Source organism: Urocitellus parryii, chromosome 10 (genome assembly GCF_045843805.1).
Source record: "Urocitellus parryii isolate mUroPar1 chromosome 10, mUroPar1.hap1, whole genome shotgun sequence".
In the NCBI taxonomy this organism is placed as follows: Eukaryota; Metazoa; Chordata; class Mammalia; order Rodentia; family Sciuridae; genus Urocitellus; species Urocitellus parryii.
The window spans coordinates 112751-234646 of NC_135540.1; the positions used below are offsets into that span (position 1 = coordinate 112751).

The following is a 121896-nucleotide window of genomic DNA, read 5'->3' on the forward strand; positions in this document are numbered from 1 at the left end:
ATGGACCCCACTATTATGGATAAGTCAAATGCACTAATAAAAAACATTTTCAAAAGAGAGAAAGTGCACATATACTGACAATTGAACTGCAATTTTCTCAACCAAATGAAAATGTGGTTCATGAGTTTAGTTTCATGAAAGCTATGGAATAAATTTTCTTGATATTTTTAGGTGTAGATTGACCCAATAGCTTTATTTTATTTACTTATACATGATGCTGAAGATCAAATCCAGTGCCTTACACATGCTAGGGAAGCACTCTACCATGGAGCTAAGCCCCAGCCCTGGAATATGTTTTTATAAATAAACTTGTTACAAATAATATACTAAACTGAAATAGAGTAGTGGGCTGTTAACACACGTGCTTTTCTGTATTTTCATATTTTTTTCTACTACTTTAACATGCAATTTAAAAAACAATAAGGAAAACAAATAATGGAGTCCCTCCCAGTCTTAGAACTCTCATTCATCATTCCTCCTTCATGCCATCCAGGTTCCCCAGAAACCACTTGGGGTTAACTGTAGGAAGATGATGAGGGGGCTGGGGTCATGGCTCAGTGGTAGAGCATTCGCCTAGCATGTGCAAGGCACTGGGTTCAATCCTCAGGGCCATATAAAAATAAATAAATAAAATGAAGGTATTAGGTCCAACTACAACTAAACTTTTAATTATGGCAAAATATACATAATATAAATTCTTTAAGGACGATGATGAGGGTCACAACCTAAGGCAGGACCCTGCAGCACAGCCAGCCTGAATGAAATAATAAAGGAGCAGGGTGCACAGCCAGGCTCTCCTCAGCTCTCAGTCCCAAGATGGGGCTCTCTCCTCACCAACACATTTCCCACACTTTACATATAAGTAAAACTTCTAGGGCATCTCCCTCAGGCAGCTCTGAGAAGGGAGCTTCAGGCATCCCTAGAGATGTGACTCACAGTGTCCCCAAGCCTGGAGGCTCAGTGAGGCAGCTCTGAGGAGAAGGGAGCTCCAAGCGTCCCTAGAGACATGACCCACAGTGTCCCCAAGCCTGGCGGCTCAGTGAGGCAGCTCTGAGGAGAAGGGAGCTCCAAGCGTCCCTAGAGACGTGACCCACAGTGTCCCCAAGCCTGGCGGCTCAGTGAGGCAGCTCTGAGGAGAAGGGAGCTCCAAGTGTCCCTAGAGACGTGACCCACAGTGTCCCCAAGCCTGGCGGCTCAGTGAGGCAGCTGTGAGAGGGGAGCTCCAGGCGTCCCTCGAGGCAGGACCCACAGTGTCCTGGAGCCAGGCTCTCAGGAATTGGCCCTGAGAAGAAAGCCCAGGCCTCACGGGAAGGAGGGGAGAGCAGCGTCAAAGATGGGGGTGAGGCCACACCCAGCAGGACGCTGCTCACTGCTTGGAGGAATGGTTCTCCTGGCTTCTTGGTGAATCCCAGCCCTGTCTCCACCCTTGGCTGTTCCTGGATGAAGTGTGTTCCCACTGCGGTCACAGGTCTGGCAGTGTTGTCTGTGGCATCTGGAGTGGAATCTCAGGAGAGGAGAAAAGGGAGTCCAGGAGACCCCTCCCTGTGTCCAGGAACACAGGGAGCTGAAACTCCAAACCTGGGCTTTTGTGTTCCAATGAATAAAGTCAGACCCCAAGAGTCATGCAAGAGACCTTTCTTAGAAGTGAAAATCAAGTAAAAGAAAAGTGAGGCTTGAGCAATACCACTCTCAAGGGGGAGAGTGGACCGACTCCAGGCAGAGAATGACAAAGGCGAAAATGCTGTCCACAAATTTCATTACTGTTTGATATTTACTAGGAGAACAGGGGACCACCTTCTGTACTCTGCCAATCAGGTGTTCAGCTCCTCCTTCATTCTGGGCGGTGGAGTTTTTGACCTTAGCTGGTCCTCTCCAGAACAATTACGATGCCCATCCTATTTAGGGGGCTTCATCTACAGGTCAGTCCCATGTTAATGTGAGCACTGGGGTCCATCGCTGGTCAGAAGTTACCTGAGTGCGCTGAGCTACTAAAGGAAACTTCCTTCCCACACAAATGGAGACAACTTTAGCCATAATTTCTAGCTTCACACCAATCTCAGTGGACCCTGTCAAGAGCTAGTCCCATTAATCCTTTCTTTTTTATTTATTTTTATTTTTTATTTATATATGACAATGGAATGCATTACAATTCCTATTACATATAATTTTTCATATCTCTAGTTGTAAAAATAGTATATTCACACCAATTTATGTCTTCATACCTGTACTTTGGATAATAATGATCATTACATTCCACTATCATTAATTACCCCATGTCCTCTCCCTTCACCTCCCACCCCTCTGCCCTATCTAGAGTTCGTCTATTCCTCCCATTCTCCCGCTCCCTATCCCACTATGAATCAACCTCCTTATATCAAAGAAAACATTTGGCATTTGGTTTTTGGGGATTGGCTAACTTCACTTAGCATTATCTTCTCTAATTCCAACCATTTACCTGCAAATGCCATGATTTTTAATCCTTCTTTCTTGATATGTCTTCCCATTAGCTCCTTTGCTTCTGTTTATTTTCTACAAATCAACTACCACCCTTTGCATTCTCATCTACTTTGGAAGTAGTTTAAAGAAGACCCTAAAGTAATTTAAAGAACACTTGTGACCTTGCCTGCATTTCACTGCTCATCTCTAGCTACTACCTAACACCTGCACCACAGCCCTGTGCTCCACCAGGCCAAGTGCTGCTGCAGCCAGGGGCCAGGTGGGCAGACATCGGCAGCTGCAGGAGTCCCCCAGACACTTCACTCATGCACCCAAAAGCAGAACACCAGAAACAAGCCACTGCAGAGGTCTCTGGGCAGTGTGGTCTTTGAGACAGAGTGACTTGGCAACAGGCTGCCCAATTTGAGGATCATGATTTTTAAGGAAAAAAGTTATGGCTGGATGTGGTGGCACACACTTGCAATCCCAGTGGCTCTGGAGACTGAAGCAAGAGGATTGCAAGTTCAAGGCTAGACTCAGCAATTTAGTGAGCAACTTAGCAAGACCCTGTCTCAAAATCAAAAATAAAAGGGTGTGGCTCAGTTGTTAAGCATCCCTGTGTTCAATACCTGGTGCAAAAAAAAAAAAAAAAAAGTTATATCGAAGTCAATGGTGGCCTCTGTCGAGGTGAGGAGAGCCTGACTTCAGATCAAACCTCCTGGTGGCCTCTGGGAACATCAGCTTTATCCCCGTGCCCTGGAGCATTCTAGATAATTCCTTCTAGATAATTCAGTTCTCATTGTGGATGCCTCTGGGATCTGCAGGCTACACGTTCATTCAGAATTCCCAGGGATTCTTGACTGCGTAATCTGGTGTTCTGCCCACGCTGCCCTTGTCACAGAGGACCATGGGGGCTGTGTGCCATGTGCTGGTCCAGGAACCCTGGAGGACCCTGCCAGTGTAATCTGCTCTTCTGGCCATTTAGCCCTTGCCACAGATGACCTGAGAACTTGTGCCACATGCCCGTACGAGCACCCTGGCAGACCCTGGCAGTGTTGTGTGGTGTTCTTCCCGTGTATCCCTCACCCCAGAAGCTTATGGATGCTGCAAGTAGCACATACCCCCAGGATTCTGCCTAGTGTAGTCCAATATTCCACATTACAGCCCCCATTGTAGAGCCCCTGGGAGCTGCAGGCTACCTCATCACAGGGAAGCCCCTGGGTTTTCTGGGAAGTGTATTCTGGTGTTCTGCTCATGCAGCTCTCACTACAGAGGTTTCTGGGGGCTGCAAAGCTTCAAGGATCAGGGACATTGTGGTATGGTGCTATGTTGATGCAGACTACACTATAGTGACACCTCTGAGCCCCAGGAATTCTGGATATTGTAGTCTCCATTCTACTGAGGCAGCCCTGACCTCAGAGGTCTCTGAGAGATGTGGGCCACTGATTATTCTGGGCAATGCAGTCCATCTTCCCTAAGTAGACCTCACCATCAAAGCTCCTGTGATCTTCCTGGACACCCCAGATAAATCTAGGTACTCAATACAAAGCTTGTTTATGCAGCCCTCAATAGGGAGGTGTCTGGGTACACCAGGCCCCAAGGGATTCTGGATAGTATAATCTGGCTTTCTGCCTGCACAACCCTCACTGTGAGGTCTCCAGGAGTTGCAGGCTGCACACTCACCTAGACAACACCACCTTCCAATGATTCTGGGTAGTAGAGTTAAGTTCTCTGCTCTACTGTTGTTACCACAGAGGATCCTTAGAGCTACAGCCTCTGAGGGTTGTGAGTCATGTAGCCAAGTGTTTTGCCCACTCACTGCAGAGGATCACCGGAGCTAAAGCAGTCTATAATTTGACCTATGCTGCCCTCACTGAAGGCTCTGGTAACGGCAGGCCCAGAAGATTCTAGGTAGTGCAGGGTATTCTGCCCTTTTCAGCTCTCACCCCAGACTCTCCTGGGAGCTGCTTGCTGCATTCTCACAAACCATCCTGGGGACTCTGGGCAGTGTAGTCCAGGATTCTGCCGCTTAGCACCCACCAAGAAGGGGCCTGGAAGCTTTGGCCTGTGTGCCTGCCCTGGTACACTGAGGATTCTGCGTAGTACATCCCACAACTGCCTGCCCAGCCAAGTATTCTCTACAAAGCCCTCTGGTACACTGAGAATTCAGAGTAGCATATCTATCCCAGAGACTGCCTGCCCAGCCAAGAATCCTACACAAAGGCCTCTGGTAACTGCAGGCCACACGGTTGCCAGGAGCCCCCATTAATTCTGGGCAGTAGTGGTCTGCCTAAGCAGTTCTCACCAGAGGCTCTTGGGAACTGTGGGCCCCAGAGGATTCTGGGTAATGCCATCCAGCATTCTGCCCACATGACCCTCAGTGTATGGCCCCTAGGAGCTGTAGGCCACATGCTGGCCCTAGTACCCCAGGGATCATGGGTACTGCAGCCAAGAAACTGTCCATGCAGCCATCACCAATGTGGTACTTGCCAGATGGCCCACCCCACTGGGAATAGACTCACTTAGCAAATCCCCAGCATCATCAGGTTTCTTCTAAAATACTGTAGTCATGTATCAGAAAGAAGTCCTTAATACAGCCACAATTTAAAATAATCATAATTCTTTAATATCTAATACCCAATTAATACACAGATCTCTCTAGCTACTTCAAATAAATTTTATAGTTGGACACAAATTGGGTTCAAATTAGGAGCATTTATTGCATTTGGTTAATATATCTTAAGTCTTCCTTTACCTGTCACCTACTTATTGACAAAGGTGGTTAATTTATACTGTAGCTCTTCAAGTCTGTGTTTTGCTTCTTTGTTTTACTTCATAGTGCATGGGATTGATCCCAGGTCCTCACGCATGCCAGGTACCACTCTACCCCTGACCTACAATCCCACACACAAGGTTCTTCTTGTAACCAATACAAATACAAATATTGATGGAGTCGGCTAACCATGAACTGAAACTCTGAATCCATGAGCCCAAACTAAATTCTTCCTCCTGTAAGTTGTTCTTGTTAGATACTTTGGTCACAGCAATGAAAAGCTGATGACTTTCAGCAATGTCCACTAGATTCATTTATAAAAGAACCCAAGCCACAGAAACCTGCATGAAACAATAATCCTTCTTTATGCCACACAAATATTTTTTATTTGTTGTATGTGCCACAGTATGGAATAGTTGGCAAATAAAATGCTTTATCTTATTTCTCTTTTTTGCCATTTTTTATTTGTTCTTTTTAGATATACATGACAGTAGAGTGTATTTTGACATATTATACATACATAGAGTATAGCTTATTCTAATTAGGGTCTCATTCTTGTGGTTGTACATTATTTGGAATTATACTGGTCATACATTCATATATGAACATAGGAAAGTTCTGTTCGATTCATTCTACTGTTTTTCCTATTCTCATCCCTTTTCCTTCCCTTCATTCCCTTTGTCTAATCCAATAATTTTCTATCCTACCCTCCCCGCACCACCACTTATTGTGTGTTAGCATCCGCATATCAGAGAGAACATACAGCCTTTTTGTTTTTGAGACTGGCTTATTTCACTTAGCATGATACTCTCCAGTTCCATCCAGAAATAATAACTTTTTAAAGTAGTTGGTAACCTTATTTTGTGGTGAGATGGTTCTTGATAGATTCTCTTGAGTATTTGATATTGGGCTGAGAAATGAATAAAAAGTTTTGAAATCTTTTGATTCTAGAGCACAGAAAAGGAGGAGATTATGTAACGTCTTTGAAAGAGGAAAAAAGAAAAATAAAATGGACCTACCAGGAAAGTAAGGAAGAAGGGAAGGGAGGAAGGACAGTACCTCAAAAATGAGCACAAGCTGGGCATGGGGGTACACGACTGTAATCCCAGCCACTCAGGAGGCTGAGACAGGAGGATCCCGAGTTCAGAGCCATCTTCAGCAATGGCAAGGCACTTAGCAATTCAGTGAGACCCTGTCTCTAAATAAAAATACAAAATAGGGCTGGGGATGTGGCTCAGTCGTTGAGTGCCCCTGAGTTCAAAAAAAAAGCACAAAGTACAAAAAAAAAATCCCCAGTACAAAAAAAGCACAAAGTTGGAACAAGTTTTATTTATAGACCATATGGTACACATTCTCAGTGGTGCCCCTATCCTGCCACCATCGACCATAAAACAGGGAGGACTATGCCTCTTCCAGCAGGTGGTGCCACAATAACCTCCCCTAGGAATGAGAGGCAATGAAAGTAGAAATCACTCTTTCTCCCTCAATATCAACATACATTTACATTTTAGTTGACATTAGAAGTGCATGCTGATTATTCAAGTATTTTCAGAAGATTCATTCCTCTATGTGTTACCCGTTCACTAGTGTGGTTCACTGAAAGATCACAGTGCTCTAAATGAAGTCAACAGATTAGAAATACAAGTGCTGTGGAATCAATAGATTAGAAATACAAGTGCTCCGCATTGCTTCACTTAAGGAGCACATGCTCTAGTGGTTCTGATACATGCCATGAGCAGGTTATACAAATTAGCTAGAGAGGAGGGAACTTAGTTGGTACCATTTTCACAATCCTTTCCTGATCTTCAGGTGAAGATTTTCTACACCCGAATATCTCCCTGATGCTAAGCAACCTCTCAGACTGAGGGAGGACCCTGTGCCGGAGATAGCGTGCATTTTTGACCTTTGCGAACAACTCTGAGAAGGCTGGCTTTGTGGTCTCACCTTTGCAGCCTCCTGCACATTCCATAGAATGTGGGGGAAGCTGTTCCACAGCATTCCTACATGGCTTTAGACTGGCATCTTCTGATCTAATCTCATCAAGGTTGACCATTCCACTACCACAGGTACTGCTGGAAGCCATTTGGTCTTGATGTGCCACGGAGGTGTCCTTGTTGGGGTCTATGCCCTGAGGTGGGATTACAGACTCTTTCTCCTGGGCTGGCAGCTTCTCTGCCATGAAGCAGGCAGTTCTGTGACTCTGAGATCTCCAGTTCTCTTTTCTCCTGGTGGGGTTTTTGAGGCCAGTGTGACATAAAGGAGGCATCTGGGACTTGATTTTGTACATTTCCTGGGTCGTGTTGGTTGCCAATGCTCTGGGAAAAGAGGTAAGAAGAAGACAGATCTCTGGAAACTGAGAAGACTCACATTTAGACTTCTGGGTCACTGTATGGCAGCTCCATCAGTGTGGAGTCTCCTGAGTCACGGGAGTGTGGGAGTGGAAGCAGGTGAGAATGGAGGCTCTGGTGAGCGGACGTGTCTGTCTCAGCAGAGGAAAGCAGCATTTCCTCGGGGAAAGAAGCACATTTCACTGACTCAGGAGATGAGGAATTCAGGGTCACACTCATGCATTTAATGAGTACCTTCTTACCTGACTTCATGTTTTGGAGGTCTGTGCTTCTGTCCTTGCTGTGGTGGGAAACTGAGGACACATTCTGGCCTTTTCTGAGTTCCATTCCCCAGAGAAGACAGTCTCACCTTGACAATATCTGCCTTGAGTTAATGAAAAAGTTCATGGGAGAAATTGTGCTCCATAACGTGGCGCGTTGTGGGCCCAGCCCCAGTGCTTCACCCCTCAGGCTCTGTCCAATAAAGCCAGGCCTTCAGGGTGGGTCCTGATCCATTTGAACTGAGACGCCTGGGACACAGGAGGGCACCCTGTGGAACACACGGGGAGAGGACAGCCCCCCACCTGCTGGAGAGGTCACAGCCCTTCTTCTCTCCAGTACCCACCTGTGCAAGGGGCAGCCCCCCCACACACACTTTGATTTTGGCTCCCAGACTCTTGAGTCAAGAGATCATGAAGTTTCTGTTAAGTCAGCTGACTTGCTGTGCTTTGTTAGGGAGCCCTGGAGAACACACAAGAGAAGAAATTCTGGGAACAAGGCTCCAGTGTGTGGCATTTTCCCATCACATGCCGGGCTGATCTGGCATAACCAAGGAAACAGAAAACCTTTGTGCAGCTCTCAGTGTTTATACATACCATGTTGGAGAGGATTTATAAACATCAAGAGCAGAGTTTAAACAGCCCAGGCCCATGGAAGTTTACTTGGCAAGCACAGTGTTTTCAAAGACAAAATAACTGGTGTGAGCTTTTTGTCTCATTCACTGCAATTATGTGACCTGTGCACCGATGGCAGGAGTTTGCAGCCGCCAGCCATGATCAAGGGGACTCCACTGGCTGAGGGGATATCTCTTCACCTATGGTCTAACTGCCACAGGGAACCACCAAGTTCTCAAGACAACAAGCTGGTCACTTGAGGATGAGAGTCTTGGAATAATATGCTTTAAAGAGAGTGAGTCCCCTGAGGGCAGCGGTTAGCACTGAGCACACAGCTCAGTGGCAGAGTGCTTTCCTTGCCTATGCAAAATTCTGAGTTTGATCCCCATGCCACAAGAAATGAAGACAGAACACACACAGGCAGAACAGTGGTCAGCAGGTACCAGGTGGGGATGAAGAATTCACATTAAACTTCTAATCTCTGCAATCTGATCACTTCTTTGTGAAGCAGTTGGGACAAGAGATATTCCTTTGTGGGCCACTCTTCTTTGGCAGTCTCCTTGGGGAACTCACCTGTTCCCTGTAAACTAAGGAATGGGGAGCTGCTCCTCCTGCCAAGCCACATGTCTGCAGCTCAGATCTGTTGGGCTGGCAGGTCCAGGAAAGAGCTTATTGATTCTCTGCAGCATGTTGTAGAGAATCTCCCCAGCACACTCTCTGTGGAGGCAGACCCTGTATCCTCCTCACATCCAGCCAGCCAGTCCACGAGTCTGCATCTTGGTTCCTTGGACAGGATATTAATCATAAACCTCTCACAACTCTATTTGCTAAATACCTTGGGAGGCTGACCAGTGCCTGAGTTCAGCCCTCAGGTCATGCCTGCACTCTGGAACTGTATCAGATCTGCTCTGACTTCACCTGGGGGCAGAGTGAGCCCCAACATGTGAGCAGGTGATCTCCCCACTCCCAGCCCTGCAGGGGAAGCCTCTGTTGCAAAACCTGTGGAGCTGTCTGTGACTGGAGATGCTGGCTGTCCTGCCTTGCCTCCAGCAAGCCGCACATGCCTCCTGCAGCTACCCTACTGCAGCACTGTGCAAGCTGCGCTCACTTCGCATCTCATGCAGACTGCAGGTTTCTGCAAGGGTTGGCCCTTCCTGCCCTCCTGACAAGTGCCCTATCCCCCTCACCCCTTCTCCTCCAGGCTCTGCTCACACACCACCTATTTTAGGAGAGCTTCCTGAGGGCCCTTGACAGACATCAGGAGCTTCCAATGCTCCTGCCCAACTTTGTAAGTAATTCTAATTTAGCAGTTAGCATTCTGATTTTTTGTAAGCACAGCTAATTTCCAATCTAAATATGAACATCTCAGGAGCAAAAACCACGTTTTTCCATTCCAGCTTCCGAGTAACCATAAGAGTGTTTTGTAAAGGTGATCTGTGAAACACCTTACCCAGAACAATCTGCCTTGGTATCCATAAAAAACTGGATGTTTGAGCTTAAATTTCCAGCCTGTTAATTCAAATCTCTGAGGCACCTGGCGATGTGCATCTTAAACAAGCCACCAGTGGCACAGAGTGTTAAATGACCACGGAAGAACACTGCTAACTAGTGTCTGAAAAGCACCAAGACAAACCATGTCTCTTCTTCCCTTTACCCCTTTCGACTGTTCTTAGTTGAGAGAGAGTATGACCTTCCAAAGAACATGGAGATGGGGCCTGGTATGGGGCCCTCTACCTCCTGGTCCATACTCTACCACACACCTGCAGCCGAGGCAACTGCTCAGCAAGACGTCCTCCTGAGAATGGCCACTGGGTCACCACAGCCTCTAGAGATCAGTGGAAATCAGCCAGTGTCCTCAAGGGCATTTCCTGGGCCCTGCTCTTGTTCTAAGTAGTTTAGGTATTCGCTGAAGAGACAGAAAAAAAAGGTCCACTGCTTGCTCAGAGTCACCCTTCAATCCCAAGGAGACTAGAAGTGATTACATGTAGCTTGGCCCGATGTCTGGACCTGCTCTTGGCTTCCATGACTACGTTAAACTATGCAGACCTGAGGACTTTCTACTCTGTGTGCAACTGCTTTCTTCTGTGCCCCTGGGTTTTGGCACCTGCATTTGACAAGAAGGCTGTCCTGAAGAGCTGGATTCATCTGCTCTATGCTAAATTTTGAAGCAATATTAAAATCTAATTATTTTAATGATGAATGAAGGAGAACTAGTTTCTACAAACTCTATAACTCTAACAATGTTCAACAATATAGCAGGAGAGTTTCAGGTCTGTAATGAATCTGTACTATTTTGTGAGAAGAAGTGATTCCCCAGCACTTGCTTTGTGTCCAGGTGTGTTCCAAGTGCTCACCAAATCCTCGAATAGCTTCACAAGTTAGGCAGAATCACTTCCATGGCATGTTTGAGGAAACTGAGGTCACAATTCCAAACTACTTTATTCTTCCTTTATAAATAGGACTGGTACTGGGACTTCAACCTTAGTAGCTGCTCAATCAAGATTGTTAGCTCAGATATGAAAGAAGACACATCAAGAGAGGTGAAACCAAACTCAGATGAGCGGGAGAAAAGCAGAAGGTGAAGCTGCTTGAGACAGTGGAGTTCTGGCAAGAGAGAGAAAACTGGAGATGGACAGCAACTGGAAATCAAGGTTTCTGAGTGGGCCGTTCAGTACAGTTGTGGGACTAGGGAAGGCAGAGGGATGTGGAAGCCCTGACCAGGATAGGAAGCTCTTGCTGTCCTGGGTCCAGGGCCCCAAATGGCTGCCAAGCAGTGAGAGCATCACTCTTCCCTCAGAAGAACCCTGGTGTTGCCTATAGCAGCCCACACTGCCAGGAAGCCTCACCTTGCTGCAGCCTCTGCTGCTCTCTCTGGAGCTGCCTTTGCTCCCTGATCAACAGCTTCAGGTGGTAGAGGCAGATATCCTCTAGACTCTGCAGTCGTTGGCGGAGTCTGGCTTCAGCCTGCTTGGCGATCTTCCTCTCCAGATCCAAGTGCTTATGCAGTGATCCCCTGACTGTACTCCTCTCCATTCTCCTCACTGTCTAGAGACAATAAACAAGGTTCTTCCATGTACTGCAAACAGTCTGACAGAGCAGGGCCTGCTGTTTGGTCAGGCCGCACTGAAGCCTGTGTGCTTCTGAAACACAGCTGCCCAGTCAGGTCAGGCCACATTGTCAGGAAACACTGACTAGAGTAGGAGTTTCCAGAATCTAGAAAGATGGGGGTGGGAGATCAGGTCATTTCCCTATCCTTGGCCTCCTGGCCTGAAAAACAATGGTAGACAGAGGGCTCCCTACATGGCCCAAATCAAATTGCTCTGTGTAAAGATCAATTGAGAAATATGAACAACTCTTTTTGCAGCAGGGGGAGAGTATGTGGATAGAAGCTTTCTACATATACAAGACATTATTCACCCAGAACAAGAAACCCTTCTACTCTTCTCTAAAGATTCCTACTCCCAAAGAGCTTTCTCAGAGACCTGAAGGCATCTGAGCACCTAGGCTCGGACATGCTGGCCCTCGGCTCATCCACTCACACACACGCTCCTTCAGTCTGTGGTTCTGCAGGGGACCAGTTGCCCTCTTGAGGGCTGAGGGCAGTTGTAAGACAGTTCCTACTCTCAAGTAACTTTAAGATTCTCCACTCTGGAGTCTAAAAACTCATGCAAAATCTGAACGATCAACATCTCAAAGAGTGGGCAAAGTGGATCTACAATTGCAAAATAGAACAGCATAAACAATAAGCAATTCAGGTGGAACTGGGGAGTTACTTGGGGCATGAGTTCCTCTTCCACCCTCACCCACCTTCTCAGACTGTAGGTTCTTTCCACCCTTCATACACCCTGATGCCCAAATCTGCACTAACTTCACCTCAGCCAAACTCAGTGGCACTAATAGGCCAGGATATGTCTTTCCTTTCCTTAGAGATCTTTGAAAAACTTAACTCAGAGCTCAGAGGAGGACATGTGTACAGAACATAAATGAATTGCTATCAATAAGGCTTTGGTGGGAAAACTACAGGAAGAAGGTTAGCATTAAAAGGGAGATGAGGTCAGGCACAAAGCAGCTCAATCTAAGGCTCTGCTATAGGTCAGCTTGATTTAGAGTCTAAAGTGAAGATTAAACCTTTAGTGACACACATGGTGAGCAGCACTTACCTACAAAGGCAGGGTTCTTACCGCGAGAACAGTGCTTGCTGCTTTCGCTCTGTCAGAGGCAGTCTGGATTAACAAATTTGTTTTATGCTCTGAACTGACAGCCAGGTGTGGGTGGGGGCAAGGGAGCACTGGAGAGGTCTGTGGGCAGTGCTTGGTGCACTGGAAAGCTCTCTCCCTCCCTCCTGTATCCCCCCACCCCATCTGGATCCTGGGGCCATGGGCAGCAACCCTGGAAGAGAGGCTCTGAGAGTGCAGGAAGCCTGCCGGCCTCAAGCCCTCCCCTAGAGGGGCCACGTGGCTTGTCCTAGCTGTGTCCATGGGAGCCAAGAATGAGGAGTGGCTCCCTGTGTGCACAGGCCCCCTCCCCCAGGTCCTGTCCACCTCGCCCTCCCCTTTTGCCATGCTTCCCTCCCCCCACTCATCCTCCTTCCTGGATACCACATTTGCCCCCTAAAGAAAGCACCATTTTCTCTGCTATGCTTGTGCACATTCTGCACAGTGAGTATGGGAGTGCTGCCTGTGATTATTCTGCACCATTGCATACCACACTGCTACCCCCAGGCTGCGACCCACGTGCAGCACACTTCAGAGCTTCTCACCTCTTCAAGGTCCTGAAAGCTTTGTGCTCATATTTGGACAGCTGCAGGAGAAGGCAGAGTTGGACTGTTGGTTACACAATAAGATACTGAGTGAGATTTTCACTGTTGCCTTGGAGCTACATCCAAAAATAAGAGTCAGTTATATGCCAATCTAAGCCACATAAAGACAGCTGGCCACCAGCCAAACAGGCCCTGCCAACCACCATCACCACACAACAAGCAAGCTGTGTAAAAAGATTACTGGGGAAAGGGAGCAAGAGCAATTATGGGGTGGGGAGGATTGTTTGTTCAGCAGGGAGCAATTCCTTTCCAGTTCTTTCCCAAGAGGTAATTCCCTCACCTCCAGAATTTTTATGGACAGAGTAGAGTTCCAAGAAACTCACCACAAAGAAGAAAGTACCACACCCTGGAAACTGGTCCCCACTGTCCAGCTAGAGACCTGGTGGAATACAGAAGATGCAGAGAAAAGGCCCATGGCACCCCTGAGTGGCCACGAGAGCTGACATCACACATGGGCCACTGGAAAGCCTATTTCCTGCCATGTTGTGGAGAGCTGAAGAGGAGAGGCCTACAGAAACACCCATTGCTAGAGGGCAGGGAGACCATGTTGGCCAGACCCATGCTAGTGGAAGTGCTGTAGAGATTCTGGCTCCACATTCCCTGGGATTTGTCACAGGAATTTTGGGAGCAGCAGAAACCAAAACAGCATCATGCATTCCTGTCACTGGGAGGTACTGTTCCAGCCAGAGAGGAAATGGAACCACAGGCAAGGCCAGAGAAAGGGGGAGACAGAGGAGATCTGAGTGAAGGTGAACTTTCTCAAGAAAACCACACAACATAAAAGCAGAGGCTATCAGGAGCACACAGAGCAAGAGCAGACAGGGAGGGACAACCAGGCCTCAGCATGAGGACTGCAGCGGCAACACTGAAGAACTATGGTTCAGATCCCACCTATATCTTCAACCCAGACAGGAGCATATTAGAACTGAAGACACAGCAGAGGTGCAGAAAGAAACGAAGAGCAACGGAAATGCTGAATATTAAGGCTTTGTATCTGTCTTTTCATAGAAAAGAAAATGGACTGTTGAGGGAAAAAATTAACCCTGAAAGGTATACTTTATAAATAGATACAGAAGTAGAAGACACTACCTAGTTGCTCAAAGGATGAATGGTACTAATCACCTGAGTTGAAGAGGAAACCCCGCATGAAATCCACTGCTTTTTTCCATGATGAGGCACAGAAGAGCGCATCCTCCAGCTCTTCTTCTCTTCGGCGTCCATCAGATCTTACTGCCAAAGGCTTCGATACCAGGCTGGGTAGTCTGTTCCCGCTGCTCAACAGAGCCCTTCAGGAATTACTGGGATAGGGAGGCAAGGAGGGACACACAGTGTCCAGGAAGGTGCCAGTGACGTCATTCAAGAGCACTTGCACTCTGTGTAGGGACTGCAAGGCCTCTCAGCATCCAAGATTCACCAGTCTCCTGCAGCAGGTCAGCAAGCAGACACCGGTCTAGACATACATGAGAAGAGTAAAAGCAAGTCCACAATAAAAACACCACTTATAATGACAAAATTTAACACAGTAGTGAATCATAACAAGTTCAGGAATAAATTTAATAGAAAGTAGAACACTGAAATATTTCAGAGAGAAATTGAAGACGACCTGAAAAACCAGGAATGTACACCAACCATGCTGAGCACTTTAGACTGTCAAGTTTGTCTCAAGATTACAGGTTCAATCACAATCACATGCTTTTTTCCTGGCAAACATTGAGAAGCTAACTCCAAAATCCAACTAGCAATCAAGGGAAGAGTGCCCAAATTATTTTTAAAAGGAAGAACAAAGAGAACTAACACAACTTGAAGACTTCCTCTAAAGCCACGGTTTATAACATCGCATCTTGTTGGCATAAAGAGAAATATGTTAATATGAGAAATATGTTAACATTGCATCTTGTTGGTGTAAAGAGAAATATGTTAAACCAATACAATAGAAAAGAGACTTTAGGGGCTGGGGTTGTGGCTAAGCAGTAGAGTGCTTGCCTCGCACGTGTAAGACCCTGGGTTCAATCCTCAGCACCACATAAAAATAAATAAACAAAATAAAGATATTGTGTTCGTGTATAACTAAAAGAAAATAAAAAATAAAAGAGACTTTAGAAGTAGACCCACACATCTGATCAGCTCATTTTTGATAGAAGCATCAACATAATTCAATGGAGGCAAAAATATTCTTTCCATGGTGTTGACACAATGGGTATCCATGTGGAAAAATTAAATCTCAATTCTTACATTACACCACATGAAAAACTAATTTAAAAATGGATTGTAAATCTTAATTTCAAAGCTAAAACAAAATGCTTCCAGAAGAAAATATCTTTGTAAACTTGGGTTAGGCAAAGATTTCTTAGAGGAAAAAAAACCCAAACTATAAAAAAAAATGATAAGTAACTTAATAACTGATTGTTTTTCAAATGACCCACTTGAGAAAAGAAGTGGGTAAGAGCCTGTAAGAATATATCAACCTCTCTTTTATGAAGGACCTGTATTCATAATACCCATATATGGCACAACGACACAAACAAACCTGTTCAAACATGCGACAAGACGTGAACAGATGCCCTCTAAGCATACACAAATGGCCAATGAGCACATGTTTATGTACTCAAAGTGGTTAAGTATTGGGCACTCCAAAGAAAACCCATAAAGTCAACTAAGAATAGTTTAAAAATTGGTTAGTGAGATTAAAATAGTTTAAAAATTGGTTACTGAAACTTTTATACACTGATTTTTGTGAATATAAAATAGCCCTGACCATTGGGAAAAGCATTTGGCAACTTCTTATGAAATTCAACATATGCTTCCCTATTATGACTCAGCAATTCAACTCCAACAGAAATAAAAACATGTCAATAACAGGATTTGCATATCAGTGTTCATATAAGCGTTATTCATAACAGTTCCAGGTTATAAAAACCTGAATGACCATGAACAAATGAATTTTTTTTTTAAAGAGAGAGTGAGAGAGGAGAGAGAGAGAGAGAATTTTTAATCTTTATTTTTTAGTTCTCGGCGGACACAACATCTTTGTTGGTATGTGGTGCTGAGGATCGAACCCTGGTCGCACGCATACCAGGCGAGCGCGCTACCGCTTGAGCCACATCCCCAGCCCATGAACAAATGAATTTGATAGCCAAATGTGGTTCCTCCATGCCATGGAATTCTACTCAGCAATATAAAAGGCCAAACTCAAGATGTACAACAGCATGTCAGGTCTTACAGTATCTGTGCTACGAAAGAAACTGTACACCAAAGAGAATCCCAGTCCATGTGTTCAAAATAATACAACAGGCACACTTCATCTAGAGGTGCTAGAGGTCAGCCAGCAGTCACTGAGTTGAGAGGTACAGATGAAGACCGACTGCAGAGAGGAATGACGGAATTTCTAAGGAGAGAGAGGTGGGGACTACATGCTGTTTGTGAAAACCAATAACCTGTAGACTGGAACTACAGATTTTACTGTGTATAAAATATAACTCAGTAAAATTGATTGGAAAAAAACAGCCTTATTTTATTGTGTCAGAAGCTTCTTCTTGCATGTGAAGAATTGCTACCTCTGGCAGTTGTCTTCCTGCCTTGCAAACTAGAAACTAGGGTAGATCTACTTTATGTAAGGGCATTTCCTCAGTCCTTCCTTCAGCAATGCTGTGTCTGATGGGTGGGTTCAAATGGTGCTAGCTGATACCTCCATTGTGGTGCTTCCCTTGGACCTTCTACCTAAGCTTCCAACACCAGCACTGTCCCTTGGATCCGTCACCTCATTAGATGCTGAAAATGGTGAGTTTGCATCTATTAGCTATGTCTTCTAAAAATGTTTCTCTCTCTGACTGTTTAGTCTCCTGAAAATATAGTTCATATAGGAAAAACAGGACTGATGGCTTGATTCCTTTTTAGAAAACACAACAAAGCATCCAACTCAGTGTTTTCAGACATTGGAATGGAGGCAATGGGGTTTGTGATCCCTAACACATAAGACACAAACAAAATGAACTCTGCAGTTTCCCAAGTTAGCATCTAGAAGGAGTTTTCAGGCTCTGATGCATGAAGAAAGGAACAAAATAGAGCCCAGCTGTTGAGCAGCCAGAGTAAAGAGCCAGAGAATTGAGTCTGATAGGTAGAAGTGGCTGGAGTCTGCAGAACAGAGTATCAGGAAGCCAGTGTGCACATGTGTACACACACACACACACACACACACACACACACACGCAGTGAGAATGAGAAAGTTGCAGAGAACTGCAGAGGGCTCCCTCTGAGTCTCAGATGAGTACTGATTTGCTGATGCAAGGGGAAAATCTCCAACAACCTTGGGGAGAAATAAACAGATCCTAGTACATTTATACAATAAGAAGCTACTAGGCAGTAAAAAGAATAAGAGTACTGATACAGGCTAGGAGTCTAGATCTCAGAGCATCCCGCTGAAGCAAAGATGCATGCTTCCTGGCATCAAACACAGTGAGCTCTAGAACATGTAAACTTGAAGGGATATAAAATTCAGATCAGTGGTGTTTATGGGTAAGGCTGACAGCATGGAAGGAAGACACAGTTCCAGTCTACATCCAAGTCTTAAAGGATGAGAGAAAACGTCCTAGAAATATTTTTTATGCTTTTGTTTGCATGAATCTTCAGACTTTGTACTGAAAATGGATGAATTTTATTAGATGTACATTGTACCTCAATAAAGCTGGCTTTTAAAAATAATACTGGAATCACTATGAAAAGCCAATTATTTTCAGAAATTACTTTGACAACAACTCACTATCCTGAAAATTTTAAAAAAGAATCAAGCATCAGTCCTGTTTTTCCCATATATGAGCCATATTTTCGGAGATTAAAGAGTCAGAGAGAGAAACATTTTTAGAAGACATAGCTAATAGATGCAAACTCACCATTTTCAGCATCTAATGAGGTGACGGATTCAAGGGACAGTGCTGGTGTTGGAAGCTTAGGTGGAAGGTCCAGGGGAAGCTCCACAATGGAGGTATCAGCTAGCACCATTTGAACCCACCCATCAGTCACAGCATTGCTGATGGAAGGACTGAGGAAATGCCCTTGCATAAAGTAGATCTACCCTGAGTCCAGTCCAATCTCGGATTCTGACTGCCACTTCATAGATTCATGAAAAAAAAAAATCAGTCAACATGAGAAAGCCAGATCCAGAATGTAGATCATTTCTGGTGGTCAGCTTTTTCATAACTATGGCCAAAAGACCCAACAAGAACAATTTTAGAGGAGACAAGTTTATTTAGGACTCACAGTTTCACAGGTTTCAGTTCATAGACAGCTGACTCCATTACTCAGGGCCAGAGGGAAGGAAGAACATCATGGTGGATGGATGTGGAGGACGAAAGCAGCTCAGGACATCACACTTGGAAAGAGAGAGAGCTCTCCTCACCACACAAAATATATACCCCAAAGGCACATTCCCATTGACCCACCTCCTCCAGCCACACCCTACCTGCCTACAGGTACCACCCAGTTAAACCCCATCAGCAGAATTTTAATGCACTGATTAGGTTAAGGCTTTTATAATAGAGCATGGGGCCTGGGATTGGGTTATCTTGTGAATTTGAAGAATGAAATCCATGGATGAGAGTAAAGTAACAGGATTCATTAGAGTAACAGAAAAAAAGAAAGCAAGAGCTCCCAAAGCAGGAGGAATATGGAAGAGTGGCTTGCATAAGGGTTTACATGAATCTACAGGACTAAGGGAGGTAGCCCCTACCCAATCCTGGGAAGACTCTCAATATCCACAAGATCTTCATGCACCGTTTGGTCCAAACAAGTTACTGTTCCCCCCCATTTTTGATGGTGGTTTGGGTACAAGATAGAGGATGCCCCACTGGCAGTTTTTTTCTGCCTATATAGGAGTCACCCTGACCTGGATGAAGCCTGGTTTGTGTCAGCAGTTTCTCAGCCCTGAATAGAAAACTGGCCTTAAGGGAGCCCAAGGCCCCTGCCTGTTTATTTTAATCCCTTTTCCTGCCTAAGCAACCCAATATTTTTACCTCTAAACTTCTTTGCAATGTTTCACACATGAGCTTTTAGGGGACACCTTATATCTAAATCATAATAATTCAAAAGAATTATCTGATATTTCTGGCAAATCAGTAGCAAGAAATTAAAAAGTAAACAAAAGGGCTGGGATTGTGGCACAGTGGTAGAGCTCTTGCCTAGGACTTGCGAGGTCCTGGATTCAATCCTCAGCACCACATAAAAATAATTAAATAAAATAAAGATATTGTGTTGGGGCTGGGGATGTGGCTCAAGTGGTAGCGCGCTCTCCTGGCATGTTCGCGGCGCTGGGTTCGATCCTCAGCACCACATACAACTAAAGATGTTGTGTCTGCCGAAAACTAAAAAATACATATTAAAAAATTCTCTCTCTCTCTCACTCTCTCTCTTTAAAAAAGAAAGATATTGCGTCCAACTACAACTGAAAAATAAATATTTTTGTAAAAAAGTAAACAAAAAAGGAGGGGCTGCTTATAACAAAATAATATTGAGAGAAATAAGTACCAAAGTAACATGTAGCCTGCTTGGATCCTGATCCCCACAAAGCAATTGAAAGCATCTTTGGGTTGAGGGGGAAGTTTGAGCAGAGGATGGATATTAAAAAATATTGAGTTGCCCTTGTCAACGGCATTGGGTGTGATAATGGAATCTGTTTCAGTCTGTCCTGGTTACTCTAAGACAAACCAAAATGAAAATTCATAAACAATGGAAGTTTACTTTTTACTGCTGTGGAAACTGGGAGCAGGAGGTGTGGGCTCCTAGATCAAGAAGACCACATGTTATACCTCACATTCTGGGTGGCACAGCAGCTCTGGGGTCTGTTTCTCAGGGCACTTATCCTGTTCAAGAGGATGCCAACCTATGACTGAGTCACAAGTCAAAGGCCCACCTCCTGAACCTACACACTGGTGATGAGGATTCAGCATGTAAATTTGGAAGGGACACATTCAAACCAGAGCATCATGTTCATGTTAATGAAGTGTTGTCAGCCCAACACACATACCAGGGGTCTACAGGTGAATAGGCATTATATGAATCTTGGTTTTGCTATAAAATACTACACAAAGAAATAAAATAATGAAATTAGAACACAAGGGTCTCCATGCATGGGTGACAGGAATACTGCAAATGCTAACTATAAAGTCAAGAGGTAGTTTGAAAGCATGTTCTGATTTGGAGGATATTTTAAATTCCCCATATAAGAATCTGAATAAATACATAAGCTAGCCAGAAGGATGGGAAAAGGAGAGACAGTTAGACTATTAACTGATAATTCAATAGCAATAATGTAAAATAGGAAACTGCATGTTTTCAAAACCAAATAAAAATAAAGCACCAGCCAAAAATTCTGCACAGTAAAGGAGGGTAGACCAGTGAGAAGAAGGCAGAAAGTCTGACACCCTTCCCAGTAAAGTAGAGGAGTGCAGAACAGTGAGCAGAGGAAAGGCAGTCTGAATTCCTAAACATGACATTGAAAATATGTCTCTGCAATTTTAAGAACAATATGGGGATATGAAAATAAGCACCAGATTTCTATATCTTGAATTACAACTTCAACATCTTACTTTTTACAGTGACAGTATTCTTAAAGGCCCTATAACCCTGGAAATTCAATGTACCAAGCAGGGGGATTGTGAAAACCCCAAAGTCTAGGAGTCAACTACACATATTCTGTGAAAAGGAGGGTCACTGAAGAGGGAAATTGCTTTATATCAGGAAGTGATGTGATCAGAAGAACACTGACCTCTCCTGGCTCTTGGCAAGTCTGGTAGAGGAACCCCTGAAGAGACTTGACTGACCTCCAACAATTTCGAAAAACAGCCCAATATAAGACTACCTGGTTAGTCTTAAACACCCCACAGGGGTGAACAAGCACGAAAGGTAGGGACATGCTCAAAGAACACTTCAACTACCCACATAATTTATTTTATTAAATATCTTTTGACTTTAGATGCCTCTAGTTTTTATTCTTTGGGGATTGTAGGACAGATAGTATATGGCATGGTCTCCCAAAACTTTTCCAAAACTCCTTTCTTATAAGATACTATAAACTAAACCTGTTCCTTTTTAGGTCCTACAAGAGCAAATGCCATACACAAAGAAAAACAACATTTTTATTCAAGTAATCTACTATACTACCTACAAGTCTTGCTCAAAATCAAACAGGACTCAAATTACCCTTTATTTTCTCCCTCTCTCTCCCTTTAGGTCAGAAAAGAACCCACAAACACTGGTTTCATTTAAATTGATTTGGTTATATAAATATTGCAATGTAATGATAACTTTTAGGGGTAAGAGAACTGTGAAAACAATGACAATGTATTGTGATTCTTGAATTTCTTTTTCTGCTATGTGGTCATCACAGCCATTCCCTGTCATTCCAAGGGGTTTGGCTCCAGCTCTCATGCTTATCTCCACTCCATGTCATCCTGAAGCCAGAATTAGATAGGCAAATAGGCAAGAATCAGATCCAGAGAATGAAGAGATTGAAATGGTAATTCCTTCAGAGCCCTTCCTCTACTCTTATCAAGAATGTGCCCTTGCTCCAAACTGCTAAGGTAATCTGTCCCAGGTCTACAGGGAGTTATAAAAGTTGTTAATTAATGTGTACTAAGCATCTCCTGGGCCTAGTCACATATGCAGGAAGGAGAGAGAGAAGAGAAAGATAGCAGGAGAACAAAGGAAGCCTAGGATGCACAAAAAGGCAAAAACACCTTCCCTTTATAGGATACCAGGATACCAGCTACGCCCCCTTCTCTCTCCTGGAAGAAGTCTGTTACCCCTTTTTAAAAATAAACTCTGCTTTATATGCTTGCCATGCCATGTTTCTCTAATGTTATACTTCAACATGTGAGGGAACAGAACTCGTCGCTGGTAACCGGAGGTATCAATCTCACACAGGAAACTTTTTTTTACATGTAAGAATTTAACTATTTATAATGTTCAGAGGGAAGTTTCAAAACAAAATGTCTAAGAAAAAATATTAAAATCTTCCCTCTCCATGTGCTTCAGGAATTTTGTACATCTTTGATGGAACATCTAAAGAATTCTGACTTCTCTGTGGGTTTGGCTCACTGGCTTATTTATGAGAACTCAGTCATGCACTAGTCTCAAGGCTATCACCCCTCTCTTTAGGGATCTGGCCAGTGCTGTGGGAAAGAAGTGTCCTTGGTGGGGATCACTAGGTCATGCACGTTGTTAGAACAGAGTTTTCTTTGTTCTAACTTCTATTTAAAGAGCCCCACTGTGAACAAGACTTTGGAGTCTCACCTGTAAAGAGAATGCTTTGCTGGGGATTTCCCAGCCAGGATACTGAAAAGCTGTCTCTGGACTCCCCAGCTACATGGCTTCAGGTGTTGGTGTTTCCCTGATATGATGATGTGTTTTCTTCTCTATCTCTCTTGCCTATCACTTTTGCTTTTGCTCTTGCTTCCATATTATTAATAAAAGAAATATAATCTCATGTAAAGAGTGTCTTTATTGTCTATTGGATCTGACCTGCCAAATTCAGCAGCTACACACATGTGAAATGCTTTAATGTAATAAATATATGTATGTAGTCTACAATCTAATCAGTAATCATCATCATTCACCTCAATGTTTTTCATTACTATGGAGAAAAAATTGAGAAGACTTTTGTCTTTGAATACATAGTGCATTTGGTCACCCTGCTATATAATTTCCCCTCTGCTTTTTGGCTTTATGTCTGGCCATATAATTTTTCTTCTTACCCATGCTCCCAACATGACGTCAGACATCATGTTGTCACATAGCAAAGTGTGTACTCACCAGAGTCCAAACTGATGGAACCTCTTGATCCTCGATTTTCAGCCTCTTAAAATTCTGAGGAAATGACTTTTATTATAAAGCATGGATATTTTCTGATAGCAACAGAAATGGATTTTTAGAATGTTATTCAACTTAAATTTGTAAACATTTTTGTACTACTTAAATTTTTAAAACAAATAGAAATGAGAACTATAAATAGAAAACTAGAATCTCAGTGGCAATAAATTGTGTATTCACTTGGATAGCTGTAGTTACTATTGTTTCTTATTATTTCTTATGCACTCATGGTATTGTCTTCTCATTTTATTTCAGTTTAATGGCTCTGGTAGCAGTTTTTGAGGAGTTGTTGACTTACAACAAACTTCTCAGTATATAAATCTTTTATTGCTTATCTTCTGATGCACAGTTTTTCCAGGAATAAAATTATCAGTTGATGATGAACCCATTCTAATTCAATCTTTTTTTTTTAATATTTCATTTTTTAGTTGTAGTTGAACACAATACCTTTATTTTATGTTAGGAGCCACAGCAAAAATATTGATATAGGCACCTTTGGATTTAATGACTGCCAGCCAGCAATTCACATTCATATGGTAATTGGACTCATGCTGTTTAGCTGGGCCCATTTCAGGACTCAGGTTACTCATGTCACTCTTGTAATGGGAGAGTTCCCATTGGCTGGAATAGGATGGTAGGAGGGTGTTCCGGGGGAAGTGGAAGCCCCCCCCCCCCTCAGGTAGAACACACACGTGGCGGACCCACCTGTTAGGGGACGCACACGGCCTCTCTCTAAATAAAACTTTGTCTCAGTTTGACTGGCTTGTGTTTTTGTGCTCAACCGGGTTGCAAGATTGCAAGCCCGCGTGCACTGACAGCTCAGCAGGGAATCGCTCAGCAGGGGTGCCGCAGGCAGTGCTCGGCAGCAGGAGCGGGACTCAGCCGGCCCAGGGCCGGGCAGTTTGCGGCAATTTTATTTATTTTTATATGGTGCAGAGGATCAAACCCAGAGTCTGGCACGTGCTAGGAGAGTACTCTACCCCTGAGCTACAACCTGAGCCCCCTAATGCAATCTTACAATTGGGAGCCATCTTGTCACAAAGTTATGAAAAGCACATTTCTGTTTTACTGTAAAATACTAAGATTTCTATTTGGCCTGACCATACCTTGACACTGTCCCTGATGTTTTAAAAACTTGTTTGGAATTCCTGCCCATGCTCTGAATTTACCCATGCCTGACTCTCCTTGACAAGGTGGCACCTTAGTGGCACCTCATAAATCCAGGCTTTCCCTGACCAGATAGCAACCCTCTCTGAAACCTCAGTAGTGCCTCATAAAATCTGATGTTGGGATCTGAATTTACTCCCTAACTTGAAATATCAAGCCTTGTAGATCATTAATCTGCTATCTGCCGTTGTATTGCATTTGCTAGAACCCTGTTAGCTGTAAGTTTCCAAAGATACTCACTTTTATAAATTTTTGTTATAAAAAGGTCTCTGCCCTTTGATCAGGGCTGTTCTCTAGCCCCACTTTGGGTGAGACAGCCACTGGCCAGCTCTCTTATGTACACAATATAAGTTTGCTTTAATTTGATTTAAAATTGGAGTCAATGATCTTTTCTTTGTGTTGTGGTTCAACAATTGATAAAAAAAATTTTATGAAATTTAGTCAAGTTGTGCAACTTCCTTCCAATCCCCATGGATTCTGAAGACCTATCAGATAATTTTAGATGCTGGCTTATATATAATAGGTTCTCTCTTACCACTCTCAATATTACCTATTTGTCTTTCAACAATTTCACTACAATAGTTCCCAATCTCCATGGTTTACTTTTTCAGATGTCTGTTAGCTATAGAAAGTTCCAGAAACAGCAATTTATTAGTTTTAAATTGCACAATGTTCTGAGTAGCATGATGAAATCTTACCCATGCCACCCATGAGTCAGTGCTTTCTCCAGCATTCCCACAAGTTTATATACTGTTTATACAATACCTTCCTGTTTGTTTCTATTCATCATCCTTGTTATGAGATTGACTATCATGGTATTTCTGTGCTTGTGTTGAAGTAAACCTTTCTTGACTTACTCATGCCTCAAAAGTCATTTGATTTTTATTCTTATTGCATTATTAGCAGCTTGAGCCTGAGAAAAGACAGACCTTGACCCTTTACTTACAGAAAAGATATTTCTATTTAGAACATTATCCAGGAAATTGAGATGTGGTTATTAGAGACCATAGGTTGTGACTAACCTATGGTCACAAATAAACTCAAGAGAATGGCCAATGACCAGGAAATGACCTCTACTGCATTGTAATGCTAAATATCTAACCATAAAGAAAATAGAGCCTAATTTCCAAAATATGGTACATTCCAAAGTATTATTTTAAAATCACTCATGTAATTAAAACTTTCAGGTAGGTTCCTGACTCCTGAATTGAACCTGATTCATATGACAACACAAGGTAACCCCCAAGACCATCATGATCTGAGGGGCTAGACCTCAGTCCCTGTGCACAAAGAGTGGAGCCCTCATTCTCAACAAGGGCAATGCTATAATCTGCACCCATGGAGGAAAATAAGCCTCATTTTCACACCATATAATGTATGACGGAACATGTAATTTTTTTTTTTAAGTTGTAGATGGACACAAAACCCTTATTATTTTTTTTAATGTGGTGCCAGAGATTGAACCCAGTGCCTCATGCATGCTAGGCAAGCGCTCTATTACTGAGCCACAACCTGGCCGCGGAACATTTATTTTTACTGATCTTGGGCTAACTAGTTCCAACTTCTACAAACAATAAAATTTGCCTTCTGAAAATTCATATCTCACCATAATAAATTTACATGTCCTCCCCCAATTAGAGAGTCACTTCTTTGGAAGAGATTTTCAAATACATATTTGCTATAAACTTTGCTTTATGTGAAAAGTAATACACACACACACACATATGCATGTGTGTGTGTGTGTGTGTGTGTGTGTGTATATATATATATATATATATATATATATATATACACACATATCTGTACTGAACATGACCAAGGCTATTTGATCCTTCTGTGCATCAAATAACCAGTGCTCTCTCAGTGCTGAAGGTTGACCAGGGCCATCTGAATCCTTCCACTTGTCAGATGAGCATCACTTATCCTTGCTGAAATTAGAGCAGGGCCCTTTGCTCCTTCCACCTATCAGATGACCGGGCTCTCTATATGCTGAACACGGACCTGAACTCTTTTTATACTTCCTTATGTCATACATTTTCTCTATGCTGACCAAGTGTTGTGTTAGTCTTTCCACATGTCACATGACCAAAGCTCTCTGTGGCCAGATGGATACCAGGGCTTTTGGAATACTTGCATGTGTCACATGATCAATATTCTTCTGTGCTGAACACGAACCAGGGCTCTTTGAATATTTCCATGTATCAGGATGACCAGCTTTCTATTTTTGTTAAAACTGAAATAGTGCTCTTTGCTATCTCTCCCTGTCAGATGACCAGCACTCTCTGTGTGCTGAACATGTGCCAGAGCTGCTTAGATATTCATGTCACAGGTGTGCTGAACTTGAACAAGGCTTATGAATCCTTCCATGTGTCACATGACTAGGGCTTGCTCTCAGTAGAACATAGACAAGGGAAGTTTGAATCTTTCATGTGTCAGATGACCAAAGCTCTCTTTGGGCAGAATGTGGACCAGGGCTGCTTGGATACTTCCATGTGTCACATGTCCAGTGCTCTCTGTTGTGAATATGAACCAGGGCTGTTGGTATAATTCCATGTGTCACATGACCAGCACTCTCTGTGCTGAAAGTGAACCAGGAGTGCTTGAATGCTTTTGTCTGCCATACGACTGGTGATCAATCTGGGGGGAACTTGGACCATGCTGATGAATCCTTTCATGTGTCACATAACTACAACTCTCTCTGGGTGGAACGTGGACCACAGAAGTTTGGATCCTTTCATGTATCAGATGACCAAGACTTTCTCTCTGCTGAACATGGAACAGGGTTGTGTGGATCCTTCCATGTGACAGATGACCAGCATCTCTCTGTGCTGAATGTGGATAAGGAGTATGTGAATCCTTCCCCATGTGGCAGGAGACCAACGTCTGTTGGTGCTGACAGTCAACCCTGGCTGCTTGAATCCTTCCATGTTTCACACATCCAACACTCTCTGTGCTCTCTGTGTGCTTAATGTGGATGAGGGCTGCTGACATCCTTCCATGTGTCATACACCCAGCGCTATTTGCACTGAACATGGGCCAGGCCTATTTGAATCCTTCCATGTGTCAGATGATGAACACTCTGTTTGCTCAAAGTGGCTCTTTGGTCCTGCTGCCTGTCTGATGACTAGGGTTCTCTGTGTACTATACATAGACTAGGGCCTTTTGGACCCTTCCACTTGTCACATTACCAGTACTATCTCTGTGTGGAATGTGGACTAGGGCTGTTTGAATATTTCCATGTGTCAGATAACCAGCTCTCTCTCTTTCTGAAAGTGGTTCAGAGCTCTTTGGTACTTTTGCCTATCAGATGGCCATCGGTCTCTGTGTGCTGAACATGGATAAGTGCTGCTGGTATCCTTTCAGGTGTCACATGACCAGCACTATCTCTGTGCTGAGCATGGGCCAGGGTTGCTTGAATCTTTCCATGTGTCACATGACCAGGGCTCTGTGTGAAACTTTGATAATAAATGTTTGAATCCTTCCATGTGTGAGATGACCAGTACTTGCTTTCTGAGGAACATGTATCAGGGCTGTGTGAATCATTCCATGTGTCAGGTGACCAACCCTCTCTCTGTTCTGAACATGGACTGAGGCTGCTTGGATCCTTCCTCATGTCACATGTCTAGTGAATTTTCCATGATGAACATGGACTGAGGCTGCTTGGATCCTTCCTCGTGTCACATGTCTAGTGAATTCTCCATGATGAACATGGACCAGGGTTGTTGGTATCCTTCCATGTGTCATATGAGCAGGACTCTATCTGTGCAGAACATGTATCAGGAGTGTTTGAATCCTTCCACATATCACATGAACTGCGCTCTCTCAATGCTAAATATAGACTATGGCCTCTTAAATCCTTCCATGGGTCACATAACAGTGCTCTCCATTCTGAATGTGGACCAGGAATGTTTGTATTCTTTAATATGTCAGATGACTGGTATTCTCTCTACTGAACATGGACAATTCTTCCACATGTCAGCTGACCAGCGTTCTCTGTGCTGAATGTGGACCCAGGCTGCTTGGATCCTTTTACATTAAGTCACATGACCAGCTCTCCCTCTCCATGCTGAACGTGGACCAGGACTGTTTGAATCCTTCTGCATGTCACACGACCAGCACTTCTCTGCTGAACACAGACCAGGCTGTGTGAAGCCTTCCTCATTTTAGATGAACAGCCCTCTCTCTGTGCTGAAAGTGGACCAGGGCTGTTTGAATCCTTCCACCTGACACTGAACAGCACTCTCTATGTTCTGAACAGGGATATCCTTCCACATGAAATCTACTAGTGTTGTCTGCAAAATTTTCAGACCCAGTGCAAAAAGAAAATCTGAGCCCTAGCCAGAAGTGGGGAAGTCAACCCCTCTTTCCCATGGCCTGCTGCCCCACACTGGTGAACAGGCAGATATCACGGGATCCTGACCTCCTTGCAGGGTGCTGCTCAAAGCTCTATTCTCTGGCCTTCTCAATCATCTTGGCCATCTTGTGCTGCTAGCCTTGGTGTGGATGGATGGCCTTTGCCTTGGCCCAGATACATGATGTTTGGCTCTCTTCTTGCCATGTCAGGATCCCTTTGGGCACGAAGAGACTAAATGAACCCTTTTGACAAGAAGAGACTAAGTGACACCCGCCCTTACTCCCAAATATTCTAAGCAGAGAACAGCCATGGTCATGGGACAGGGGTGAGGAGAGGAAGGCCAAGAATATGTCCTGGGAAGTGGGGAAGGAATGGAAGGACAGCCCCACTGTGAGACAAGAATTCAAGTACCAACTGTCTTGTTAAACTTCACTTAGGAAATACAAATTCCAAGATAAAATTATTAAGAATTCTGTGGCCTTCCAGAGACCCCTAGGGTTACATCATCATTTTTTATCCCTGCTTGTACTGGGAAAGTAGCTAGGAATGATCTTGTTATAAATACCACTAAGCACAGAGATATCTGAGTATCTCCAAGAGATAGGGACTTGGGACCATGGTGTGGAGAGAAGGCTGTGCTCCACTCTGAATTACTCTTTGATGTATAGAACAGCAGTTTTCAGGCTGAAGACTGAGTTACTCCATTTTGAGTAAATGTGTCAAATTAGGATGACTCCACACCTTGTTTATATGAGTCAACAACCACCATCTGCCCAGCACCACCATAAGGCACAAATTGATAAATAACTTATATGTGCCAACTTGTCAAACTAAATCAGGAGCACCTGGACATGACAAATCATATCAGAAATAGCAAACATGGGGCTTATCAACCCTACCAGATGAGAACCCTTATCTCACTAGAGAACCAAAAATAAAGGAGGATCCCTGGCCCCAGAATGGACACAACAACAGCACCTTGACCCCATCACCTGGCCGGTCATTCCAGGAAAATCACAATTGCAATTAACTGCCAGTTTCCTGTCTCTTTTGGACTTCAGAAAAGCAGTTTCTCCTGCTTGTGATGACCACGCATGGCTCCAAGCTGACAGCTGGAGCACTCTGAAACTGACACTGCTGCCAATCTGTCTGCACCCTCTGCTTTGATAACTCTGAGGAACTGGTTCTATAAAATCCTTATCCAACCACCTGCAGTGATTCTTGGACTCTGCATTTCTGTCTGTGCTCTTGGCTCAGCATCCTGTAACCCTACAGCCCCTTTCCCTTTCTCAGTCTTTCTGTGGACCTAGTTATGTATCACCCTGTGAAGTATGTGTGACTGGAGTATTACCAGTATTAGAATTTAAGTTTGTAATGGAATGAAAGAATTTGTGCTTGCCTGGCTTATGTCTCTCAGGTGACCCACAAGTATTCAGAGAACTGCCACTGCTGAAAGTGGTACAGCCCATGAATTTACTGTCATTCAGCAAATTCTGACATTGTGGAAAGACATGTTTGGTCCAGGTTAATGACAGCTCACTAGCAACAGAAGTGTAGTAAAAATGGGGAGAGAGATGCCTGAGGTTGATGATTCTAATAAAAAAAGAATGTGTATCAAGGTGCAAACACCCATCCAGCTGATGCATAACAAATAGATAGAGGTATCAAAAGAAGACAGGTGGGACTTTCCAGTGGGAGGCATGCAAAGACAGCCATGACCCCCAGGAAGATACAGGATGGGGTCAATTTCAGGAGGGGATGATGTAGGCTGAGTGGGCAGGAGAGACTGAGATGTATTTTGAGCCCAACTGAGTTGATGACCAGAATTTCACCCTACCCCCACCACAGGAAAGATTATTTGCAATTTTCTACTTTTTAATTTTAAAGTTGGGCCCAGAAACTGTGATTTTTTTAGTTAACAGGCAGATTGTAGTGCTTATGTAGGACAACTCTGTACCTTACAATGTGAGATTCGGGAGTTCTACCATTCAACCCCAGGAAAATCTTCCAGAACCATGGCCTAATTCTGTGGTGAATCAAGAGTTAGGGTTGGTTTCACCAATAAGTGCTGATGGAGCCCCTTGACTGTCCCTGTGGCTGAGACCTGAGGCGGAAGGGAAGCAGTACACTGAGTTGCACCTGGGAGAAGGCTGTTCCCCAGACATATTCATGGGTGGTTGAACATTTGTCAGAAGTTCCATATTTATACCATTTTGAGACCTAGTTGGGTTCTAGCCATCTGTATATATATAATTTTATATGCCATGCAAGTGAGAAGCATCCCCCAGAATACAGGAGAGGCTGGGACATCAATGGGCCCATATCCAACAAGCACAAAAGACTACAAAGGAATAAAGTTTACTTAAGAGTTTTAAGCTCTCCTCCACAGTTGGCAGGTAGGGTGGGTAGGTATCCCTGCTTGAGAAGTTACCTGCATAGAGAAAAAACAGATCTATAAAGGAACATTTTAGGTTTGGGGATGATAGATAAGATGTAAAGCCTAACTGTTAAAAAGTCTAAGTAAGATTCTTGAATGGGGGGCCACTGGTATTATGGTCAAATTCTGTACTGGTGTCCACACATTACTCATCTGAGAAAAATCAAGATTAATAGGTCATCAAGAGAGGAGATAACTAGCTTGGGAGCTGCTCATCCATGGGCCTCCTCTTGAAGATGTATTTTAGGTCCTCTATTTGTTCACAACTCCCCTTTTGTGGATCCACACCTCCTCTGGGTACGCTGTCCTCAGTGTGGATTTGACTCAAGAGTAATGAATCTAGCTAGCAACACCAGGCACCTTTATTGCTGCAGGGGTAGAAAGAACAATCAAAGGGCCCTTGCAAAGAATTAACTGACATCCTGGAGATCTAGAACTCAATTCCCAAGTGTGCATAAGGCAGGGGCTATTCCCTTCCATCTTCCTGGTGTCCACAGTCCTGGATGATCTATTAGAATTGATTTAGGGAAGTTGTATATTGTGTTATATTGATGGTTTCAAGTTCAATAAGTCAGAGAATTGGAAAGTTCTGCGACATGGCATTTCAAAGGGACAGAGTTAAAGATAGGCCTTGGGAACATGGAAGAGCCACAGGGAGGATTTCCGCCCAAGACATGAAAGTTTCCTGACATTTACCTGGGAAGAATGAAGATAGTTATTTAATGCCCAGGACTCTGGTCATTTGTTGAGTGAACTGAGATATGAAAGAGGGTCCATTATCACTTTGGAAGACTTGATCTTCAGGACATGCTCCATCTGAGTTGAAGAGTTCCCATCCATTTTGTGTAGGGATCCACAAACCAGTAGGAATTAATGTCCTTTGCAAGAGGGTAAATAGGTACTATCTACTTGCCAGCCCACCCCTGGGTAAGTTCCTCAGCATTGTACAGTGGAATAAGGGAAAGAAGTCTGATATTTAATGGATAATTTGAGCCCAAAGGTGATATGATTGACAAACTTCCTTTATAGTCTTGGAAAGTCCTTTGTCCATGAATTACCTTTTGCAAATTAAGTAACAGCTATCCCATCAAAGTGGCAAGTTTCATGGAACCTTTTATAAGTATCATTGTAGAGACTGAGGGATTTATTAGAGAAGGTGGTCCGGTTTGAAAAATCCATTAGGGTCAAGGTTATAACCCTGCCTGCACAATCATCCATTCCCTCTACTTTAAAAGGAAGGTACAAGTTCCAACAGAGCGAGATGAGGGCCTCAAAGATGAGCTCTTCCCCTTGCCCAGCAGCCAAGTATACCTTTCAATCTGTCTTCTTACCTTTCAGACCCTCCTGCTAATGTCCTTCTGCCTAATCTAACACCCTTATCCAATTTGTTTTACTGTTAATATCTTATCATAGTACACCATACCTGTCAAAACTATGAAATCAACATTGGCACACTACTTTTAAGTAAATTCCACACTTTATTCAGATTTCACTAGTTTATCATTAACATCATTTCTGTTTGAGGATTTCAGCCAAGATACTACATTTAGTTGCTAGGTATCACTCCCTTTGGTGTGACAACATCCTACTTTTTTGAAAGGGGAGGTACTAGGGATTTAACTCAGGGGCACTTGATTACTGAGCCACATCCCCAGTCCTATATTGTATTTTATTTAGAGACAGGGTCTCACCGAGTTGCTTAGCACCTTGCCATTGCTGAGGCTGGCTCTGAACTCACGATCCTCCTGCCTCAGCCTCTGGAGCCACTAGGATTGCAGGTGTGCACCACCATGCCCAGCACCTTCCTATTTTTCTTGTCTTTTTTTGTGTTGAATGATGATTAGATAACTTATAAAATGTCCATCAATAATCCCAATTTCTTCTCACAGTTTAGGCTAGGGTATGAACTTTGAGGAAGAAAAACAAAGAGAAAGGTGAAGTGTTCTCACATCACATCAGAGGACACACCATCACCACAACTTACCATTGATCACCAAGTGGTATGTGTCATTTTCCTTCACTGTAATGTTATGCTTTCTTCCTTTTTTCTCATTATACCCTTTGAGATTTACATAGCACAGACCACACTCAAGGTGGTGTTACAGGGAAGGGGGATTAAATTCCACCTTCTAGGTAAAAAATATTTATTTTTCAAGATGAAAAGTAATTTTTTAAAAATTTCATATATACATGCTAAGCACCACAACAAGTTCATGGTAAACATACAAGAAAATACAAGTGCTACCATATACCAAAAAAGTAAAAAATAAATTCAGGTGGAATAGTAAATATTTTCAAAGAAAAGCAATCTTTGGGCAAAGCACTGAAAGTAGAACAGAATCTGGACAGATGAGAATAGACAGAAAGGCACAGAAGATGGAGAAATCAGCATATTCAAAATATGGGGGTAGAAAAGGGCAGAGTTTTTAAAGTTCAATTTCAGACAACACATAAGCTTTAGTCCAAAGTCTGGACATGTGCCATACATGCACATATATGGACACCTGACCCAAGGGAGGCATTCACTTAAAATCTTCAGTTAAGAACTTTATGGTTTATCACAAATGTATAATGTTATGGCTAATCAGGCTCTCCAAAACCCCTATTTTGAAATCCTAACCTCCTACTACCTCTGAATATGACTGTGTTTAAAGACAAGGTCCTAAAGAGGTAATTAAGGGTCGATGACACCATTAGTGTGGGCCCTCATCAAATATGACCAGTGTTTTTTAAGAAAAGTTGACTCAAGCAGAGAGACACAAAAAGAAAACCATCTGAAGACAGGGGGAGAAGACTACATCTATGTGCCAAGGACAGAGGTCTCAGGAGAAACATGGAAACCTGGTCTTGGGCTCCCAGCATCCTCCTAAGTTTGGGTCCTTTAAACCCCCATTCTGTGGTACTTTATTAGGAAAACCCTAGCAAACTAATGTAAATTGTTATTTGGAATATAAATAAGATGAAATCTGGCAAAACTTGCAAAGTGCATCATTTGTTACAATGCAGTATTTAAGCCTTGTGATTGAAGACTTCTTTCAGCTCATTAGCAAGATGAGGTGAGTGAAGACGAAGTCAGAGAAAGTAAGGGTGAAATGCAGTGAACCTTATAGGCACTGCATTCAAGGTAAAATTTAGCTAAGTTTGTCTATTCTGACCCTTACCTTAAAAGCAGTTTTTGCTGACTGAATTCTTTCCCCACATGGTAAGGCAGGGACCGCATGAAGTTTCTGCAGATCGCTAGGGCACTCTCCTAGTTATTGAACCCTTTTCCCTACCAGCAAGTGCTGCAAAGTGCTGCCTCAAATGATTCTCTTTTGTGCTTTCTGTCAGAGAAAAATAAGATGGAAAATACTACAATTTGGTAAGCTCAGATGCAGTACAACAGCGGTCCTAGGCTGATGACCCTTTCTCTGCCCCCCACCTATGCTGAGATCCCCAACCTTCACAGAGCAAAGGGCACAGGGGGCAGCTTCCTGCCTGCGCTGCCAACCTCGGTGGGCAGTGTCACACAAGGGACAGACAGCAGATGGATGGACTCTGGGCACTTCATACCTCTTTCTCCTTCTGATACGTGACAGACAGGTGAGAACAAGAATTTAAGGGAATAAATCTACAAAATGGGCCCACTGTGCTTCTTTTCCAAGCAGCAGGTGACCTGCAGCCCTGGGTGGCCTAACGGGACAGGCTACGTCGACTTCCAATTACGCGGCAAGAGCCTCCCATCAGGGCCGCAGCAGGGGCCAGGACGCCCAGGCGGCCGGGACGGTGGGGCCTCGGCCCGGCGTGGCCCAGCGGTCAGTCAGAGGAGCGGCGGGCCTGGCGGGGCTCTCTGGCAACTGCCCGGGGAAGCTGGACTGCAGGAGGGGCGCGCTGTCCGCTCCTCTCGGGGCAGTCCACTCCCTCAAGCGTGGCCCTTCCGCAGCCCTCCAGGGAGCTCACGCCCGTCGCCCTGAGCAACGTGTCCGGGACCTTTCTGACTTGGTCACACGATCAGGTTGGGGGCGGGCAGGTCTTCACGGCGCCTCGGTTTCCGGAGGCCTCAGCTCCGTTAACTCCCACCCTGACCCTGGGCGCCCACCGGGGACAGTCGGGTGGACGCTGGCGCTCCAGCGGAGGGAAGAGTGGTGGCAAACGCACAAGAGGACCTCGAAAAGCAAGGTCGCCTCACAGAAGACATCCTGGGGGCAAAGGTGACTCCGAAACCAACCACCTGAGGTCAACCTACGCCACACTTTATTCTGTGACCCCGCGCTCCTCAGGGCGGGATTTCACGGTATCGCGAGAATGTCTTGGTCTCGCGCATGCGCAGAAGCCTGGCCCCGGCGATGGCCCTGCTCTGACCGCAAGCCGCGACAGGATTTCACAGTCTCGCGACAACTGTTGGCTCTCGGGCACGCACGGGAACCTGGATCCGGCGATCCTCCCGCCCCCGTGGCACTTCCGGTGCGTCACGGCTCCATAAGAGCGCGTGCGCGGCGAGTTTCGCCCTTTTGCGTCAGGCGTCGTCTCGGGTGCTGTATCTGCATCGTCCTGGTCGCCCAGCTCGTAACTGGCCACAGCTCGTGCCGAGGTGGGAGTGCTGGGGGACCGCGTCTGCGGAGGCGTGTGGGGGAGTCGCGAGGCGGCGGCGGCGGGCCTGGGGTGGGTGCTGCCGGCGCGCCTGCGCCGAACCTCCATGTGTCTTTGGGACCTGTCGGCCGTGGCAGTCTCCCTTCCTAGCCATGGAAGAGCATGTTCTTGTTTATTGGCAAAGCTGTCACCATTTAATTGGTATCAGATTCTGACTTGCACAAGTGACATTCTTCACTAAAACCGGGAGGATGACGGGTTGTTAGGCAGGCTTCCCTGAACCGTTGTTCAAATCCTACAGGAAACAGCGCCCCGCTGATGAGCGGCAGAAACCGTGACCAGGTTCTTTTACGTTTATAGAGTTTCCGAGTTAGTCTGAAATCCTTTATCGCGGCTGCTGAAAAGCTAAAGTCTGCTCGTTGTGCTGGCTTTTTACAACGTTAAGAGTAACTAGGAATACCTGAATTGCTACCTCATTGCTACAATGCTGGTTTTCTTTTCTTGCAGACGTCAAGAAATCCAGAGTGACGGTGGGTAAAGGCCTAAGCAGCATCTTGCAGTGGATCACCGAACCTAAATTTTAGTTGGGGAATGGGTATTTTGATTAACATTCTGGAAACTATCAGGGCACTACTTATAATATGAGTCTGAATTATTTTGAATTTTGTATTTCAGATGCATCCTTGGTATGATTGAATAAAATGGCTCACATGACTACTCGCTGTTACTTGTCTGAATTGAATTAACAGTGAAGAGATAGAATACTTTATTTACTGTGCAGAGACTGGGTATAGCATTTGAGGGAAATTTGTACATAAACATTATCAGATTACCCCCAAGAGAGAGGTCAGTGTCTTGTATCACACAAAAGATTTAGGCAACTGTACATGTTTTGTGCTTTATTTACTGAATACCCAAACTTTTTAAAAAAATCCCCCTTAGGGGCTGGAGTTGTGGCTAGTCTCTCCTAAGAAAAAATCAGCATGGGTTCTACTTCAGAATTGGGCAAACTGCAGGCCATGTGTTCACTGCTCTAAATTTATGGTTTCCTTGTCTGTTTAAAACTTGTTGCACCATCATTGTAGGTTACAAAGGGAATGTGGTTAAAAAGGTTCGCTACAGGATTGGGTTACTTTCTCAGCTGTAATGCACATTGTCCTAAGCCTTTGTGCAAGGTGTGCCAGGTATAGTTAATCACATAAGAAATATCCCTGAAGAAAGGTCCTGGAGAGGGGAATCTTAAGCAGTGGGATTCTTGGCATATCAGAATGTGCCAGTCAGGCTGACAGGCCTGTTTAGAAAAACCTTCAGGGTAGAATGTGGACCACTTCCAGAGAGGCAGAGATGACACCGGATTGTGTAGGGTGCTGGAGACTGGACTGGAAGTGGAGCCAGGGCACTTGCATTGCCCTAATGTAATGTTTGCAGATGGGCATGTGGCTCAGGAGTTGGAATTGCTCCTGGGTGTTTTGTGCATTTTAATTGTTCACAAGTACAAGTTTTGTGTTTAAAAACAACCACCTTTTAGAAAGTTGTTAAGGCTGTTCTGGCAGGTGTTACAATCTGAAAAGTGATGAAGTACCTGTAGGTTTGCATCAGTTTTTGCAAAAGGGGGCATATGATTTGATTGCAGAAGGGAAATAGTTATTTCACCATGGCAGCCATTTAAGAGGATTATTCTAAACTAGGAGTGTAGGCAAAGATTTGGTGTTAATAAGGATGTCCTGTAAGGACATTACATCTGTCTCACCTTCCAGGAAAGCTAGCAGGAAACTTGCCTTTAGTTGAGATAAAAGCAGCACTGGATTTCATTTTATTTTTGCACTTTGAATTATTAAAGTGCACAAACTAGTTCATCTTGGCAGCAGCCTGTTTTCCTCATTTGAAAATGAGGACCTCTGTAAAATCTTATTGGTCTTTAAGCTATTGTATAGCCATTAATTGTAGTGTGATTGAAGTAGGTTTTTAATAGCACAATAGGTAGGAAAAGCATTTTTATTGGTGTATTTTTAATAGGTTGCATTGTACCAGAATTTTGAAACCCACAGGTGAAGCCAATTATTGGGAAAGTTCCAGTAGGTGGCACTCGACCAACACAATCCAGAAAACTTTGAGCCTAAAACTGAAAAACAATTTACTAAGTTACAGATCTGATGTGGTTGTTAAAGGTTGTTTGAGCGAGTTAACATATCCAGTAAATCAGTTGTATATTCAACTAGCATTTTTCATGTTGTCCAAAATTCATAATTTGCTAGTAGCTTACATATAGAACATTTTTCCTCTTGTGTTTGTTGCTTGGTTCTTAACAAAGTGTCTTTGTAGCAGATCACTTCATTGGACATTCTAGTAAAGGGTACCTTTAAGATCAAATGTGGGTACTTTGATTCCATACATTATGCTGATTCATAAGGACTTAGTCCAGGCAAATGTAAAACATCTTTATTGAAAATAATCTAGAGAATGTTAAGGTGTGGTGAGACATGTCTGTAATCCCAGAGGCTGAGGCAGGAGGATGCCAAGTTTAAGGCCAGCCTCAGCAATTTAGCAAGACCTGTCTCAAAAAAATAAAGGGCTAGGGATGTGGCTCAGTTTTTAAGCATCCCTGGGTTAAGTACCTGCTACCAAAAAAAAAAAGCTAAGAGAAAGTTTACTTTGGTAAAATTTGGGTAGGTAACAATGCTAAAGATAATACTGAGGTATCTGAATCAAAACTTCACAAAGTCTCAAAATCAGCAAAGGTACACAGTTTCTATAAACAAATATCAAGGAACATGAAACCCTCACAGTTGTCATCTGGTTTACAGGTTGAGGTTAAAAGTTTTTCATAAGTTCCTTTTAATACTATTTGTTCTGAGGTTTCCAGAATCACAGTTTAGTGATGCTTTTTATCCAAGGTACAAAGGCTGAGACTTTGGTGTAAACACCAGGGGAGCCCTTGACTCCACAGCCATACCCCCAGGAAGTCACCCCATACACAACCCAGCTTTCTCCAGGCCTCTTGCACATGAGTGGTCCCCCGCTGTCTCCCTGGCAGCTGTCCACACGTCTGTGTTCCTGGAGGTTTCCAGCACAGAGCATTCTCCCTGTAAACCGACCCTTATACCGTTCTTCACAAAACCTCTTGGGAAGTACAGGGATGGCTGCTTGTTGTAGTGTCCTTGAATAGGCTCGTCCTACTCAGACCAAATATCCATATTAATCAAGGAGATCCAGCTACCAATCAAGTTTAATGAACATTTCATAGTCTCCAAAACAACCCCCTGTTGTGACATTGGTATAGTTCAAAGTGAGTGATAACTATAAGTGGCATGTAATGTCATTAGAGGCCTTTCTGATTGTCAGCACTTAACCTTCACACGGACTGAATTTTTGAGGAATAATGAGTAACATTTCTGAGTTTGGTAGCACAGAAAGGTAACCTGGAGAAAGCACATTCATGTGGGCTTTAGTTGTTGAATTCCGTATAATAAAAAGCTAAATTCATGCTGGTTTTGCTTTAGCACATTTAAGAATCACCTACTTCACTGAATTTGAGGATTAAATATAAATGCAATAATATAAAATATAAGGTGCTAAATGGGAATATGGCATTGTATAAGGATTCAGCTAAAAAACCACACATTGTTCTCCATACATAGTTTACACCTGGTGCAGTGCACTCTGCTTGTTGATAAACCATTCATTACTTTGCTCAGTAGCTTAAATGTATGGTAGATAAAGTCCTCTTTGTTATCCTAGTTTGAATATAGATTTCATCATATTCTCTTATCCAGTTAACTAAATTGGAATAACTAGGACACACACACACACAAAAAAAAAAAAAACCCACCATATAAAATTTACTTCCTTGGTCATTTCTACTTCAGATGTGATATCAAAGGACCGATTCCCTTATGAAGTAATGGACTTGGTCCTCAGTGATGAGATGTGCTTAGAGATCAGCACAGTACATTGAGAAGGCCTGTATCTTGACCCTAGTGAGACTGATGGCTGTTTCAAGGCCTATCCTGAGCAAGCACTAGCTGACAGTGCCTAAACTCTAGGCAAGACAAGGCCAAGGGCTGTATTCATAGAAGGATCCAGCTGAACACGATTCTTGCTTTGGGGTTGCAAGTGAGGAGAATGGGAAAGAAGGATGAGGGAGAAAGTGTATTTCCTTAATCTCAACCTCCACTTGGCACCTCTGCTTTTGTCTCATCTATACTTAGCTTGATAAAGAAACTATTTAACACCAGATCCTTTCGCTAGGCCAAATACATCATTGTCATGGGGAGCTTTTTAAAATAGACTACGTGGCCTAAATCGTGGGGTATGGTATTGAAATCTCTTCCCTTGTCCTCTCACCAGTCAGATAAGGATATTCTTCACTCCTAAGGCCCACTAGCAACTGAGTTCTCTCAGTTTGAATTCTCATTGGAACTAACAGTACTCTTAAAAATGAATCTAGATTACATGCAAACATTTCACGCCTAAGAATTCCCAAGCAGCTAAGCCTGAACCCATTTACAATCTTCCTGCCGACTGGATAATAGCAGACAAGCCAGCCTTCTTGTCTGTTTCTCCGTGAGCTTATATTACCTGTGTCTCCCCAGCCTGTTATGTAGCAGTTGTAGGCTGTCTTCTGTGGCCGCTCTCTCTGCAGTGGCAAACAGGCTGGCAGAACATGGCTGCTGAGTCTGGCACACTGCTCCTCTGGTCCTTGCAGTCTGACCAGGGCGATGTCATGGTCACTGCTGTCTGGTCGGTACTGCTGATGCACCACAACTTGCTGCACTCCAATTTCTTCTTCAAACTCCTCCAGCACCAGAGTATGATAATCCCCAACCCGAACAGCATAGTTCCTGGAGCTGTTGCCATACCTGAGAGACAGAGCTAATGAGCAGCTTGTTTTCAGCATGAAAACTCTCAGCAAGGAAAGCCAGCGGAATTGTGTAAAATTCAGTTCCAAATCATCAGCCCCTTTTGTGAATTCAACCTTTCCTTTCATTCCTTTAACCCACTGCTGCTGACCCTCTCTGTCACCACCTCCCATCTTCATTTCACCTGAAATCTAGGTTACCACCAAGTAACTCATTTTCTGAGAAGAAGCAAATGTGGAGAATGAGTGGGAAATGCGGACTAAACATCAACAAAACAGAAATGAAGAGTACAGGGCAGAATTATTGTCCTGCATTTGCCGCCTTTAGTTTATCCTGATCTTTAGTTTATCCTGAAACTCCATAGGGCAGAAACACACATGACCTAACTTGACATCCCTCAGAGCTCTTGGTGCCACCCACCTACTCCTAGTGAGGACTAAGAGAATAAGTTCACTGCCTTTCCTGTGAACCAAGCGGAAACCCAAACCGTGTTTTCAGGTCAAGGTGCATTCATTATGTTCTCAGCTTCTTTACTGAGACATCACCTCAGTGAAGCCTCCTGACACACTCATGTTCAAATTGCAACCCACGTTTGTCCGCACGTTCCCTGAACTGCAGTATACCTGATTGGCTCCTCGTTTCCTTTCTGACAGACTATGTAGTTCACTGTTTATTATATTTATTGTTCTCTGTCTTATTCCAGTTTTTAGAGGGAATGCTTTCAATTTTTCTCCACTTAAAGTGATGTTGGCCTGGGGCTTAGCATAGACAACTTTTACAATATTGAAATATGTTCCTGTTATCCCTAGTTTTTCTAGTCTTGAACATGAATGGGTGTTGTATTTTGTTGAATGTATTTTCTACATCTATTGAGATGATCATATGATTCTTATCTTTAATTGTATTGATGTGATGAATTACATTTATCGATTTCTGAATGTTGAACCATAGGGAATCCCTATCCGTATCCCTTTAATTTCTTTCATCTACAAGTTTATTTTACCACAGGCACATTAGACAGAGCACTAATCTCTAGGATATATAAAGAACTCAGAAAACTTAACACCAAAAAAATAAAAAATAAAAACCAAATAACCCAATCAATAAGTGGGCCAAGGAAATGAACAGACACCTCTAGGAAGATGATATATAATCAATCAACAAACATATGAGAAAATATTCAACATCTCTAGCAATTAGAGAAATACAAATCAAAACTAACTCTAAGATTTCTTCTCACTCCAGTCACAGTGGCAGCTATTAAGAATACAAACAACAATAAAGTGTCGGAGAGGATGTGGGGGAAAAGGTACACTCATACACTGCTGGTGGGACTGCAAATTGGTGCAGCCAATATGCAAAGCAGTACATTCCTTAGAAAACTTGTAATGGAACCACCATTTGACCCAGCTATCCCACTCCTCTGTCATATCCAAAGGACTTAAAAACAGCATACTACAGGGACACAGCCATATCAATATATATAGCAGCACAATTCACAATAGCTAAGCTGTGGAAGCAACCTAGATGCCCTTCAGTAGATGAATGGATAAATAAACTGTGGTATATATACACAATGGAATATTATTCAGCAATAAAAGAGAATAAAACCATGACTTTTGCAGGTAAATGGATGGAGTTGGAGAATATCATGCTAAGTGAAGTTAGCCAATCCCAAAACACCAAAGCCAAATGTTTTCTCTGATATGTGGATGCTGAACCATAATGGGTGTAGTGAGGGAGCACGGGAGGAATGAAGGAACTTCATATAGGGCAAAGGGGGAGGAAGGGGAAGACATGGGGGTAGGAAGGATGGTGGAATGAGATGAACACCATTACCCCAAGTACATGAATGGTGTGACTCTACTTTATACGACCAGAGATGTGAAAAAATTGTGCTCTATATGTGTACTATGAATTGAAATGCATTCTGCCATCATGTATAATAAGTCAGAATAAACAATTTTTAAAAATATTTATTATTCTCTATCTTTCCTTAAGTAACAGTTATTGCAGGTCAGAAACCTTTATCTGTGGCATTCACTGAAAAATCTTAAACATCTGGAACATCAATGCCTCCTTAATGAGGAATGCAACTTGTTAGGTGATTCTGTGAATGGACGGATGTTCACCTTTGGTGTGGGCATTCTTTATTCCATGAGAAGCTATGTCAAGAGCCATCCGTGGGCTGTGTGTGGACTACGTCGGCATGGCAGCCCCTGTGAATAGAAACAGCTGGTGTTCAGGAACTTCCCATGAGTCCTACAGAGTGAGATTGCCCAAATACATGTAAATTTCTATTCCGCTCTGCCTGGTCCCACACAGCACCCAAGAAAGGATGACCTGCTACAACCACCTGGCCACACAGCCTCTCAGAGATGGGTGTGATCTGCCAAGATGCCAATCAACCTGCTGAGAGCAAGACATCAGAAGCAAGACTCCACTCCTGAAACCTTATCCCTGCCTTTGATGTACCCCCTTAAATAAACCACAGGAGCCATTTTCTAGTTGTCTACCTCCAGCTCCTGTGTGGATTGGACCTATCAGGGGTTCCATCCTTTAAAACTATTTTTTCTGACTCTATGTCTTTGTTCTTTATGAATTATCCTAGACTTTAATTTCTTAGGTGGTTTACATCCTACTGAGCAGGAAGAAGAGCCCTCTAACGAGGTGCTAGCTGCCTCCCCATAAAGCTCTTTTGATTCAAATAGAAACACAAAATTCACTAAATTGAAAACTCTCAGCCTGTTTTTTAATCAACACACCTTGATTCTGACACATCAACCTAAAGCAGGATTTCTTGATGCCAACACTTCACATTTTAGGCCAGATAATTCTTTGTGGTAAAGGCAACTGCATCAAGGGGTGTTTACAAGCTTCCCTGGTCCTATTCCCTAGATCCATCAGTGCATATACCCACTATTCCCTGCTGTGAAAACCAAAAAAAGCCTCCAAATACTGTCAGATGTCACCTGAGGTGAAAGAAGCCCCATTGAGCAAGATGCTGCTCAGATGCTGCTTGGTGCCCTGGGCACTGGCTTTGCTCACTGAGAGTCCCAGCACCTTGCATGCTTCTTGCCTCAGCCACCCGTGCAGCACACCTCATGCCTGCATTCTCAGCCCTCTCACGATATGCAATGAGTGTGTTCACCTCGTCCTGCCTGGCAGCTCACATCTAGCCCTCCCCCCACCTGCTCCTTAAACCTTCCTGCCAGCCCCACACCCGTTCTGCCCGCTGCTCCCCTTTCTACCAGCTTCCTAAACCTTTCTGTCCAGCCCCGTATCTACCCGCTGCCCCTCCCTCTATAGCTCCACAGCCAACAGCACACTGAGCATCGGGTCTCCAGCACACTCAGGCTCCCCCTCAGTGCTGCCCGTGTGACTCCCTCCCCGTCTGCCTGGACCCTGCTGTCCACTCCCACAGTCACTCCTCTGCATGACGACAGTCCTTTCCTTGTGCCGGCCACTGCAACCCTGGCTTCATCGACTCTCCACACACTTGATGCTGCATCAAATGCTTACAGAGAAAAGTATACACTTAACAACCCTCACCTCGGTTTTTGACAGACGCTTGTGAGGCTTCCACTATTCACAAGACCTCTTCTTGAATGTGCACTGATTAGGGTGTGTTCAGAAGCTTGTGAGTTTTCTGGTGACTGCCTATTTAAAATACAACCTCCCGTTTCTCCAGGTTGTGAGATGCTCAAACATCCTAGTAGCCCACCTAGGCTCTGGCCTCCTGATGGATGATCCTAAACTGAACCAGTTCAAAGAACTAAGCGATGCAACACAGAGGATGGGCTCGTGAGCCACCTACTACCGATGGATAACCTCTTTGCTTTCTACCTTTCATTTTCACTATTACAACAGCCTCATCACTGTTCTTCCTTTGGAATAAACTCAGACCTGGACTCTCACATGCAGTCCTTCCTGCTCTTACTGAGTGGGCCTTCTGCTTGGTAAAACAGACAGATTGAGTCATGGCACAAAAAGGCATACAGGTGCATTGCAAAGATGTTTCGTATCATTTCAAGCTCACTGTCACACCCTTAGGTGTCTGTCCAACCTGAGACCTGTCTCTCACATCTCCAAATGACTCTTCTCCACAAACACCTCTTAATCAAATTTCAAGGTTCAGAAAACCGTGATCTCCCATGGCCTAGTGAATGAAACAGAAATCTACAGCCTTAACATCCTAAGTCTTTTCCCTTGTCTCCTCTAAGTCACTAGATACATCCCAGGTCTGACAACCTAGCTAACAGTACCATACCATACCATACCAGACAGGATAACCCAGTTCACAGTACCACATACTTCCCAGTTCTGATACCCTAACTCACAATACCAGTGCCAAACTCTGCTCTTCTTCCAATGCAGCTCATGTCTCTCACCACTACACTCTAACATTGGATATTGTCCATCACCAGCCTCTACTGCTACACAAATCCAGCCTCTTTGTTAAAACAGATCCCATAACAAAATCATTTTCCTCCCACAGATATAGCTTATTCCATCTTTGAACTGTCCTAGTGTTAAACACAAAATAACTACAAATCTCCCCTCTGTACCTGCCTGTCCTTCAAGATTCACCATGCCGCACCCCTCACTGAGCACAGTTCTCCCTTACGAGACATGCTGTCCTCACAGCAGCTAGAGCAGGGTAAGACCAGGCAGCTCTGCTCTGAGAGTGCTGCCCAGGCTGAGTTAATTGTGCAGCAAACTCACTGCACTGCTGACTTGTATCAGGGCTGCAGGACATCAAAGCTCCGAGGTCTTCCACATGTGCTGTATTTAAGCCAAGCTTCCTGAACTGAAGGAGGCGCTGTGCTCATCCTTATTCCATGTTGCTTATTAGAATGGGCCTAGCAAATCTGCAGCACCGTGAGTCTGTCTTCAGACATTCACATCACTCATCTCTCCCAGCCTTCTGGCACACAGACTATAATTAATTTACCCAGGGAGCCTTTCTCAGTCTAGCATCAGGGGTACTGAACAGGCAGCATCCGTCAGCTCCATAACATTCTTCCCAAGGTCCAGATCATATTCTAGTCTCTCCACGGAGCAAGCTGTTCTTAGCTTTGGAGCCCAAAGGAACCGGAGATGACTGATCAAGTGCCAGCCCCAGAGCTCCTGTGGCTGTGCAGTAGGCACCCAGGAACCTCGACGCCTAATGTGTAGTACTGCACAGTGACAAAAGCACTCCTGTGGGCCCTATGCACTTGCTGGTCATAAGCAACATAGATGTCTCCCTCCTCTGGACTCTACAGCCACATCATACACTCCACGATAGCAGAACTTTACCTGTCTCAGTCTCCACTGCACCACGAGTGCACAGCGTTTACTGGGCCTCAGGGGCTCAATAATTGTTTAAGTTAATGAACAAATATAATCTTTATTACCTGTGCTACTCAGGTCACACAGGAATGCGTTAAGCCCACTGGTATGCAGCAGCATTCTCACACTCAATTATATCCCAGACAAATATGATATAAAATGTAGATTTATATTTTTGGCAACCACCTTGAACAGATTACTTCAAAAATATTTATTGAAACAGATAAGTGGAAGTGACTAGAGATCCTAGAAACAAGAATATATGAGAATTTGATATATGACATAGTTCACATAAACCAGTGGGTAAATAATGGAACACTCAAAAAAAAGAAAAGTGTTGGGAAGACTATCCACAAAGAAGAGTGTGAAAGTCGGCCCCTTCCTCACACCACATGCCATACACAAAAATAAACTTAACAGATTGAAAGTCTAAATATTAAAAGCAAAACTATAAATTCTCTATTTTGTTTAGTTATGATGGACAAATACCCTATTTTGTTTATTTATTTTTATGTGGTGCTGAGAATTGAACCCAGGGCCCCCACACGTGCTGCGCCAGCACTCTACTGCTGAGCCACAACGACAGCCCAAAACTATAAATTTTTTAGAAAAAAGTAAAAATATCTTTATTAATGTGAGTCTAGGGAAAGATTTTTAAAATGAGATATGTAAAGCTTTTACAAACTTTAAAGGAAAATGAGACTTTTTAAAAATTGACATATTTTCATAAGAAAAGAACCATAAACAAGTAAAAGGGATAGTCCAGACTGGGAAAAGTTCTGGACATATCAGAAATGACTTTGCAGAATAATGTTTGAGTCAACTACAAAAAAAGATAATGCGATAGAAAATTGGCAAAGGACATGAACAGTAGAGTTCATGAAAGAGGGAAACAATAATCAGGGAAATGCAATTTAAAAGAAACTCCAAATCTCTAAAATTAGCAAAAATTAAAATTTCTGGTAGTATCAGGTTCAAGCGGAAAGAGCAGGCAGAACCATCCACGGTGCTGTGTCGTGAATGAATCGAATCCAGTTTCTCTCGAGGATACCTGGCAGGGCCTCACAGAACTGAAGGGAGCCTGGCACCTCAGGACCCAGCACGAGGCTCCCACACGCGCCCTGGTGAGACACGGCATACTGCGTATTCTACTGAATGGTGCTTTAGCAGTCAATCAATGGAAATCACCTCACTATCCATCCATACGGGATTCAATAAACTGGATAAGTTTTACAGCAGAAGTGAAAGTTCATATGGCAGCTGAAGTGAATGAACAAAATCTACACAGTAGTCTGCAAAGGTACATGCCTTATGAGGGCATGTGAGAAAAAAAATGTCAGCTGGGCACAGTGGAAAACACCTGTAGTCCCTGCAGCTCTGGAGGCAGAGGCAGGAGGATTGCAAGTTCAAAGCCAGCCTCAGCAATTTTTTGAGGCCTTAAGCAACTCAGCAAGACCCTGTCTCAAAAATTAAAAAATAGATAAATAAAAAGGGCTGGGGAGTTCAGTGGGTAAGCGCCCCTGGGTTCAATCCCCAGTGTGAAAGAAAAAAAAATGTAAAGCAAAATTTTGCTTGGAAGAAATCATCAACCATACAATGCATATTCTTTTTAAGATTTTTATTATGACACTTTTCCAACACACAAAGTTAAGAGTATAACCAAACACCTCATTGACATCACCTTGCTTCAGTGATCATCAACATTTTGCCAGGTTTAGTGTATATTTTAAATACACCCCAAAGTACATGCTGAGGCAATGGCCACCCTCTAGAGCCCACAAAGAGCCCTGGATGAGAGGAGAGGAGTCAGTCCTCCTGCAGGTTTCCTGCAGGGTCTCCCCTTGGAACAAGGAAGATAGGATTGACTAATGAAGTATTGGAAATAAGAGGAAATAATCAGGACTAAACCAGCATGAAGGCCAAGGATAAAATGGATGCAGCCTGCCTTTCTAGAAGGTACAAACAGAGAACTCTCAGACAAACCACCAAGAAGACAGAAGCCACTCAATGAGGAGGCCGCCCGCCCATAGCTGAGCATCCTCTCTCAGCCTTGAATAAGGCCGAGTGTTTGGTCTGGCAAGAAGAAAGAAGCGTCTAAGCTGCCAGAACTGCACGCCTGCTCCTGAGTGTCTTTATTGACACAGCAGCTTTTATATCCACCGGCTGTGATTCACCTCGGGAAAGCATGGCCACAGCTGCCTCCCTGGCAAAGCCCGTGCTCTCTTCTCCCCAGACCCAGGTCTCATGTCACACGAGCCTGCAAGGTGCTCCTTCTGTCACCCCTCACTCCCTCAAGCTGAAGAAGCACCCATCAGAGAAGGCTCACAGCCCAGCTCTGACACCAGGCCCCAGAAGCAGGAGGGTGCTGACAAGGATGGACACATACCTCTTGAAGCAGTGAGCGGCCGTCAGGACCCAGCAGCTGCTGAGAAGCGTTGCCCCGCACAGGAGCCTGCCACCTCCATGGGGTGACTTCAGCCGGAGGGAAACCTGCCAGGGCCAGCCACCCCTGAAACAGAGGGAGCCACAGGCCCATAAAAGACAAAAGATCCAAAGAAAAGCCTCAAAGTGATGGCTCTGATGGCCTGTGGTGTGAGGAAGGAGGCCAGCTTCCTCCAACCTGGAGAAGGTTTCCCAAGTAGCAGCAGCCTGGGGAGGCGCCAAAGGCAGGCGGTAGATGCCAGCCAGCTGCCTAGCATTCTGGGACACAGGGGGTGTGAGCACAGCCCTCTCCCCACCCCCCTAACCCCAGCAGGCTGAAGACCTACTTAGTCAACACAGTGCTGGCCTGCACTCGGCCACCAAAGATTTACAATGAAACCAGCCACATCAGACACATTATTCTAAATCAAATGCATTATTTTGTTTCTATCATGCCACTTTTCAGCAACACATCTATGACATAAATCATAGGATCATGATGTAAGAACATGGTCTATATCAATCAAACGTAGGTAAAGGACAGGGCAGTTAACAATATAAGAGTGCTTAGTTTAGAAAATAAAATGCATAGAACAATTCCCATGTAACAGCAGAAGAACACAAGTTGGCACTCTATAATGTGGAGAATCTCCTTTGAAGAACCTTTTACCTTAAAGAATTTTTTCCACCAATGATGCGCTTCTGCCGATGGTGCAACAATCTCAGACCACAAACAGCCGAGAGGGGCTCTGCAGCAGAAACAGGCCATTAATTCAATCATGCTGCCGAGAGGGGGAGACATGTAAGCCAGTAGGTATTCTGGTTTAGATGAGGGGACCCCAAAGCTCCTGTGAGATAGTTCAGGAAGGCTTGGGGGTGAAACACCAGAGTCTGAGAGTCTGAGCCCAATCAGTGCATAATCCCCTGACAGGTGTTACCAGGTGCGGGCTGTAGGCAGGTGGGTGTGTCTGGAGGAGCTGGTCACTGGGGCTTGCCATTGGGGGTAGAGTTTGACCCTGGTGAGCAGAGCTCTCTCCTTCTCTGTTTCCTGATTTCCATGCCCTGTCCTGCCCTCCTTCTCCACACCCCCCTACCATGAGGGCCCAGAATATGGATCCGGCCCTCTATGGACTTAGACCTCTGCAACTCTGAGCCAAAGAACTTTTCCTTGTCAGGTCTTTTGGTTGCAGCAGTGGAAAAGCTAACAAATTAGATCATTAATTAGATATCACACTGCTAAAGGGGTAAAAAAAAAAAAGCTACATGACATATTCCCCTACTACTTTCTTCTCCACTGTAACATTCTTTTTCTCTGCAAATTATAGGAAACTTTTTATGATAATAAAAGGCAAGTTTTCTCACTTAAATAAATGACAGTAATGTGCAAGCAGACAAGCTTGATGGGTCTCTGGCATTCATCTGTGCGGACTCTCTGGGTCCCAGGAGGTAACTCACCTGCACTACTGCTGCCCGAGGTCTTTGTGCCAGAGTAATCACAAATGACCCCTGCGTCTTCGCCATGTCGACAGTTGTGTCTCCCCAAGTCTCGCTTGACACAGTCGGCCAAGGACCTCTCTGTGCCCGTGCACCTCACGTTGTCCATGTGGATGGGCCCCTTCCCTTCTCCAAAATAAGCCAGGGTTCTTGCTCTGGCAGGACCCCTGGAAGGTGTGGAGGTCACAGCAGAAGAGATCACAACATGCATCTGCACTAGGAAGCACTTACTGCAGGACTCCAGAGGTCCTCAAGGAGGGGTGACTTCCGCCTCCCTCCCCAACGCACCCAGAGCTGTGCACAGGACCAGCCACCTCCAAGCCAACCAAGTCAGTTCAGGAGATCACACTGACTGGCAGGTCAAAAACGATGTCATGAACACCAAGTAGGAAATAAGCACCCTAAACATTTCCTCCTTTCTAAGAGTATAATATTCTCTTTAAATTGGTAAAGTATTGCCAAGAGAATCACAAGGTTAAATGATTAGCAGAAACCCAAGGACAAAGTTTTCGCCTCTTATAGAAGTAAAAAGTACAGTTCTTCTCTTCTTAACAGAGAACAGAAAATGGAAATCAGAAGTAGAAGGAAAACTTAACTTTTGTCATATTTCATATTTTGTTTTAATGGCACATGACTTTTTAAAAACATACAGATCCAAAAAACTTTCTAATAAACTAAAATATTTTAAACTAAGACTATATTTGAAACTCAATTTCTAATAAATTAATAAACATAACTATAAAATTTGAAAGATTTTTTTTAAGTTTGAATTACAGGAAAACTATTCATAAAATCTCAACTTAGGAAAAAATTACTAAAACAATACAAAGAGAGGATAAGCTATATATAAAAATATTGATAAATTCAAAATAAATAAAGGATCCCACTTTACTAAAAGCCACCCTAAGCAAAATGAAAGATTAATTTAAAGTTGTACCTATGATACACAGTTACTAATGCATTTGTTGGTGAATATATTTTCTGAGAGAAGAAACTAGCACACGTCTACACTGCTGTAACAGAACTCCCAGACCTCCTTTAAAAAATAAGAAAAGCCATCACCCAAGAGAACAACAGGCAAGAATAACTCCACAGGGCATGCCGCTCACTGATGGAAACCGAGGGAAGAGGAGGGGTAGGACTGAACAGCACTGTCCTGCCTCTGGGCACGAGTTCCAGCCCTGACTGTATCAAAGAAACGCAGGAGTATCCACAGCCGCCGGATCTCCAAGAGCAGACTAGAAAGGGTTCTGCGGGTTTGACTGTCCTCCTCCAACTCCAGTGCCAGCTGGTGCCCTGGCGTCCAGTGGGCTCCAGTGGGCTTCTAAGGGGTGACTGGGCCTTGCCGCTCTGCCCCTGTGGACGGAGGAACCCACTCATGGGTGAACTGCTCTAAAAGCCAGCTTCGCGCTCTCTTTAGCACTCTTTCCACAGGACACCTGGCACCACCACAGGACTCCATAGTTCCCACCAGCAAGAAGGCCCCCACCAGGCAAGGCCCTTCTACTTTCTAGCCTCTAGATCTGTGAGCTGAACGAACTTTTCTTCTTTATAAATTATTCGGTGACATCAACAGAAAACAGACAGTATCAATATAATAAAAAACAAGCTGGATATCAATACAATTTAATTTTTTTTTGAGGGGGGCGGGTACCAGGGATTCAACTCAGGGGCACTCAACCACTGCCCCAGCCACACCCCCAGCCCTATTTTGTATTTTATTTAGAGACAGGGTCTCACTGAGTTACTTGGCACCTCACTTTTGTTGAGGCTGGCTTTGAACTCACAAACCTCCTGCCTTAGTCTCCCGAGCCACTGGGATTACAGGCATGCGCCACAGAGTCTGGCTGATAAATATTATAGAACAAAATAAGTATGAGTTACTTCAGCTACTTGCATCAAGAGAAATGAACTTCAAAAGTAATACTGAAAAGAAATCACAAGTAACCAAAGAACCTAAGAGAGAATACTTACTTTCCAAGAGTAGATTTCTAAAAATAGACAAAACTGTCATTTAAGGATGTAACTTGTTCTAAAGTTATGAAAAACTCAAGGCGGCTTTTACTTTGGCATGGTGAAGTGAGGAGGGTGGGACTGGCACAGGTGGAGCTGAAAGGTACAGTAATACTGTTTCCTAGGCCACCAGTAGGGGCAGGTTTGCCCAATTTCATGGAGAAAAGAACCTTATACAATGTCTGTAGGACAAAGAGTGTTTTCTGTTTATATATTTTTGAATGGATAGAAAAGAGAATCAAATCACTATATTTATATTCCACTGGATACCAAAGAACGATGTTACTGTTTTTATTTGAAGGGTCACATACACATATGTCAGAAATCAAATCCTTTGCAGGTTTTTACAAGTAAGATACAAATTGGACATTTAGTATTAGATTGCTACTAAAATGCTGAGGGCATGCCATTTTAAAAATTCTTTTAAAGAATACCACCCCAGGGCTCAGGCTGTTTGTAGCTCAGTGGCAAAGCGCTTGCCTAGCTTGGGTGAGGCACTGGATTCGATCCTCAACACCACATATAAATAAAAAACAAATAAAATAATGCATCCTGTCCATCTACAACTACAAAAAAAAACACACAAACAAACAAACAAAGAAAAGAATACCACCCCAACAAATAAGTTGTTTGAGAACATTGAACTGAAGTGTTCATACACAGCTCAAGAGGAATGGAACTTCCTCGCAGCTGCTTGGTCTGTCCCAAGGCATCCGCCTGATCTCAGCACACTCTGTGGCTGCTCCTTGGACCTCACCACCCTTCCCTTCTCTGTTTGTGCCAGCACCACCTGCACATCCCCACTTGGGCATCCTGGCTCAGCCCCTCGCTGCAGGTTTTCCCACCAGGGAAATGCCTTATGGTGCCATTTTGATTCAGTTTCCAAGAACTGATCTTCAAGCCAACACAGCTGACTGGGGATGGCAGGGCATAAATTTTGTGACGGCTTAAAGCTTCTCTGGATTGCTGTATAAATAAAGGCATGTTAAGGAAATTTCATGATACAAAAAAAGGTGGGAAAAATATTCCCTGCTCTAGTCTCCTATGTTTTTATAGTTCACACATTCATAGACACACACAGACACACACACACAGATTCCCAATTTCTCTCAGTTGGAAGTTATAAACACATTCAAGTATATTTAGATTGATTAAAAAATAATTTTCGTTTAAATGCTACTTGATATCAAATTACAGATTGTGCAGACATTGGCTAAAAGATGGGTAATCCAATTTGTTTTGTAACATTAAATTACTGAATTACTTATGAAGAGGTTGTTTTCCCTAGAAAAAAAAAAGTACAAAGTGAAATAATGCTTTTCTTGGTAATTTTTACAGAAATATTATTAAGGATTACTAAAATATTGGCCACTTAATCTAGATTATATTTCAACCTAAACTCACATTTTGTAAACTGCTTGATTGAGATGCAGCTGATATGCAGAACTTTGATGAGTCTGGACACCTGTGATGCCAGGTCCAGGGCCCAAGCACTGAGCTCACCCACCACCCACAAACACCCCCATGTGCTTTGGTTTGGTAAGAACACAGAAGTATCCTCCTCACCTGTTTTAAAGTATACCATCCTGTACTGTCAACCAGGGGAACCGTGTTCTACAGCAGATCTAGAACTTGCGCATCCTGAATCACAGAAACTCTCTACCCACTGAGAAACATTCCCCTCCCTCCCCTATTCCGGGCTACGGTCATTCTGTTTTCTGCTTCTATTAACTTGACTGTTTTAGAGTCCTCACATAAACAAAACTGCACAATTTGCCCTGAAAATACTGGTTCATACCTTGTGGTACAATGTCCCCCTGATCCATCCATGGTGTCATACATGCATGTCAGGATCTCCTTCTCCTTTGAGGTTGGATAGCATCCCTCTGTGTGTGTGTGTGTGTGTGTGTGTGTGTGTGTGCGTGCGTGCGCACACACGTGTGCCATGCTTTCTGTACCCCTTCATCCACCTGTGGATGTCTAGGTAGCCCCTGCATCTTGGCTACTGTGAACACTGCTGCCATGAACATGGGATGCAAACACTCCTCCGAGACCCAAGGTGGGACTGCTAGACCATGTGGTAGTTCTGCTCTTTTCTCTTTTGGGTACTAGGGACTGAACCCAGGGGTGTTCTACTACTGAGCCACATCCCCAGCCCTCTTTATTTAGTGTGAGACAGGGTCTCGCTGAATTGCCCAGGCTGGCCTCTAACTCATGATCCTCCTGTCTCAGCCTCCAAGTCTCTGGGATTACAGGTGTGTACTACCACACCCCACTCAAACAGCAATACTACTAATGGCTAATTTGCAATAAGGGACTAAACTGGGAATGCAATACAGGAAGAAGATCTTTCTTCAATGGAGTAAGGAGCAATAGAAACATAGTAAGCAAAGAAAGTTTATAGTAAATCATTGTAAAAACATGACTAATTGCAGATTGGGCTATAGCTCAGTAGCAGAATACTTGCCTTCCACGTGTGAAGCACTGGGTTCGATCCTCAGCACCACATAAAAATAAATAAAGATATTGTGTCTTTCTACAACTAAAAAAAAAAAAAAATGACTCATTGGCCCAATTCACCTATGCCACTGATAGACTCTTCTTACCTTTACCTACTATCCCATATTTTGAAATTAAAAATCTGTATCACAAATAATGGGCCCATTGACCAGAAGACACCTAGAACCGCACCTGGATCTAAGCCTGGGCAATGAGTGGACGAGCAGTGTTCAAGCAGCATCTAACAACACAGCACACAAAATACAACACACCAAGTCTGGATCAGACACGCAGCATCTAACAACACAGCACACAAAATACAACACACCAAGTCTGGATCAGACACGCAGCATCTAACAACACAGCACACAAAATACAACACACCAAGTCTGGATCAGACACGCAGCATCTAACAACACAGCACACAAAATACAACACACCAAGTCTGGATCAGACACGCAGCATCTAACAACACAGCACACAAAATACAACACACCAAGTCTGGATCAGACACGCAGCATCTAACAACACAGCACACAAAATACAACACACCAAGTCTGGATCAGACACGCAGCATCTAACAACACAGCACACAAAATACAACACACCAACTCTGGATCAGACAAGCAGCATCTAACAACACAATACAAAACACCAAGTCTGGATTAAAAGTCTGTAAAAATATAAATACTTTTTAAAGTAAAATATATGCCTCCTAGAAATGACAGGTTGAACTGGCCGGTATTGAAGACACACGCAGATACAGACTTAAGGACGTCAGTCATCCAGCAGCCAGGCAGCTCACATTCACCAGCTCACGTTGCACAGCCTCTACGAGGTGGCTGCCCACATCCTCACAACTGCTTAGGTGCTGTCCATGTCTGATGGATGAGAGTTGTGCCAGGAAGAGCCCGAGCCACACCGTGGTGAGGTCTGACCAGGAGCGGCCGCCTATGGTGGAGGCCTCGGCTCTGGTGTCCCTGCGTCTGTGAACAGGGCCTTCCCTGCTCTGCCATGTCTTCCTCACTGTGACTCCCGCCCAGAGAGGCTGGTCTAGCATACACATTCTCCATGAGGCCCGTCAGGTCTTCTTGCAATAAGGGAGACCACATAGTAGTGCAGCATGGCCCTTGAGCTGTTTTCAAGAGTGAATCATTGACAAGAAAGCACAGAAATGCAAAATGTGAAATAATAAAGGCACAAAAGAGGTTGCAAAGCAAGACAACCACGTGGAGCATGGCTCAACAGGGAGGCAGGACCAGCCTCAGCCCTGAAGAACTCAGGACTGGCCCTCCAGAACTCCTGGAACAGAAGAACCAGGACAAGAGTCTCTCAACGTGGCAGCGTGGACCCGATAATCACAAGGGAAAGGTTGACATGGGTGACTGAGTGGCCAGCATAAGCTGCGGTAGTTATTTGACGTGTTACTAGCTCAAAAGCCACATTTCCTATGTGATGTGATGTAGCTTCTTGAGAGAAGACAGAAAAATTTAACTAGATTCTACTTCCTACTTCTTTGTAATTCTGGGGCCATTCAGCACGTTGCAGTACTCTTGGCTGAGTGGCAGTTACAGGTCCCAGGTGAGGTGTGACTTGTTGAAGGAGCCTAGAAGACCCTCCACTGTTCCCAAGTGGCCGCCCCCACCACCAGGCTCTCCTTACTTATGGCCCAACTGTCGGCAGACCACAGCCGCATCCTCGTCAGTCCAGCCATCGTCACAGACTGTCCCCCACTGGCCATGGACGTAGACCTCCACTCGTCCTTCCTTCTCATTTTCTCCATCCACCAGTCTGACAGGAAAACCTAAGTCACAATTCAAAGGTATCAGAAAAGGTATCACAATTCAAAGGTATCAGAACAAGCCAACTTGAGTAGAAGCACAAAAGGCTACAAAATACAACTGTTTCAATCAGCCTGGAATCAGGGGCAATTTTTTTTTTTTTTGAGAGAAAAAGATTGAGCAATAAAAGCCAGCATGTGTGCCCTTTGGTCACCTTTTCAAGCTCTGCTAAACTGTGTCCCCAGCACTGGGAACAGGCTGACACTGAGGACATGCACTAGCTATTTGTTGAATAATCAAATTAATAGACAAATAAGTGGATGGATAGCACAATAAAATCATGAATTATTTTACTACAATTTTGGAATAGTAAATAACATTAATGCAGAGTTGTTTTTATTTTGTGTCTTTTTAAAAATCTTTTAAAGATTTTATTTTGTGTCTTTTTACAAACATGGGTCACCTGAACAGGTCTAAAGCCAGAGGAGGGAAAGACAAGTGGCTGACAGGTAATTTCTACCTAATGCCCTTTGCTTACTATTGATTCCAAGGGAAGGACCTAAGTCAGAAAAGTTACTGAGATTCCAAAGTTGAGAAATTTATCTCTAGCAAATTGAGGCTTAAATCAGGCAAATGAAATGGTCTGTTAAGCATCCTCTTTCTATCCACACTAGTAAGTGTGGTGTAACTTAACACCCTAAGATTTGCACACCTTCACACAGAATAGCAGTCATTAGGGGCCTGAATCCAATGCAACTGCTGTCCTTACAGAAAGAAGTCTGGACACAAAGTCATACACAGAAGGAGGGCAGCAGGAGGAGACAGAAAGACTGCCACCAAGAAGCCCAGGAGAAGAGCCTAGCACCTGCTCCCTTTGTGCTGGTTCTCCAAGGACCAGCCTGCCCAGACCTTGACCTTGAACTCCTGGCCTCCAGCACCGAGGCAGTAAATACCCCTGCTTGAGCCACACAATGTGTGGTACTTTGTCACAGCAACGGAAGCAAACTAACACACACACACACACACACACACACACACACACATTTGATTACCTAGGAAGACCATCCTCGTTTAGAATCTAATGGTAAGGATTCCACAATGAAGCAAGCAAAATTATCAGGAGAACTAAAGAGGACAGAGCAGACAGCCAGTAAACAAGATACCGTCTAATGCATTTAAGTGACCCATGGAACTACTGAGTCTACCTATGTGAGCTGAAAGAACACGCTGTCCGCAAGATGGACAGTGCTCCTCAGATCTATTTCCACTTCTCCATCCTCTGGCCTAGAGCTGCTGGCTCCCTGGTTCCCATCCTCGATGGATTCCACTCCCAGATAGGACAGGCCCAGCATGGGACTGCAGAGCAGAATCACAGCAGCAGTGCTGGCCAAGTGCCCATCTGTGCACCACTCACTAGTAGCTGAACAGACTCGGAGTTCAGCGAGTCCTGAGATGCTGGGTGCAGTCGCCGCACCTGATGCACTGCCTCAGGAGGCTGAGGCACAGATCAGCAGCTCCAGCCCAGCCTGTCTCAAGATAAAACACAAAGGCTCAGGGTGCAGCAGTGGGTCACAAAAAAACAGAACACTGAAAAAATTACAGCTTATTAAGGTGTTGGATACTTTGAGGTTCTTTGCAAGAGAATTAAGGTACAAAAGTGATCCTGAAAGACCAAATTCAAACTGATAAAATTTTTAATGTTTTCAATATTCATAGTTTAGGATCCTTCGTTCAAAATTAAGACAACATGCACACATGGAACTAGATCTGCATGTTCCATCCCAGCACTTTCAGGGAATGTTTTTATAGATGCTAAACATAAAAATAATAAAGTATTTTAAAAGTCCAAATGGCATATTTTGTAAAAATAATGCATATGACATTTCTGAACCAAATTTTAGTCATTTCACAACATCACTGGACTTTCAAATCTTGAAGGGAAATTGGAATGCAAAAGTAATTCTACAAATATACTCAAAGTTCTTTTTGTTAGAACAGTTATAATAATATGTAACATGCTTTATTTCTAAAATCTTAAGTATAAACCATTTGGGAAGATTGACAATCCCAAAGGTACACAATATCTTAATTATATATTTCAAACTGATTTCCAAGTAGTTTACTTTAATTCTTCCTATAACATTGATACATTATTTATAGAAAATAATAATGTGTCCTAAAAAAAAGTAAAATCTATCACAGATACAAGTTAAAAGTCTAAGTTTTATACTGTAAGACTTCAGAGACCACTTCATTGTTAAGGAAATTTCACCAGGACTTAATTCTCTGAACTCCACAGTTAACCTCATATGAAGATGAACAACACATCCTACTGAAGTTTCCCCAACTGGCCTAGGAATGATGCTTTCGGGCATCCTGTCCACCACAGAGAGTGTCCATAAAGCGGTAACTAACTCAGGAAGAGTTTTGTGCACACTGAATGAACATCATGGTTCAGTGCTCGTTAGCTACCATGGTGCCCAAGAGGCGAAACATCTCCCTGCTTCTAAACGCTGTTCATATCATCATCCCCAAATCTCCTCTGTAAGCTTCTCCTTCAACACAATATGTTTTAGTAAGCGGGAAGGTTAGGCTCCATCTTTCTATCCCCAAAGACATTTGGCTCACTGAATGTCTCATTGTCTGGGGAGCCAGACAATGTTCCTCAAACAGATGGCTTTAGTTAATAGACCAACCACTGAGATTAGGATCGAGGAGATTCACAAGAACCATCATACAGTTGATCCACAATTACCACCCTCAGCTTTAAAAACATTTAGACACGTCTAGAATTCTAGAATGAAAATGATTTCCCGGAGACCTGAAGACATTAGTTGTTCTAACTAAACAATGGGCAACACGGGCCTTCCAAGAACTAGGATCTTCTAGATGTCTCCAGCGCTGATGGACAAGACTGAATGGATCACTCCATGACCCAAATCTGCTACCTGAGGCCAGAAGATTCCCTACAGGCAAACAGGTTCTGTCTTCACCAACTAAATGCAATCCTGCATCACATCATCCTGAGGCATGGAAAACCCTCCGTAGGAAGAGGTGAGGGAAGAGAGAACTACTGAGAAGAGACTGAAATGGGGCCTGTGAGGGACGGAGGGGTTGAAACCTCCCGCAAGTGCAGCACCAGGGCAGCGAGTCGGCGTCTCACCCTCTGAGCACAATCAGGGTTTGCCAAACACTTGGGCAGGCTTCAGATCTGCCACGTGGCTTCAACACAGTCCATGACACTATCACACAAGGAATTCCACCCCACAGCTTCAAAACAGGAAGAACCAGGGTCGATTCCATCCTGAGGTTGAAGGAAGCCCTACTCTGCCTCCTGTCAGACCTGCAGAGCTCCTCAGGAGTGGCTCACTGCCAATGTTCCCACCAGATCTTTATCCATAGTTACTCCAGACCATTAGAGAAGCTAGTTACCTCTTATCCAAATGCAGGTCTGAACAAATCTGTAACCGGGGAACCAGAAAGGCTCCTGGTGGTTTCTAGAACCACCTGTGCCTCTTAGGAAGATGGAGGTAGGACCTTCAAGGAATCTGCTGGGAAACCCACTGGGGAACTCAAAGGGCAACAGCTGGCTGGTGACCAAGGACTGACCAGGCCTCAGGACCAGAGAGGAAACCTGTCATGACACAGGGGAGAGAGTAATGGTTCTTTTAAAGCAGCTCATCCAACTCAAGGAAATCAGAACAGGGGACTGAGGGACAGTGGGTGCACATGCAGCTTCCTCCACCTTCCAGGAACATGTGATTATTAAATGAGAAACCTACACTTGTGAGTAACAGAAAACAAGTTTATGGGTAGAAATTTCATAACATTAGTGCAGAGACTCAAGAGATTTTGGGGGGAGAATGGACTTTAAAAACCAGCTTCGAAGAGAAACACTTCACATTCTGGAGCAGGGGCTGGGGACGCAGTGGCCCTGTGACCTGCAGACTCAGTGCACTGCCAGCCCTCACCCAGGCGCAGGCCACGCCCCTTGCTGCCCAGGTGGCAGGTGATGCCCACGTCCTCCCTGTGACTGCAGTCGTACCGGCCCCACGGGCCCCTGGAACACTGGAGGAAGCTGGCTTCCCTTCCCGAGCAGTGGACGTCGTCCAGCCAGATGGGCCCTGCGCTGGCTTCAAAATGGTGGGCAGGGGCTGGTCTGCCCTACCTGTGGTGACAGAACAAACAGTGCACAGCGCTGTGCGCGCCTGTTTCCAGGAATCAGCACAGACACCTGACTGGGCACCTGCCTCCAGGGGACAGGCCTGCCTGGCTCCTCCCTGGAGCCTCACAGCTGTTTGCTTGATGACACATTTCAGTCACTTAAACAATCCTGAATAATCCAATGAGAGACTAAGGGATCGCCCCTTCTTGTGTTCTGCTACAATTCAACCCACCGACCAGACAGAGTGCAGACAGGAGCTGAGCCTTCACTCCTGCCCATGAAGTGGCACAGAGGCAGAGGGAGGACCTGGTCTGCAGGAGCCACCTGGGCTCCCGTGGTCCTACCAGCTCTCCAGGCCTCCCTGGCATCTTCTCCAAGACCAGAAGTTGCAAGTGTCATCTGCTCCACCCAGTGCCCCTCCCTGGGCAGACCTGGACTCAACCCTGGAGCACTGAGAGTGTTCTTGGCTTTTCATAAGGCTACATAAATCTAACTTTTAAAAGTTTTGTAAACCACATGTATGCTGAGTTGAGTTGACTCTACCTGTGACATCGTATGTCCCGCCCACATCCAGAGCGGGTGGTGGAAATAGGGTTCCCCTCGGTTGAATGGGAAATAAAACGGCGAAAAAAACACAGAACACAGAAAGTAGTTTCAAAATCAGGGGCAGGATGGGCACCAGATCAGACGATCAGACGGAGGAAGTGAGCCTCCAGACACAAGGGGGCCTGTGCCTGCTTTGTGTGTCTCAGGAAACATCACAGGGACTGTAGAGAATGTTCTTCTCCAAAAAAGGCTAAAGTGGGCTGTTCAGTTCCTAATGGGTTGCGCCCACCTCTGGAGCTACTGTGAGGAACCTGCCAAGCAGAGTGGAGGGAAAGGTATGGCATTGGGCAACCTATTGCTGTGGACAGTTTCCAGTGCCAGGTCTGTCCCTCCCTGGCTTCCCCATGCATTTCACGGACGGCTTCCTGCAGCATGTATTTCAATGGATCACTTGTGTGAAACATCTGGAAACTGTCACTGTTTCCCTGGGCTTTGCTGCAGCTCTCGTTACCCCCTCGCTCTTCTTCTGTTAAGTGCAGCACCTCCAACACCTCTGCCATGTCACCATAACCCTGCATGCTGCAGAGAGCAGCTTTACAACAGTCAGTCTCCACACCCTGCGTGGAAAGGAAAGACTGAATGGGCTCAAGGAACAAAAATGAAGTGTGCAGGAGAAGTCCAGCCTCACTGACGGCTTTCACGAACGAGGAACACATGTGGCGAACGAGGGATTCTCCACTCTCCCGGCCTGTGAAGACGGTGCCCTGTCAAGTCCACAGACGCTAATGACATGTCACGATTCTCACCGACAAATGTTGATGTTTATTGGGATGTTATGTCATATCCTTGACCTTATAATTTTAATAACTGTTCTGCCCAAGAAAATTAAAATTTGAGGCAATGATCTACACTTATATCTTTATCATGGCATTATTTACAGCTAAACTGAAATGAGATTAAACACTGATCTTAACCTAAAAATCTAACCTAAATATTAAGTAAACTAGGGTGTAAACATTTGATGGATATTATGTTATCATTAAAACTTGTGACTGTAGCAACATAAAAGTGAAAAATGCTGATTCAAAAATAAGACATCTATTATAAGACTCAATATAAAGCTATACACCCAGATTATAATATGATAGCATAATAATGGAAAATATGGATAGTTTTTTAATCTTGGTTCTTTTCTAAACTTTCTGTTTTATGTTACTTTTATAAATCTTAACATCTATGTTAAAAAACGGCCTTGCCCAGCTTGAAGAGTTCAGGGAACATCTGCAATCAGCTCTGGCTTAAGGTGAGGTGAAAGAATGTCACCAATTTCTTCAAGCTCTGGAATATCACTCCAAGCACGACAGCAACATGGGGAGCAGAAAGAAGGGCCCCAAGGCCTTGCTAGTGGCCATCACCCTGGAGGCACTGTGCGGTGACCTGGAGATGTCTCCCAGGGCACGACACTCAGCCTGTCAGTGGGCGAGGTCACAGGGCAGTCCCAAGGTCACTTCATGACAAGAGGCTGTTTGTCTCTTGGTAATCATCACACACTCTGCAGAGGGATGATGTAACACACTGTTTCCCCGGGCTTTGCTGGAACTTTAGACCCCAGATGTCACACAAAGGCAGTGCCCCATCAGAATACCATGAGGCATTCAGAGACTTACTGACAGACACAAAGGACTGGCAGTCGCCCTGGCTTCAACCAGGGTTTTCAAGAAGAGGGGCAGGCAGGAAAGGCAAAGGGCACACCGGGCAGGAGGTTCTGGGCTGGCTGGGGTGCGGCACCAGGGCACGGGCAAGGCCTAGAAAGAGGAAGGAGGGACGGAAGCGAGTAGTGGAGGTCAGTGCTCCTGTGGAGTGGGCAGGCAGGCAGACGAGGGAGGACGCTACCCCAAGCTCTCCAAGGTGCAGTTACCATTTTGCGCCCCACCAGTGGACCGTACGTGAATCCCAGCTGCCGGCAGGCCACGCGGGTGTTGGGCTGGGTCCAGCCGTCATCACAGATGGTGCCCCACTGCCCCTGGTAGTGCACCTCCAGGCGGCCCTCATGGCTGCCCCGCCCACCTGCCAGTCTGATGGCCCCGTCTATGGTGAGAAGGGGGCGAGTCGACTCTCAGGAGAAGGCACAGAAATACCCTGGTCAGGCCCCAAGGCTCTGTGGAAGCTCCATTAGCACCTGGGGTCACTGCATGAACCTGTCCTGGGGTCTGCACTCTTATTCTCTAAGCACAAAAACACTCTGATATAAGTCCAAAGGACCTCTCTTCCCTAGATTAAATCATGTTTGGGAAATTTCCTGTAACTTACAGTCTAAGCAATTCTAGTCCTTTGCATTTTTAAAAATCAAGGAAATATAGTAACTTGGAAATAGTTCAAAATTCTAACTTCGAATGAAAAACACCAGATTATGAAGACAGAGAAGGCTGTGCTGGGTGAATACCAATCTACCATGTCAATGCATTTATTAACCCTTCGGCGTTTGTGAGTCATAAAAGTGGGGTACACACCTTGCCCTTGTTCTTTTAGAGATAATACATATCAGAAATTTGAATTTTATTAACTCAATGAATAATTAACCCCCAGAGGATTCTATAAAAGGCTTCTAAGAAGATACACTGTACAATTAATTTAATTTTTTAGAATGACGTTTAAAAGCCATTTCCATCTGAGATAATCTGACCCCCTCTTAATGAAACATGAATATCTTGGATAAAGGTCATACTGTCCATGAATATGAAAGGTCTCCTGGAAGCATATGCCGGTGTACTATTTCACTGTCTGCACAGTGCTCAGATACACCTAAGCTCATCTGAGTGCCACAGCTGCAGAAGTAGACAGGGCAGCCCAGGACCGGGATGTGCTTTGGCAATCGCTGGCATATATCATAGACCTGATAAGAACAGATGCACAGCTGTCTATAGAGATTTGAATTCCGTATTCCCTAGTTCCTAAGAAGTTATTCTTTTGGTGTTTAAAGAAAGAAATTTTTCCTTCAAGTTCTTTTCATCATAGAAGCAATGGATGTGTGGTGACAGCTCTTGCCTGTTTTTCCTGTCCTGCTGACCATGTGGTGAGCAGGCACACAAATGCTACTCTGCAGTCAGACTCACCTCCTGTGACAATGGCCCTATGTGACAGACATGCTGCACCGAAAATAGTGTAAAAACTGAGCATTGTAAAGCCAACCTGGTGCTTTAGTCAACAATCACATCAATGTTTTATGCCAGTTGTAAACATATTCTAAGACAAGACTGATGAACAGATGAACTGAAGGTGGCTTACAACCTAATGTCTGGAATTCATCATCCCACATCTAGCTTGCTAACTGAGTGCTACATATTACGACAAAGTCCTGCTTACTTGTCTAGCTTTATACAATTGTACAGCTAAAAAATTAAACTAAAAATTAAACTTAAACTAAAAAATTCAGAAATATCTATGGATAAGAAGTTAACACCTCAATATATAATTTGTGCTAGACTTTTCATTTTTATTTGGAAGAGTTATGATGTTCATTTGGAAGTATTGTCTGAATTGAGAAGGGCCACTCAAGTATGTCCAGGGGCTGGAGGCAGGGGCTGAACATGAGATCTTACCTATCAGAGGTGCACAGGACACTCCAGCATCTTCTCTATGGCCACAGTTATGCTCTCCCCAGGAACTCTTGGGACACTGCTCAATGGAAAGCTCATTCCCCGTGCAGCGCACTTCATCCAACATTATGGGGCCAGATCCTTCCCCAAAATACGCCTGAGTCCATGCCTTAGCAACGCCACTGAACAAACAGAAAAACAAGAATTCTGAGTTCAATAGCAAAGGTTGTCCTGACATTTTTTTGTATCTGGTAAACCCATAATCATTATCAATCTCTACCTATGAATTCCCTCCGTGGCACAACTTTTTGCATTTCTTTGTTGTTTTCTTTATTTCTGAGTCTGCTAGCTATTCCCTACATTGATCTTGCTTTTCTTCACCAGCAATGGAGCCTCACATTTTTAAGAGGGCAATGGCTATCCACACTTTGCTCTAGATGCACAATGTAAAATGCACCTTTTCAACCATTTTAAGTGTCCAGGGGAGCCACTGCATTCTGTGTAGGGAAACTGTCGCAACCACCCACTTCCAGAGCTTTTTTAGAATTCTGCACAAGGACTGAGTTTCTCCAAGGACATCTAGGTACAGCATTGCCTGTACCACTTCCAGGATGTTCCCTGCTCCACCTCCTCCTGCCCCACTGGACCAGGGGCTGCTGCAGAGCCCAAGGTACCAGGTCAGGAATGACAGACGCAGCAGGAAGGAACCTGGGCCCTTGGCTGAGAACTACCCAGCCAGCCTCCAGGGGGGGCCCCAGCCTACCGCTGTCCCAGGGTGGCTGCTGTCAGCTCTCTGTCACTCAGGGACAACCCATTTCTAACAAAATGTCTTTGCACTAATTCATTCGTACTAAATCTACCTCTTCCACAATTCAAAGTGATAGCATATTCTAGAACCCCAGATTCCAGGGAAGGTTGAGATTGCTGTCACATGCTGAATGACTTTACAAACTGCATTTCTAGCCTCTTTTAGCTTTTTTAAGTTTTAGATTTTCAGCATTTATATTTGCAACTTTTTAAATTGAAGAAAAATTTTTAAAAATAATTTTAGAAAGAATATTTATGGAGTTAATTCATAGCTACGTGTTGTTTCATCACAGATTATAAAGCGGTGGCCCCATGGCCTTCTGCCCATGACCTCCTCCCTGGGCCTCAGGCTCTTGTGGTGGAGACACACACAATTAGAGGCAAGCATTTCCAAGTGTTTTCATACACTTTAGTGTTTCACAGAAATGTTGTAGTGTGCTGAACAAAGCATTTTGGGCAGAGAAAGCATTGATGTTTCTAGAAAAGTATTTTAAGGCAAATTGATCTTATAGTAGTTAGGTGTCCACGGGCTGCAAAGAAATTCAGACATTCAGAGCTACTCACAGTGGAAGAGGTTCTCTCCTCCCAAAGGAAACATGTCTGTGCCCATGCCAGTCGCTAGCATTTCCACAGTAAATAGAGCTCAGCTTAGGGAGCACTACGAGCAATTTCCAGAATGGACAAGGCAGGTATTGGCTGATGTAGCCAGCACACACACCAGTATGGGTCTGCAGAAGGCAACTGCCTGAGTTGTGTGCCTGAGACCCCAGGCTCCTCTCCAGGGGGAGGAGAGAAGAGGCCCTGCCACCTGTCCAGTCCTGCATGCCCATGCTTTACAAGGCCGTGAGTTAAGACTGGCTTCTACACTTTATAATGGTTGGGGAAACAATAAAAGAGAGTAGTATTTGTTATAAAAATTAAATAAAATATAAATTTCATTGTTGAAAAGCAAAATTTTACTGGAACAAAGCCAAACTTGCTCCTAAATTGTGGTCTAAGGCTGCTTTTGTGAGACATCACACCACTGATGAGATGTGAAGTCTGAAAAATTTATTGTGTGACCCTTTAAGAAAACTTGGCAGACCACTGTGTCTAAGGGAAGGCAAAGGTGAAACCTGAATGAGAGGGCAGCAGGCTGGAGAAGGAGGGGAGGTCCAGATGGAGGCCCAGGATGGAGGCCCAGGACGGATCTCTGCCTTGAGGCAAGTGTCAGGAAAGAAGGTCTATAAAGGGACACCACAGTGGGCACAATTCATTGGAACCAACGTGGGAATCATGAAATCAGATCCCACTCACAACAGAAATAAAGACAAAATGCAGATGGCTTAAAGACAAAAGAGGGTGGAGAGAAGGAAGGGGGAAGGAAAGAAAGAACTCTGACATGAGAAGACAGGAAATTAGATCAATAGGCACAGAGTTCTGATAGCCTTGATGAGAGAGGGAGAGAGAGAGAGAGAGAGATGGGTTTCCTGAGCAAGATAAGAAGCCCATAGTCAGAACAGAGACCAAAGAAGTAAATTCATCAACATGCAGATTGAAACCCACCAAAGAGCAAAGCACACCATGTGTGGGTCTGGAGAAGGCAACTGCCTGAAGAAAACCAGCCAAAAGTCCAGAAGAAATATTCATAGTATGTAACAGCAACAAAAAATCTCCTGGTAATGATCAATGACAACTTGTTACAATTTAGTGAATGACGACCAACATGCGTGGAGGTGCGCTGGGAAAGGACAGCAGGACAGCCTGTGGCGCCTGCCCAGGGAAAAGAAGCTAGAGCGTCTGATGCCAGACCAAACAGCAGCAAGGCGCTCTCACCCCTTATCCCAGCAGAGTCAAAATACCGTTCTTATACAGTGCGCAGCTGCAAGGCAGCAAAATAAGGCTCTCCATGCTCACAGAACCCCAGCAAATCCCAGAGTCATGCAAAGGCTGGGGTCGGGCAGGGTGGGCTGGTTGACTACCGTGTTGAGGCCCACTGTCAAGTAAACCTGAGGGGGAAAACATTAACCAGAAACTCATGATGTCATGCAAACGGGGTTTCCAGCTAATTTTGACTCACAGAAGAAGATCTGCACACCCACTCCTCAGCCAGTCGCTAGCATTTCCTGCTGCTGGCTTCCAGGGAAAACCAAGGAAGACCAGAACTCGGTCCTGAGGGTGGACAGTATGGGAAGCGGCACAGACCTCAAGAGCTGACCCTCAAGGCAGAGCTATGCAGGTTCAGGTTCAGGGTGCCTGTCCCCTGTCCCTGCTGCAGGGACACCATCCCACCCCAGCCTGACAGCCCAGTGCGGCCCACTTCCTTACTTGCTAGCCGTCGAGTCGCAGGATGAACCAGAGTGCAGGGCTGCTCTGAAGCGAGGCCAGTCACGACTTCTTACCGAGCAGCAGAGCCCTCCTCAGACCCTTACCCTGTTCAGTGATCAGACTGCACTAGTGAAGTGTGTCCTTTGTTCCCTACACCCTCCATTGACAAAGGCCAAATACATAGCCCCCTCCCTCCCAGGCAGGGCCAGCTGTCTTGGGGGAGACAGAAGAGGCCAGGCTCCTTCCCCCAACACTGGCTGTGACACTGCAGCCTGAGGGACCTCACAGGAGCTGCGCCTGTCTCCACCTGGCTCCCAGCAGCCAGGCCCCACCTCCCTCCTGCCCCATGCTGCATCCAATTAACACTTGGCAGAAAGAAAAGATCCCAAAGTAAGTGAGTCCTCACCTCAGGACTCTGCTTCCCTGACAAGTCACCTGCAGGGGCATTGGGTGATCTCAGAGGACCTAACTTCCCCACCTCCGGAAAAAGGTCTCTCTCCTGCTCAATAATTTCATCTACCAACTATCTTTATCATACAATATTTTTTAAAATATAAGAAATAGCAAAATAAAAGAGCAAAGAAAAAATACTTTAAAGCAATTGATACCAGAAGTTTTTTTTATTCTGACAACTCAATATGATACATGATAATTTTATGGGAAAAAAAACCCTAAGATTCAAAATGGCACATCAACACACAAAAGTGTGGTATCAGCATTCTACTCTGTGCTTGTAAGGTTCGGGATGACATGAGGGTGTGCTTTTAATAGTAAGCACATGCAAAAGAATTCGCAGGTCTCCACTGAAACTCTCCTGGTAAACTGCCCAGCTCAGCTTACCCAGTGTTCCAGCATCTGGCTGTCTCCATCGACTTCCTCCAAGTTCTGGGTTAATGAGATTTAAGTGTCTAAGTGCCATCATCCCTTCAGCATTTAGGAAGCTTGACAGCCATCAAAACAAGCAGACCCCATCACAACACGAGGTCCGCGAGGGCACCTCACAGAGATGCAGCCACTCTCCAGGAGCATGGTGTCTGCAGAACTCAGGTGGAGCTCCCTGAGAAGCGACTGTGACTTGAGTCAAGCTGCCTGCCATCAACCATCGCCTTTAAAACATGATTCCACCTGAAAGTCCTCAGCCTCCAAATGAGCAGGGCAAGCTACACAGAAGGGGTGCTGGGCACCCAGGTGTGCTCCAGTGCAGGTCCACAGGAGAACTCCAGCACCAAGTGAGAGAGAAGGACGCAGACAGGTCTCCAGGGGCTGGGCACTGGCCCTCACAGGGCGTGTGGAGGACCTGGCTGCCAGCCCTGAATCAGACAGCACTGCCACACAGTGCTCCCAGCGTGACGCTGTGAGGGGCTGAGGAACTGTCCAGAGGGGGGTCCCAAGGGAGGCCTCAGCTGTGTGCCCTCCCGGGGACTGTGGTGCCCTGGTCGCCCTCTTCCTCTCTCCACCACATGCCTCTGCCATGACCAGCTGCCTCGCCTCAGGCCCCAAAGCAAAAGGGCCAGCAGACCCAGCCTTGAAACTTGCATAGATAGCTTACTTAGTGTCACAAACACAGCCTCCAAGAAGAATCAGTGTCATTAAAAAAGAAAAGAAAGAAACTTCCAAACCTGTAAGCCCAAATAAACCTTTTTTCTTTAAGTTGATTGTCTACCACCTTTTGTTATAATAACAGAAAGCTAACACCCTGGTTTATCTGGAGATATTTTTCCTTTTAATAATTTTTCCAAACATGAATCTCATTATAGAAAGACAGCAATGAGGTAATGCCTGAGAAAGACCTTAGCACCTTACTTAACCAGGGGTGTACACAACAATAAAGTCTTTCTGGTGATCCCACCTTAATCTGCTTTTGTATAACACCTGTTGCTGTCAACATGGTCTTTGTTAAAGAACTATTTATAAGTGAAAAAAAATCTTTATCTTTCATGAAAGAATCACAAATTCCCAAAATGGCTTTGACATTGCAGACGTTATTAATATTCAGTGTCATTTAAGTTTTACATGCAATTTATTTAATATTTATTTTTTAGTTATAGTTGGACACAATACTTTTTTTAAAAGATAACATCATTGTATTTTTTATACATTTATTTTTTTAATTTTTTTTTATGTGGTGCTGACGATGGAACCCAGTGGCTCACGTGTGCTAGGCAAGTTGCTCTGCCACTGAGCTACAACCGCAGCCCTAGACACAATACCTTTATTTTATTTTATTTTTTTTTATTTTTTTTTTATTGGTCGTTCATAACATTACATAGTTCTTAATACATCATATTACACGGTTTGATTCAAGTGGATTATGAACTCCCGCTTTTACCCCGTATACAAATTGCTGTATCACATCAGTTACCCTTCCATTGATTGACATATTGCCTTTCTAGTGTCTGATGTATTCTGCTGTCTGTCCTATTCTCTACTATCCCCCCTCCCCTCCCCTCCCCTCCCCTCCCCTCCCCTTTTCTCTCTCTACCCCTTCTACTGTAAATCATGTCTTCCATTTGTATTCTCTTGACTTACCCCTCCTTACCTCTTATATGACATTTTGTATAACCCTGAGGATCGCCTTCCATTTCCATGCAATTTCCCTTCTCACTCCCTTTCCCTCCCACCTCTCATCCCTGTTTACTGTAAATATTCTTCTCAAGCTCTTCGTCCCTACCCTGTCCTTGTTTACACCCCTTATATCAAAGGAGTCATTTGGTATTTGTTTTTTAAAGATTGACTAGCTTCACTTAGCATAATCTGCTCTAATGCCATCCATTTCCCTCCAAATTCTATAATTTCGTCATTTTTTAATGCAGAGTAATACTCCATAGTGTATAAATGCCACATTTTTTTTATCCATTCATCTATTGAAGGGCATCTAGGCTGGTTCCACAGTCTTGCTATCGTGAATTGAGCTGCTATGAACATCGATGTAGCAGTGTCCCTGTAGCATGCTCTTGTTAGGGCTTTAGGGAATAGACCGAGAAGGGGAATAGCTGGGTCAAATGGTGGTTCCATTCCCAGCTTTCCGAGAAATCTCCATACTGCTTTCCAAATTGGCTGCACCAATTTGCAGTCCCACCAGCAATGAACAAGAGTGCCCTTTTCTCCACATCCTCGCCAGCACTTATTGTTGTTTGACTTCCTAATGGCTGCCAGTCTTACTGGAGTGAGATGGTATCTTAGGGTAGTTTTGATTTGCATTTCTCTGACTGCTAGCGATGGTGAGCATTTTTTCATGTACTTGTTGATTGATTGTATGTCCTCCTCTGAGAAGTGTCTGTTCAGGTCCTTGGCCCATTTATTGATTGGGTTATTTGTTATCTTATTGTCTAATTTTTTGAGTTCTTTGTATATTCTGGTTATTAGGGCTCTATCTGAAGTGTGTGGAGTAAAGATTTGTTCCCAGGATGTAGGCTCCCTATTTATCTCTCTTATTGTTTCTTTTGCTGAGAAAAAACTTTTTAGTTTGAGTAAGTCCCATTTGTTGATTCTATTTGTTAACTCTAGCGCTATGGGTGTCCTATTGAGGAATTTGGAGCCCGATCCCACAGCGTGTAGATCATAACCAACTTTTTCTTCTATCAGATGCCGTGTCTCTGATTTAATATCAAGCTCCTTGATCCATTTTGAGTTAACTTTTGTGCACGGCGAGAGATAGGGATTCAGATTCATTTTGGTGCAGATGGATTTCCAGTTTTCCCAGCACCATTTGTTGAAGATGCTATCCTTCCTCCATTGCATGCTTTTAGCCCCTTTATCAAAAATAAGATAGTTGTAGTTTTGTGGATTGGTTACTGTGTCCTCTATTCTGTACCATTGGTCCACCCGCCTGTTTTGGTACCAGTACCATGCTGTTTTTGTTACTATTGCTCTGTAGTATAGTTTGAAGTCTGGTATCGCTATACCGCCTGATTCACACTTCCTGCTTAGTATTGTTTTTGCTATTCTGGGTCTTTTATTATTCCATATGAATTTCATGATTCTTTTATCTATTTCTACAAGATATGCTGTTGGGATTTTGATTGGCATTGCATTGAACTTATAGAGAACTTTTGGTAATATCGCCATTTTGATGATGTTAGTTCTGCCTATCCATGAGCAGGGTATGTTTTTCCATCTTCTAAGGTCTTCTTCTATGTCTTTCTTTAGGGTTCTGTAATTTTCATTGTATAAATCTTTCACCTCTTTTGTTAGGTTGATTCCCAAGTATTTTATTTTTTGGGGGGATATTGTGAATGGAGTAGTTGTCCTCATTTCCGTTTCAGAGGATTTGTTGCTGATATACAGGAATGCCTTTGATTTATGCGTGTTGATCTTATATCCTGCCACTTTGCTGAATTCATTTATTAGCTCTAATAGCTTCTTTGTAGACCCTTTTGGGTCTGCTAGGTATAGAATCATATCATCTGCAAATAGTGATAATTTAAGTTCTTCTTTTCCTATTTTTATGCCTTTAATTTCTTTTGACTGTCTAATTGCTCTGGCCAGTGTTTCGAGGACTATGTTGAACAGAAGTGGTGAGAGAGGGCATCCCTGTCTTGTACCAGATCTTAGAGGGAATGCCTTCAATTTTTCTCCATTCAGAATGATGCTGGCCTGTGGCTTATCATAGATTGCTTTTACAATGTTGAGGTATGATCCAGTTATCCCTAATTTTTCTAGAGTTTTGAACATAAAGGGATGCTGTACTTTGTCGAATGCTTTTTCTGCATCTATTGAGATGATCATATGGTTCTTATTTTTAAGTCTATTGATGTGGTGAATAACATTTATTGATTTCCGTATATTAAACCAGCCTTGCATCCCAGGGATGAATCCTACTTGATCATGATGTATAATTTTTTTGATATGTATTTGAATCCGATTCGCCAGAATTTTATTGAGGATTTTTGCGTCAAGGTTCATTAGAGATATTGGTCTGTAGTTTTCCTTCTTTGATGTGTCTTTGTCTGGTTTCGGAATCAGGGTGATGTTGGCCTCGTAGAATGAATTTGGAAGTTCTCCCTCTTTTTCTATTTCCTGAAATAGCTTGAAAAGTATTGGTGTTAGTTCCTCTTTAAAGGTTTTGTAAAACTCTGCTGTATGCCCATCCGGTCCTGGGCTTTTCTTAGTTGGTAGTCTTTTGATGGTTTCTTCTATTTCCTCTATTGTTATTGGTCTGTTTAGGTTGTCTATATCCTCCTGGCTCAATCTGGGCAGATCATAGGACTCAAGGAATTTATCTATGCCTTCACTATCTTCTATTTTATTGGAGTATAAGGATTCAAAGTAATTTCTGATTATCTTCTGTATTTCTGAAGTGTCTGTTGTGATATTGCCTTTTTCATCCCGTATGCTAGTAATTTGGGTTCTCTCTCTTCTTCTCTTCGTTAGCATGGCTAAGGGTCTGTCAATTTTATTTATTTTTTCAAAGAACCAGCTTTTAGTTTTGTCAATTTTTTCAATTGTTTCTTTTGTTTCAATTTCATTAATTTCAGCTCTGATTTTAATTATTTCTTGCCTTCTACTTCTTTTGCTGTTGTTTTGCTCTTCTTTTTCTAGGATTTTGAGATGAAGTATGAGATCATTTATTTGTTGGTTTTTTCTTTTTTTGAGGAATGAACTCCAAGCAATGAATTTTTCTCTTAGAACTGCTTTCAATGTGTCCCATAGATTCCGATATGTTGTGTCTGTGTTTTCATTTAACTCTAGGAAGTTTTTAATTTCCTCCTTGATGTCTTCTAAAACCCATTGATCACTCAGCAACCTATTGTTCATTCTCCAGGTGATGCTTGCTTTTTCCTTTCTTCTTTTATCATTGATTTTCAGTTTCATTCCATTATGATCAGATAAGATGCATGGTATTATCTCTACCCCTTTGTATTGTCTAAGAGTTGCCCTGTGACATAGTATATGGTCTATTTTTGAGAAGGTTCCATGTGCTGCTGAGAAAAAAGTGTAGCTACTTGATGTTGGGTGGTATAGTCTATATATGTCAATTAAGTCTAGGTTGTTAATTGTGTTATTGAGTTCTATAGTTTCCTTATTTAACTTTTGTTTGGAAGATCTGTCCAGTGGTGAGAGAGGTGTGTTGAAGTCTCCCATGATTATTGTATGTTGGTCTATTAGACTCTTGAACTTGAGAAGAGTTTGCTTGATGAATACAGCTGCACCATTATTTGGGGCATATATATTTATGATTGTTATGTCTTGTTGGTGTATGGTTCCCTTGAGCAGTATGAAGTGTCCTTCTATATCCCTTTTGATTAGCTTTGGCTTGAAATCTATTTTATTAGATATGAGTATGGACACTCCTGCTTGTTTCCGCGGTCCATATGAGTGATATGATTTTTCCCAACCTTTCACCTTCAGTCTATGTATATCTTTTCCTATCAAATGCGTCTCCTGTAGACAGCATATTGTTGGGTCTTGTTTTTTGATCCATTCTACTAGCCTGTGTCTCTTAATTGGTGAGTTTAAGCCATTAACATTTAGGGTTATTATTGAGATATGGTTTGTTCTTCTATCCATATTTGTTTATTGATGTTACTAAACCTGATTTGTTATCCTCTTTGACTACTTTCCCCCCTTTACTGTCCTACCTCCCATTGTTGGTTTTCAATGTTATTTTCCATTTCCTCTTCCTGTAATGTTTTGCCAAGGATTTTTTGAAGAGATGGTTTTCTAGCTGCGAATTCTTTTAACTTTTGTTTATTGTGGAAGGTTTTAATTTCATCTTCTAACCTGAAGCTTAATTTCGCCGGATACACGATTCTTGGTTGGAGCCCATTGTCTTTCAGTGTTTGAAATATGTTATTCCAGGATCTTCTAGCTTTCAGAGTCTGTGTTGAGAGATCAGCTGTTATCCTGATTGGTTTACCCCTAAATGTAATCTGCTTTCTTTCTCTTGCAGCTTTTAAAATTCTCTCCTTATTCTGTATGTTGGACATCTTCATTATAATGTGTCTAGGTGTGGATCTCTTATGATTTTGCACATTCGGCGTCCTGTAGGCTTCTAGGATTTGGGATTCTGTCTCAATCTTCAATTCTGGGAAGTTTTCTCGTATTATTTCACTGAATAGACTGTTTATTCCTTTGGAATGGAGCTCTGTGCCTTCCTGTATCCCAATGACTCTTAAATTTGGTCTTTTGATATTGTCCCATAATTCTTGGATGTTCTGCTCATGGTTTCTTAGCAGACTTGCTGAGCTGTCTATGTTCTTTTCCAGTTGAAATACTTTGTCTTCATTGTCTGATGTTCTCTCTTCTAAGTGATCTACTCTGCTGGTAGTATTCTCAATTGAGTTTTTAAGTTGGTTTATTGTTTCCTGCATTTCTAGAATTTCAATTTGTTTGTTTTTTATTACCTCTATCTCCCTGTGAAATTGATCTTTTACTTCCTGGATTTGTTTGTCAATGTGATCTTTCATTGTCTGATTTTGCTGTCTCATGTCTTCCTTGAGACTCCAGATCATCTGAAGCATATATATCCTGAACTCTTTATCTGATATTCCATCTGTTGCAGCTATTACCTCTTCTAAAGTTGAGTTGACCTGCATTGCTTGTGGTCCTTTCTTTCCTTGTCTTTTCATACTGCTCGCGTTTCTTTCTGCTTGGTGCAACTGTTGTGTTTTGAAATTTACCCCCTATTTATTTATGTTGCTCTTGTATACTTGAAAAGTCTCCCTTGCAGGTGCGGGCGGCGGCTGTGCCCCTACTCCAATTGGGGTGACGTGTCTACCACGCTGGCGGCTCTCTGGGCCTGTTCCAGGAGTGGAAGGCGGCTCTGCTCTGTCCCTATTCCAATTGGGGTGTCGTGACTACAATGCTGGCAGGTCGCTGGGCCTGTTCCGGGCGTGGGCGGTGGGCTTGGCTGACGGGATTCCACCTAATGGCAGTCCCTAACCTCCCTGCTTGCTAATTAATGGCTTCTCTGAGGCGCCACGCCTTCTGTAGCTGCGGGGCAGGCCGCGCGAATCAGTTGGCCTGGATCTCCGGGGTCCTGCTGCTGGCTGTTTTGATGTTGCAAGCTGTTGGAGAGTGGTGGTGTATTCTTCAGCTTTCCCGGATGGTGGCCGCTGACTGCCTGGATGGAGTGTCCGCTGTGGGGGATGGGACTGTACCGCTTCCTTCCCCTTCTGAGAACCCGTGCTCGGCCCAAGGGTCCGTGTGGGCTTGGCTGGTGGGATTCCACCTAATGGCCTTCCCTAACCTCCCTACTTGCCAATTAATGGCTTCACTGAGGCGCCACGCCTTCTGTAGCCGCAGGGCAGGCCACGCGAATCAGTTGGCCTGGATCTCCGGGGCCCTGCTGCAGGCTGCTGGGATCCCTGGCACTCTATCACTTTGATTTTTTCTGCTTGCCCCTCCCCCAGCGCTGGCTAGCCAGGTTTCCTTTTGGCTGCTACTGGGAGGAGGGGTTGGAGGTCAGGTGTCTCTGGTTTCCCCCTAGCCTGTATGGAGGCTCAGCTTGATACTCCCTCTCCTGGCAAGCCTAGGAGAGATTTTATGCGAATTCCCGCTGTCTGGGGGGTGAGCTGAATGACACCGACCTGTTTTGATGTTGCACTCTGAAGGAGAGTGGCGGTGTATCCTTCAGCTTTCCCGGATGGTGGCCGCTGACTGCCTCGGCGGAGTGTCCGCTGTGGGGGATGGGACTGTACCGCTTCCTTCCCCTTCTGAGAACCCGTGCTCGGCCCAAGGGTCCGTGTGGGCTTGGCTGGTGGGATTCCACCTAATGGCCTTCCCTAACCTCCCTGCTTGCCAATTAATGGCTTCACTGAGGCGCCACGCCTTCTGTAGCCGCAGGGCAGGCCATGCGAATCAGTTGGCCTGGATCTCCGGGGCCCTGCTGCAGGCTGCTGGGATCCCTGGCACTCTATCACTTTCAATACCTTTATTTTATTCATTTATTTTTTTATGTGGTGCTGCAGATGGAACCCAGGGCCTTGTACATGCTAGCCGAGCGCTCTCTCTCTGAGCCACAACCCAGACCCTTATATGCAATTTTCTAAGCAACAAAAGGTTGCCCTTTCTCCACAGGAATGTATTAATAGTAATAAAAAAATGCTTTCCACCTGGAATTTAGAATAACCCTTTCCATGACTGGTGATATTAACAGATTACACAATACTCAGTTCTCAACATTTTGGGCAAAGACACAGATTTCTTAGTAACCAACATGAAAATCAACTGGCACATCGCTGAACACATATAACATAGAACATGTAACTGATAATCCAGTAATCACATTTACACATGCACAGTGGAGTGTTTTATAAGATTCAGAGCTGACTACGTGGAGGTTCTGTACGAAAACTGATTGATGATCCCCACCCAATGCCCACTTGACTTTGAATGTTTAATGACATCTTTTCAGTACAAAAGTTCCGAATTCACTGACCAAGACAGCCGATGGGTGCTTCACACCTACTGCAAGTGCTTCCTGAACTAGGGAGCCCGCCCTAGCTGCGGACAGCTCTGTAAGACCCCCGTTACTCTCTCACTGACCAAGACAGCCGATGGGTGCTTCACACCTACTGCAAGTGCTTCCTGAACTAGGGAACCCGCCCTAGCTGCGGACAGCTCTGTAAGACCTCCCGTTACTCTCTCACTGACCAAGACAGCCGATGGGTGCTTCACACCTACTGCAAGTGCTTCCTGAACTAGGGAACCCGCCCTAGCTGCGGACAGCTCTGTAAGACCTCCCGTTACTCTCTCACTGACCAAGACAGCCGATGGGTGCTTCACACCTACTGCAAGTGCTTCCTGAACTAGGGAACCCGCCCTAGCTGCGGACAGCTCCGTAAGACCCCCCGTTACTCTCTCACTCCCAAGTGGGGCTCAAACTCAGGGTGCTCTGCGGCCAGCACCTGCCACAATCTCATGCTCCTCCATCTAACTAACCGCAGAACCTGTTTGCACTATAAATCTGTCCTGAGGCTGATGCCTAGTCAGAACTCTCCAAATTATAGCCTGGAAAGTTCAATGATTCATTAATTCTCTCCAGAGGAATCGATTGCCCCCCCCCACACACCACCTTTCCAGGAAAGCAATGGCAGTGGACAGCGAAGCTCTGCTGACTGTAAGCCTGCAGGCCGCCCGCGCCTGAGCAGGCAGGTGGGTGCAGCACCAGCTCCACCGGGACCCTGCAAGGGGACACGGAGGACCCAGCGCCTGCCCTCACCCACGCTCAAGTATGAACTCCCAGTGGAGAAACACACATGGCCTGTGGGGGCTTCCAGCCAGGCGTCTGCTTTGAACAGTCCAGCCAGCCTCTGGCCCTCACTTCCAACATTGGGAATGACAAGGACCAGACCCACCAGCCAAAGGGCACCCAGAGGAAGAAGGAGACAAAGTCAGCAGACGAGACTTCAGGGACACTCGCTGGGCCAGCCAGCATAATGGAAAACAAGACTGCTCTTGACCAAGAGACCCAGGGACAACACCAGACGCACCCATGCCTTGGAGCACCTGTGTGAGTGTGAAGCTTACGGGAGTCAGCGCAAAGCATGACCCCGTCAGTCAGGAGAATGACGTCTGCTCTGCAGGACGATGTTCTCATTCCTAACACACTGCAGACTTGGAGATGTCAGAACAACTTTCTTTAAAACACTTCAAAGAGAGGGAAAACTGTAAAAACAATTCCACAGACACCCGAGTAGCCAGGGCTGGAGGGTCAACGCTCACGCTCCAGCATCAAGGAGTACAGCTGACTGAACCGCTGAACAGAAGGACCATGACAGGGCCTCCCGGGCACCGGGAGGCTCCGCCAGGTGCCGAGGGGCACTTCTACAATTTAAAGCACTGTATCAACTCTTAAAATATCCCCAACACAGTTTCAGATGAAGTTTTAAGTTTGTTATGCTCACGTTCAAAATCACAACAGAGGGATGAGGAGGTCTGCGGTCAGAACCACCACAGGTGACAAGGGGAAGGCACCACCCGGGTCTCAGGCTGCATTCCCATTTCCCACATGGGAATTATGTCCTGCCTGCATTAACAACACCCTTTGTTCTCAGCGCATTCCCAACAAATGAGCAAGACCTGCTCAAAGGTCAGACAACATTTGGGGATAAGAGTTCAAAGTGAGTTTGGAGACAGCAGCAGCTGTTTGATCAGATTGCCCCAGTCCCTGCCTGACAGTGCTGGTCCTTACCTGGGAGCCATCAGGCCTACCCTGGAAATCAGCAAGAACCTCAGCTCCTGCTGCACTCAGCTCATCATGAGCAGAGCACACAGAGCACCCTGCTGGGGCTGCCAGGACAGGGGCTCAGAGCCATGCAGTTTCAACAAACAGTGTTTTCCTTTGGGAAATAACAGGTTCAAAAATTTAAGCAAAACCAAACAAGAACAGTAAAAACCCACCTGAAGCCCAGCTGCCTACAGACCACTTCTGCGTCGGCGTTGTCCCACTGGTCGTCACAGATGGTGCCCCACTGGCCAGCATGGTAGAGCTCCACTCGCCCTTCATGCAGGCTGCGGCCGCCAGCCAGGCGGATGGCAGGCGAGGCTGGGCCTGTGGACATGAGATGGACAGGTCAGCCTGCACCTTTGCATCATGGCTCTGTAAGCCTGGAGTGAGTCCATCTCCCTTCTCAATGGTATTTGTTAAGCCATAACATGTCTGTGTGGCATGCATGTATAAACATACCTACCAGGGTACTCTTGACCCAGTGAGATGCTCCATGTTGAGTTACGCTCATTCAATAGCCCTTCACAGTGACAGTTTAGATCCAACTTCCCCACAAACTTAGAGACCAGAAAAGACACTGAAACCTGCAGATTACCGGAAGCATATTTGATCATGATGCTACTATGGTGGAGACATTATTTACAGCAACTTGAGCTTTATCAACATGCTAGTTATTAAAAATGGCATGTTTATAACAATTGTCTTCAGGACAGAATTATTTTTATATCTGTAGAAATCAAGAAAAATCACCTCTCCTGCAGCAAGCTGGTGGACATGATGGCTGCAGGCTCCTCAGCGAACAGCCACCAAAGGGCAGGGTGCAGCTCAGCAGGAGAGGGCCTGGCCTGCCCTGGGGTCCATCCTTGGCACCACAAAAACAAAGAGCACCCAAGGTCTTCCCATTCTCACGGCCCGAGGCCCCTGCCAGTGTGCCCCCTCCCCTGTCTGCTCCTCCTCCTCAGAGGCCCTAAAACCACTGGGCGGTACCCACCCTGTCCTCTTGCTTCTGAACCAAAGGCTCCACCAAGGTTCCCACCTCAGAGCTGAACTCACCTCCCAGACACTGCGGGCAGCCCCCCTCATCATTCAGTTTTCAGCCCCTTCCTCAGGCTGCAGGGACAGCTGCTCCTAAGGCACTGCCTGACCACATTCCTGATCTTTCTGCCTCAGCTAGAAGGAGGACCCAGAGGCAGCCTTTCTTCTCACCTGTCTAGTTCAGTAACTGGTAGATGGAGGCTTGTGATAAGCAGTTACTGACTGACTGGGTCAGCATGCGATGCTCAAAACCAAGAAAGGGCATTCCAAACAAAAATAATGCACAGTTTCCAGCGTTCACTTGTGTTCAACAGCAGACAACCCACACCCACAGCCTGCAAGGTGTGGCTCAGGGCACCAGACTGAGCCTGCACTCAGGGAGCTGATCCGCCCCGGAGGCAGATTACCCAAGCAAAGGTAGGAGGTCACCAAGGAAACCCTTCAGCTCACAAGGTTGGGGGTAGTTACCTGTGAGAAAGAGCGATGGGTGGGAGAGGGGCTGGAGGCCAGAGATGGGGCAAGAGCACCTGCACTACAGGCTGTGGTCACTCCTCACTCTCCTCACAGGAGGGTCATCGGTGGCTGCCTGGCTGCACTGACATATGAACACCAAACTTGAAGCAAAACTCCATTAGAGTCTATGCATCGACCCACATTCCTTCTTTGTAATAAAGTTAACACACATTAGTTAGCCAGGATGCAAACTGTAAAAGGAGAGGAATAGGGTCAAAATATGTGACCTCATGGTGATTAAAAATGTAAGTTTTATAAGTTATAGCATGTTTACTTTTCTTCTAAAAATATAAAATATACAGAAAGATTATGAAACAAAGTGTATATTTCTTAAGTTAATGGTCCTCTCAACGGTAACTGTACTGGGGGGGGGGGCAGGGATTGAAATAAAAACAGTTTGGAATCACCTACAACCAAGAACCTTCATGACACGCTACCTTTCAGTTATCAATGTGACAGTTTATTTAAGATTTTTTTTTCTATTTACATAAGAAATCGTCAAAGGAGGGGCTGAGGTTGTGCCTCAGTTGTAGAACCCTTGCCTAGCATGTGTGAGGAACCCGCAGCACACATCAAAAAAACAACAAAAAAAAAGGAAGAAAGAAAGAATGAAAGGTATTGTGTCCATTTATAACTTAAAAAAATACAGAAATTGTCAAACGATAAAAAATATAGAGATCACACAATAAAATTTGGTTAACATCCTCATCATTATAACAAACTAAAAAAAAAAATCACCGGAAAGGAAATTCTGAAAACTAGTTACTTATCATCTACCTAAAATAAACACTATAAAACATGCTACCATTATGATTGCTAAAATGACCTATGTTCAAAATAGAACTTCCTAAGTTAGTAAAAAGCTAGAAGATCTACGTGACATGACAAAAATACAATTCTAAAATCAAAGAACACACCTAGGATCCTCACTGTGACTGGGAGGCTCAGTACTCACTGATCTGACTTCCCCAAAAGGTGACAAACGACCTTTCATAAATTTATGACTGTGGCAATTTATTTAAGATTTTTCTATGTTTAGATAAGAAATTATCAAAGAGTGCTAAAGAGCTGGGAGCCATCACTGCACCTGAGGCAGGCTCAGTGCTCACTGACCCACTTCACCTTTAAGGGAGGGAGGTGCTGGTGTCTTCACTGTACCTGAGGCAGGCTCAGTGCTCACTGACCCCACTTCACCTTTAAGGGAGGGAGGTGCTGGGGTCATCACTGTACCTGAGGCAGGCTCAGTACTCACTGACTCCACTTCACCTTTAAGGGAGGGAGGTGCTGAGGTCATCACTGTACCTGAGGCAGGCTCAGTGCTCACTGACCCACTTCACCTTTAAGGGAGGGAGGTGCTAGGTCATCACTGTACCTGAGGCAGGCTCAGTGCTCACTGACCCACTTCACCTTTAAGGGAGGGAGGTGCTGGGTCATCACTGTACCTGAGGCAGGCTCAGTACTCACTGACCCACTTCACCTTTAAGGGATGGAGGTGCTGAGGTCATCACTGTACCTGAGGCAGGCTCAGTGCTCACTGACCCACTTCACCTTTAAGGGAGGGAGGTGCTGGGGCCATCCCTGTACCTGAGGCAGGCTCAGTGCTCACTGACCCACTTCACCTGTAAGGGAGGGAGGTGCTGGGGTCATCACTGTACCTGAGGCAGGCTCAGTGCTCACTGACCCCACTTCACCTTTAAGGGAGGGAGGTGCAGAGGTCATCACTGTACCTGAGGCAGGCTCAGTGCTCACTGACCCCACTTCACCTGTAAGGGAGGGAGGTGCTGGGGTCATCACTGTACCTGAGGCAGGCTCAGTACTCACTGACCCACTTCACCTTTAAGGTAGGGAGGTGCTGGGTCATCACTGTACCTGAGGCAGGCTCAGTACTCACTGACCCACTTCACCTTTAAGGGATGGAGGTGCTGAGGTCATCACTGTACCTGAGGCAGGCTCAGTGCTCACTGACCCACTTCACCTTTAAGGGAGGGAGGTGCTGGGGTCATCACTGTACCTGAGGAAGGCTCAGTGTTCACTGACCCACTTCACCTTTAAGGGAGGGAGGTGCTGGGGCCATCACTGTACCTGAGGCAGGCTCAGTACTCACTGACCCACTTCACCTTTAAGGTAGGGAGGTGCTGGGGTCATCACTGTACCTGAGGCAGGCTCAGTGCTCACTGACCCACTTCACCTTTAAGGGAGGGAGGTGCTGGGGTCATCACTGCACCTGAGGGAGGCTCAGTGCTCACTGACCCACTTCACCTTTAAGGGAGGGAGGTGCTGGGGTCATCCCTGTACCTGAGGCAGGCTCAGTGCTCACTGACCCCACTTCACCTTTAAGGGAGGTGCTGGGGTCATCACTGTACCTGAGTCAGGCTTAGTGCTCACTGACCCCACTTCACCTTTAAGGGAGGGAGGTGCTGGGGTCATCACTGCACCTGAGACAGGCTCAGTGCTCACTGACCCACTTCACCTTTAAGGGAGGGAGGTGCTGGTGTCATCACTGTACCTGAGGCAGGCTCAGTGCTCACTGACCCACTTCACCTTTAAGGGAGGTGCTGGGGCCATCACTGTACCTGAGGCAGGCTCAGTACTCACTGACCCACTTCACCTTTAAGGGAGGGAGGTGCTGGGATCATCACTGTACCTGAGGCAGGCTCAGTGCTCACTGACCCACTTCACCTTTAAGGGAGGGAGGTGCTGGGGTCATCACTGTACCTGAGGCAGGCTCAGTGCTCACTGACCCACTTCACCTTTAAGGGAGGGAGGTGCTGGGGCCATCACTGTACCTGAGGGAGGCTCTGTACTCACTGACCCCACTTCACCTTTAAGGGAGGGAGTTGCTGGGGTCATCACTGTACCTGAGGCAGGCTCAGTGCTCACTACCCACTTCACCTTTAAGGGAGGGAGGTGCTGGGGCCATCACTGTACCTGAGGCAGGCTCAGTGCTCACTGACCCACTTCACCTTTAAGGGAGGGAGGTGCTGGGGCCATCACTGTACCTGAGGCAGGATCAGTGCTCACTGACTCCACTTCACCTTTAAGGGAGGGAGGTGCTGGGGTCATCACTGTACCTGAGGCAGGATCAGTGCTCACTGACTCCACTTCACCTTTAAGGGAGGGAGGTGCTGGGGTCATTACTGTACCTGAGGCAGGCTCAGTGCTCACTGACCCACTTCACCTTTAAGGGAGGGAGGTGCTGGTGTCTTCACTGTACGTGAGGCAGGCTCAGTGCTCACTGACTCACTTCACCTTTAAGGGAGGGAGGTGCTAGGTCATCACTGTACCTGAGGCAGGCTCAGTGCTCACTGACCCACTTCACCTTTAAGGGAGGGAGGTGCTGGGGTCATCACTGTACCTGAGGCAGGCTCAGTGCTCACTGACCCACTTCACCTTTAAGGGAGGGAGGTGCTGGGGTCATCACTGTACCTGAGGCAGGCTCAGTGTTCACTGACCCACTTCACCTTTAAGGGAGGGAGGTGCTGAGGTCATCACTGTACCTGAGGCAGGCTCAGTGCTCACTGACCCACTTCACCTTTAAGGGAGGGAGGTGCTGGGGTCATCACTGTACCTGAGGCAGGCTCAGTGCTCACTGACTCACTTCACCTTTAAGGGAGGGAGGTGCTGGGGTCATCACTGTACCTGAGGCAGGCTCAGTGCTCACTGACTCACTTCACCTTTAAGGGAGGGAGGTGCTGGGGTCATCACTGTACCTGAGGCAGGCTCAGTGCTCACTGACCCACTTCACCTTTAAGGGAGGGAGGTGCTGGTGTCATCACTGTACCTGAGGCAGGCTCAGTGCTCACTGACCCACTTCACCTTTAAGGGAGGTGCTGGGGTCATCACTGTACCTGAGGGAGGCTCAGTGCTCACTGACCCACTTCACCTTTAAGGGAGGGAGGTGCTGGGGTCATCACTGTACCTGAGGCAGGCTCAGTGCTCACTGACCCACTTCACCTTTAAGGGAGGGAGGTGCTAGGTCATCACTGTACCTGAGGCAGGCTCAGTGCTCACTGACTCACTTCACCTTTAAGGGAGGGAGGTGCTGGGGTCATCACTGTACCTGAGGCAGGCTCAGTGTTCACTGACCCACTTCACCTTTAAGGGAGGGAGGTGCTGGGGTCATCACTGTACCTGAGGCAGGCTCAGTGCTCACTGACTCCACTTCACCTTTAAGGGAGGTGCTGGGGTCATCACTGTACCTGAGGAAGGCTCAGTGCTCACTGACCCCACTTCACCTTTAAGGGAGGGAGGTGCTGGGGCCATCACTGTACCTGAGGAAGGCTCAGTGCTCACTGACCCACTTCACCTTTAAGGGAGGGAGGTGCTGGGGTCATCACTGTACCTGAGGTAGGCTCAGTGCTCACTGACCCACTTCACCTTTAAGGGAGGGAGGTGCTGGGGTCATCACTGTACCTGAGGCAGGCTCAGTGCTCACTGACCCACTTCACCTTTAAGGGAGGGAGGTGCTGGGGTCATCACTGTACCTGAGGCAGGCTCAGTGCTCACTGACCCACTTCACCTTTAAGGGAGGGAGGTGCTGGGGTCATCACTGTACCTGAGGCAGGCTCAGTGCTCACTGACCCACTTCACCTTTAAGGGAGGGAGGTGCTGGGATCATCACTGTACCTGAGGCAGGCTCAGTGCTCACTGACCCACTTCACCTTTAAGGGAGGGAGGTGCTGGGGTCATCACTGTACCTGAGGCAGGCTCAGTGCTCACTGACCCACTTCACCTTTAAGGGAGGGAGGTGCTGGGGCCATCACTGTACCTGAGGCAGGCTCAGTGCTCACTGACCCACTTCACCTTTAAGGGAGGGAGGTGCTGGGGTCATCACTGTACCTGAGGCAGGCTCAGTGCTCACTGACCCACTTCACCTTTAAGGGAGGTGCTGGGGTCATCACTGTACCTGAGGCAGGCTCAGTGTTCACTGACCCACTTCACCTTTAAGGGAGGTGCTGAGGTCATCACTGTACCTGAGGCAGGCTCAGTGCTCACTGACCCACTTCACCTTTAAGGGAGGTGCTAGGGCCATCACTGTACCTGAGGCAGGCTCAGTGCTCACTGACCCCACTTCACCTTAATGCAAGTGCTTGCTGACCCCCCCCCACTGTCTCAAGTTCTCTCTGAATCTACCATATCATAATATTTTTTCAATGTTATCTCTTTTCCTAACTGTCTGTGTTTTGTAGGTTTTTTATCAATGACCTGAAAATGACAATTTAGAAGAAAGTAAGTGGATGGGTAGATCACAAAGGGCAGAGATAATAATGTTAGGCAGCCTCACTAACATAGCGTCTCTTCAAGATTTACTTGTTGTTTGCAGTGTGTGAGATTGTTCTAACTCACAGTGACCAAGGAATTAAACACAGTGCACCTGTGGCCTGATTCACATCATCATCAACAGTCCTTGCACGTATGCCATCATGGAGAATGAAGGAAGCATGGAGACCTACCGTCTTGGTGACTGGGTGTTCACACCTGCACCGGGACCCTCGGCCCCTCAGCATTGCTGTTTCTGAACTCTCTGTGTCTCATGGCGGGAGCCTTTGTGTTTCCCCTGACAACTCCTTCTGACAGAAGCCATGCCCTGGCCATGTGGCCTGCCTTGTCCTGGGACACCTGGCCTGCTGCTCCCCACAACCAGAATGCAAAAAGGGACCCTGGGCACATGTGGTGCCCCCGTTGTGGTGATACTCTGAAACATTCCGTGCCCCAGGAAAGTAGGCACTGTCTTCAGGCAGATGGCTCCTTCAGACACATCCCGTCTTTGCAGGTCTTCCCAGCCACTGAGCACACACACCGGGTGTGGAGCTCAAGAAGCCTGACCACATTAACAGCCAAGGAAGAATCCGGCATGTGGCTGTGCTCCACTACACAAGCACCTCATTTCGCTTCCGTGGCTACATTTTTTTTTTAATATTTATTTTTTTGTAATTGTACACGTAACTTTTAATTTATTTATTTATTTTTATGTGGTGCTGAGGATCGAACCAGGGCCTTGCACATGCGAGGCGAGTGCTGTACGGCTAAGCCACATCCCCAGCCCCTATGGCTACATTTTATGTTGGGTTTCAAGACTGTTTTCCGTCTTGCCTCCATCATGCCTTCCCATTACTAGAGTAAGAGTTTCACATGCAACATACTACACAGACCATCAGACTTCCGTAACCAAATTACAGTAAAGGGAATGTTAAAGATTAGATACTATTTGAAAATCAGATAGAATTCAAAGTGATGCATGATAGACTCTCAAATGTGACGACTCACACTACTTCTGTATTTAAATTCTTAGGAGGAAATGATTTAACTAAGACATTTTTATCATCTTGAATCGTGTTTAAAACACAACGAATCTAAAGCAAGCTTTTTTTTTTTTTTTGGGGGGGGGAAGAGCTGCAAGTGATGGTGGTGGCTGCTCCTGCAGACATGCCCCAGCCCGCCAGGCCTCTTTCTGGCAGAGCACAATGCTCTGTTCATCTTCCCAACAGTGGACGCAGTCCGGAGACTGGGGCGTGCCTTGCTACTCCTTTTTCTCTGGAAATACAACAGATATGAGGTTCATCATATATAAGCCAAGTTTCTCCTCAAAAGATGAGGACTCCCAGCAGCTCAGGAGGCTGAGGCAGGATGATCAAGAGTTCAAAGCCAGCCTCAGCAACAGTGAGGCTCTAAGCAGCTCAGTGAGACCCTGTCTCTAAATAAAATACAATATAGGGCTGGGGGATGTAGCTCAGTGGTAGAGTGCATGCCTGGTGTGCAAGAGGCCTGGGTTCCCGCCCCAGCACTACAAAGAACCAGTGTACTGCTTCCCAGGATCAAAAGATGCTTCTAGCTCTTGCCTACTTAATATCTGCACATTTCCTGCGTGGGCAGCGGTAGTTACAAATGAAGTAACCTCTGTCCGGGGAGTGCTTCCGCCTACTGGCCAGACAAGGAGAAAGGAAGCAGCACCTGCCCACCCTGCTCCAGGCTGCGGCTCTGAAGAGTGTCCTTAGCAATTCCTTTGTTGTGTAAACGTCATGGAATGTAAATACACAACCCAGATGGGTGCCTGTGACTTCCCCAGGTTTTGGTCAGTGCTCTGCGGTATTTGTGTATCTAAGCATATCTAAAAACAGGAAAGGTGTAGTAAAAATAGTGGATTAAAGGAATTTTGGGGCTCATTTCAACCTTGCTGGACTACAGAATCATCACTACATGCACCTGTACTAGAGACTGATTTGCTTAGATGTGGCCAACTCATCCCAGCTGCAGCTGGTGACAAAGAACGCATCTGAGTCATCTCAGTGTCTGCTGCAGATGGCGCCCCAACTTCCGTTCACACAGACTTCCAGGTGCCTTCGGACTCACTCTGGCCACCATGAAGTCGAACCAACCCTAAAGGGAAAAAGTCCCAGCCCGTGAATGTCTGGTAATCGTTTGGACGTGCGTGTCCTGTGTGGAGTCGGTGTAGGCACTTCAGAGGTGAGGCATCCAGGGGACCAGTGCTCTTGTTTCCTTAGGCGAGGTTCAGGGTGCTCTTTTGCTTTTCTTTTAATTAACAACATTGTGTCAATACAAATCAAACTTTCTCTTTTTATCTCCATAAACAGTCCACTTACAACTTTGAAAAAGGCAAAGTCTAATATCAGATCTTACATCCAACTACCAGATTGTATCACAAAGCCTTCTTATCATTTATGTATTTCTTATCATTTATGACTTTCTATGAAGTCATGGATCAGAAACAGGTCACAAGCTCTTGCTTACAATCAGCTGTAATTGGCTGTGCTATTTCTTCTTTCTACTTGATTTGCGCATCCATTAAAGAAGTATAAAGTGGGCTTTTCCCCCCTCTAATTTTAGCCTCAAACAATAGTCATAAGAATTCTAAAAATCATGGCCATATTTTTTTTTAAATGTCAGTTTTGAAAACATGGCCTAATGTTAGTCCTAGGAGAACAGGCAGCAGTGTGTTTGATATCATCAAAAGCCCCTAGTCATTGCCTCCTCTTACATGCTACCCCACTGAGCTGTCCCAAAGCCCACATCTGAGTCACTTTTCAGTCTTTAGTTAAGTCTGAGCACTCAGGAAAGAGCACTTTCAGTTTTACCTTCAGGCAAGCACAGAGGCCTGTACTCTCCTCCCAGGGACTCCTGCAGGGCAGGATCTGGAGGAGACCATGGGCACTTAGAGACTGAATCAGACTCAGCCAACTTTCATAAAATGCTGATGAAAGGCACCTACAGTAGACTTTCTTTCACAGGCCAAGAATCTAAGAAGAAAAAACTAAATCCTACAAAAATATTCTGATTCGATTTGTGCACTTTGAAGTTATTATGCATGGCTTTCTGAGAAATTTCAAAGAACATTCTATTCACAAGTTATCCTTCCACTTCATTTGCACTGGCTTTATACCCACCACTGTTTTCCACATCATCATCCTTAAAAAATGTTAGAAAATTCAAGGTATTTCTCATGACAAAAGCAAAGTCCCCTGAATTGACACAAAGGCAACAATGAAGGAGCAAATGTGGCTCTGCCAGGTCCTGACAACTCAGAGAACGTGGCAGGGGTCCCTCTGCACCCCATGCAGACAGCAAGGCCTCCCCTGCAGACCAAGACACGTAGGCCCTGTCCTGCAAGGGAGAAGTGTGGACTGAGCATATTTTCTTTTCCTGGTGCTGGGGATGGAACCCAGGATGCCATAAAAATGTCAGTCCAGGGCTGGGGTTGCGGCTCAGTGGTACTAAGTTGCCCAGGCTGGCCTTGAACTTGGGATCCTCCTGGCTCAGTCAACTGGGTGCTGGGGTTCCAGGTGTGCCCCTACTCCACCATGCCTGGCATAGAACACTTTTAAAGAAACACATCTAAAGAGTTCAAATGGGATTTTGGGGGATTTAATGGGATTTTTCAAATCACCAAACCTCTTACAGAGACTCACAAAATATCATACATATCACTAATACCAGCAGTTCATTTCTTTTTAAAACATTTCTAGGAGCTTATTTACATGAAAGAATTCATTTGTTCACCTCAACCACTACTTAAAATGGTGTTTAAATTAATGTATCATCTCTCTTTATTGATTTGCCACCATCACCACCAAATTACTCATGTCACAGGTTTGGAAGAAAAAAAAAACTAGAACTCATTTAAAAACCATATGGTTTAAAATAGTACCAAAGCAAAATGCTAGCAAGAAGAAATGATGTGCACATATCATCTAAGAGCCCACGTTCTTGCAGACAGAAGTGTGGTGGCAGTCAGGACCCTGGGTGCTCCAAAGAGCTGGAGGTGGGTTCCAGTCAGCTCTCAGCAGCACCCTGTCTCAAGGCTCGGCCTGTGGAAGCCTGGGTCTTCAGCGGTATCTCCTATGGGGCACAGAACCCGAGTGCTGGTCCCACCTTTAACAAACACATACAAAGACCAGCGATGGTGAGGCAATCCACAAGCCGGCACCCGTGGACTTCAGATTCACCCAGCACCACCGGCCCAGAAGGGACCGAGGGTCACAAACATCGCAGGTATTCTGAGGAAACCACCAGGGAGAGAAGACCAGAGAATGGCGTGGAAGACGAGGGGGGAAACACAGAGGCCTTGAGCCCCACCCTTCCTTAAAACTGGTGTGACATCTTCCCATCTTCCTCCCCAGTCATGAGTTTCCACAATCCCATCAAAAGGCCCAGGAAGACTGTGAGACCAGCTGCACCATAAAGGCCAGCCTGCGGGTGCCAGAGCATTTCCAAAAACAAGCTAACAACCGCTGGCCCCCATCTCCCCCAGGAAGAAACCCTTGACATCACACCATGACAAATGGGAAACACCAGATCCCAGCCCACCTCGATGGGCCCCTTCCCTGGCTCCCAGAGCAGGGTCAGTGCTGTCTCCCTTCAGCTGGCGGCCAGTGAGAGCCCTGCCCATGTGTGCTCCCCACACTCACTGTCTCGCTCCTTCCATTTCCACCCCAAACCCCAACTCCTGGCTGCAGGGAAAGCCTTTCTTCATGGTATGGAAGCGTGTTCATGACCTTTTACAGCCTCGTGACCTCGACACAGTGACAACAATTTAGAGGAAGGAAAGTTTATTTGGGGCTCACAGTTTCAGAGGTCTCCGTCCACAGACGGCCAGCTCCATTGTTCTGGGCCCAGGTGGGGCAGAGCATCATGGGGAAGGGTCCAGTGGAGGGAAGCAGCTCAGCTCACGGCAGGACCAGGAGCAGAGAGAGGGGGAGGGAAAGGGCCACCAGGACGGACCCATCGGGGTGCAGCTCCCATCATCTCACCCTGAGCGTCCCTGCACCAACAGGAGCTTCTGGGACCCTTCAGCCCGTATCATGACAACAGGCTGTGACTTCGCAATCCTTCTGATCATTTTGAAACGCCTTTTTAAAAACATCACATGGTAATATTCTTAAAACAGTCAAAGTTTGAACACACGAGGATCTTGTTCTGGCTCCTGGTGTTGTCTTAGGCTGCTGTGGTGGTCATGAAGAGGAAGCTGCGGAGCCACAGCCAGCATGCCCTGCATCCCTGTCCCTTGCCTCACCTAATCAAGGACCCTGCCACACACCAGCACCTTTTGAAGCTCCACTCATCACCACATGCATTGTATCCTGTGGGCACCCACTTGTACCACACGTTACATAAGACAGCCTGGAGCGTCTCTGTCCACTGCAGAACAGGAGTGGCTTTTGGTGACCTCCCTTTGAGGCTGGTGCTCCTGGGGAGAAGAATTTGTCCCATGAGCTGTATAAATGTGTAGCAGGACGATGAATATGTGCGTATCTATAATCTCCATCACACAAATTTTTAGGTACACAATTACAAAACAGAAACAACCTTACCTCAACAGAAAAACAGATAAACAGTAAAGAATCATAAGGTCAAAGCCAGTGTCCCGCGCGAGCTGTGTCACCAACAGAGGCCACACACGCTCGCCTCTCCACAGGGTCCGGCGTCACTGAAGAGCAGGGAACCCACAGGTGACCCTCTCCCAGCAGTGGCAGCTCACTGGACACGGGCAGGTCACCTGGTGGGTAGCAGCTGGGCACTCAGGTTTTGGAATTCCAGTCTTCATGTCTGATGTCCACACTCCAGTCACACAGCACACTTGACACCATCATAGGCACAGGTTCCAGAAAGGCTAGGGAAGGGTTAAGGCCATGGGGTCCCGAAGGCTGAACTGAGAGCCAAGGCAGAGAGCAGACGTGGAGGCAGTCGCTGTAGGTGGTCAGAGACGACTAGGAACCAGCAGAGAGCTTGTTCAGGGCCCAGAGCTGTCAGAGCACAGGAGCCTTTTCTAGGACATTGTGCAGATGGTGGCGGTTTCAATGTCAGACAGGAGCATCGTCCTGAGATGTCAGCTTGCAGTGGGATTTACGTGGTCCTCACAGGCAGGAGAGCCACACTCTGCTGAAGCCCAAGGACAGAAATGCAGAGGTTCATCACTGTGGCAACTTTCCTGGGCAAGGCTCCTGATGAGTGACCAGGTGACAGGGTCAAGGTGCCACAGCAGCCAGCCTCAGGGTGCCCTCCTTTATGGGTCTCAAGTGAAGGGACTGAATCATTTGGAGGCCTGCGGTGTTCAAAAAGCTCCTGTGCCTACTCTTACTGACATGGGTTTGATGTGCCCATGAATCACATGCTTCTAATTAATTCAATACATTCCAGGTGGTCATTCACCTTAGCAAAATAAATTTTATTTTATCAGTTTGTGCCATATGGTTATGCCAGGCAGATGGTAGCTGTTGACTTGTACAAAGAAGGTGTGGAGTCATCTACCTCAGCAGCCAAAACTCAAAATGGAGCAGATTATGCCAAACTACTGCTTTACAAAGTGCAAATACTCAGAGCAGGTGCAGCCTGATACTGCTGTTCTATACATAATTGAGTCACCAGGGCAGGCACAGCCTGAGGACTGCTGTGCTATACATAATGGAGTCACCAGGACAGACACAGCCTGAGGACTGCTGTTCCACACACCATGGAGTCACTCAGGGCAGGCACAGCCTGAGGACTGCTGTTCTACACACCATGGAGTCACTAGGGCAGGTACAGCCTGAGGACTGCTGTTCTATACATAATGGAGTCACCAGGGCAGGCACAGCCTGAGGACTGCTGTGTTACACACCATGGAGTCACTAGGGCAGGCACAGCCTGAGGACTGCTGTTCCACACACCATGGAGTCACCCAGGGCAGGCACAGCCTGAGGACTGCTGTCCTACACACCATGGAGTCACCAGGGCAGGAGCAGCCTGAGGACTGCTGTCCTACTCACCATGGAGTCACTCAGGGCAGGCGCAGCCTGAGGACTGCTGTTCCACACAACATGGAGTCACTAGGGCAGGCACAGCCTGAGGACTGCTGTCCCACACACCATGGAGTCACCAGGGCAGGAGCAGCCTGAGGACCGCTGTCCTACACACCATGGAGTCACTAGGGCAGGCACAGCCTGAGGACTGCTGTTCTACACACCATGGAGTCACTCAGGGCAGGCACAGCCTGAGGACTGCTGTTCTACACACCATGGAGTCACTCAGGGCAGGCACAGCCTGAGGACTGCTGTTCTACACACCATGGAGTCACCAGGGCAGACACAGCCTGAGGACTGCTGTCCTACACACCATGGAGTCACCCAGGGCAGGCACAGCCTGAGGACTGCTGTTCTACACACCATGGAGTCACTAGGGCAGGGGCAGCCTGAGGACTGCTGTTCTACACACCATGGAGTCACTAGGGCAGGCACAGCCTGAGGACTGCTATTCTACACACCATGGAGTCACCAGGGCAGGCACAGCCTGAGGACTGCTGTCCTACACACCATGGAGTCACTCAGGGCAGGCACAGCCTGAGGACTGCTGTTCTACACACCATGGAGTCACCAGAGCAGACACAGCCTGAGGACTGCTGTCCTACACACCATGGAGTCACTAGGGCAGGCACAGCCTGAGGACTGCTGTGCTGCACACCATGGAGTCACCAGGGCAGGCACAGCCTGAGGACTGCTGTCCTACACACCATGGAGTCACTAGGGCAGGCACAGCCTGAGGACTGCTGTCCTACACACCATGGAGTCACTCAGGGCAGGCACAGCCTGAGGATTGCTGTCCTACACACCATGGAGTCACTCAGGGCAGGCACAGCCTGAGGACTGCTGTTCCACACACCATGGAATCACTAGGGCAGGCGCAGCCTGAGGACTGCTGTCTAACACACCATGGAGTCACTAGGACAGGCACAGCCTGAGGACTGCTGTCCTACACACCATGGAGTCACTAGGGCAGGCACAGCCTGAGGACTGCTGTGCTGCACACCATGGAGTCACCAGGGCAGGCACAGCCTGAGGACTGCTGTTCCACACACCAAGGAGTCACTAGGGCAGGCACAGCCTGAGGACTGCTGTCCTACACACCATGGAGTCACTAGGGCAGGCACAGCCTGAGGACTGCTGTTCCACACACCATGGAGTCACTAGGGCAGGCGCAGCCTGAGGACTGCTGTTCCACACACCATGGAGTCACTCAGGGCAGGCACATTCTGAGGACTGCTGTTCCACACACCATGGAGTCACTAGGGCAGGCACAGCCTGAGGACTGCTGTGCTGCACACCATGGAGTCACTAGGGCAGGCACAGCCTGAGGACTGCTGTGCTGCACACCATGGAGTCACTAGGGCAGGTGCAGCCTGAGGACTGCTGTTCTACACACCATGGAGTCACTAGGGCAGGCACAGCCTGAGGACTGCTGTTCTACACACCATGGAGTCACTAGGGCAGGCACAGCCTGAGGACTGCTGTGCTGCACACCATGGAGTCACTAGGGCAGGCACAGCCTGAGGACTGCTGTGCTGCACACCATGGAGTCACTAGGGCAGGTGCAGCCTGAGGACTGCTGTTCCACACACCATGGAGTCACTAGGGCAGGCACAGCCTGAGGACTGCTGTGCTGCACACCATGGAGTCAGCAGGGCAGGCACAGCCTGAGGACTGCTGTCCTACACACCATGGAGTCACTAGGGCAGGCACAGCCTGAGGACTGCTGTTCCACACACCATGGAGTCACCAGGGCAGGCACAGCCTGAGGACTGCTGTTCTATACATAATGGAGTCACCAGGACAGACACAGCCTGAGGACTGCTGTTCCACACACCATGGAGTCACTCAGGGCAGGCACAGCCTGAGGACTGCTGTGCTGCACACCATGGAGTCACTAGGGCAGGCACAGCCTGAGGACTGCTGTTCTACACACCATGGATTCACTCAGGGCAGGCACAGCCTGAGGACTGCTGTTCTACACACCATGGAGTCACTAGGGCAGGCACAGCCTGAGGACTGCTGTTCCACAAACCATGGAGTCACTAAGGCAGGCACAACCTGAGGACTGCTGTTCTACACACCATGGAGTCACTCAGGGCAGGCACAGCCTGAGGACTGCTGTTCCACAAACCATGGAGTCACTAAGGCAGGCACAACCTGAGGACTGCTGTTCTACACACCATGGAGTCACTAGGGCAGACACAGCCTGAGGACTGCTGTTCTACACATCGTGGAGTCAATCACAGCAGGTACAGCCTGAGGACTGCTGTTCCACAAACCATGGAGTCACTAGGGCAGGCACAGCCTGAGGACTGCTGTTCTACACACCAAGGAGTCACTAGGATAGGCACAGCCTGAGGACTGCTGTTCTACACACCATGGAGTCACTAGGGCAGGCACAGCCTGAGGACTGCTGTTCCACACACCATGGAGTCACTCAGGGCAGGCACAGCCTGAGGACTGCTGTTCCACACACCAAGGAGTCACTAGGGCAGGCACAGCCTGAGGACTGCTGTCCTACACACCATGGAGTCACTAGGGCAGGCACAGCCTGAGGACTGCTGTTCCACACACCATGGAGTCACTAGGGCAGGCGCAGCCTGAGGACTGCTGTTCCACACACCATGGAGTCACTCAGGGCAGGCACATCCTGAGGACTGCTGTTCCACACACCATGGAGTCACTAGGGCAGGCACAGCCTGAGGACTGCTGTGCTGCACACCATGGAGTCACTAGGGCAGGTGCAGCCTGAGGACTGCTGTTCTACACACCATGGAGTCACTAGGGCAGGCACAGCCTGAGGACTGCTGTTCCACACACCATGGAGTCACTAGGGCAGGCACAGCCTGAGGACTGCTGTTCTATACACCATGGAGTCCCTAGGATAGGCACAGCCTGAGGACTGCTGTCCTACACACCATGGAGTCACTCAGGGCAGGCACAGCCTGAGGACTGCTGTGCTGCACACCATGGAGTCACTAGGGCAGGACCAGCCTGAGGACTGCTTGTTCTACACACCATGGAGTCACTCAGGGCAGGCGAAGCCTGAGGACTGCTGTTCTGTACACCATGGAGTCACTAGGGCAGGCACAGCCTGAGGACTGCTGTTCCACACACCATGGAGTCTCCAGGGCAGGCACAGCCTGAGGACAACTGTTCTACACACCATGGAGTCACCAGGGCAGGCACATCCTGAGGACTGCTGTTCTACACACCATGGAGTCACTAGGGCAGACACAGCCTGAGGACTGCTGTTCTACACATCGTGGAGTCAATCACAGCAGGTACAGCCTGAGGACTGCTGTTCCACAAACCATGGAGTCACTAAGGCAGGCACAACCTGAGGACTGCTGTTCTACACACCATGGAGTCACTCAGGGCAGACAGCCTGAGGACTGCTGTTCTGCACACCATGGAGTCACTAGGGCAGGCACAGCCTGAGGACTGCTGTTCTACACATCGTGGAGTCAATCACAGCAGGTACAGCCTGAGGACTGCTGTTCCACAAACCATGGAGTCACTAAGGCAGGCACAACCTGAGGACTGCTGTTCTGTACACCATGGAGTCACTCAAGGCAGGCACAGCCTGAGGACTGCTGTTCTGCACACCATGGAGTCCCTCAAGGCAGGTGCAGCCTGAGGACTGCTGTCCTACACACCATGGAGTCACTAGGGCAGGCACAGCCTGAGGACTGCTGTTCTACACACCATGGAGTCACTCAGGGCAGGCACAGCCTGAGGACTGCTGTTCTACACACCGTGGAGTCACTCAGGGCAGGCACAGCCTGAGGACTGCTGTTCTACACACCATGGAGTCACCCAGGGCAGGCACAGCCTGAGGACTGCTGTTCTACACACCATGGAGTCACTAGGGCAGGCACAGCCTGAGGACTGCTGTCCTACACACCAAGGAGTCACTAGGGCAGGCACAGCCTGAGGAATGCTGTTCTACACACCATGGAGTCACTAGGGCAGGCACAGCCTGAGGTCTGCTGTCCTACACACCAAGGAGTCACTAGGGCAGGCACAGCCTGAGGACTGCTGTTCTGTACACCATGGAGTCACTCAAGGCAGGCACAGCCTGAGGACTGCTGTTCTGCACACCATGGAGTCCCTCAAGGCAGGTGCAGCCTGAGGACTGCTGTCCTACACACCATGGAGTCACTAGGGCAGGCACAGCCTGAGGACTGCTGTTCTACACACCATGGAGTCACTAGGGCAGGCACAGCCTGAGGACTGCTGTCCTACACACCAAGGAGTCACTAGGGCAGGCACAGCCTGAGGACTGCTGTTCTACACACCATGGAGTCACCAGGGCAGGCACAGCCTGAGGACTGCTGTTCCACACACCATGGAGTCACTAGGGCAGGCACAGCCTGAGGACTGCTGTCCTACACACCATGGAGTCACTAGGGCAGACACAGCCTGAGGACTGCTGTTCCACACACCATGGAGTCACCAGGGCAGGCACAGCCTGAGGACTGCTGTTCTGCACACCATGGAGTCACTCAGGGCAGGCACAGCCTGAGGACTGCTGTTCTACACACCATGGAGTCACCCAGGGCAGACAGCCTGAGGACTGCTGTTCTGCACACCATGGAGTCACTAGGGCAGACACAGCCTGAGGACTGCTGTTCTACACACCATGGAGTCACCAGGGCAGGCACAGCCTGAGGACTGCTGTTCTACACACCATGGAGTCACTAGGGCAGGCGCAGCCTGAGGACTGCTGTTCTACACACCATGGAGTCACCAGGGCAGGCGCAGCCTGAGGACTGCTGTTCTACACACCATGGAGTCACTAGGGCAGGCGCAGCCTGAGGACTGCTGTCCTACACACCATGGAGTCACTAGGGCAGGCACAGCCTGAGGACTGCTGTTCCACACACCATGGAGTCACTAGGGCAGGCACAGCCTGTGGACTGCTGTTCCACACACCATGGAGTCACTAGGGCAGGTGCAGCCTGAGGACTGCTGTTCTACACACCATGGAGTCACTCAATGCAGGTGCCACCTGAGAGCTGATGTTCTGCACACCAAGGAGTCATTCAGGGCAGGTGCAGCCTGAAGACTGCACAGAGTCACTCAGAGCAAAGTACAGCCTGCTCTTCAAGCCAGGTTCACTAATTTCTCTTCTAATCCTCCTAACAGTAAACTTCTTCACATACACCTAGCTCAAATGCTTTGGTTGGGAACCATTTCTATTGCCACCATCCTGTATTGTCAAGAAAGTATCCTCCCCTTTCGGTGATCCTGCCCACTGCAGCCAAGCATGCTGCTCTGTCCCTGGGGCTGCAGCTACCATATCTGGAGTACCATATCACAACTGCACTGCTTGGAAGTCTCTCAAGTACCAATTCAATGGAAATTGTTCTAAATATTCTTGTCCTAAAGTTTTGTTAATAATTATAATTGAACACTTGAAATCTTATAAGTTATAGGTCAACTTACCAGTCATTAGAAATGTATAGACCAAACTTTTTAGGGAAAAATCCTGGGATGGCACAGGCCATGCCAACTGGCAGGACAAGAAGAAGAGCCTCAGAATTCACAAAATGAACTGCTACAGAAGAAAGTCTGCTGCCATCTAACAGCTTCAAGGCAAAAGTTCTGATGTCTAATAATGCTCAGAATCTTACTTTCCTATATCCGTGACGAAAATGTTTTAGATTACTGTCATTTTAGTTTACAATTATTTTTCTTCTATATGGATATAGCTCCAGCTTTATAAACTAAGAAAACATAAAAGTTTCTTGCTACAAAAATTTTCTTTATGGGCAACTTTGCTAGAACCAGGAATTTCCCAAACTGAGAACATTCAAGAAGCTTTTCTTTAACTGTTCTATCCCTTGCTGTCAATCCAAGGGACAGGACTGGGATTCCCTTCACAAATCTTGTTTTGCACAGTCAGGCTGCTGCTATGTGTTGATGAGTGCACCCCAGATGTCCAAGTGCTGCTCCCCTACCAGTGAGAGACCTGCAATCAGATGGATGGGCCCCAGTCCAGCATGACCGTCCTCACATGAAGGGGGACCTGGACACAGATGCACAGGGTCATCCATGTCAACAGTGTGACCCTCCCAGGGGAAGTGAGGAGAGAGCCTGCAGCAGATCCTTCCCTGGAGCCTGCAGAGCAGCAGGTCTGGCCCACATCTTGGCAGAGGACTCAAGCCTCCAGGACCCAGAGGCCTGTTTTGAGGGACTGTTTTTTGAGCCATTTAGTGTGTGGTGCTGCTCTGGCAAGTAGGAGAGCGAAGGCAGTCCTGTGGCTTTGACCCTCTTGGACAGCTGGACACACTCCTCTCCCTGCACTCCACAGTCCAGACCTGAAGAAAGACTTGGGGAGGAACCAGCAGGACAGCCACCTTCGCTCTTTCCAAAAGAAAGCAAATTAAAAGGTGTGCCAACTCAGTTGATTAAAATGTACTTACAAACGGCACACACTCCTGTGAAGAGGACAAAACCAGCAAAAACAAAGACCTGGCAGTTTTCCGAACAGAATTAGTAATGAATAGTTTTAAAATCTTTTAAAATCACTGTGGAAATGAGTTTAAAAATTCATGTCATCACACAAATATTTTTTCATCTACTACTGAACTTCACAGATGCACAGAACAATTAATTTCAGTCATTTCTATTGTTCTGGCAGGACAGAAAGAAAGCATGGTAGTAATACCAAGATACTGATCAGATCATTGACAAAAATATGCATAAATCTGTGAGCAAAATAGTGATTTCAACTTATGCACTACTTGAAAGAACAACCCATTTCATGGTGGACAATCTGGTTCACACATTTGACACCAAATTAAATACACTGCTGCTTTGTTCCAAGTACTAGGGAAAGTATGCTGAATAATCGTTTCCAACCTTAACTATGAAATATACAAAAAATTCACAGTGTCTGAAAACAACTGATTTGGGGAACTGTATTTGAATTTTTCAAGCACTATACAGGGTGTGAGGTTAATTTGGACTTTCTTTCTACACCTGGATAGTACTAAGACATGCTATTTTTTAAAAAATATTTATTTTTTTAGTTTTTGGCAGACACAACATCTTTGTTTGTTCGTGGTACTGAGGATCGAACCGGGCGCACACATGACAGGCGAGCGCACTACCGCTTGAGCCACATCCCCAGCCCCTAAGACATGCTATTCTTGTCTATAATTATATTGACCCATTACTCACATCTGTTTTAGCATTGAAAAATAGTAGATTTTATTCAAATCGTCCCAGGTCAAAATGAAATCAAATCCCTTTTCAAATGCCTAAGGGGCATTTCCCTCAACCAATATCCAGCGGAACTGTATTTGCCTCCAGAAGTTCACATCTATAATTCATATAAATTGTTCATCTTTTATTTATGTGACTACTTTTAGTGTGTGAAAAAATCCTAAATTGGCCTGGTTCAAAATAAGAAAGCATGCTCTGAATAATCAATTTTATCCACTTACATCATGCAAATCTTAGATGATCCCTGGGTTTAAAACACCACATGAGGTCATCTCCGTCTGTGGTTGCTATAAAATCATATGCAGAAGCCCAGCAGACCACTCAACAAGGGGTGTGTCCCAGAACATCTACACACAGCGTGAGTAACGGTGTCGGCACTGGCAGCAACCCTCTCTCTGTCTCCCAGAGCACATACCTTGGGGGAGGCAATGGAAAAATCATTCTCCAAACACCTTCAACATGGGGCACAAGATGCCTTCTTTATCCACCCTTGCTGCCCTTACAAGAATCCATATTTCTACCCTGTCCCTTCTGGCAATCCTAATAAGAAACATTCACGTGTGTGTGCCGGCACAGAATGCAGTGGGGGAATCTCTTTGCTCACAATAAAACTTATTAATATTGTATTGATTTGCAAGGAGGAGAGGGAGGAAAAGGTGGCTGAGGATGCAAGAATAAGCTGTCCCTGACTTCTGATATCAATGTGCCACCCACATGGCAGGGGGTTCATACCAGTCCTTCACATGGGCACAGCCTACGGAGGCCAGCTTCAGAGGACTGCACTCCCCTCACATACATTCAGAATAAAAGAAAAAGCTCATCCAACAACAGAACTAATTTTGATATCCTCAACAATTATCGAATCATTCCTTTTAGAAATAAATTTGCCAGTAATATTTGCCTGCAGATAGCATCTGAAAATAAGAAAATATGCTTTAACCACCAAACCAGGCTGTAAATGGTTTGCATCTAGACATGGATTAAAAAAAAAAAAAAGGATGTAGCACTTCCTAGTATGACTTTTTTAGCTACTTACTCTTTAATTGCATTGTTTCTCAAATACATGAACAAACCCCGAGTGTGCTCCAGAGCAGAGCCTGGTGGTGACCACACTTGCTCTGGCCTCAGGATGAGGCTGCCAAGCCAAGAAACAGCATTGTTGCCTCTTCCAGAAGAGGCACCTGCTCTTGCTTGAAAAATTCAAGTACAGGGCTGGGGATGTGGCTCAAGCGGTAGCGCACCCGTCTGGCATGCGTGCGGCCCGGGTTCGATCCTCAGCACCACATACAAACAAAGATGTTGTGTCCGCCAATAAATAAAAAATAAATATTAAAAAATTCTCTCTCACTCTCTCTTTAAAAAAAAAAAAAAGACTCAGAAACTTATTTAAAAAAAAAATTCCTGTACAGTTCTCCAAATCAGTTGTTTTCAGAGGGTCCTTGAAGTGCCCATGCGAAGAAACTCCAGACGAGTCTCCTTGCTCTCTCAAAGGAACATGCCCAAAGAGGGACCCTCTTTCTCCTGGGCACTGTTCTGTCTCTACTGAAGCCTGGGGTGCCCACCAGCCCAGGGCTGAGGCCCCACACCAAGCAGCAGAAGAGCAAGGAACAGCACGGACCACACTGCAGCTGTCCATCCACCAGACCTGGCAACATGCACAAGTCTCCCAAGTGTTCCGCTCACCCTGAGCTGGGTTCCATTCTCTGTCTTCCAAACCAACACAGCTGACGCATGCCACATCCATACCCAAATTCATGATCATCGTTTGCTTTCTCCTCCAAATGGTCCACAGACACCATTACTTCACATGTATAATTATTACATTCAATTATTACTTTAGTGTCTGCACTAGATCCATCCCATGTAAAGTACCCTGAGCTTTGTTGCTGAATATTTTATTTTGGTCCCACCAACTGGTTATAAACCAAATTACTACTGTGCAAGTTACCTTAACACCCATGACAGTGACCACAGACATAACACCCCAGACAAAATTTCATAAAAAGCAATAGTAACTGGATATCTTATTTTCTTCTTAGGAAAAAAAATTATCATCACAATGATTAAGAGTCAAATAATGCTCCAAACCTAAATATTTCACGTCTTCCTTAGGCAGATTGAGCTCAGTGTTTAAAATCCAGCCAGGAAATGTATCGGTCTGATATTGCTCATAAACTTTTCAACAACTGCTACCTAGGATCCAGACAGCAGTGAGGGAGGGGCAGCAGTCTGATCACTGTTTAATTACCTCCCTCCAAACAGCAGATGGGCTTCAGAGGACAGCGTGTGAGCTCCACCTCTGTCCACATGCCCATTCTCCCTGCGTGAATCAAGAGGTCTGGGTGGTGTTTTGGTCAGCTTTTCATTGCTATGACCAGAAGACCTGAAAGAACCATATAGAGGAGGAAATGGTCATTCTGGCTCATGGTTTCAGAGGTTCAGTCCATGGTCAGCTGACTCCATGGCTCTGAACCCAGAGCTCCTCACGGTGGGAGGGTGTGGAGGAGGAAAGAGGTGACAGGAAGCAGAGGGAGCACTCCACTCACCAGGGACAAAATAAACCCCCACAGGCACACCCCCAGTGACGCACCTGCTGACAGTTACCAGCCAGTAAATCCCTATCAGTATATTACTCCACAGAGGAGGTTACAGCCCCCACAACCTAGTCTTTTCACCCTGAATGTTCTTGCTCACCAGATCTTGGGGGGGGGGGGACCCTCCACACCTCGGCCAGTTACAGGGAGGTAACTGCATACAAGCAGATCATCGAGACGTGTCCAGGCAGATCTATGACTCACTGTGCTACCCTCTGGATCTTAACTGTCCCCCAGAAACCCGGACAGGCTTGGTCACCAGCCTGTGGTGCCATTGGGAGGTGGTGGAACCTGTAGGGGCAGGGCTTGGTGGGAGGAAGCAAGGTTGCTGGGGACTGCCCCCAAAAGACATTGGGAACCCCTGCAGTTTTTATCTTTGCCTTCGGAGCACTGCAAGGTGAGCAGCTTTCCTCCACCACTTCTCACTGCCATGGAGGCTCTGCCTCTCCACAGAACCAAAACAACAGAGCCAGGCAACCACAGCCAAGAGACACTTCCTTCCATTCAAGCTAATGATCTCGGCCCTGCATTTTATCAACCTGACCCCATCGAGTCACCAGCCACTTGAGTTGAATTCCCTCTGTTGCTTGAGAGAAAGGGTGGCTCCTGTCCCAGTGCCCAGCAAGTTGCCCCATCCGCCCTGTCAGCCTCAGCAGGAAAGGCACTGTCCGTGTGGTCAGGAGGCACCAACTCACTGTCAGGGATTGTTGGGGGGCTTGGTGAGTTGCCTGTTCATTCTTCCTGCAGGCATATGGAAATAACCTGGCCCACACTCATTTAATATCCATATTCTAGTAAACTAGCTTGTTACTGTCCCACACTGGTCAAACCGATATCAGCAGCACCATTTTCTACATCCACACCTATGCCCTATGTGCACTCTGAGCCTGGCCAGGTCACATCACCCCCAGCAGGCTAAGCTGTTCTGCATTATGGCTGACCACACTGTCTAGGAAGCTTGTGATGCCTCCCGTGGGGTTCGGACTGTGGAAGAGAGTTTTCAGCATTCAAATCCCTTAGAAATGCCAATTCTACTTCTGAAACAGCTAGAGTCACAGACTGACTCAGGGTGTCCAATCCCCAGAATGATTCTTTATCACTAATTTGCAACCTCCATGAGGCCAGGGCTCAGGCACCATCTCTCCTGCTTTAATGCCGAAGCCACTAGAATGGCAAGGCCTGCCCAGGCTCACGAGAACCCACACGGCCCAGGCTCGACTGAAATAGCATCCACATTTTCCAAAACACAAGCTTCCCGCTCCGTGGTACCTTTGTTCCCAGCGTCACTGAACTGCAAGAGCAGGAGAGCCCCACAATCAGAGCACACAGTCCTCTCAAAACAGGAGCTATGCTGAGCCAGACTGGCCACTACAGGTAGGTGGCTCTGGTTAACAGTCAGTCCATTATAGGCAACACTGCTGTCCTGGTCTTCTGAGGTGGGAAGGGCATTTACCACCCACCTTGGTGGTTTCTTTGTTCTTGTGTTCAGGCATTTAATACATTACTATGCAATGTCTGTCTCCACCCCACCCCCAGTTACTAGGACACATAGGCATTGAAAAAATTTAAATAACTATCCAACTGAAGGCCGAAGGGGTTCTGGAAATCCAGTGCCAAGCTACTCCTCTCATTAGGGATGTAAAACTCAAAGTGATATACATCTGTGAAAGAGCAGTAGATCACTATAATTTTCAAACTCTGAATTCCTTTTTTAGTATGTTTTTATATAATTTAAGAAATTGGATATTATTTTTTACACATTTAGCCCCTAATCTGTCTCCACCGTCATCTACTTATAAAACTAAAACTAATTGGAAAATGAAAAAAAAAAAAACTATCAATGCTTGCTAGACATAAAGTTTTGCTATAAATGATCTCTTACAGTAAATGAGACAATCTCAAGGCTCTTTGCTTGATACCACCTCCAACGGTTCACACCCACATGGATGTCCCTCCTGGGAACACAGTGAGTGTTGACTTCATTCTCTGGGATTAAGGACAATTGATCCCAACCTTCCTGTCACTTTGCTTCAGCTGAGGCACAGATAACAGAAAGGGCAGGGCTCCACTTCATGCAGCTCTGCCCCACCACTTGGGTGAAAAGCAGCCAATTTTTTTTTTTTTTTAAGAAGAGATTCAAACTTTGAAGAACATAAGGTTTTTAATTTCCTAGTTGTTATGGAAGATAAAAAAGCTATTATTAAACAAAACCCCAACAATTCAAAATGAAGCACCATCTTAAGGCACACTGTTATTTACATGCAAGTTATTGATGCGCTGCTTTTATTACTACCAACCTAAACCATGTTACTGAGCCCCCCACCCCATCCCCTTCACGCCATCAACTCATCCCCAGACTGGACAAAGAGCTTATAGAGCCAAATCAGACTCCAGGAAACACAGCTGCTTCCAGTCCTCCCTCGGTCCCTCTCCCTCATGCGTTGTTACCACTCTGCCACCCAAACACACCTTGTATCTCGGCCTAGGAGTTTTGCCATATTTTTCCAAACACAAACAAATGATGGGATTCAGGCAAAAATCTACCACATTTTCCCCCAAATTCAGGTCTAAAGAAAGGAAGTAAGGAAGATTGGTGGTTGTCATGTTAGATGACAATTATAGTCGATGACAATAGTACTTTTCCTTTCAAAAAGGAGTAATTGGCCACATGTAGCCCGGCTTGAGCCTGTAATCCCAGCAGCTCCAGAGGCTGAAGCAGGAGCCAGCCTCAGCAATTTACCTGGGCTCCAAGCAACTCGGCCAGACCCAGTCTCAAAAAAAAGGAGGGGGTGCTGGGGATATGGTTAAGTGCCCCTGGGTTCAATAACTGGTTAAAAAAAAAAAAGTTGAAATTGGCAACTTTGTCTCCTTGACTTTGCTTCCTTTAGGTAAATATCATAAAGCCCTCAAGGCAAACTGACCCAGAGAACAAACCAACACGCACACATCCACCTTCAGCCGGGCACACCCTTCGCCCCCCCACACACCCGCACAGGCCCCCCACAGGTACATCCACCCACACACCTGTCCACGCCCCTAGGTCCCCCACAAGCATACACGCTCATAACCTACACACACCCATGCTCCTCCGCACACCCCCCACACACCCACAGGCCCCTCACAAGCGCACAAACACCCCCAAAAGTCTCCACGCACGCGATCCAGGGAGTAGCGGAAGCCAGCGGCATCTGCAGACCCGAGCTCGGAAGCCGTCTGCGCTGACAACCTGCAGGCTCACTCCCGCTGGGACCTGCGGTGACGCACCTTCCAGGTGGCTCCGCACCACCCCACCGCAGAGAGTCCGCAGCCTTCGCTGGCCCCCGGCCGCCCACGCCCTCGCCGCCGGGGCAGCTCCTGGCCAGCACGCGCCGCGGGCCACCACTCACCGCGCCTGCAGCCGCAGTAGCCCCAGTCCGCCTTGCCGGGGGCGCTGCGGTAGAAGCACCAGGGAGGGCCCGCGCCGTCGGGGCTGCGGCAGAAGTTGTGGCGCTGCCCTCGAAGTGAAGCCCAGCCCTCCGGGGGCGGCCGCTCCAAGAAGGCGGGCACCTCCGCCCAGCGCAGACACCGGGCGCCCCGGGCCGTCTCGCTGACCCCGAGCGCGCCGGCGGGGCAGACGCCGGGGAACGGCCCGGGAGCGCGCCGGGCCTGGACGGCACGCGGGGGCGGCGGGGAAGTCCCGGGTCTCCGCTGCGGGGTGGGGCTGGGGTCCTGGTGCTGGGGACCCGCCGGGCGCGGGTGGCGGTGGTGCAGATACCCCCGCCTCGGATCCACGCTGGCCGCCTCGGGGAGAGCCCCTAGCATCAGCGCCAGCACCAGGCTGGCGAGCGTCATGGTGCCGGCGCTGCGGGGTGGGGTCCGACCCCGGGGCTCGGCGGGTGCTCCGAGGCGGAGCCGGCCCCCTCCCGGCCGGCTCACGGACGCCGCCTCCCCGCGCCTCCGGGGGCGCCGGGGCGCGAGCTCGCGGAAGGCGGGTGGGTGCGGAGTTCCGGGGGCCTCAGCGCGGACGGGGATGTGGGCCCGCGCGGGGGGAGAGCCGCAGCAGCTGCGGGTCCCCTGCCGACTCGCCACGCAGCGCTGCAGAAGTCCGGTGGGCCCGGGTCGCACTGCCCCTCCGCCTGGTCTCTATCCTGACCGCTCGTGCTTTCTCTGTTTTTCAGTCTTTAGAAAAGTGTGGATGAAAGTGGATGCAGCTCTGCCTGGCCGCCTCCCAGAGGCGACCTTATCAAAGCGCGAGGGGAGTGTTCCAGCCTTCTGCTGAGCTGGGAGCTCTTCAAGGACAGCACCACGTCTAGTTCAGCTGGGTGCCCCGTGCTTAGCCCCGCGCCCAATCAATAGGGCCGAAATTAAATTCCTGACCCGACCCAGGCAAGGAGCTGGAGCCCTCCTCTTCCCGCCTCCCCCCCCCCTCGCCTGGGACCACGCCAGTTATTTGGTTATTATTGGGAGGCCCTCTTCCTACCGAAAGTCCTCCGTAACCAGAGGATACTTCAACCATCAGGGCCTCCATCCTACTCAGACTCCATCCTCCCAGCGCCTGCCGGGTTTTGCAGGACAAGCCTTTGGGAGGTGCGCTCCGCCTGCGGCTCTTCTGTAGCCTCTGCTCCCCGAGCGGCCCTTCCACACCGACTCCGTCCAGGATTAAGTCAGCTTAGAATGTTCAAGAAGTTGACTGGGGGGAGGTTTTAGAATTTCCCGTTCAGTTGTTCTGACAATGCAGCCAGAGTGAACCGAGGAAGGGGGGGGGGCGCGGAGAACACCCCCCCCCCAGGGAAACGCAAACAAAGTCTAAAGTTTGCTGTTAGGACAGAAGTTTCAATTAGGAGCCGAATCCTTTACTCAAAAACCTGATTTTGCTTAACTTTTGTGAATCATCTTATTGGAATCCTTTTCACTCTTATTAATGAAATATTTGATTTTACTTCAGAGAGAATTGGTCTTAGAAATGCAGGAATATATTTGTTAAGTCTTTATTCAAGATTTTTGGTGCTGTTGTTCAAGATGCATTGTTTTACTTTTTACTAATATTCTTCAGGCTCCAAAAGCACAGTTAAACTGTACTTGTGGAAGAAACTGAAAGATGTGGTCTGTTTGCTTATTTTAGCAGGAATTGAGTTGGAAAACAAGTTTTAAGCATGGTGGAGATAGTGCTGATCAGTCAGCCCCTCTTCTCTGTCCTCTTTCCCACCCTGGGCTGCTTTTTGGCCCTGGAAGGCTCCTGAGATTCAGTCCACTGGCTGGCTTGGACCCTGCTCCCCCACCACATCCCCAGGATCCCAGACTTCACACTGACTGAAATGCTGTAAACACAGCCACTTCCCACACACCAACCCTCCCTTCAGAGACGGGGAGTAAAGAGAAGAAAGGGGGGCAAAAGAGAAGATTGTGGAAACTAATCTCCAGAGAGAAGCAGGGCCTAGGGCAGGGCCTGTATGGAAGAGGAACAAAAGATTCCCCAAGGCCTGCTTACACTAACAGATTGTAAGATCAATAACCTAAAAATGGAGTCACTATAGAAAACCCCCTATCTGGAGTTCATCATTTAAGTCTTAAAACATATCCTTCTCAGAAAATAAAATGGCACTTGTATAATTGGAGCATGAATCTGAGAGCCTCAATCTGGGTTTTGCTTCCTATTTTATAGTCACAGTATGACATAAATAGCTGTGTTCCTTATTTGCTACTGCCCTCCTCTGTTAACACTTTCCCTTCCTCTAGTCTTCCATTTTCCATCACAGCTACCCACATGGAGGTGTTTAGTATTTCATAGTTACTCAAACTATACACAGAAAAAGAGAAAATATGCATATGCATGTGTCTGCAAAAGGTGGTCTCACTGGCCTGGGAACAAACCTGCGCTCAGTCTGGCTGCAGACCTAAGCCATTGTGGGGCACTAGATATGCTCTCCAAGTCCCCTGAGGGGCAGCTCTCTGCGGGCGGGCCGACAGGAGCACACCCTGCAAACTGCAGAGCAGAGAACACCTGAAGGTCTACCACAGCGGCAGCACAGCCTCAGGGTCCTAATTCCAGCCCTCACAGTGTCACCTGTGCGAACCCACCTTCCAGAAGTGGGGAAGGCCAGGTGACCTCCCTTCACGCCCTGGCTCTCTACTGCACCTCAGCCACTCCCACTCTGAGCCTGGCAGGCAGGAGGCTGCCTGCTCTGCCCACTTAGCCCTGTCCCTCCGCCCTCCCCACTTTCCTTCTCAATGAAATGGGAAGAATGTCCATAAGATGTCTCCTTGAGGAGTTTGCCAAGTGTCGCGAGTGCTTTCCAGTCCTGCAGCCACACTGCGGCTGCGAGTGAGCTGCAGCCACACAAGTGAAGAGCCGATAGAGGAAAGGAAGAGCCGCTCTCAGCTGCTGGCCCGTGACTGAGGTGACAGGCACTCAGAGTTCCACCTTCCCATCAAATGCAGGAGTCCTCTTCAGAGCTTCCTGATAGTGGACCTCCACCCACTTCTTGAAAACTAACCATGAGGAATGCCTACATGCTTCAGACCTAGGAGTCCAGAAATGTCCTCTCCTCTGGGGCCAGTTGGTCCCCAGCAGAAACCCCTTACCCAGATGCACTTCTGGCTCCCATCCCGCCCCCACCCCTGCCGAGGGAACACCCTGGTCCTGCAGAGCTGGGCTCACATGGGTCATAGGGACTGCTTCAGGGCCTCAGAGCATGCTTCAGACCCCTTTGCCCGCCCCTCCCTCTGGGAGGGGGTGCAGCTCTGGGTCTGGAGGGGCAGATCCAGAACATCAACCACTCTCTGCCACGTGGGCCCCTGAGCACAGTTTCTCCCTGAGGTGTGAATGCAGATCCATCCTGACTCTCCCCACTTTTGCTCAGTGTGTTTTTCTTTGGAATCTTAGGAAGGTAATGAAGCTGAGACTGGTGTAGGCTGAGGTAAAAGGAAGGAAGAGGGGCCCTTAACTGCCAGGCCTGGCTCCCAAGAAGCTCTGCTAGGGCTTGGGCAAAGCCCAGCATGTACTTGCCTGGGACCTCATGGGACAGAGATGGGACACAAAAGTGGGAGTTAGGGACTCCACTTCCTGGTCACCATCAGCCTCGGGAGCCTCACAGGCAGGGGAGATGACAGTGCTGCGTGGCAGAGTGTGAGGACTAGAACCTCTATGCTGAGCACAGGACGCTGACCCAATGGCCACTCTTTGAGTATGCGAGGATGCTGCTTTTCCTTGAGTAAGCACGCCGCCGTCCCTCTCCCGCTTCTGACTTTCACACTGTCTGCTGGACTCAGTGTGGAAATGGCCTCACTAAACCAGTTCATGGTACTACAACCACGCTCAGGGGCGACTCGAGTGGTGCAGGTTTCAGGGGGAAAGATTTCAGACACCACACTGCGATGGCATGTGCTTCCTCACAGCCTGACCGGGGGAGCACAGAGCTGCCCGAACTCCTGCCATGTCCTTTAAAACCCATTCAAACCTCGAGGTCTCCCTCATCAAATTCTGTTCTCAGATCTGTGCCTCACTTCACATCACACACACATCGTTCCAGAATCCTCTTCACAACAGTCGACTAATGGAGAGGAGCATGCCCCCACAGCAGCTGGCCTGGAGTGGCCACTGACAGGCCATCACTGGACACATGAAGTCTGATAGCTGAACATGGATGAGGGTCCTCATGCTCTATCATGTGGAGTGTCGAGCCTAGAACAGAAGTCATGGAGCAGCAGCCAGTAGGGTGGATGTGCCATCCAGGTATGTTTTCCTTGGTACAGAATCATTTTAGAAATGGAATTTTATGTATTTTTTTAAAAAATTAGTGGTTAATATAAAATCAAAGTTTACTAGCTTCCCTTGCACATCTGTTAGAATGCTTTTGACTGCGAGTCAAAGAACCCTCAACTCACACTGCCTTTACAAAGGCCTGGGTGCTCTCAGACCATTTATGAGATTCCTGGGATTGATTGCTTTAGGGTCTAACTGTGCTATTGGGGTCTCAGACTCCTTTTTTCTCTCTGTTTGGCCATCTTAATGTTGGCTTCATCTGCAGAAAGCCAGCAAATGTCAAGACTGAGCCTCTGTTCAGAGAATAAAGAGACTTGTTCTTTCTGAGCCTCTCTTATAGAAGCAAAATATCTTTCCTGGAAGTTGCCCCTGGCCTGTGGGCTAGAACTGGGTCACATGTCTCTCCACGAAACATTCCCTGGCAAGAAGAGACACTTCCACTGCTTGGCTTGGAGTCACTGCCTAGGGCACGATCGATGCTTGGAAATACCTACCGGCCCCTGTGTACCACACCGTAAAAAGCCAAAGGTCTGGCCGTGTTGCAACCAAGTTCCACAGAGTGACAAATGTCTATAGCTTCCCCATCTTTGGACCTAGAGAACAGTCTCTGCTCTCCATGGGCCCCACACCTGGCCTTTGTCAGAATTTGGTTTGCCACACCTTGTTCATACTTCTTCATCTGGGGAATTTCAGCTGTTTTGATGTTTGTGGGTACCTGAGCCTATAGATTCCCTAATGGTGAATGGATAATGGTGATAGTTGTCTATAGTGATGTGACAAGCTGTCCCGTAACTTAGTGGCTTAAAACAAGAAGTCTTTATTAGGTAGAGGGTCTCTGGTCTAATTCCGAAGTCTTTGATCCACTTTGAGTTGAGTTTTGTGCATGGTGACAGACCGGGGATTAGTTTCATTTTGCTTCATGTGGATTTCCAGTTTTCCCAGTACCATTTGTTGAAGAGGCTAACTTTTCTCCAATGTATGTTTTTGGCGCCCTTGTCTAGTATGAGATAACTGTGTTTATGTAGGTTTGTCTCTGTTTTTTCTATTCTGTACCATTGGTCTACATGTCTATTTATACACACACACACACACACACACACACACACACATATATATACCTTTTATATTACTATAGCTTTGTAGTATAGTTTTAGGTCTGGTATTGTGATACCTCCTATTTCACTCTTCTCGCTAAGGATTGCTTTGGCTATTCTGGGTCTCTTTTTTTTCCAAATTAATTTCATGATTACTTTTTCTATTTCTATAGGAATTCTAATTGGAATCATATCCAATCTGTATAGCACTTTTGGTAGTATGGTTATTTTGACAATATGAATTCTGCCTATCCAAAAGCATGAGAGATCTTTCTATCTTCTAAAGTCTTCTTCAATTTTTTTCTTCAGTGTTTTGTATTTTTCATTGTAGAGGTCTTTCACCTCTTTTGTTAAATTGATTCCCAAGTATTTTATTTTATTTTATTATTTTTGAGGCTATTATGAATGGGGTATTTTCCTAATTTATCACTGATATATAGAAATGCAGTATGTATATTCCTTAGAAAACTTTGAATGGAACCACCATTTGACCCAGCTATCCCACTCCTCTGTCTTTACCTTTGGGTAAAGGACTTAAAATCAGCATACTACAGGGATGCAGCCACATTAATGTTTATAGCAGCTCAATTCACAAAAGCTAAACTGTGGAGCCAACCTAGGTGTCCCTCAGTAGATAAATGGATAAAGAAACTGTGGCATATACTCAATGGAATATTACTCAGCAAGAAAAAGAATAAAATTATGGCATTTGCAGGTAAATGGATGGAGTTGGAGAATATCATGCTAAGCGAAGTAAGTCAATCCCCAAAAAACAGAGGCTGAATGTTCTCTCTGATGAGTGGATGCTGATACATAATGAGGTGGGGGGCATGGGGAAAATGGAGGAACTTTGATTGGGCAAAGGAGGAGGAGGGGAGAGGGTGGGAGGGTCATGGGGGCAGGAAAGATGGTGGAATGAGATGGACTTTATTACCTTAGGTACCTGTATGACTGCACATATGGTGCCACACTCTATCGTGCACAACCAGAGAAATGAAAAGTTGTGCTCTGCTTGTGTACAATGAATCAAAGTGCATTCTGCTGTCATATGTAGCTAATTTGAATAAACAAATAAGTGAATTTATTTTTTTTTTTTAAGAAAGAAGCCTTTATTATTGCAGAGCTTCTGAGGCTTGGCACCTGGGAGCGGCTGTTCTTGGTATTTTGGCTCCAGGCAATGACATTCAGTTAGGATGTAAGTGAACCACAGTCACCTGAGGGCCTGCCCGGCTGGAGGACCTGCTCTGAGATTGTCCACCTGTGCTTCTCGGCCACTCACAGCAAGTAACAGCTTCCCTTGGTGAGGCTGGACCCAGAGAGCCATCAATGCAGATGCCACCAGGGCTGGAGGATGTCCCTCCAGAAATGGAACCGTGGCTTCTGCTTCGTCCTGTGGCTCAGAGTCTATGTGCCCTGGCACGCGGCAGGAAGAGACCACACAAGGATGTGAATTCTAGAAGATGAAGGTCATGGGGCTGTCTTTTAGGCTGGCTGCCACAGCTGTGTCCTGCAAAATTACTCTGAAAAGAGCATATAAAGATAAAGTTTACTAGCTTCCCTTGCACATCTGTTAGAACGCTTTTGGCTGCAAGTAAAATAACCCTCAACTCAAATTACCTTTAAATAAGGCTCTTTAGAGGACTCTGTGGTCTCAGACTTTCCAAGCACTAAGATTCCCAGGACTGATTGTGTTGGGGTTTCTTAGTGTGGCCATGAGTTTTCCAAATGCTGAATATTACTGTCAACTAAGTTGACAGTAAATAAGTTAGTTACAGGGCCAGCTCCAAGCAGAGGTGATTTCATCTCACAATTTCATCTCCCACCCCATTTTATGAGCAGACTCAGTCTTTGTTATTCAGTTGCAAGAAAATAAGATTCTACCAATGAAATCAGACATCCAGACTCCCAGCAGAAGCTCTAATGTACCAGCTGCCTGATGAGACTGGTTGTGTCCGCCAGTCTGCAGCTATCAACATCTTAACATGGATGGAAGACAGCAAGCGATGGGCAGAGGGATCTGGCAGGGATTTGGGTAAAGGCAAGGAAAACAACGGTGAGGTCATTGGTATTAGAATATTGCTAGAGACAAAGAAACACATGGGAACCAGCTCCAGTCCAACTGCTAAGGTCGCCAAGCTTGTCCAGTTAAATCACCTTGGGCATTTGTAACACAGCAATCTCGGCCACACACATTCCTGAGGCTTACCCATGCACCTTTTCCCAAACAAACAAAAATCCCAGAGCATCACAGGGCTTGTATTTTCCACCGTACAACCATGACAACTAGAAACAGCTGGCCCAGCTGAATTCAGCCAGAATTTCTTTTTTCCCCTCTTGCATGAAATAGTTACATTGTGAAGGACACACACAATGTACTGAAAGATTGATATAGCTTTCAGACAAAGACTCATTGGCAGTATTTATAGCTGATTGTGTAATTAAAAAAACCTCAGGGCATGACGCTATCCTTGACTGGTCTTATTTTTAGAAGGCTTAGAAATCTCTCCACATGTAAAAAGCCTCGCCTGTGACTCAAAGCTCTTTGTTATCAAGTGGTCATTAGAAAGATGTAGGTGGGCATGGCACCAGACATCTGTCATGCTGGAGCCACAGCTGGGCTTGAGGAGGTGCCTTGTGCCCACTCCTGCAGGCACCTGTGGAGAACTCGTCTTCAGATAAATTTTAAGCTAAATATTTCAAGGACCCCACAACATCTTTGAGTGACAGTAACCAGTGTACCCTAAGTAGCTCAGCCAGGCATCTCATGAGTAAAACAGATGGAAGACCCAACAAACAGATCTCTTGAAATGGAAAAGTTTATGGTATTTAAACACTGAAAATTGGTGCAAGAAAAAAGGGAAGCCCTCCCCCTTCCACGGTTTCCACCTCTTGGTCCCCTTCTTCCTCCAGGAGAAGTCCTTTCTGCTGTCCTTTAATAAAGCTTCTACTTGCCAGTCTGAAAAGAAAGAAAGAAAGGAAGGAAGGAAGGAAGGGAGAGAGAGAGAGAGAGAGAGAGAGAGAGAGAGAGAGAGAGAGAGAGAGGGAGGGAGGGAGGGAGGGAGGGAGGGAGGGAGGGAGGGAGAGAGAGAGAGAGAGAGAGAGAGAGAGAGAGAGAGAGAGAGAGAAAGGGAGGAAGGGAGGAAGGGAGGAAGGGAAGAAAGAGGAAAATTGGTGCAAACTCTGAACAAGGGCATGAGTCTCCCACAGACAGGGGAGGAGAGTTTCAGTTTCCCTGTGTTCAGAACTGTCTTTGGAAGTTATGATTTTGCACTTTGTAACTTTCTCAAGTGAGGATGCAGAGTAAACATACCTCCAACATCGACATGCAGCTGTGAATCTTGAAGGAGCCTTTGCCCACTCTGTGTTTATTCTAGGCAAGTCCTTTAGGGCGCCCTTGCATCTCATGCACCTGGATCCCCCTGCTTTAGCAGAAGCTTCTTGGTAGGTATTTTTCATGATCTCTGTCCCCGCCTCTTACCTGGTCCTCCTGACCTCAGGGGATGAGTAGCTTTGCCAGATGGTTGTGGTAATAAATGCACAGGACACAATGGGATGCAGGGCTTTTCTCCTGGAAATCGGGTAGCTTTCCCTGGGAAAAGTTAATAAATACAAAGAAAACTGACTGTTCAGAACGTTTTTATTTTCCTACAAACACACGTTTCACTATATTTCTCACTTCTGACTCTGGGGACACAGATTGGCTTTAGCAGTTCTACAGGCATTGAACCTGGGGACTGTGAACTTCATGGTTTATAAAAGTGTCTAGGGGGAACTTGTCTTCAGATACAGTCTGGACCTTGAGGACTTGCTTGGAGGTTCTGGCAGGGCAGTGTAGCTACTCAAGTACCTTTGACAGAAGAATGGTCCTCTGCAGGAGGTCTGCTCTCCACCATGTGCTCAGCAGTGAGGGGGGGACTCACATGGAGAGGGAGGGAGGAAGGGGACACCACCCAGCCAGCAGGTCAACCGTGACACAGATGTCACACCAGATTGTCCTCCAGATTGCCCTCCAGCAACAACTGGAAACCTCCTGAAGTGGCTGGGGAAATTCATGCAGATGCTGAATCCATCAGAGCAGTGCTGACCAGCCGCCCTGTTCCCAACTCCAACTCCCACACACAGCGTTCATGACTGGCAGGACATGAATGTCTTAACAGCAGTAAAACTTGCAGTTTTAAATCAGCAAAAATGAAGAATATGCTACATTCAGGAGAAACGAATGGATCAGACATTTGGGAAGTTATAAAGTTGAAAAAAGACATTATTAACAGTACTGATAAATTTTTTTAAACTTTTTTTTTTAGTTGTCGATAGACCTTTATTTTATTTATATATTTTATGGGGTGCTGAGAGTGAACCCAGTGCCTCACATGCCAAGCAAGTGCACTATCACTGAGCCCAGCCCAGCCCTGACAGTAGTGCTAAATTTAAAAGAGAGAGATTTTATTAATCATCCTGATATATTTCAAAGAGAAATGCTTATTACACTTGATTATTTACAAACCTCAGTGACTCTAAAGAGTTGAGAATTTTTATGATTGCTTATATTTTATTTGCAAGGAATAGAGCCAATTGTCTTCTCTTTCATTAGACCTCAGTATCACCTGTTCCAAACTAAACTCTGTTGTGAATGCCAAATTGAATTTTAGACGAACTAATGAGGCACAAACCATATAGAAGAAATATAAATAACAAATCTAATACATAAATTCTGGGTTTTAAAATGCACCCTTATTCTTTTGATTGAGTGCTGAACCTAGCTCATAGTCAAAGCTTCAGCAAGTAGTGTATAGGCAGGGGAAGAGCCAAAGTGAGCATTTTGACAATTCAAAAAATCGACATTGACTGCTCAAGAACCTGCTCTAAGTGCGTTATTAATCACTTATTAACATATGTTCATTAATCCTGAAAAAATCCTTTACCACAGACTTCATTCATCTCACTGAGAGGAAAACAGAAGAGAACACTGAGGGTCAGAGAGTTCAGTGTTCTTGCCCAAGTCTATGCAGATAGACGATGGAGGTGACATATGGAGGCAAGCCCTTAACCACTTGCAGAACAGAAACAGTTTCATTTTTAATCAGATCACCCTAATTCTTACCTTCAACTGTAGAATCCAGGACAGATGCATTACTCATTGTTTCTCAAAGGCAAAGACAAAGACCCTAATAGAATTAGCTAACCTACAAGGTATTAGACGGGACACCAGAATCAGGGCTGGGTGGTTGCCATGCAGCACAGCAGACCAGAAGACCTGAGATTCTCCAGGCTCCGGAGACTGCATTTGTCTTCTGGGTTCTGACTCTTGAGCACAAGCTAGGTGTGAAGCTTGGCCCATTGGGAAGATGGAGACCAAATGGAAACAATCCTACAGGTTCTGAGTGTGCCTGCGCTGGGCCATGAGCCTGCTGGTTGTGGGAAGGGAGAGGGAGGTAGGGCTGTACAGCACCAGCTGTGGCCCAGCTCGCCTGGCTGTTTAGACAGGCAGAACATGTCCAAGAGAGAAGTGCGGGGTTCATGAATTCCTCTTGTTGAAAATAATATCGAGTTATTTGAAAACTGCTGGCTGCCAACAGAAGCATCTCAAATAACTTTGTACCTGTTATGAGACATAGCTGTTAAGCACCAAGACACCAGAGTGGCCAGAACAAATCTGGGCTGGAACCTGTCACTTGTATGGATGACATCAGCAGGCTGCTGGGCTGCGTGGGTGAGTTACCTGTCTGTGCACCGAGAAGGAACTCACAACACCACAGGGAAGATGAGACAATGGAGTGTCAGATTAGCACCCCAAAGATGTCGGTTTGGAGTAAGTGGTGGGTGCTTATATCATTAAAAATACTATGTTAAGGGCTGGGGATGTGGCTCAAGCGGTAGCGCGCTCACCTGGCATGCGTGCGGCCCGGGTTTGATCCTCAGCACCATATACAAAGATGTTGTGTCCGCCGAAAACTAAAAAATAAATGTTAAAAAAAATTCTCTCTCTCTCTCTCTCTCTCTCCTCTCTCTCTCTCTCTCTCTCTCTCTCTCTTTAAAAAAAAAAAAGTCCTGTGTTAAAATGTAAGTACAAAGTGAGAACCCTAAAGCTCAGGTGAAGGCTGAGGTAAGGACACAGACTTCTCCCGATTGCTTTCCACTGGTTTGTGGTTTGGCCACACAATGGACAACTTGACTGTCCCCAGAAAGACTGAAGAAAGGTGACCCGTGCACAGGACAATAAGTCTCAGGGTAGGTGACAATGAGATGAAGCCTGCCCGAACCAGGTAACTCATGGGCTCTCTGCGCTCACAAAGCTGCTGCTCGAGTATAAGCAAAACAATCTCCTATCAAGGGGAATATTAATCCATAAATGAAATGCTCCCTGAGAGCTTCTGGGCTGGATGATTTCAGTCACGCTCTGTAGGAGGACATTTCCATCAGGGACAGATGGAAAGAGTAAACTGCACCTGCCCTGAGTGACTCAACGGTGTAAGAGCAGAAGTTCTCAGACTGCGCCTGCCCTGAGTGACTCCAGGGTGTAAGAGCAGCAGTCCTCAGACTGTGCCTGCCCTGAGTGACTCCATGGTGTACAGAGCAGCAGTCCTCAGACTGCACCTGCCCTGAGTGACTCCATGGTGTACAGAGCAGAAGTTCTCAGACTGTGCCTGCCCTGAGTGACTCCATGGTGTAAGAGCAGAAGTTCTCAGACTGCACCTGCCCTGAGTGACTCCATGGTGTACACAGCAGAAGTTCTCAGACTGCGCCTGCCCTGAGTGACTCCACTGTGTAAGAGCAGAAGTTCTCAGACTGCACCTGCCCTGAGTGACTCCATGGTGTAAGAGCAGAAGTTCTCAGACTGCGCCTGCCCTGAGTGACTCCAAGGTGTAAGAGCAGAAGTTCTCAGACTGCACCTGCCCTGAGTGACTCCACGGTGTAAGAGCAGAAGTTCTCAGACTGCGCCTGCCCTGAGTGACTCCACTGTGTAAGAGCAGAAGTTCTCAGACTGCACCTGCCCTGAGTGACTCCATGGTGTACAGAGCAGAAGTCCTCAGACTGCGCCTGCCCTGAGTGACTCCACGGTGTAAGAGCAGAAGTTCTCAGACTGCGCCTGCCCTGAGTGACTCCAGGGTGTAAGAGCAGAAGTTCTCAGACTGCGCCTGCCCTGAGTGACTCCATGGTGTACAGAGCAGAAGTCCTCAGACTGCGCCTGCCCTGAGTGACTCCACGGTGTAAGAGCAGAAGTTCTCAGACTGCGCCTGCCCTGAGTGACTCCAGGGTGTAAGAGCAGAAGTTCTCAGACTGTGCCTGCCCTGAGTGACTCCATGGTGTACAGAGCAGAAGTCCTCAGACTGCGCCTGCCCTGAGTGACTCCACGGTGTACAGAGCAGAAGTTCTCAGACTGTGCCTGCCCTAAGTGACTCCACGGTGTGAGAGCAGAAGTTCTCAGACTGCGCCTGCCCTGAGTGACTCCATGTGTACAGAGCAGAAGTTCTCAGACTGCGCCTGCCCTGAGTGACTCCACAGTGTAAGAGCAGAAGTTCTCAGACTGCGCCTGCCCTGAGTGACTCCATAGTGTAAGAGCAGAAGTTCTCAGACTGCGCCTGCCCTGAGTGACTCCACGGTGTACAGAGCAGAAGTCCTCAGACTGCGCCTGCCCTGAGTGACTCCACGGTGTAAGAGCAGAAGTTCTCAGACTGCGCCTGCCCTAGTGACTCCACGGTGTAAGAGCAGAAGTTCTCAGACTGCGCCTGCCCTAGTGACTCCACGGTGTAAGAGCAGAAGTCCTCAGACTGCGCCTGCCCTGAGTGACTCCACAGTGTACAGAGCAGAAGTTCTCAGACTGCGCCTGCCCTGAGTGACTCCATGGTGTACAGAGCAGAAGTCCTCAGACTGCGCCTGCCCTGAGTGACTCCACGGTGTAAGAGCAGAAGTTCTCAGACTGCGCCTGCCCTGAGTGACTCCAAGGTGTAAGAGCAGAAGTTCTCAGGTTGTGCCTGCCCTGAGTGACTCCACGGTGTAAGAGCAGAAGTTCTCAGACTGCGCCTGCCCTGAGTGACTCCATGGTGTACAGAGCAGAAGTCCTCAGACTGCGCCTGCCCTGAGTGACTCCATGGTGTACAGAGCAGAAGTTCTCAGGTTGTGCCTGCCCTGAGTGACTCCACGGTGTAAGAGCAGAAGTCCTCAGACTGCGCCTGCCCTGAGTGACTCCACGGTGTAAGAGCAGAAGTTCTCAGGTTGTGCCTGCCCTGAGTGACTCCACGGTGTACAGAGCAGAAGTCCTCAGACTGCGCCTGCCCTGAGTGACTCCACGGTGTACAGAGCAGAAGTTCTCAGACTGCACCTGCCCTGAGTGACTCCACGGTGTAAGAGCAGAAGTTCTCAGACTGCACCTGCCCTGAGTGACTCCACGGTGTACAGAGCAGAAGTTCTCAGACTGCACCTGCCCTGAGTGACTCCACGGTGTAAGAGCAGAAGTCCTCAGACTGCGCCTGCCCTGAGTGACTCCACGGTGTACAGAGCAGAAGTTCTCAGACTGCACCTGCCCTGAGTGACTCCACGGTGTACAGAGCAGAAGTTCTCAGACTGTGCCTGCCCTGAGTGACTCCACGGTGTAAGAGCAGAAGTTCTCAGACTGCGCCTGCCCTGAGTGACTCCACGGTGTAAGAGCAGAAGTTCTCAGACTGCGCCTGCCCTGAGTGACTCCACGGTGTAAGAGCAGAAGTCCTCAGACTGCGCCTGCCCTGAGTGACTCCATGGTGTACAGAGCAGGAGTTCTCAGACTGCGCCTGCCCTGAGTGACTCCACGGTGTAAGAGCAGAAGTTCTCAGACTGCGCCTGCCCTGAGTGACTCCATGGTGTAAGAGCAGAAGTTCTCAGACTGCGCCTGCCCTGAGTGACTCCACGGTGTAAGAGCAGAAGTTCTCAGACTGCGCCTGCCCTGAGTGACTCCATGGTGTACAGAGCAGAAGTTCTCAGACTGAGCCTGCCCTGAGTGACTCCATGGTGTACAGAGCAGAAGTTCTCAGACTGCGCCTGCCCTGAGTGACTCCATGTGTACAGAGCAGAAGTTCTCAGACTGCGCCTGCCCTGAGTGACTCCATGGTGTACAGAGCAGAAGTTCTCAGACTGCACCTGCCCTGAGTGACTCCACGGTGTAAGAGCAGAAGTTCTCAGACTGCGCCTGCCCTGAGTGACTCCATGGTGTACAGAGCAGAAGTTCTCAGACTGCGCCTGCCCTGAGTGACTCCATGGTGTACAGAGCAGAAGTTCTCAGACTGCACCTGCCCTGAGTGACTCCACGGTGTAAGAGCAGAAGTTCTCAGACTGCGCCTGCCCTGAGTGACTCCATGGTGTACAGAGCAGAAGTCCTCAGAATGCGCCTGCCCTGAGTGACTCCACGGTGTAAGAGCAGAAGTTCTCAGACTGCGCCTGCCCTGAGTGACTCCACGGTGTAAGAGCAGAAGTTCTCAGACTGCGCCTGCCCTGAGTGACTCCACAGTGTACAGAGCAGAAGTTCTCAGACTGCACCTGCCCTGAGTGACTCCACGGTGTAAGAGCAGAAGTTCTCAGACTGCGCCTGCCCTGAGTGACTCCATGGTGTAAGAGCAGAAGTTCTCAGACTGCGCCTGCCCTGAGTGACTCCACGGTGTAAGAGCAGAAGTTCTCAGACTGCGCCTGCCCTGAGTGACTCCATGGTGTACAGAGCAGGAGTTCTCAGATTGTGCCTGCCCTGAGTGACTCCACGGTGTAAGAGCAGAAGTTCTCAGACTGCGCCTGCCCTGAGTGACTCCATGGTGTAAGAGCAGAAGTTCTCAGACTGCGCCTGCCCTGAGTGACTCCACCGTGTAAGAGCAGAAGTTCTCAGACTGCGCCTGCCCTGAGTGACTCCACGGTGTACAGAGCAGGAGTTCTCAGATTGTGCCTGCCCTGAGTGACTCCACGGTGTACAGAGCAGAAGTTCTCAGACTGCGCCTGCCCTGAGTGACTCCACGGTGTACAGAGCAGAAGTTCTCAGACTGCGCCTGCCCTGAGTGACTCCACGGTGTACAGAGCAGAAGTCCTCAGGTTGTGCCTGCCCTGAGTGACTCCACGGTGTGCAGAGCAGCAGTCCTCAGGTTGCGTTGACCTCAAGTTAGTCCATTTTGTTAAGTTGTAGTTTGCCATGAGCTGCTCCATTTTGAGTAGGATGATTTATATCTTGTTTCAGGCTATGTCTTGTTTCTAGAAGTAACAGCTCCCATCTGCCCAGCAGCAGAATAAGGCACAAAGTGATAAATAACTTTTGTGTGCCAACGCATCAACCTAAACCTGGAGCACCTGGATTTGTGGCATCCCAGTCATGTCAGGACCCCACACAGAGGAGCTCCTCCACTTCATCAGACACAACACTGTTCACTCAAGACCCAGAAAAGAGGAGCACCCTCCCACCAAGGCTGGACTCAGCTGTCACCTTGTCACTCATCACCAGCGTTGCCCAGGCAAATTGCCACAGCAACAAACCTCTGATTTCCTGTTCCTGTCAGGCTTCAGCCTGCTTTTCTTGCCCACAGAGACCACACCTGGCCCAGTCTGAGCTGATGCTCCAAGCTGGCCTTCTGATCCTTAAACTGCCATCGATCTGGACCTTGCTGTGACAGCTCTGCAGAGGGTGGGGGCTGTCCAAGGTGGTGGGCCAGGGAGGCAGCATTATCTGTCACTCCATGACGTGGTCTCAACTTGTGGAAAAACTGCTTCTCTGGGAGTGACAGAGGACCCTTCACAGCTGGTCCCATGTAGGGAT

At 46.5% G+C, this 121896-nt stretch overlaps 2 protein-coding genes, 1 long non-coding RNA gene and 1 other non-coding gene across 4 annotated transcripts in view; 2 read left to right on the top strand and 2 right to left on the bottom strand.

The window, feature by feature from the left end:
• Positions 1–11462, bottom strand: part of Ccdc190 (coiled-coil domain containing 190) — a 13693-nt gene extending 2231 nt beyond the window's left edge. The window contains exons 1-3 of the mRNA XM_077803514.1: positions 11276–11462; positions 7800–7917; positions 6990–7524 (exon numbers count right to left, since the gene is read on the bottom strand). Coding sequence (XP_077659640.1) covers positions 6990–7524; positions 7800–7917; positions 11276–11462 — 840 coding nt within the window. The remainder of the gene's footprint in view (positions 1–6989; positions 7525–7799; positions 7918–11275) is intronic.
• A 22652-nt stretch (positions 11463–34114) lies between these two features.
• Positions 34115–36350, top strand: LOC113196252 (uncharacterized). Its single transcript, XR_003302533.2, has 2 exons — positions 34115–35634; positions 36141–36350. It is a non-coding gene; the product is annotated as an uncharacterized LOC113196252 (long non-coding RNA).
• Positions 35736–35866, top strand: LOC113196262 (small nucleolar RNA SNORA24). Its single transcript, XR_003302535.1, has one exon. It is a non-coding gene; the product is annotated as a small nucleolar RNA SNORA24 (small nucleolar RNA).
• A 2148-nt stretch (positions 36351–38498) lies between the features above and the next one.
• On the bottom strand, positions 38499–106133 carry Prss12 (serine protease 12). Its single transcript, XM_077803515.1, is given in 14 exon segments — positions 38499–38806; positions 40212–40492; positions 48213–48335; positions 48918–48996; positions 49703–49908; positions 55916–56057; positions 60006–60202; positions 62692–62833; positions 64345–64523; positions 78802–78952; positions 87418–87447; positions 87450–87509; positions 87512–87553; positions 105689–106133. Coding segments are annotated over 14 exon segments (2385 nt in total).
• Between the last annotated feature and the right edge of the window lie 15763 nt (positions 106134–121896).